Source organism: Micrasema longulum, unplaced genomic scaffold, assembly GCF_059751315.1.
Source record: "Micrasema longulum isolate JH-2025_06_02 unplaced genomic scaffold, ASM5975131v1 h1tg001924l, whole genome shotgun sequence".
Classification (NCBI taxonomy): domain Eukaryota; kingdom Metazoa; phylum Arthropoda; class Insecta; order Trichoptera; family Brachycentridae; genus Micrasema; species Micrasema longulum.
In genome coordinates, this window is record NW_028279098.1 from 29,079 (window position 1) to 173,257 (window position 144,179).

At 31.7% G+C, this 144,179-nt stretch overlaps 2 protein-coding genes across 3 annotated transcripts in view; one reads left to right on the plus strand and one right to left on the minus strand.

Annotated features, from left to right (window-relative positions):
- The window catches only part of NaPi-III (Na[+]-dependent inorganic phosphate cotransporter type III), a 12,959-nt gene extending 12,245 nt beyond the window's left edge, over positions 1-714 (plus strand). Inside the window, exon 9 of one of the 2 annotated variants that reach the window (XR_015824555.1) lies at positions 420-693. The gene's annotated coding sequence lies outside the window, so the exon portion shown is untranslated. Of the gene's footprint in view, positions 1-419 lie in introns of both variants that reach the window. The other variant, XM_088238592.1, reaches the window with a different exon arrangement.
- An 18,942-nt stretch (positions 715-19,656) lies between these two features.
- Positions 19,657-119,136, minus strand: LOC148273525 (uncharacterized; the record flags this gene model as incomplete). The annotated part of the gene is made up of 3 exons (XM_088238593.1): positions 19,657-20,599; positions 53,881-54,475; positions 119,092-119,136. Coding segments are annotated over 3 exons (996 nt in total), but the record flags the coding sequence as incomplete, so codon positions are not given.
- Positions 119,137-144,179: the final 25,043 nt, after the last annotated feature.

Consider the following 144,179-nt stretch of genomic DNA (forward strand, 5'->3'; position numbering starts at 1 on the left):
TACATATATTTTTATCGGTATTCTTAGTTGTGATATTTCCCTATTTAGTAATCACTTTAGGCAGTGTAAAATTCACCATTCTGTCTATGTTTGAACATCCATATTTCATAGTGGAGGGGTGCATATTGCTGAATTATATCACCTATTAGACAACGTTTGAAAATACTTAACTCTTTGTCACACTTCTTTTTTTTGACCAGAATGATAATTCAGACATATGAATCTCACCCACATCAATATAGGTTCCAGTTGTTTTATTCCCAGTCAACACATGGAAGAATTGCAAAAACATGCAAGTTCAAACTTAGATAGAATAGTGAATGTTACACAGTGTGTTAAGTGGCCACTTGAACCAGCCAATGACAGATCAGACTTATTCCCTTCTCAAACAAATTTTTAAGCTTTATTTAATATTGCAGAAGCGCCACCAGAGTAGAAACTAGAAAAATCCCGCAGAATAGATTCCACGGAGCTGTTGAAACTTCAGATCGGTTGTAAACAAAAACTCTTTTTTTTTTCGTACTACGGACCGAAAAATTGAAGATTGAATTTTGAAACAGAGTGCCGGGAGTTTGGTGAAGAACACAGGAACCACTAGGAGGTTGTAAGATAGAAAGGTTCAAACTTATTGCTTAATATTTTCTCCGCACTATAAGATTATAGAGACGTAACAACGGATCTTGTTACAAAAAATCAACTTACAACAAGCAAAAATGTACTTATTTTTTTTATTTATATTTTTATTATTTAAAAAAATTGCTGTGTTCCAACTCCATAGAACTTTTGTCCTATGCTGAGATGAATTTATTATGAATCACTACACTTTTAATTAATTTTAATATTTTTTTATCTTTCATTACCATCATGTTAATATCACATATAGTTGAAATTAATCTCAAATTTTTAAAGCCAACTAAAAAAATGTTTAGAAACTGTTGACTGCTTACAAAAATGCATCGATCAATTAGCAGCCATATCTGTCTTAATGACTCCCTAAATATTAATGGTTTTTATTTATTCAATTGACGTAATATTAAAAATTAGTGTCCATTTTTGTTTTATTGTTGGTATCACGTCTAAATTACAGCTACCAATAAACACCTACTTTTCATTATTACTAGAATTCCCAAATAAACAAATCGACAAAGAATTTGGCAAATAATTGCCCATTTCACATGTATCATCCAAATCCACACTATCCATCATATTATTTTGTGTTTATTTAAAATTTATTCAGTAGCTACTCTCTGGTGAAAATCTTGCAAAAAGAAATCGAGTGGAGATTAGTCGGCTTCATGGTGTACTGGTTATTGCGTTTGCCTGGCATTAAATAAATAAATATATAATAATAAGACCTTTAAGAACTCTATTAAATAAATTATGCAGGAGAGGAATTGGGCTTAAGCATAAACATCAAAAATACAAAGTGGATGGCATGTGGCAGAGCAGACTACTCTAGCATTACTTTACGGCTAGGAAATGAACTGTTGGAGATGGTGGATCAATTTAAATACCTCGGCAGAATTATTACACAGTCTGTAGACCCAGATGTGGAGGTGAAATGCGATCGAAATAGCCCGTAGCACATTCAACAAAATTATAACGATATTCTGCAGTGATAAATTAAATTTCGTTGAAGTCCGAGAATTAACGCAGCAGCCTCCTACAACGAGCGTCTTGAGGATGCGGCGGTGGACCTGGCTTGGACACGTGCTGCACATGCCTCAGGAGACCCTAAACCCAAGTTGCCTCTTCTTTAAACCTGCGGGATCACGCCGTCAATGACGATCTTTAGACTTTATTCGGCAGAATTAAGGGGTGCTGGATTGACATGGGAAGAAGCGAGAGTGCTGGCTGACGATAGGGTCTCCTGGAGGCAAGCTGCTAACACTGCTAACTATGAACCGGTTGAAGGCATTCGAAATGTGGCTTCACTGAAGAATGATTCATAAACCGTGGACAGATTTGGTCAGCGGTCTAGAGGTCCCGAGGAGAGCTTATTACAACAGACACTTGTTGAAATGTATATAGGTCCGTATGAGCTTGTACCTGGGTCACATCCTGCATGGAGACAAGTATAAAATCCTCCAACTTATTCTGATGGGCAAGACTAAGGGACAATGTGGACCTGGCAGAAGGCAAACGTCTTGGCTGCGCAACATAAGAGTCTGGATCGGAATGAGATGTGTGGAAGAGTTGTTCCGGGTAGCGCAAGACAGAGAGGCCTTTTTAGAAGTGATAGCCAACGCCAGGGACACCTGATACGGCACGAGAAGAAGAAGAAGAAGAAGAAAAATAATACAATCAATATCAATCCACCCTTTTTCAGCATGGTGTTAAATGGACCAATCGTGTCATATCATGCAGTGGCCTCCTGGTTGTGTGCAGCAGTCCAATCTCCGTGAATATACTTTAGTAGCCATTTTATTCCTCAAATCAGATTATTTAATTTGTTAAAAAACATATATATAATGTTTATCAACCAAAAGTCTCCGTGTATTTGTTTCATGACTCGTATATTGTTATTTAATTTTTGGATTATACTAGTATTATAATTTTTTTTTTTTTTTTTAAAAAAAGAAATATTTGCGTTCTTATGATTTACCCAAATATTTAATTTTGAGGGCCATTTTCAACGAGTTGTAAATAACTCACTATTAGAAAATGGGAATCAAGTTGGGGTAAAGTGGGATTCGAACCACAGACCTTTGGTCCGTGAGTCCGAGACACTAGCCACAGGACCACAACCCGATTCAAATTGATTGTGATCTCTCCGGGAACCGAACCGGAAGCCCCCGCAAATGAGGCAAGTGCATCCAATACATCGCGGGGCCACAAATGCGTTTGAAAATGTCTTAAAATTAAAGTGTCATACAATAAGAGATTTTTTGTACTATCAGAGTTAAAAAACTTTTAGAAATTAAAAAAAAAACATAATAATTAATTTCTTTAATGTGCTGTGTAATTCTACAATCTTAAAGAAACGTCTATTAAAATTATGCTTTGATAATTCATAGCTTTCGATTATCTGCATCATAATCATAATTCCTTTTCCGCAATGGTGCACTGCATCGGTACACCGTTTGCAGCGTATCTTGATCATTTTTGTTACATGAAGGTAAAATGGTCAGTCTTACGCTTCAGGTACCAGTCCAGGGACTATGAAATATTCTATAGAGTAAAAACACCCTTTAAAATAAATATTTCATATCAATCATGTCGGGAATCGAATCCTAGACCTCCTGCATGGTAGGCAAACGCGCTGACCATTGCGCCACGAGGCCGACCAGATTATCTGTAAGCTACTTGTAAAAATATTTTTATAGCGGGCAAACCTATAATTTGTGTGAAATAAAACTGTCATTCTCAATAATTTTTGTGTAAAGAGGGATTTCCTTTGAACCATAAATTATTATTGTAAATAAATACATAATATTTTATTTTATATTATTATGTATTCGCAAAATTGATAATTTCATCTGGGTCATTTTGATTCAGTGGAAAAAGAGCAGAAGGTGTCAAATTGAAATATTTTTTGATAAAATTTAATTGTTAAGTATTTATTATTATAAGAAACTTAAATTTAATGAATGTAATTTATTAATCTATGTATAATTGTAATTAACTGATCCATGAAATGTGCGATTCAGTACCTAAATATTTGGGCGATTTTAAATCTCATTGACTACCATTTCAAAAGCTCATTGTGTTATTATCTTTTAGATATTATTATTAGTTGTTTTATTGTTTTCAAATGAGTCCCAAGTAATAATATCTGAGTATAGTTAACCCTTGAATGCATATTTTTTTGTAGTGCATTAAAATAAATGTTTTATGGTGAGTTTTAAGGTGAAGTTTTGGGGAAAAATAATTTTTAAAATCCTAATGTCATAAAAAAGTATTATATTAAAAATAAAATAAAATGATGATGTAAATTAATATCACATTATTCGCAATTACTTTCTGGAATTTGATATTTTTAACATAAAGTAAATATACATGTATGAATACTAATGTTCTTGTTTAGAAAAAGATTATAAATAACTGAGAAATTTTAAAATAAAACCTTGCAAAATTCCAAAAATTACAAACATGCGCGGTCAAAATTTCAGCTGACATAAATCATTTTTCTTTTCTCTTGAGTCCATAGATGAACTCTATAAATATAAATCAGCGTTGCCAACTACCAAATTCGATGGTAATCCAACCGATTTTTAAATATCTTGAACAACTGGCCATTTTTATGACATAATAGCATCCACCTCTTCCTGCTGCTCACCACGATTTTAAAACTGTTTGTGATATGCGAAACTGTTAAACTGCTTTGTACAAAAAACAGTATTCAGAGTAGCGCAGTAAATCCGTGGTATTACAGAAATTTACATCAAAATGCATTTAAGGGTTAATCTTAGTATAAATTAGTCTGGTAAATCTGTATTTTTTTCTGTACTAGAGCATAATTCTTTCCAGCTACATTAGTAGCTGATCTGTCACTGCAAATCTAACTCAAGTCATCAAATCATTATATGAATTAAATAATTACAGGGTTAACTTTACTCTGCTATTATTGTACTCTGCTCTTGTAGCATAAAAATATAATATATATGTATTATAATCTCTTTAAAATGGGATAAAGCTTCCATGCCGTGTTCATAAGTGGCAGCTGATCTCTAAAGATTGATTAATTCAAATTTAATGATCTGTTTTTGAAGAAATCAATTCGGTATATTTATGCATGTTTTGTTTGTATGTAGTTGATAAGAGATATCAACGAAATGCTTTTAAAATTTGATTGTTGTATTGTAAGGCTATTTATTTTGAATACATTGAAACTCCAACTATCCCGATCAATGAGTACCAGATATTATCTGGATATGCAGAAATTCGGATTAACTATTAAATTAAGGGAATATTTTGAAAGTTTTACACTAAGATCACATTTTTTTGCTATTGAAATAATACAGGGAATTGGAATCACATTAAAAACTTACTTAAACATGTCCAGCAGAGTTAATTGCTTTGATGAAGAAACCTGTTTATGAGCAGCAAGGTTCCGCACATGCTTTTTATTTCTTGACAATGATCCGGATATTTGGCAATCCGGATGACCGGAGTTTGGATAAACGGAGTTTTACTGTACCTTGTTTATTTTTCATTGTATTTTTACATTAGTCCATTTGTCTATGGTCCAATCCTTGTTTAATAATTGATAGACCTTTTTATTCAATAGTGTATGCATGGTGTATGCATATGACATCACTAACTTATAATAAATAGTCTCGCTATTCCCTTAGTAGCTGCATCACATATTTAGTAATTTCCTTCATAATTCAAAATAAAGATGTAGAAAATCATGATTCACATGAAAATCTGTAGTGTGATGGCAAAAGGGTATGATGTATATCTGTCACTTTTTCCAAAACAGACATTTTAACATGAAACATTCTAGAATCTTATGCTCTTTCACATGACAAAATAATAATATATATCTTCATAGAGCTTCTTTCAAAATGGCCATATAAAAATATCGGGCCTTACTCATAAACTTGGCATAAAGTTACATACAATTATAATTCGGATAAGAATACCATCCTTATTATAGTGGTAGAATAAGGATGGTATTCGCCTCCTTATTTTACCATTATGCCTAGGCGTAACTTTATGCCAGGTTTATAAGTAAGGCCAACCTGTTCTTTTCACACTTTAAGCTATGTGACATAAATAATTATTTGCTTGTTCTGTACAGTTAGAAGATGACAGATATACAGAAAGATTTACGTAAGAAAGAGATAAACATATTTCCTCAAATCCTTTCCTGTCAGTGTTATTAATTGTGAATTCCAATCTGTGTTTGCGACACATGCTTAAATTTGAAAATGTTCCTTTCATCTATATATTTATGTCATTTTTTTTTTACCAAATACGCATTAATACGTCCAGCAAAGTTGGATACCTCTTCAGTAAGATAATTTGCCTTTGTGAAATTTATAAGCACCTTAACATACTGCTTTGATCTGTAAATATGCGTCATTAGGGGCAGATAAAAAGGAAAAATTATTGTAAAAATGTGTGAATAATTAAATTGACGATTGAAAGAATGTTTCATAATATTGTTATAGTTATAGTTTCTATCAGTTGCAAATAGTAAAAAATCTGCAACAGATATACTGCAATATAAGCGAAACTAGTGAAATAGGGAACTATTAAGGTCAGTCATATTTCTATCACAAACAACAAAATTAATTATTTTTTTTGGTGAAATTTATGTTTTTAGTCATTTTAAAATACGGGTTGTATCCTAGTGCATTTTCACACCAAAAATATTTTAATGGCCTCTCCTATCGGCCACCTGTTTTCTGTGGGCGCTTATATGTAGATAAGTGTTACGTTAAACCACAGTATAGATAAGAGATTCTTAATTTTACCAGGGTAAGAATGCTGCATTGAAAATTCCTGTAAGATTTTTTTTAAATCTTAGAAATATTTCAATTTTGGGGGCCATTTTAAACGAGTTGTAAATATCTGACTCTAAAAAAATGGGAGTCAAGTAGTAGTTGAGTGGGGTTTGAATCTCTAGATTATTTATAGTAAATCGCTTTCCTTAAGTTGAACTGATCCATTTTAAATGCACGCAATTGGTTGTAGATTAATTATGAAAAAAAAATGTAGGGTACAATTGAAATACGATTTTTATTAACCCATTTCAATTGTTTTTGATGAGCCAATTATATAAAGCTTCAAATAAATTATCTGTAAGTGCGTACTTAAATCTCTCATTTGTATTATTTTAAAAATGTTTTTATATAAATTTGTCTTATACTTACACAAATCAGTATTAAATATTTAGCATATTTGCATTAAAAGTACCTGAATACTTTTCTATTATCGTTTGTGTCCTTTATTAATTTATCTAGGCTTAGGCATTTAATTTAAACAGATGAAGTTCCTAGCTAGATACATTCACAAAAAAATATATTATGTGATAAATGCTAACCAAAGTAGGTATTAAAAAAAAGTACAAATAGTAGTTTTATTTTTAGTGCATACTCCATTTTTACCTAATCTGCATCCATTGCATAAAGGCACATCATTTAATTGATTCATTGCAGTGTTATATTGAATGTAAATACACAAAGGCAAATCAAATTAAGAAAAAAGAGGATGTATTTATTGACGGACAGAATGCGTGTTTGAAATCTGTAAAAGCTTAAAATATTTCAATTGCTTGTTAGTATATTTTGAAAGAGTTTCACCGTAAAATAAAATTGGGATAAATGTCTACGAAACATTCATTGACCTTAATATAAACTTACAAAAATATAAACATAATGCTATATTATAATTTTAAATTATAACGAACAAATGTTTTCCAAGTTCTTGTAAATTTATAAGATATGATAATATTGTCATTTTTATATTGAAGAAGGTACATTATGTTTCTTTAATATGTAATATCCATTTAAAATTTACAATATCAACTTTGCAATATGTCAAATTAAAAGACTTTCCAGATTATCAAAAGTCTCTATATGAGATTATCATAATTTATATTTGTGTATTACAATTAGCATGTTTGAGTCGCAGAGTTATATGTACATACATACACGCTCTGGAGGCTTTTTCTATTTTTAAGCAAATCACAAAAAAAAAATTGTTTTACAATATACGTGTCACAACACAAAAAAGTGGGGTTTGTGACCTAAAGTCATCTTATTTTGTAGATTTTACGATACATCAATAAAAATGATACCCTTATCTCTTTTTTTGTCAAAATTTAAGTTACCACTTATTTAAGTATCCAGATTTTTGTGGAATATTATTTTTATGTACCTGATTATTTAATTTGTATTTTATTATCATGAAATGTTATACTTCGGAAGAATGCTCCTGCTGTTAAACAGCTACCACGATGTCGATTTTCTCTGTTGCTTTATATGTATACTCACCATTTTTGTCTCATTGAATCTTTATTGTCATTGAGTTAACTATTTCTAAATAAAACTAACTGTTATTAAGTTAAGTGACTTAATGTTAAACAAAATAAAGTTAACAAAGAAATTGACTTATAATCCGTTAGGTCAGCTTGACCAATAGAATACTCGCTGATAATGAAATAAGTTGGAACAAGAGTCAACACAAATACTTCAATTCATACAAACAAATGAATACTTCGTTATATGCATTGGTGTACATGAATACATTTACGAAATTTGACTTGTGTTCGATAATAAAACTATTATTGTCAAGCGTCACTGAGTTACAGCTCTTGTCTTGCTTCCACCTATTTGTTGTTTTAAATAAAAAATACATACCAATTATATTTGTCGATTAGACTACTTTTAAATCTTCACTTATATAATGAATTACCTCTGGCATATGATGAAATATTCTCAGTTTTCATTTTCAATTCACTTCTCTATCCATAACATTTTGTACCTGTGCTAGCGATGTTTTTGTATTATTCGATCTGTGATCACGTCATCTCTTTGATGCACCGACATTAAACTTTACTTTCTGTTTCAGTAAGGTTAGGTTAACACCAACATAATATATAGTTTTTAATGAAACCTTTCCTGCTTTGTTTTATTAAGTCGGCACATTATTTATTTAATGCGATCTAATATACACTGTTTGTATCAGAAAACTGACCAGATAGAAAATATTGTGTTGTGTAATACACAAATAAGCTAAAATTTTGTATGTGGAAACCAAAATTTTATAATACATTCTTATTTTGATCCAATTTTTTCATGTGAAATTCAAAATCGGAAAGAAAGCCTCCACATTTTTAGTGATGGAATCTAGTGTGTACATAATATGTACATTTTTAAATTCATGATTTCATTTAGAATACGTAGTACGTTCTGTATTATGCGCAAAATGCATATTTACTGCATATTACTAATTACATGTGCCATTTCTGACATACTGATTTTGCTAACGCATGCAGTTAAGGTTTGCAAAATTAGCTACAACATTCCTTGCTTTGTTAATGTTTTTGCCCACTTTCTGGTTCACTTTGTATCTTTTCAGTATTGACTTATTGAGACGGCTTAATTCTTGTTGCTGAAGATAAAGTAGGATAAATGTTTGTTTCACTGATGGAAATTTGTCAATTTCTGTTAGCATTTAACCTGCTAAAACATTATCAATTTACTATAAAAAATTGATGACTTCACTTGTTTGATATGAATTTTTTTAAATTTCAGATTTTTTCACATATATGTTTATGTATTTTTGACAATTAAACTTATTGCATTGATAAATATAAAAGAAAAATAAACATTATGTACGTCATAGAATTAATTCTATGATATATGTGTATTAAAAATATTGTCTTCGTTCACTCTTTCGCTGGTGCTGTTTAACTGAAAAATGAAATTTTGTAAACTATAAAATTATAAGAAGTCATTGGTAATAGACAGTAAGGGATAGTAATTAATAAATAAATTGGTTAACTGAGATATTTTATGAAAGGTTTTGATGTTCATGGGGCTATTAAATGTTATTTGTAATGTAAAATAATGTTACATACTTTTCCCTTTTTTGTATTTTCTTTAAATAAAAATTTGCAAAAAATATTTTTTGATTTAGAGGTTTAAAACACCAACCTGTGTATTAAAAGTTGTACTAAATCAGCTTTATAATAAATAGTTGAATGTTGCACAACTTCTTACTTGTCATTTGGTTTTCTCTTTGAAACAAACTTTCATGGTATATCTCAAAACTGACAGAAATGCAAACTTTTGCAACATTGGTATTGTCCTGGTGGTATGTGTTTACTATGATGACTATCTGATATTCCCTGCTTGAAATTTTGTGAATCTGCCATTCTCTTATCTTTGGTGGTTTTTCTGGGGCTTTCCAGGAAGTTCTTCAAATAAAGCAATTTCAAATCTCAGAGATAAAGAGAGCTCTTAACTTTATAAACTTTTCTTGTAATATGTTCTGAGTTTTTCTCTCAGTGGTTTCCTATTTTTATTCAACTTGCCAGTTCTCAGTCGTTGATTCATGTAATGTAGGCAATGTAAATAATTATGTGATATTATGTAAATATATAAAGCTCCGACTTTCCCACAACCATCAAAAGATGTAAATTTAATAAATATTTTATTTATTTATTTACAGACATTGATTTAATTTTACTATGTTTGAGTTATTTGTTTGATTCTTGATTTGTTTTTTGTGTTATTATTACTTAAGTAACTACGTATAATACTCATTTTTTATGTGTGACCTATGTGTGTTATGTTCTTTTCAGTATTATTATTGTAACAACTTATTTCCTGATATACATTTGTAAATGTACTAAAAAATTGTAACATCATAAATAAATTAGTAAAATGAAGCTTTTCTTTCAGAAAATCTTAAATAATTGCCCCCATTTAATCCACAATTCATCGTTGCGTCGCCAATATCTGTTAAGTGAACATTCTTTTTCAAAAGTATTTTAAATTTCTCATTAAGATTACACAATTTAGTTTTAACAAAATATGCTTAAAAATTTATAAAATATTAAAAATATGTAAAAGAAATATCTATCATTAAAAGGTACATTGTTTTATTAATCTCCTAAACAATTTTTAAATATTACATAACTAATATTGCCAGCGCAATGACAAATTACAAAAAATATTACCACACATAATAATATTTTATGTTTGGACAAATATTTAATGACTTTTTTAGTTATGATTTTTTAAAAACAAAACTCACACCTCTACATTTTTTGCAAATTAAAAATAGTGAGGCGAATTGGATAACCGAAACATTATTAATGATAAACTGAAATCAGTTTTACTGCTTGCATATTTTTCTTTAGACTAGTTGTCGACAACTAGTCTTATGTTATTTGTGTCTTAAAGCCACATGATTTATATTATTTAAGCACGGCTAAGTGCATCTCTGTACTGTCAAAAATAGTATAAAAAATTGCAGTACCTTCTTACAATGCTGATTTTTAGTATATTGTTGGAAATGAGAAGTTTTTAAGTAAGTAAGAATGTCAAACCAAATTTCACACCTTTTTATTTCTCTTTAATTGCACCACTGAAATATTTGTTTGTAATTTATTATTTTAAGTAATCATTTTTTCATTGTAAGATTTATACAGGTAAAATAAAATCTTTTACAAACAAAATGTAATATTTTCAAAATCAGTCTTTAAATGTGGAATGAAATGTTTCACACTACAAATTAAATATCAAGTACATAAGACTATTGGTGCGAAGACCTGAAAACTATTTTATGTTCGGATCTACAAATCATACAAGAGTCTGTCGCCGCTGTCACAAATATTTTGTTTGCTTTAAAAAGGTTTCATTTAATCTGTAAAATATCTAATTTGTACCGACAAACAGGAAAGAGTAAATTTTTGAATATCCTAATTGAAATATTTTTTTTTCGGTTATTATTATTATAATTTTCTTTTGTGTATTAAAATAGAAATGATAAAATGTAAAATAGCCATGTAGGTATTTCTTTTTGCATCATGAACAGCTAAATGTATGTATTAAAATAACGATTTCTCGCATTACCTACTTATTTATTTACTGTTAATAAAGTTGTAGTATTTATTTTCCAATAATATACAAATTGAAAACAAACTGATTTTTAAATGAAACTACAAACTTCGGTAGTTGGCTGTAATCCTCCTATATTACGGATGCACTTAAATTTAAATCAAATTACATATTCTAACCGGCAGAACACTTTGTAACCAGTAAAAATATTACATATAAAATAGATAAAAAGTTTAGTTAGGTACCGATTAAAGCAATTTTTTATGGATAATGGAAAATTCAAATTTAAAAGTGTAAGCCTGCAGTCTTTCTTATCTTCTATGCTAGAATCCATATAGCGTGAGTAAAACTATAGTTTCCTAAAAAAGTGGCACTGTTGTCTAGCGGCCATGATGTGTGCGTAACAAGACAGCTCTTCGCTGACTAGAGGTGTTAACTTAAAAAGAGTGGTGCCGTTATTAAGTCAATTTTATTACTAAATTTTATTTTATGAAACTAAGACGTGGCGGAAAATGGACAATCTAGACCATCCTAGCATTATGATTAGCCATATTTGGAAAATGAGGGGTCATCGGAAGTCGAAAACTAAAATTTGGACGAAAATAAAATGCTTAAAAATCATGGCTGTAGCTCGCTCAGAGTAAATCCACTCTTGAGTGTGCATTTCAAGGTTTCATGCAAATAAAAAAAAGAAAAAGATATTCTTGTCATTTTTGGTAGTCCAGATCACGTTTGCACTGATTTTTAGGCACAAAAATGTTCACCGCTACATGAGAAAAAACATTCCAAAACTCTGACAGCCTCCTGAAAATAATGGCACCGCTGTTTGACGTTCTGCTCACAATCAACGCTCTCTGGGGGAGCCACGCATCCATGGTTTGTACAGACATTTGAGTGGCTTCATCCACCGCTACATCACGGCACTGCTTTCTTGGGAATTTGCATAGAATTAAATTTTGTCGGTAATACGATTTTTACTTTACCTGATAATTATATTCTACCTACCGTACAAAATCCAATATTGTAACCTAAAAGCATCGTTGTATGATGGATTAACAGGGTCCCGTCCTTTGCATTGATCCACCCAGCTAAACCAATACATTTATTGATAATAATGTAAGGATGAATAGAAAAAGACAACTTTTATTTAACCATGCCTTTATTAAGTAAAACTAAAAACGAAACAAAAATTCCCAACATAAATAACATTCTGCGAAATAACAAATGTCGTGAAATATTGGTAAAGTTCTATTGTATTAAACATTCAACATTATAATTGTTTCTTTGAAATAAACCAATAGAAACTTCATGTTAAATAAAACGTAACATGGCTAATAAAATATCTTAAACTTCTTGTTATTTCTAGGTATGTGGACTAAGTTAGTACAGTACGCCTTGCCAATGTTACTTTATACGTTCCCCGATTTACAACATTATTGTTAGGTTAAATATAATATATGTTTGTGCAGAGTTGATTAATTATATGAACAACTGTATCAGAAACACTAGGTGTTATTCGCTTTAAACAATTGCCTACAAAACAAAGTATAAATCCTTAGAAAACGGCATCACTATTATTTAATAGAATTTGTATAAACTATGTCTCGTTAACACATATTTCTAACTGTTGCGATGAAAAACTAATAAACTTTATTTAAATAAACTCAACAACAATAATTATTCCATAGAATATACAATATAAAAATAACTTAGAAAAGCATTCTGACCAAAAAAGAGATAAATTGAAGGCGACCCAAAAATCCACACAGCTTTGGAGATTATAAACTTACTAAAAACACTTCAGTATTTCTATTTACACTTCAAAATGTATCTGTTATTGGTGTTGGATTCTTTGTAGCGTTACATATGTAAACAGTTTATCCATTTCTCAAAAATGTTTCTAGAAAAACACGATAACAACGGAAACTAAGATACTAGTTTTAGTACTGGAACCTTGTTATAGCTTACACAATTCCAGTATAAAACCGCAGAACACTAACAGGGCATCAAACTGTATCATATCACATCAGAATATAATCATATTCTGAAAATAAAAACAACTATAAAAATTCAAACATGTCTCATTTACAAATTACACATTTGTTTACACTAGAAATCGCTACATTTAAAAATGGTTTATTAAATGAAACGGATTTCTTTTAAATGCGCATGTTGGATTCGAGCATGATGTCCTGTGTCGTGTTTAGCAATATTAACTTGCAATGGACGCTGTGTACAAATACGGGCGCTTTTGGAGCGGTCGATATCATCAATTGTGAAACCTTAGTATCGTATAGTAGAGTGGTATTTATTAAGATCTATGTATCAAAAATGAAAAGAACAGTATCGAGAAGTTTGAAGATGGTGACAATTTTAACAAGTGCGTAATATATATGACTTGAAAATAGTTGAGAAACAAGAGTTTTCAGGTTTGACGCTCGAATGAGCGTTGATACCAGGAGTAAATATACGGTCACCCACACGATACTTTTGTAGTCTAAGAATATTGCAGTTCTGACGTCGTGTTTTAACGAAACAAGAATCAATAGAAAAGGGTCAATAATGTCTATTTCACATATTTTCTATATTAAGTTACAGTAAATTACACTTATGACTGATGTAACCTGTCCAGTTACAATATCCGGTAAACCGTTCAAAATAAACTTCAGATACAAGTCGTCTACCTGCCGTTCAGTTTCATAAGTATATATTTTAAATACATATAATAATATTTAAAAAACTATTTTAGCTATTATACTCTAATATTGCGTTAATGTAAGGCTAGGCTTATTATTTTCATTAAATAAGCCTGAATCTTATATCTAGTAATTATTTAAATAAATGAAATTGATTACTGGTACGTGAGGGTCAGTGTGATAAAATTATCCATTTGTCTTTGTATATAACTCCGAAATGAATATACGTTGCATCAGGAAAACTCGGTTTTGTATACGAAAAGTGGTCTAAACAATTTGACTCCAAAGACACCGCGTATTTCGTACACGGTACAGTCGCAAGATAACCGTATCTAGTACTGTTTTCATTACACATATAAAACAAATTTCATAATGTTTGTCTGTACTGAATTGACACATCAAAATCGACAACTAAAGTCCATCAAAATTTTAATACAAAACACCGTATTCGGGAAGTTAATAAGCAATTCAACTTGACCGGAAAACATTTGTGCGTATCGGAGATTAGTTCAAATGAGCTAGCGAAGAACCAACACGGCGTGTCGTTCCACGAAAGTAAAATTAAAGGAATGAACGTCCGGAGAGATTGAATTGTTTAAGAAACCCCCGTGAACCAACAGAAGAGGAAAACAGGCTCCACATACAATTATGGGTAACATAGGTTCAAATGATAGAAACATTATGTAATTACAACTATTATCATTAATTTAAAAGTTAAGTACACTGTGCGGCTAAGTAGTCGTGTCCCTTAACATTCTTACAACGAAGTTAAGATCCTCAACTTTTGTTTTATTTCTTGTTTTAATATATTGTTTATTTCACATACATGAATAACTTTAAGGTATATCATCACTAATATGTTATAATCTTGCGTACTGAGATTATGTGTGTAACCTTTGTATTAGAAAAGACAACACCCAGAATATTAGAGAAAAAGATCTACAAATTCGGTACTTTTTACGGATAAATTTAATAACTTTTTTGGTTTCATCAGTAGGTACTCTTTTTGAAAAATACCCTTTTTGACTGTATGAAGCAGGGATGATAAAAATCGCCAACCACTTACTGACTTTCAAACATACATTTTTAAATAAACATTATTTTATTTCTGCATAAACACAATTCAAAATTTTACCATGAAAAGTTTTTGTGCATAAAATCTATTAGTATTGCTATTAATTTTTAATTGATTACATTTTAAAGTAGACATTAAAATAATTCAGAATGATTTGAATCCATTATCATACAGTCAACAGCGGTATTTTTCTTTCTGAAGTTTACATTAAAAAACAAAGTACACCCAGTTCATCTAATTCCTCTGAATCTACAAGAATTAAGAAATATCTGATTAAAATTGCATAAGGCATACAATATTTTTCCTAAATAAAAAAAAATCACACATGTATAGGAAACGTAATGATAAATATGCTGAATAATTTGCTAAAGGTGGAAACATTACTTTCGTATTACCAAAAACACCGCTTTCCTAAAATATATTAATTAGACTTATTCTACTTGAATATTTTGACTGACGAAAATGATCCGGTGAGCAAAATATTGACGAAAATGCCCATATAGAGCATTTCAAATTTTCCTATAGTTTATATTATCACAAAAAAGCTGAGGCACATGTTGAAATCATGAGTTTGTCGTGTTTATTTTTAAAATTTATTGGATTAATTTAACAAGGTCACAGAAATATAAATACTATTTCAATCAACAACACTAAATTCTAATATAACACATTCATTAGATTACTTTGAAATTAAAACTGTTTTCTTTATTGGAATGAATATTTTGGAACAGTTTTGAATTAATTTCACGAAGACATGTAAACGAGACATGAATCCATAGTATAAATATATTCTAGTATACATATCTAAATTTAATCCCTTGAGTGAAGTTGTATCTAACTAATGGCAGTATCATGATTCCTGATTATTGTTTTTTTGTTTGCACAGAGTGCCACTGACACTGGGTCGGTGACAATACCTATTATTAAGATCTTAAGTTCAAAATTTTGTACCAATATGCAGGCTTTGTCTACAAGCTACGAGATGTACCTAAACATACGATAATGTTAACAATTTCACAGAAAAATATACAGTGAAACGGTTTCTAGCGTTGAGTTCAATAAGAGAAATCAGAATAGTGTAAATTCAAATGGTTTAATTTATTTTCAAGGTTATAAGTGAATAATCATGCGTTGCGTTAGCCTGGACGGGGATCGAACCCAGAAACACGCTTATAACTGCATTTTAAAATCACAACAGTTGAAATAACTGTTCAATGTCAATGAATTGATATGAATACATTTTCCTTATCGTTGTGCAATAACATAGACGGATGATAATGGACAACTCTAGTATAATTATATACGCTTTTCATTAACTAGCGAATATATTATCTATTCCATAAGATACAGTCAAAGAAATCACAAAGTTTCGAAATACATTCATAATATTCATAGTAATGTTTGTGGCAACTAGCCAAGACTCATGCAGTTGGACTTAATAGGTAAGTATAAAACTCGGCGGTTATCATTCTCGTAAACTTCACAATATAATATAGACAACTTAATAGTATTTTGTGCAGTTTGTGATGACCTACAGATAATTTATTGCGAATTACCAATCTTAGGTTTAAACTTGAACCGGACATGTCAATCGTAACGCGCGTTTCCACCTTTAGTAAATTCACAACGTAAAAAGGAATACATGTTATTTTAGAAAAATAGTCGGTGTACATTATGCAAAGTAGAAAGTATATCTGGTGGAGGTCCAGGTTGGTATAGATGAGAAGGGCCTAAGCAGGGTCCCCTGGCTACGTAGGTAATAATGTATGTATGTAATAATGGTTCTCTAATCACCCTCCGTTCAGCATTGAACATCATAAGATGGTATTAAGTAACTACGATACCATTTAGTTAAAACAACTACAATAATCTCCCTTTAAAATTCTATAAATATCATATTTCAACCACACTTATTATTTATAACAATTTTCTTTTTTTCTTTACAATTATTCAATAATTACAAAGATATATATATATATGTATTAAAAAATCAATTCATTTGTATGACAAATATTTTTTTAAGTTATATTTATCTTTTCTCATTATTAAATATTTTATAACGTTCACTCAACAATATTTTCATATCAGTTTTTTAAATATGAAAAATCATAATCAAATACGTCGGCTGTATTTTTTAATAAAATTCAACAACTATAAGCAGCTATATATCCATATAAAATGTATTTACGTTTCTCCAGTGCGCTTCTCATGCGGGAAACGTTAAACCGTACAAACTCACGCACGTCTGATGTTCATCGTTACAAACAATGGATTAACTAGTGCACATTTCATACACTCCAGGAATACTGTAGTCACGTTATACAGTAAAATTGCACTTTCACCTCGCGTCTATTGCTTGTCCGCAGATCTGAATCACGAGTTATTTATCCACTCACAAAAACAGTTAGAGCAACAGTTACGGGTAGATGGAGTGAGGTTTTACTGTATAAATTCAACTCTGAAGTCTTTTATTGCTATCCATGCAGTGGAGCTGGGAATCCCAAACAAAGGAGAGACATTGAAAAGGTGGGAGAGATAACAAATGTTTTAGGAATGTAGTAACTTAACAGTAAATTAAATCAATTCTAAGGCAGAAGCAGCGCCAACATTACAGTTATATTTCTATTTATTGTTGGTATATAAAGAATGCCCATGGTATCACACATCTCTTCGACAAATTCAATGTCTAGCAAATCAACTGACAATTAAGTATATTGCGGTATTTCATTATTTTGTCCAAATGTAAAGTTTAACACATACATATTTTTGAATGAACACATCTGCCATTATTGTATTAAGAATGTGTTTAATCTGATTCTAGCATCATCTATAGATTTTTACATAATAGTTTAATCAACAGCGCGGGGCTGTGAATATTTATAAGATAATACATCATAGTTATGTAGCTATTGAGATAAAGGTAAAGACACTGGATTTCTCCTTTATTAACAATACACTGAACAGAAGATAAGTGTGTCGCTCTGAATGAAATCTAACTGTTACAAGAGCGGATGGACGCTTCGACAGTTGACTAATTGTATCACATTGATGGTTATATCCACAGAATGTGTTTTTACTTGGAAAGATGAGCTACTAATGACAAACTGAGGTGAAGAATACTATTTCCAATACTCGAGATGAATGGAAAACAAAATGGAGTCTAAATTTGACAAAGTTTGATCAACAGTATTTACAAGAAGTTCTAAAGTATCAAGCGGAGTTCTTTCTAAGAAATAATAATACTGAAATGGTTATTTTTCTGCCATTGAACTCTGAAGGTGGTCAAGTAACAGTTGTCATAACACAAAAAATATTTGACAAACAAATTGACTGTTTAATTTATAGCACACTCTCACTGTATTTTTTGTGTTTTCCATTTTCTGCTGCATATAAAAAGAGGGTTAGATATTATTACTTATTCAAATACTTTTCAAAAACTTCTGAGCGGACGTGATTGCATAGCTCTAAAGTCTGACTTGAAAAATAATGTTATGTGGGTCGAGTATAGCCTGAGTAACGTGGACAGTCCGAATCGGATCGATCAGAATTAGTTCAACATTCGAGTATGGTGAATCGCTCGCACTTTCCACGGTACCCAGACTAAAAGTGAGAAATAACAGCAGTATTCATTCCTAAATTGGAAACATAGGATATAAAATATCACGTTATATTATGATCCCGATTCAGAGATCTGTTGGGAGTGCATTTACCCTAAATATATATCTATCCTTGTACTGTATGAAAGTACCTACCAAATGTTTAATTTTCTCTGTAGTAGAAGTCACAACAGCTTCCTCTAAGAAGCGAGTTGCGTTATATATTACATCTACCGCTCTATGATTAAGTAACCATAATGTCCGATCTTTGATATTTTATAGTCCACAGTCCCAAAAAGAACAAAGAATAACGCTGGATTGAGTTGACAACCGAACACCGATATTTCGACCAGAATATTTCAATGACATTGTCAAAAATAAGTATATCACTTATCTGTTAAGTAGTGAACTTTGTCCTCAGTCTTTGGCAATTTTTAACTTGATATTTACAATATTTATAAAAATGCATGTTCCTCTCGATGTAATGTCGAGATTCTTAGAACACCTTTAAATGTGGAACAGAATGCTGCTTTATTATTTAGTTTAAAAGTTTATTTTACACAGAAACAATGTTATAAACACGTAGATTATGATATTAAAAACATAATCAGATTGATGAACATAGTTAATCACAAAGATTCATTTTTAAATCATCTAATAAAAATAAGTAATGAGCTCCGATATGGATTCAACATTTCATGTAGCTTGTATAATATTTATTCCTTTCTGCAGGTTGTAAGTTCTGCTTATTCTTGTGATTTCTTTCCTTTTTGTTATAAACAGTCTCTTGTTGTTGGCAACTTAAATATTTGCAATATCCTAGCATATTAGATTATTATAATTTCACTCGGAGTTAGATAGTATGATAGTCAAATAAATGCATCTATTTCGGATGATATTCAAAGGGGGTTGTTTTATCGATCTTCAGTTGTGGTGATAGTTCATTAGGTAACCGTGTCCGAGAAGAGAAAAAGGTATTTGAATGAAGTTGTGAGAGACGCAATGCTCCGCGTATCCTTACAACGGTGAAATTATTAGTAAGGTTGTTGTGCAATAACCAAGCTTGGTCAACTTGAGAAAATTTGCCTTTGACAAGCTGAACTTAATACGCCCGTGGCATTTATACGGTCACAGCGTACCGGTTCGGTCTGGCTTGGAGTTCATAGGTGTTGAAGTTAACCGGAGTGCAAATATTTAGATTGCCGAGATGAAAAGTGCAGTGAAACATTTGGGAGAGAAGTTAACACTAGGAATTATATATAATTCACCCGTTTTTCGAACATTTGTTTACAAGTCAGACTTCTAACCGCCGCCCAGGCCTGTCGTCCCGGGCGGCCCCTGCGTATTGCAAGAGCTATAATCTAATACGAGTAACTATTCTTTCAAACCTCCCCACGAAAAAAGTCAACGAGTATCGAGTGTGAATTGAAAACACTATGTTATTGTACGCACTGTATAAAGAAACGAACCACGACGGGATTAGGAGCACGGGGTGGAGATAGGGGTTAGTCCTGGGTGTCGATGAAGTCTGCTGGGAGGAGGGGGGCCCGCAGGGTGCGGAGTAAGGCTGGTCCTGCGCGGGGAACGGGGCCCCCCGCCGGCAGCGAGGGCAGAGCCTCTCGCCCGCCGGCCCGCAGTGGCTGTAACAGCAGTCCGTGTCCCCGTAGTTGGACTTGCGCAGTTGTTCACCCGTTTCCTCGATGTTGGGATCTGCAAAGTGACGAGTCGTAGCTTTAATTTTGCATTTTTAACTATTTACTTTAAGAAAATAACAAGATATCACACATCCGATAAAAAAAGAGTCATGACTGAAAAAAGCAGAATTTCCAGAAGAGTAACATTGTAGTTCCCCTGGGGAGTGACATTGAGTGACATATAAATAGTTAGTAAATAAACACTGTTTTATTTTTAGATCACCAGTAATTTATTTTTAAATTTTACACAACAAGCTTCGGATATTCACCAAATATTGCTAGCCCAAAGCAACGGTGCGATATCTCTGTAGAACCTATTCTCAGATAATAATCGGACTTTGAGGTGTGCGAAGGGTCTGAAGGAATTCAATTATTTAAAGTAGATTATGAATACTATATTTTCACATAGGTTAACTATCTAACTTCAATATTTTATTATATAATAACATTAATTTATTAACATATCTGCATGTGTATCTCAAAATCTGAAATTTCGGGTTTATCTCACTGTTGCTTTGGGCTAGCGATATGAACTTTTCATATGAAGACAGCTGATATTACTGTATGACTGAAACTTATGTAAAATTAATATTTAAAAAAATCGTGTTTAGTAAAATAAAGTACACAGATAGTGATAATTTATTCAATAAGTCATAAAACCATAGAACATATCGTCAGCGGAAGTTTGAAATGTTATAAGAGAAAAAGCGATGATAATAAAATGTGATATTAAGGCATAAAAAAATACCTACTGTAATTTACAAATGTTGAGAGAATTTACGATTTTGTAGGCATAAAATGGAAGGAAACAGGAAGTTACGGTTATTAGAGTTGATTACTAACTTCCCACTTACAATAATAAAATTAACAAGGGTTTTCAATACTGAAAAAATAAATATTATTAATAAGTGCTTTAAACCATTACCAGATATCACAGGGATGATGCTGCAAGGATAAACATATTAAGACAAAACAAAATATTTCTATTCATAACCATACAATTTTACAAACAGAACACAGAACCTTTGAAAATATTCAGTAAACAACAAAACTTTTGAATCTCACAACTGTCAAAACGCCAGAAGTTGAAACTTTCCGGAACTGTCATCACAAAATGCAAATTTGCAAATCCACAGAAATACTGAACATAAAAATATGAAATTGACCAATCAGAGAAAACTACAAGAAAATGAGAGGCAATGCAAAAATATATTTATATTGAATTACCAACGATGTTTTATTTTTACTGTCAAATTGATTGATCGAAAAAAAAATCATTTGATTAAATAAAAATATTTGAAATCTTTGCAGTGAAAATCTCAGAGTAATAAGGGGCTACCACTATAGAGCCGCCCATACGGACAAAAATAATTCTAGGATTATCAATCACGAAGTTAGCTTGAGTTTACAGCGAAACAATGGGCCGTAGGTACTCAGGTCGAGAATCGCAAGCGCAGCGCGAAACCACCCGTTACATGTATGTTGTTAAGTTTAAAATTTCCAACGCTTTTGTTTTTTGCAACAGAGCAAAATGCCGTCTTTACAGCCGTGGCACATCATTACTCTGAGGCTAAAATATTTTTATTGTACTATTCACTTAATGGAATTCTGCAATAAATATCATTTTGATTAATAGTAAATGTAGACAGGCGCCGTGGAACATTTGGTTTGACGGCTAACAGCGAAACTGACGTTGCGGGTTCTATTCCCGCAAGTTGCATGTAAAAATGAATCAAATATTGTGCTCTGGGTATTGTGGTGTATTTGTCATAACTTCCTTCCATATCCTCTCTTTCCCACCTGCTGACAAGCTCCGGAAATAGGGGCTTAGCGGGTTCTTCCTTTAAAAAACAAACCATTTTGTTTACACTCAATAAAATATTGAGAATGGTCGTAGTGTTGACGAAATGGAATGCGCGACTCACGGATGCGTGCTTGATATTGTGAATATAAGCAATGTGATTAAGAATCATTTTTTTCAAGACGCTCACTGGTGTAAGATTCTAGTTGAAAATGTGTAGATTTATATTTTTATTAGCGGACCCAACAGGCGTTGTCCGGCCCGAACGTTGGCTTACCTGCTATTAGCTAGGAAAAAGACCTTTCATTAGTAAGAAGGTACCTAGGTACTTGTTTATGATTGAATTCCAAAACTGAAAATAACTAATATTTAAATATTGAATTTAAGTCGGTACTTAGGTACTTGTTTATGGTTGAATTCCAAAACATAAAATAATTTATTTTCAAATGGGTAATTTTTTCGCAAATGTCAAATTCGGCTCTTCTCACCAACAGGGTTGCGCTTTATTCATGAATTCGATTTTCAAAAATGTATTGAATGTCAGTTAATATTATTTTAGTATCATCAAAAATCCAATAAAAAGAAATAAATCGTAAGAAATTATAAGGAATGTAGGGAAAGAATCTGATTGGGATTCATAGAAGCGAATGTTGTTTGTAAACATTCAAAAACATTTTTTTATCTTAAACACAAAAAAACATCATCCTTCCATTTTTTTGTATAATATGCATTCTCGTCGAATACAACCCTGGTAGATTGATGAAAAAAAGATTAATGATTCTAACGATTTTTTACCAATTCGATTGAAAATTTTAATATCTACGAACACGCGCAGCGCAAAAATCTACATTTTGCTGAAAACCGCAAGTAAATCGGTTAAGCCGTTTAGGGTGAGTTCAGTGACATCACACGTACAGAAGAATTATATATATAAAGATGTGCCGAACCCACTTATAACAGAAAAAAACTAATAATTATCTTGCTATCCGTTCCCCCTTCTGGTTTTTGTTGTTTCTTTGCCCATTTTAATTTGTAAAAATATGACTTTCCCCGGATAAGACCTCCATAAAGGGGAAAAAAAGTTTTCGAACAAAATGCATTGTGCATCGAACAAAAACAAATGCACCTTGTTCAAAATTGAACTTGGGATCTCATCTATAGCAGCCAAACAGTCTAGTTATTAACTTGTATATTTTAAAAAAAATAGAATGTAACCTATTCATTATATATATAATTCCTATGTACGTGTGATGTCACTGAACTCCTCCTAAACGGCTTTACCGATTTACGTGCGGTTTTCGGAGAAATATAGATCATTGCGCTGTGTGTGTTTGTAGATATGAAAATCTTCATTCTAACATGTAAAAAAGAAGTATAAAGCATTAATGTTTTATTAATCGATCTATCAGGGTTGCATTCGAGGAAAATGCATCTATAAAAAAAAGAAGGATGTCGTTTTTTAGTGTATAAAAAAATATTGTTTTTGAATGAATACAAACAGCATTAATTTTTTGTGGATCTAAATGAGATTCTTTCCTTAAATTCCTTTTAAATTCTGCCCATTTATTTTTTTTTACTGAGTTTTTGGTAATACTAAAATAATATTAAATTCAAGACATTTAAAAAATCGTATTCCTACGTAAGTACACCCCTCTGTTGGTGAGAAGACCGGAGTTTGACGTTTGCAAAAAGAATGCCATATTTGAAAAAAAAATTATTTTATGTTTTGGAATTCAATCATAAACACGTACCTACTCAAATTGAATATTTTAATATGAACAATTTTTAGTTTTGGAATTTAATCACAAACAAGTACCTAGGTACCTACTTATCAATGAAAAGTATTTTGCCAACGTTTGGGCAGGAAAACGTATGTCAGGTCCTCTAGTATAAAATATAATTCAAATTCACCACCTTTATAAATAAGTTAACTATGTATTTGGTAATAACAGCATTTCAGTAAAGGATAAATATCAAAATGAGGTTTAAAGATTTAATGATTTTAAGTTTTCAAACCTATTTGACCTTAAAATAAACGTATAAATTAAATATAAACTACACCACAATTGGAAACATTGGATAACGCTGTCCTCTTCATTGTACTTAATTGGTTAATGTATTTTTGATATGCGAATATTGTTTTTTTTGTACGACTGTATGTGGTCTAAAAATAAAATAATCTAAAAATAAAGGAACCTGCTGAATGTAAATAGCCAATAATGTTTTATATAATTTAAATTAGTTTTCATTAATATTAAAATATAGCTTTATTTCTAGTGTTTAACTGACGTCTACCCTTTTTATATCCTGTATGATTTTATTTCTTGTTCATTTATCTTGGAAAATAGAGCATTTATGTCAAGTTTTATTGAATTGGGTGAACTGCCGTCAGATGCCATTATCAGATTAAAATACATAAAAATTGACATCTGTCATTTATGTCCTGAACCTTGAAATATTATCCCTATTTAAATATTTTGAGAAACTTGTATTAATTTTACAAAGGTAGAAATAATGCGTAAGTGTATACAAGAATACATAAAGGTATATATATATATATAATACCTGGTTTTATCAATATAATGATGACGGACTGAAATATTAATACCATCTAAACTCTTTACTGCTCACTAGTTTGAACCCATCTAGAATATGCTTTTCCAATTTGATATCCATTCTATCGAACTCGTATTGACCATATTGAGTCTATCCTTTATCGTTTTCTAAGAAAAGTGGCATGGTTGCTGGGATTGTAAATGGGTAATTATTTCGATTCTGAAATAGAGCAATCTCTCTATCTGTCTTCATTGGAGAAATGTCGAACTGAGATGGAACTAATATGCATTTTCAAAATACTTAATCTGTAAATCATGTCCCGTCTCTTTTGTAATAAAAAAAAATCATGGTCCCAACCATGTCAACAGAAATAAAAATCTTCTATTTATCAAGAGCAACTTTTTCAAGGTCCAGAATGTGTAGAATCACACAACAAATTCTTTGGGATATATATTCCGGCTTTTCGTAGATCTCTTCGCCCTTAACACACTGTGGGATGAAGGTGGATTGGCATGAGTTAACTCAAAGTTTTATATGTTGATCGAGTTTTTAAATATATATTGTACATGTATACCATTATTTTATTGCCATTCTTTCTCTTTGCCACATAGTTTTATGTTCTTTTTGTTTAGTTTATTGTGCATATGTTTTTTCACAAAATTGTTGTAATTAGTTTAGTATCTAAGTTTAGTATCTAGTTTAGTATAAATCTAACGCACACAATCCGGATATTTGTGGTTATTGCTGGAAATAAGCGACGAAAGCAGGTCCTTGCTCACGCATCACGCGTCCGCGTGCGAATTAATCAATGTATCAAATATTATCAAACTGCAGAGCGATAAATTGTAATGTTCGGTGTTCTCACGTGGAAGCAGTAAGAACAAATAGGAATTATTTTTGAAAAAAATTGGCAGAAACATAATTGAATAATTTTGATAAATTCTTAACATTACGGGGAAGGATTATTTAAAAAATTAATGAAATCGATAGGACGGTTGGCAAAAAAAATATTGAAAATAATATGCTTCTGGGGTCCCTAGATATACCGTTTAGGCCCGGATGGATTCATTCATTATAATATTTTAGAATACTTGAAAAGACGTTTGAAATGTAAGGACTGGTCATTTTGTATACATGTAACAAATGCTTTAGATGGGCTGTAGTTGGTGCTGCAATTGTAGTTGCAGCGCCCTATGCACCATTAGGTGTGAAAAGAGAACATTGATGATAACATTTTCATGGCCCTTCAAGAGTCTAATTATGGAATATTTATGTTTTAATACTAAGGAGGTTGGATATTTTTTACTATAATTTGTTATATTTATTTTTAGAATATCGTCGTCACACTAAAAAAATTAAAAGACTCTGTGCCAAATAAAAAGAGCGAATTGTTTAACAGGGGCCAAAGCTTATGTGACCCTATAAAAAAATATTTGAAATTAAAAATTAAGAAGAAAAAAACATAATATAAAATGGAAGAAAACTAAAGATCTAGGTGTGGTATTCCAAACGCTCTCGTGGTTGTATTATCTCGTGTATTTACATACAAAATTCACAAGAAAAACTGTTTTCTCGTGCCACTGGAGGGGTTCAGAATAGCGCCCCTGGAGATTCATCTTTTTTTTTCTGAAGACACATTATGCCAATGACTGCGCTGGTTCAATACTTTAATTTACGATTTTTTAAAGAAGGTTTTGTTTGATCTTATTTTTAAACAAGTTTCCCGGAACTTGTAAAAGATAAATATTATTTTTGTCATAACACCTTTACGTTATTTTTATTTTTGAACAATTTTGGTAATTTCCATTCATGTTAAAACTACAAGACGATTACTGAATTCAGCAAAAATGACTATTTCTCTATTGGACTAGAAACTAGACCGGGAAAGGAAAATGCAATATTTTGTTTCTTGGTCAATGCGGAGTAATGGCTCAGTATGTCAATACGCTACATGGCCAACACCCGCTTCGAGTATTTATTCAGGACATAATATTATTTGTCGGGCAGTGACCCCCCTAGCGATGGCTAATGGAACTAATTTGCTAGAGAATTGCGCCCCGTTGCGAGGACGCCCGAACACGCATTGCTCCGAGACAAGTCTGCAAAAGACACCCTCATTTTCACTTCAAAATGATTAACTTTTTGAGCACTTGAATTTCATGAAATGTTTTATTTGCATGCAATTACAGCTTATTAGGGGGTTTGCTAGACGAATAAATCATATTACGATTTGATTAGATTCTGGCTGGAGTAAGTCATTACGCGGTTTTAAGGGGGAGTTTCAAAGAATTATTCTTATTATCCCAGCATTGTCTGCGTTTATCTTTCTATTACCCATATAATAAGCACAAGTTTGTTTTATAATGATTTTAATTTTGAATTTCGGGACCAATTTCAAATGTCAAGGTTAATATTACATAATTTATCAAATTTAATGCTTTTTCTCCATAATCATTGGTCCTTGTTTGTTACCTATAAATGAAAAAAAAACAAGCCAAGCCAATTAAAACATTTATAAAAACGTAGAAAATACTTTTTGGAGGAAAACGACAAAGAATTTATCAATAAAAAGAAAATTGTTTAAGAAGAATGAGAAAAAATAAGCAGGAGTGCTTATTTTGTGTTTTTTTATATATGGCCACACTGATGATTAGACGTCAAATGACGTAAAATAAACAGTTTTTTTGCTGACGTTTCATAGGTCAACATTATGAAAGTGTTTGAAAAACGGAAAAAACGAATACGGTTTGGTCAATTCAACCTAATTAAGTGTTTTGGTTCTACATGAAAATCCTCATTTTTGGTTACACGTGTTCGTACTTATTTGACGTATAATCATCAGTGTGGCCACACATGAAGCAAAGTGTAGTCGCATGCGATAAATGAAAACCCCCGAGTTTTTTTCATCTCTACCCCTGGAGAAGATTCAGAATAGCACCCCGGGTAAATTTTTTACCTACGTCATGTGATTTACATTGTATATATGAAGGTATTATATGCTGCGAACTGTAGCTAACTTAATACACCACAGCGGGTGTCACGTGTATCAATTTTCCTAGTCTCCCAAGTTTGAAATATGGTCGAATTGTTGTATTATCCCAGTGTCCTGTCCTGCACGGTCGAGGCTGTTCACGGAACTGGGACAGGACAGTATTGTCATGTCTATTGTATTATCCTCGTGTGACTACTGCTTAAAGGTTTTCGTAAAAACAAAAAAACGTGAAGTCAGGTTCTAATTAACAACATGCGAAGGAAAACCTCAAAATCCGCGTTTAATAGTCGTTCTTATCTACGTTAAAGACATAAAACTGTTGACCAAATATTAGACCTTAAGATAGGTAGATAATGTTTTATTTACGACAATGGCACTTAATAAATAATTCTAATTAAGAATTATATTGTAAATGATCAAATGTTATATTTTACAATGACCAAAGCAATAATAATTTTAGTTACATAACTAAAGGACTTACCTCCACGCGATATTATTATTTAGGATTTTTACCTGAGAGCAGCCATCGAATCAAAAACATTCTTCCAGGATTCTGGTTCCATTTCACACACAGAACTGTATTCTATATTCGTCTGGACACAATTAATAAAGGCAGTAAAGAATTCACTTATGGGGGTGAAATAAAACTAGAATCTTGAACCAGTGTTTTAAACTTAATAACTAGTTTCAAGTAATTCTGAAAAAGAAAATTGAGAGCTTCGCCTTTCAGTATGGCAGGGTTCACGTGAAATATTAGCTTAAAGTATGGTTTTATTTAGTAAATAATAAGGTAAAAGTCCAAACTATGACCTTATTATCTATTGTATAAGACTGATCACCTTCCCTTGATGTATCATATGATAGAAATACGCTCCAAGTAAGATAACATATTTTCTCAAACATAAACTTAGTAAAAAAAGAACATATAACTCGGAAATCAAACGCCGCACGTTATCTTTTATACTATATTTGATTATTTCGTAATAACATTAAAATTACCAAATTTTCACCATAAGGATGATCAGCGCTTTTTTTTAAAAATTTGATATCAGGCCATCAAACCAAGCCAACTTTTTAAATAATCTAATTTCATGTATTGCTTTATCAATGCTATGATTTTTCAAAGTGTTGTAATTTTGCCGGTTGCCGGGAACAGGGTGAACGATGCACCAAAATCTACTTTGGCAAACAAATGTTTATCGCAGGAGGCTAAACTAGCAGTTCACAACGGAGTTCTAGTTCCAACTCTAATGTATGGGAGCGAAGTATGGAATTGGAAAAATAATGATGAAAGTAGGTTGAATGCTGTCGAAATGCGATCCCTCAGGCGAATGTGTGGTAAAACGATGTATGATAGGTGCACAAATGTCGAGATCCGTGAAGTGTGTAAGGCTGAGACATGCATTATTGACAGAATCAAGAAAGGGGTGCTGCGTTGGTTTGGACATGTAGAGCGAATGGACAGCGAAAGAACGGCTAAAAGGATCTACGATGCAAATGTTGATGGATGCAGAAAACGAGGAAGACCGAGAAAGACATGGCACGATCAAGTCCATCAAATACTTGAAGATGGACATGTCAAAAGTAGGAATAATCGGCATGCGTGCATGAGAAGATGTATGAATGTAGAGGAAGCGAGGTCTGTATGCCAAGATAGAGTGTTATGGCGTTCTATTCTCCGCCTCTGCCTACCCCTACGGAGAAACGGCGTGATGGTTTGTTGTTGTTGTTGTAATTTTAAAATTATTCCGCCAGTGACGTCACAAGTTCGATTTCCTTCCTAGGCAGTAAATAAGATCTAAATTTGTTGGAACAGGGAGGGAAAACCTTTTTGAGAAGGGAATATGGATGTCTGGCCATTTAAAGGACTAACGACCTATTATTGGCTGGTTTAAGTGCCGCTTTACACACTGTGCAACATTCACCATTTTGCCTACGTTTAAACATCTACATTTTCTTAACTCATCCGTCTGTTGACTTTTTTGAAGTAAAAGAGCTGAAACCTTTATTGGAGTCAGTAAGGTTCAGTGGACACTTAAACTAGCCAATGACAGGTTATAAGACCTGTAAATTCTTAGAAATTCATAGCGCCTTCTCAAAAATGTTTTCCCTTTCTGTGGCAACAAACTCAATTCAAATTAGTTCATTTTGTCATACATTGTTCAAAAACTTTGCTGTACAAATAAACGCTTTAATTTTTACCGCATGTAAGAGAAATAATGCATCCAATTTCCCGTAGCACTGAACTTCAATATTAGATAAAAACAAGAGCAGCATGAGAGTAATGTTGAACGACCGCTAATGTGCACTTTGACACTTGATTTAAAATAGTAGATTATTTAACTTTTCGAATTACGAATTAATATTAGAGTTATAGTTAGATAAATTGCGATTCAAACGAACTTGAATATTTGGGACGTATGATTTCTTTATCACAGTGTAAAAGATACGGGAAACTATTTTCGTCCGCGTAGAAATCTTTTACCTGTGTCAATTGCATAGCAAATTCTTTTCCTCGCCGTGGTGTCGAATCGCTTATTCAGATAGGCCAAAGAGAAAAATGTCAACGGAATTTATGGTAAGGCACGTGCAGAAAATTTCCCGCGAGATTTTGGGAGATGAAGGTGGCAACACTCGGATTTCGGCAGAATACGAATCAATTTTTCAAAGGCACACAACCAAAAGTTGCAAGGTCAAAGAAACAAAAGATACAAGACGGAATTCTAAATTCATTTAGTAAAATGACAACTATTTTTATTACTATTATTTTATTTTTAATACACAAGGTTTATAAAAGTTATTGTAATTGTGCCCTATGCACCATTAGGTGCGGATAGGGAATTACCATGATTTTCCATTAATGAGGAAGTCCGGTGGTTTTTTTTATTTGTTATTTTATGTATTGATTTCTCATCGCTATAATTTTTTGAAGTTTTGTAATAACTTCGCCCGTGACGTCACTAGGTCTTATCGGTGACGTAGTCTTGATATTTAAAAGTAGAACCCCGTAGCTGTAAAAATATATTAAGCGATGAAAAAAATGGCTTCCTGGAAACCGAAAATTTATCACAACAAATGTCAATACAAATTGATTGGTTGATTGACAAGTTTTTATTAACTGTTAAAAGGTTGTGCTAAAAAAATCATTTAAATGCGGTGATGTAACATTGTGTTTCCTTAAGCAAAAGACAGAGTGTTACGAATTTTGGACATTTTTGAAAAAAAATCATTGAGACATAATGTAAAATAATTCATTTTCATTTGTTTGTGTTCACGTAAAATACTTTATTTTCAAAAGAATATTTCATAGTCCCTGAAGCGTAAGACTAATCATCTTACCTGCATGTAACAAAAATGATCAAGATACTCCTAGTGCCCTATGCACCATTCTTTGCTGAGAGGGGAATAAAGAAGAAGAAGAAAAGTACGTATGAAAAAAAATATATATAATAATCTTTTTATATATAATTCCTCTGTACATGTGATGTCACCGTACTCCTCCTAAACGGCTGAACTGATTTGCGTGCGGTTTTCAGAGAAATATAGATCTTTGCGCTGTGCGTGTTCGTAGACATTAAAATCTTCAATCGAATATGTAAAAAAAAAGTTAGGAGTATAAATGTGTTATTCGTCGATCTACCAGGGTTGCATTCGAGGAGAATGCATTTACAAAAAAATGGAATGATGTTGTTTTTTTGTGTACAAAAACGTTTGTTTTTGAATGTTTACAAACAACATTTGTTTGTTGTGGACCTCAATCAGATTCTTTCCTTAAATTCCTTATAATTTCTACCCATTTATTTATTTTTATTAGATTTTTGGTAACACTAAAATAATATTAAATTCAATACATTTTAAAAACCGTATTCCTACATAAGTACACCACTTTGTTGGTGAGACGACCGGAGTTTTACGTTTGCAAAAAGAATCCCATATTTGAAAAAATATTTATTTTATGTTTTGGAATTCAACCATACTACCTACTTAAATTCAATATTTTTTTAATATCAATAATTTTTAGTTTTGGAATTTAATCACAAACAAGTACCTAGATGAAAAGTATTTTCCAAGATGATAGGAGGCCAGCCAACGTTCGGGCAGGACAACGTCTGTCGGGTCCGCTAGTTAAATATATAATAATTATATTTATGTTGTATATAATATAATAATTATATTACAGAAAATATAAATTAAACTATAAATATATAAGTATAATATCAGCCTCGTGGTGTAATGGACAGCGCGTTTGCCTACCATTTAAGAGGTCTAAGGTTTGATTCCCGACATGATTGATATAAAATATTTACTTGGAAAAAGGGTGTTTTCACACTAGGGTATTTCATAATCCCTGGACTGGTCCCTAAAGCGTAAGACTGGTCATTTTACCTTAATGTAACGAAAATGATTAAGGTATGCTGCAATTGGTGTACTAATGCAGTGCCCTATTCACCATCGATTGATGATTATGACGATATAAGTAAGACATGTTCCTCAGGATCTATTCTAATCCTTTTAGCTGTCCATTTGTGGAGTTGGGTTTTGAAATCATTGTCATTCATTTTGCTTGGGTATCGACATCTACATTTTTAATAAAATATTATAAGCAAAATAAATTAGAAAGTGTATTTGACAAAATACATTTTTATAGATTCTTGATGGTACCGTGTGTCTTTGTTGCATAGATTCTTGATGTTAATATAAAAAAAACTTATGTATTTATTATTTATCATTGTTAAAGTCAAAAACATTCCAACTGTTGTTTAAATTTAATTATTAACTTTTTTCATAGAGGTGCTATTATCTCAGTTTCACTTTTCTATGGCTGGCTGCTTTCTGCATAACTACGTTCAAATATTCATTGATTAGATTATGAAAATATTTTATGCTGTTTGGGAAATAGTTTTTTTTATTAATTTTTTTATTTATTTATCAAAAGCATACAAAAATTAACATATAAATTATCAAGTCCTACTGAACTGCATTGAAGGCAGTTCGTCAGTGGGTGCTTATAGTTAAGTTCAAATATATATGCATAATCTTATCTCTTCAATTCTATAAACATATAAAAACTCTTATTACTATGGAAAAAAAGAGAAATATGTGCATAGAAAATAAAAAATTGTCCAAATGAAAAATAAAAACACAAAAAAGTCTTAATATAAAATAAAAAACCACATTCTAAAAGCCAGATTCTCAGCAGACGTCTTTCTCTTGAGTCAGATAAGTTTTTTTGATTTTTAATATTTAATGGGAGCATATTATAAATTTTTGGTATATTGTACTCTAGTGTTCTTTTCCCGTATTTATTATTGAATTTAGGAAGAGCTAGTCCATCTACACTAGTGAACCGAGTATTATATAAAGGCTCCAATTTATTTCTGTATTGTTGAAACAAAGTCTCGAAACCGGTAGACATAGAAAAGTCGGTAAGTCGTTGTATACAAATATTCAATATCATTAGTAAACGAGTTACTTTTGAAAACTTCAATTAAATTATTATTTCTTAAAACGAGCGATAACGCCTCTTTTGGGCGATTAATGCCATCAGGGGGCGGTGGAAGACCCGGAGAAAGTCGGAGGGGGGGGGGGGTGAATTGTAGGTCTTAACTTTGACACTTAACCTAAGCACGGAAGGTTCCGGTTTCGATTCCCGGTAAGAACACAAAAATTAAATTAGATTTTTTCAAGCCTGGATGTTTTGTGTTAAAATTCACCACTGTAATTGGGTCTTTTGGCCCGTTGTGGTGCAAAAAAAGATAAAAAACATGTTATAAAAATTCTCCCTTGACTGGTAGGACCTGAAGCGTAAGAATTTGGTTCCATGGAGTTGAAATTTGTGTCTCAATAAAAATATTGTGAATAAAATAAATACATAAAATCTTATAATATAATAGTGCATAAAACCAATGACGTTTAATAAAATATTAGACTATGTTTTCACCCCGATTACCTATTTTATCAATAAAAGCACAGAAAGATTATTTTTTTTATTCTTATTTTGGCTGTAAAAATAATTGTTTAGTGATCTTATTTGATTAAAACTTAATTTTTGACAGAATAAAAATAACGCAACAACGAATGTGTAGGTAAACTGACACGACATTTGTAATAACACCGTTATCAAACTAATAATAATAACTTGTAATCTACACGTGTGTTTACGAAGATTAAATATTTTATACTTTATAGTAAACAATTAGATTACTATATAGTAAAAAATTCTAGAAAGGCCTTTTAGATATCAGAGTGATACTTTATTCAAGGAGTTTGCAGTGCTTGATGTTAGACAGCAATATTTACTGAGGGTAGTGGTGGTCACTCGCATTAACAGAGATATACATCCATCAGTTGCCTATCATTATGAGACTCTTAGTTCCAGTAAAGATCTGATTATAATAATAATCATCAAAAATAACAATTACTTTATCTACTACATACACACTTAGGTAATAGATTTCTCTGGATCATGTCTAGTCTGCCTAACTAAGTATAACCCGTTTTAAGGCAGACATTTTTATGCAAAAATAAACAATAACATTACTATCTACTAGTTAATTTACTATACAGTTATACAATATTAATTTATTAGGAATGTATTTGAGTAAATTTTCCGATTTTTTTCGACCTAAACCCAGTGACCAATTTTTTACAAATTTGTTAAATTGAATCCGGGTCATGGTTTTGCAATCTTTGGGTAACATATTGAATATCAATTCTGATAGCCCCCATGACCCCTCCTCTAGTTTGACTTCTCGTAGTGTGGGAGTGTTCTTCTTGGGATTTGATAGAATAATTTACTTTCACAAACATTATTATTCTAAAAATATATAATGATTAGAACTTCTTTAGGACAGACGCAATACTCCTACATAGGACAAAAGCCATATAATAATGCCAGAGCCATGGAAACGTTGCAAGAACCACAAGCTGAAGAGGTTTCTGCATACTTTCCTCAGAGAAATTGGTCGCAGAGAGTTTGAGGAGTTGAGGGTGGCTGTTAGATGGCCAACACATATTTTAATTCGAATTTTTATTTATTTACATACATAAGTTTATTGTACATTATTTGATACAATAAGTCTCAAATCCATGGGACTAAAAGTCCTGTGTTGAGATGGGACGAGCAATTATATGACACAGACACATGAGTACATAACCACAAATTAATATATGATTAGAAACATAAAAAATAATTATAAAAAGTAAAAAAAAAAACATATATATGGCCCATCAATATGGTAAACAGTAAACTCAAGCATTTGGAAAATCATCAAGGAGTTTCCTACGCAAATTTATTCTAGTTTCCCACTCGAATTGTTAATATATATTTTTAGTTTTTTACTGATTGATTACATTTTATACTTTAATTTTGTTTTTTCTCTGTTTCTACTTGGTATTTTACTATGTTTTTTTTAAATATGCTTTTTGCTATACACACACATTCATTTTTTTACTATGACTTTAAATATGTTTCTTACTATGTATTCTGTTTTTATCTCGAGTTTTAAAATATTTTTATATCCGTATTTATATATTTTTAATGTTTTTTACCATGTTTTTGCTTCGTTTTTTTAGTACATTTTTACTAGGTTTTTGCTACATTTTTTACAAAGTTTTTACTTTGTTTTTCACTTTGTTCTCTATCTTTATAACTGTTTCTATATATTGATTACTGTTTTTTATATTTTTTTGAATGTCTTAGAACGGGTGAGTATTTTTTTCATACATTTTCAAGAAACTTCGCCGTAAAATTTGATGCTCTAACTTTTACCGCGCGTAAGAAATATTTTTATATACAATTTCCCGTAACACTTAACTTCCTCATTACAAGTGGCTCATTTGGCGGTTGCTTCTGATAATTTTTCAACGTGTTCTTTTTTCAAATAAATATTTGAGTTCTTATAACCCAAATTGCCCGAAAACGTATATTCCAACGACGTGTATAAGGATCTTATTTATAGTGTACACTAGAAATAATGCATTTTGAAAACCCCATGTGTAACAACTGTGATTTTTTTACATTTACAATCCACAAAAAACCTGACTTGGGGGGTTTCGCAAATGACCGATTCAATTTTTAGGGAGTTCCAGGAAGGACGGCTTCCTGCGATAACAAGTATTTGCCAAGGGTGATTTTAGTGCACCGTTCACCTTGTCTCCGGCACTCACCCTCTTTCAATATATTTCCAAAGTAGAAATCATAACCACCGTCGTCTGGTTCTGAGAATAACGAATAGTTTATAGTCCTTTTAAGCCTGAAAAATATTCACAAACAACATAATTGAATCGGTCATTTGAAAAACCCCACTAGTCAGTCTTAACTTTTCAGGAAAATAGTTTTCTATAAAATTTTGAAAGAAATGTTTATTTATTTGTTTTAACGCCTAGTAGGCTTTTACATGTTTCAGAAGTAGCAAAAAATACAAATGATTTTTAGAAGAAAAAGAAAATTATTAAAAATATCACCTTTACATATAAGTATAAAAGTGGAAAGAACAGAAGTGCATTTTTAAAAATGAAGACAGAAATGTATTTTACACAACAAAGTAGCAAAAAATAAAAATGAATTAAGAAGAGTAAGAAAAAATAAAAAAATGAATAATGATCATCATTACATATTAGTAGAAAATATATATATATATTGTAGTGAAGAACAGGAGTACATTTTTTTGTACAGGTTATATTAAAATAATCTTAAAATTAGAAGAAATTAGAAAAATACTAATTTAGAATACAGATATTAGTCAATAAACGGTAAGCAATTGAAATCAACATAATATTATTTAGGCATTACTATTTGAAGATAGTAAATCGATACACTGCCTTTTAAAATTCAATAGTGTTATATTAAATATATCTACATCCAATTTAAATAAAACAGTAGCTCATATCGTACTAGTTTATTATGTACCTATTGTTTTCGACAAAAAAATTGTTTTATAACGGAAATAAGTGCGTTTCAAGTTAAAGTCACATCCGCCAAAAACCTGACATGTTGGGTTTTTCAAATAACCGGTTTAAATTTTAGGGAGTTCCAGGAAGGACTGTAATAAGTTAAGGGTTGTCAGCCGTATTCGAGAATTTGAGTATGAAATTTCTATTCCCGGTAAAGATATTTTTCAGGTACACCCTACAACCCTACTACTGGTGGATTTTTATAAGCTGGCGCGTGCGCTATACTTCCACATACGCTTTGTGTAGTATCCGTGAATAAGCCCATGATATGACATGGCACGGCATACGCATTATGAAAATAATCTCTGTCCCTCTCGCGCTCAGACGCGCTTGTGAGCGTGACGTAGACAACCATTGCTTTATTAGTTGCTAATGATATGGTAATACAATATAAACAGATGCTTCTGCGTTCGTCGGAATTTCGCTGCGATTCTTAATAGTAAAAATATAATTGTATGTACGAGTATTAAGTTATGGATTAAAAACACTGGTTTATAAATATGTAGGTATTTTCATTTAATCGAATCATGAATATGTCGATTATGTAGTGATGGCGTTTTTCACAAAACTTACACAAAAACATTTTTAATGTACAGAATACTGATTAAAAAAATCTTGATGTTATATTTATTGTTATATTAAACGTTTATAAAAATCTCTTTTAGATTAGAGCGAAAAAAACATATATTTAAAAAATGTCATATATTTACGAGTATTTATTTTTAAACAAGCATATATTTTATTAAATATTTTGTGTTCATCATAATAATAATGAAAATAATGTAATTAAAATGCACTGTTCACATTATATCGAAAAAATATGCATACACACTTATTGATAAATAATAAGTAAATCTTGTTATTTATATACTTAAAACAATCTACACAACTTTGCATTCTAATTCTTGATTAATTTACTATGATAAAAGTATTTTTTTTCAAATTTATTAATTGCCCCTTGTTCTTGGAAGAACTCTAATAAACGCAAAATTTTTAAAAATGATTTGAAAAATATAAAATAACGAAACAAAGTACGTTAGTAAATTAATATTACATTTTATTAACCCATTGTATTTTAATTTCATAAACACAACCCTCTAATCGAACACCGAATTTTAAAAAAAGATAGCACATTTGGTTAAAATTTAATACAAAGTTTTTTAAATCAACATCCTGTAGATTTTAAATGCGTCGGTGTGAGTTATCTGAACGCGCCAGCTTGAGTTTAGCCACCAGTACCTGATATGGTCGCCTTGCTATTTTAGATTCACAAAATCTGGCAGCTGACAACCCTTAACTAATTACAGTCACTGAGCGAGATGGAAGTTTCAAAACATGTCAAGATACTGAAAAGATACTTTTGTATACATGTATACAAAAAAGCGTTGTTTACCTTTTAAATTTTTACTCACTATGTTTGTACTTACCTGTATATTTTTTTGTAAATGCCCCTTGGGCGTATTGTAAAAATTAATAATAAAAAAAAAAAAGACAAAATCTCCTGTTTTACGTAGACAATGCGTCAAAAAATTATTAAAACAATTCACGATAACCAATATATATGAGCAATATAACGATAGATTTATCGAAGTTGATATTTTTAATGTCAATATACGCAAATTTATGTCGGTAGTCATAAAAATATTGAGAGAAGAACATATTTGAGTTTATTTATTTATTTATTTATTAACGGACATTGTCCATGTATACAATTTATAAGGTTTAAATATTACAATAAAAGAGTAGTTTAAAACATTTAAAGAAAAAAGAAAGAAGCATTGACAAACATAAGGGACATCGAGACAAGATCTGGACTATTTATTTAGTGATCGTTTAAATCGTTGTAAACTTAAACCAAAAAAGTTCAGATCCTGTCTTGAGTTAACAATACGACAAAGGCGGGTCATTGGAGAATTTAGGCCATAGTTTGTTCTATGCTGATCGATGAACAGTACTTCATTGTTTCTCAATCTACGAGTCGGAATATTGAATTTTACTTGTCCCAGTAATGATGGAACATCGATTATACCATTTAGTATGCCGAACATATATATGGAGTCAATATTAGTTCTACGTTTTTGTAGACTAGAAATATTTAACATCGACTCTATTTCAGCATAAGAATAATTATCTCTCTCTAGTCCAAGCATCCACGCTATTTTTCGGAGCAAGCGATGTTGGACTGATTCAATGTGATTTATGCGATTGACATAGAATGGAGACCAGACCACTGAGGCATATTCAAGAAGAGGGCGAACAGTTGAGCAATAAAGAGTTTTGATTGTACGGACATTAGTAAAATCAGAGGATATTCTGTTAATGAAGCCAAGTAATTTCAGTGATTTATTTACTGTATTATCTATATGCTCGTTGTATGTCAGTTTATAGTCCAAAACAACTCCTAAATCTCTGATGGACTTGACTACATCAATTTTGGAGTTTTCTAATAGGTTATTATTATTTAAAAAATATATATTTGTTGACTTAAACATTGTTTTTATTAATGACACTATGCAAAGGTTTGCTTTCAACCTAATGAAACGCTGAAGCTAAAAAAGATTATCAGTAGAGCCCTCACAGAGCACTGCGGAATGAATCAACACCTTGCTAGATTGAATTAATCTTGAGTTTTTTTATGAAAGCTTTAACATTTTGATATGAAGTTCGTGGGGTAAATAATAGATACAATGCAACCTAAGAACATCTTGTTTTACAAATATACAAATTTTGGGATATCAAACTTCCGATACCTATTAATAATTTATACCAATTTCAAAAAATAAATAAATTTAAGAACTTTTGTATTTTTTTAATACTATGTGTAAAATTGTATTTTGTGATATTATCTCCACTGTAAAAAAAGTCAGGACCCCGATTACAGTGGGAAGTTATCTTCGATTGTTTGTAAAATAAAATCAAATTTTCTGTGTTAAAACTGAAATATAAATGTTTTTTTTGCAAACATAATCACCGACAAGGGTATTTAAAAATGTATTAAAAATTAATACATTTTCGTACCTTTATTTTGTATAAACTTTAAAGAAAACCGAAGATACCCCTGTTAATTTCCTATTGTAATCAGGACCCAGATCTTTTCCTATTCTTTGGACAATGTTAATGATGGATTTTTTTTTCTAAGGTATAATGTTGGTTTATTATTTAATATTTGATTTTTGTAAGTATATTTATAGAAATACACAATGGATGAAGTACAGTGCTTTTAAAAAAATGTATTTCTGAAATAGCTGCGTGTGACGTCAGAGGTTTTTCTCTGTCAGATCTCCCGATTGGTTCGTTTAAGGACCGGATATCCTTCACAGCGATCATTAGTTTAGTTGGTTCATATAAACCAGTGACGTCGTTCAAAGTAGTGTATTTTTAATAAAATATATTTGAGTTTTTTTTCGTATATCTTCAAGAAACTTTGCGATGCAATTTAATGTTGTAATTTTTACCGCGCGAAAGAAAACATTTTTTATATCCAATTTCCCGTAGGGCTGAAATAAGTTATTGATTAAAACTTTGCTGCATAAATGACAGTAACCCTAGATTACTAAAAAATAGTCTGACAAACTTTAAACCTTTGACATTTTCCATGTTTTAGAGCAGGGCTGTCCAAACCAGATACGATCCCAGGCCAATCCAAATAACTAAATAGATTAGTGAGCCGCAGAAACAAACACTTCAACTTTTTTAAGATAAAATAAAAATAGAGGGATGTGATTGTTATAATATAAATCATTTAAATAGTTCTTTATTATTTTTTTTTACGATTCTGTCAACATTAAGATTAATGCCAGACGCAATGAGTGTGTAAGTGACTTATTTGACAGTAAAGACCTATATTTCTACTTCTTCTTCAGCCTTATTTTCTCCACTGCTGGATAAAGTTATCTTCCAAACGTCTCCATTCCTTCCTATCACCCGCTTTCATCATCCATGTGTTACCGGCTATCGAGGCAATGTCATCAGCCCATCTTTTTAATGGCCTTCCAACACCTCTTTTATTTGTCCATGGTCTCCATTTTATTATTCTGGGTGTCTACCTGCCATCATTTTGCCTCACCAAGTGGTTACGACGCTGGATTTCCTCCCTAGGGAGTTGTTCATTTTTAAATTTATTTCAACAGAGAGGGAAAAAAAAATGTGAAGGGAATATGGAAGTCTAGGCATTTACAGGGCTTATGACATGTCATTGACTGGTTTAAGTGGCCACTTTACACACTGTGTAATATTCACCATTCTGCCCATGTTTGAACATCCACATTTCCTCAACTCTTCCATCTGTTGACTTTTGTGAAGTAAAAGAGCTGAAACCTTTATCACGTGGGTGAGATTCATCCGGCTGAACCAAATCACCTACTAGGCAACGCCTGAAAACAATTTTCTAATTTTTATACTTCTCCTTTTACCAGGTAGTAATTCAATATCTTCCAAACGTCTCCATTCCTTCCGATTACCCGCTTTCATCATCCATGTGTTACCGGCTATCGAGGCAATGTCATCAGCCCATCTTTTTAATGGCCTTCCAACACCTCTTTTATTTGTCCATAGTCTCCATTTTATTATTCTGAGTGTCTACCTGCCATCATTTTGCCTCACCAAGTGGTTACGACGCCTACGACTCCAATTCGGCGCCTAATTTCTTCATTTCGTATCGTCTCTCAGACAAACACCGAGCATCTGTCTTTCCGTGGATCGTTGGGTGCATTTTAGTTTCTGGTTACTTTTCCGTGTCACAATCACAGACAAGTTTCTAGTCCGCATGTCGTCACTGCCAATATACACGATTCAGAGACTTGTCTTTTAAGCATATTGGGACTTACAATATTTGAGTTTGTCCAAATGTTCAAAGACAAAAGACTGGATTTCACCCCCTCGGGGGTCATTAAGATTAACAAATTACAACAGGGATGGAGAATACCTTAAATAAGGGGAAATGAAAGTCAAGGCATTTACAGGGCTTATGACCTGTCATTGGCTGGTTTAAGTGGCCACTTTACACACTGTGTAACATTCACCATTTGCCTATGTTTGAACATCCATATTTCTTCAATTCTTCACCTTAAACCAGCCAATGACAGGTCATAAGCCCTGTAAATACCTTGACTTCCATATTTCCTTATTTAAGGTTTTCTCCATCCCTGTTGTAATTTGTTAATATTGGGACTTATTTATTTGAAAAAAAAATGTACTTTAGCTTGCCGAAAGCAGCCCAAATTAGCTGTATTCTTCTTGGCAACTCCATTGTCTGGTTATCTTTACCAAGTTTGACATTGTGTCCTAGATACATGAATTTCATCAACCACTTCAATTTTATTATTGTCACTGAAAATATTTTTCCTTATTGGACGCATAATCTTAGATTTATTAATATATACATTTCCAAACCAATCTGTTTTTAAGCTTCATGTAGCTCCATAATTTGTCATGTTCATAATACTAGACACTGTTCATAAGAATCTGATTCTACAGAGAGGAGTTAATACTTTTTTGGCTCAAAGGCAGCAACATTATATAGGCCCGGGGATATATAACCTTATCCCAGATTCATGAAAATGTGGTGGGATTGCCAGGCTGAGGAAGGTGTTGACTGCATTTTAAATCCATATTGGTCGGGGGGAGTCAGAGAAATTGTTGTCTGATGTAGAAGGACGTAAGCTGATTTCTTGTTTTACTAGTAATGACTTAGGACTTTGGTATTATTTATGTTTTCACCGTATATTTATTATTTACTTTAAAGACTGAAAAAACACACATAATAATAAAACTGTAATTACTTTTCAATATTATTATAAAATACATAATTTACTGCCCTAGAACGGGGAAGCTATCCCTAGTTAGGCAGTTTAGATGAACCAACAGCAAAAATAAAAAATACATATGCTTACTTTAACTACTTAATTAATTTGTTGTGTAAGTAATCACTTGTAAATTGCTGTAATAAATATGTAAAAAATAAATAAAAAATAAAAATAATTATTTCACGCAGTTCATATATGTCTTAACTTATCATCTAAGGTAGCTTAAGTTCATGCCAACAAATGTATAAATATGATTGAATTGATTTAAAAAACATTAATTAAACCAACAATGTCCAATGTAGACGATCTGCTACTTCCGATAATTGGGGTATAGAAGTGATTTCAAACATGTTTATTTATTGTTCACGTATACATACTAGCCATTATACTTTATTTAAAAATTCGCCACCAGGGTAAAAAATTTCGATAAAATTTGAAACAAAAAGTCAGTTGCACGTATTCTGTCAAAATTGTACGTTAAACAAAGTTCAAAGGGCGATTTTTTTTTTTTAAAGATTTAAAGTTACAATGATTTCCGCAACTTTCATTATCATATAAAAAGATGTTCATAAAAATAGTTATTTCATGTTTTCCTTACATTCTTGTATTTTTTTACCCTTTAATGCCCGATGTAGCATATTGTCCACATAGACTAAAATATGAAATTAAAACTGAAAAATTTACCTTTTTTTTTCATTATTTTTCCAATATTTGCATAAAAAAACATAGATAAAAATATGTTTTTAGTCAAAATTAAAAAAACTGGGCATTGAAGGGTTCAAGGAAACAGTTACTAGATTCCCGTTTTTACAGCACCATTTATTTTATTTATTTATTTATTCACACTTTTTATCAAAATACAATTCCATGTTCACGTTGCCCAGCTAACAAAGGTACATTCCCCGTTCCAAGCTAGGCAATTACATTTTAATATATTATAATAGTTAACAAATTATATATATATATATACATATATACACACATATATACACATGTACATACACACACACGTACATACACCCATGCGCATACACATACATAAAAACATAGACAATTTATTTATGCGAAACTTCGTGGTCTATAAATATGTTTTTTTTTAAATTATTACTTATTTTTTATATTTTATTTTTGACATCCAGTAAGATTCTCCAATTCGTGGCATGCATCAACTTTTCTGACTCCCTACGACCAATGTCTTGAAAGAGCGAGGTAACTTGACAACACTCCCGTCTTTCCACGATTCTGGCAAAAGGTTATGGACCTTTTTGCCTACGTAATAGTGTTGTCTCGATGCCAGAACAGTGTTGACCATTTATTTTCGACTTTCAGGAATAGGTGTGAAAATGTAATTATTTGGTGCAAAATAACAAAGAAAACAATTTGTATTACTAAAATGATTCCATAATTTAATGCCTATATCTCATTTTTATCTTCCATGGTCTTTCAAATATTTTTTGTGGGTTTTTCTTCAATCCTAGGGATTGGTTTGCAGCAAAGTCCTGCATCTCGTCCTCTACTGGTCTCTATTCTCTGCAGCCCTCTTCAGCTCGGTATATGAGGCGCAGTTCAAATCATCGCACTCTTGCTAGTAATTTGTCCCCTCAGCCATTCTCTCTATTATGCCATGCAGGAGACCCTCATGGCGCATTATGTGGCCGATCCGTTCGGCTCGCTTCTCTGAGATGGTTTTGATTACGTGCCTCCCTTCAGTTCTCATTCTACTGAGAACCTCATCATTAGTGATGTAGTCTCTCCAGGAAATTTTGAATATTCTTCTGTAGCACCACATCTCAAAGCATTATTGTCTATTCTTAAATTTGAAGAGATCATTAAAGTCCATTTGAAAACAAAAATAAATACTTACAGCATTTCTATGCCTTTTAAGGTTGTAGTGAAGAATTCATATGATTTTACCATTTTAAAACACCGTTCTTTAAAAATTGCGTTATTAAAAAAAAAAACGGAAAATACGATAAAAATAATTATATTCTAAGGAATCTCTGATAGAAAATATCGTTAAAATTTTTGAATAGCTAAAAAATAATAGCTTTTTGTCCTGCAGATAACGCCTCTTAAAATTTAGACCAAACTTAGGTACATTGGAAGTCATATAAATATAAAGCATTTTAGTAAAATTATTTTTCATTTTCATTTCATTTCATTTTTTTTTGCACCACAACAGGCCAGGATGCCCAATTACAGTGGTGAATTACATTACAGAACAACCAGGCTTGAGAAAAATCACATTTTTAATTTTTGTGTTCTCACCGGGAATCGAACCCGGAACCTTCCGTGCGTGAGTCAAGCGTCTTGACCACTACACCACGGAGGCCGCCGAATTGAATCAAACAAGAAAGTTGTAACAGATAAAATGTGAATTTTTGATTCTAAAAAGAAATATAATCATTTTAATTTTTAAAAATAGTGGTGTTTTTTTTAACTTTTAGGTTGAATTATGCCTTGAATAGTCTTAAAAAATATATATAATGGTTGTTTAATTTCTAAATTTCTGCAATATGTTAGCGAAATTTGAATGCTGGCCATTAGGCCGATACGAATATAAAACAATGCAATATTTTAATTAATTAATCACCGAGATTATTCTGTCTGGAAGGGTGAAGCGCATTTATTAGACATATAAATGTGGGTGTAACTTGAATAAAAACCAGACAGAGGAAGGTGGGTGTAACGGGGCAGAGAAAGGCAGTAAAGGTAGGCAACAGCTACACAGATATAGAAAGGAGGCGTAGGATAAGAAATGGGTGAACAGAGGATAGGGGAGATACATTAATACCCCGTAAATCGGGTTAGACGGCAAGATGATGAAACACTACTCGGAAATAGAAAGTTCAGGGGTTTTTATTTTTTTTATATTAGTTAACAGACTATCAAACTATGTATGCCAAAGATTTTTAAGTATCGTATTATCAGTGCTATGATTTTTTAAGGTTTTGTAATTTTGAAATCACGAGTGACGTCACAAATTCTCTTGGGTGGGTTCTGCTAATTGGTGAATTGGCTTCCTGATAACCGGAAATCTATCACAACACTACATCATTACAATATTTTGAGTTTGTCCAAATGCCTAGTATGTGAAATAATTCGGTCAGATAAATCTCTTCGCAAAAAATTCAATTTTATTAATTCATATATATGTGCATTGCAAAATGGAATATCTTAATTCATACATATAGAAATAATTAAAATAATTAGGTAAAATAAGGTATTTATAAAAATAACACATAAGTATACATAATATCCAGATAATAATATGTTACAAAAGTAGGAGAATCTTGTAACGAAAAACCCCCTCATAGATGAGAAAAATGTCAATGTCCAAAGTAATATTGTTCAACATAGAGATAGCCCTTCGAACAGGCATAAACATTAACATGTTGGTCCTGTATATTTGAATGTGAAACAGTCTATGCTGACGCTGTCTAAGGTAATTATCCGGAACATAAAAGCTAATGCTACGCATAATTTCAGGGTTGTCAATAATACCGCGCAACAATCGAAAGAAATGCGTAGTTAAATACACATTCTTTCTGGTCTTCAAACTGCTGTAACCAAGCATACCCTGGAAGAACGATAAAGGTTTCAGCTCTTTAACTTCAGTAAAATCAACAGATGGAAGAATAAAAGAAAGATGGATGTTCAAACATTAAAGTTACACCGTGTGTAATATGGGCACTTAAACCAGCCGACGACAGGTCATAAGCCCTGTAAATGCCAAGACCATACCTATTCCCTTCTCTAAAATGTTTTCCATCCCTGTTGTAATTTGTTCAACTTTATCATTGATTGATTTGGAAGAACTAACGACGTAGTTCTAATCAATAAATAATAAATAATTTTTATTATTTTTTAAACATATTTATTTCACTTTTTGTACATAATGTTATTTGCACATTGGCGGGCTTATTGCCAAATGGCAATTTTTTCCAACCAACCAATAAAATAAAAGTTTTATTTTTATAATTCAAGTTACAGAACATATTCAATAGAAAAAAAGATTAAATAGCTAAAGATATATAAAAATAGAAATAAACGTAATAAATTACCTTAAATCAAAACTGTTACTCAAAAGGAAAAAAGAGGAAAGAGGAAAGGAGGAGAGATTAAGGAAGAGAAAGGAGATGTTTTTTCAGACGTGATTTAAAGAGAGATAATGTAGTAACGTCTTTGATGGTGGATGGGAGATGATTCCACAGTCGAGCCGCATGGACACTATATGAGTTAGAGAAGAAAGAGGAATTGGGGACGGGTATTAAGAGAGTGCCTTGAGAATTAGAACGAAGAGGTAAACCATGAACTGATAAGCGTTGAAATTTTTCACGCAGGTATATAGGAGCATTAGGACTATGAAGTACATTGAACAGAAGTGAGAGGGAGAAACATACATATTATATATTATCAAAAAACTTCGCCGTACAATTAACTGCTCTAATTATTATTACTGCGCTTACGAAAACATTTTTTATATATTATTTCCCATAGCAATGAACTTCATTATAAGGGTGCGACCTGTTATTTACGGATATGTTGCTCTATTTCTATGCACTGCTTTAAAGCCATGCTAAGCATTTGAGCGATCACAAGGAACAACAATTAACATGCTTAAGTTATCGCAGTCGTAAGTCAACGCGTGTGTAATCTCTGAGTCAACTCTCGTGTCGGTTTATAATACAATATATTGCATTTGCAAAATTGTAAGGAGTATCTAATACAAATTAAATTACAATTCCTATGGCGACTGCTTTTCTTCGCCGGCTAAATGCAATAAATAGCATGATAAATAATAAATAAATAAACAAAATGAGAAGTTTTGGAATATTTTTCATATTTACACCAGTGAAATTTAAATATGTGATTGCGCAGCAGGATTATACGTCGCGACGCGTAAATATTCTGACATTTAATATTAGGTGTTCACAGGTGTTGCATTGTGATCGCGAATACGATAAACAACCATGGTGAGAAATTGTGGAAAGAACGGTCTGGGCGCGGGCGCACTTTAAATATATATTTTTTGTAGGAAGATATAAACGGTGGTGGTAATGTGTAATAAACAACAATTATTTTATTTATTTTCGCATAAACATATTTACTACAAAACATTATTTTCAAAAGTTAAATATAATGGTAAGCTGGGCATAATCGCTTATTTAATTTAAAATAAAAGTGAAAAAAAAATAGTTTTGCATTTACCTAACATAACTGACCTACAATGATAGTGCCTGCGTGCTGTCGCGTATTTCCTAGTTGAATTTATTTATAAATTATTGTGAAAATAAAACTTTGTTAGACAATTTTACACAATTTTATTATTTTACAAGAACACAACCATAGTTTCGGCAGAGCACTCCTCCCATCGATGGGTGATATAAAACTAATATAGTAAACACAGAATATTGTTCACAATGTCATAGAATTTAAACAAAAAATAAACAAATTAATCAGTGAAACTTAGAGCAGGGGGGGTTTATTCCACTTATCTAAGGTGTTAGCATATGAATGGGTAGTTGTCTAAAGTACAGATATGAAAACATATAAATCATAAATCACATTGAATCAGTCCAACATCGCTTGCTTCGAAAAATAGCGTGGATGCTTGGACTAGAGAGAGATAATTATTCTTATGCTGAAATAGAGTCAATGTTAAATATTTCTAGTCTACAAAAACGTAGAACTAATATTGACTCCATATATATGTTCGGCATACTAAACGGTATAATCGATGTTCCATCATTACTGGGACAAGTAAAATTCAATATTCCGACCCGTAGATTGAGAAACAATGAAGTACTGTTCATCGATCAGCATAGAACAAACTATGTCCTAAATTCTCCAATGACCCGTCTTTGTCGTATTGTTAACTCAAGACAAGATCTAGACTTTTTGGTTTGAGTTTACAACGATTTAAACGAGGACTAAATAAATAGTCTAGATCTTGTCTCGATGTCCCTTATGTTTGTCAATGCTTCTTTCTTTTTTTTTTTTAATGTTTTAAACTATTCTTTTATTGTAATATTTAAACCTTATAAATTGTATACATGGTCAGTGGTCAGTGTCCATTAATAAATAAATAAATAAATAAATAAATAAATAAATAAATAAATAAATAAATAAATAAATAAATAAATAAATAAATAAATAAATAAATAAATAAATAAATAAATAAATAAATAAATAAATAAATAAATAAATAAATAAATAAATAAATAAATAAATAAATAAATAAATAAATAAATAAATAAATAAATAAATAAATAAATAAATAAATAAATAAATAAATAAATAAATAAATAAATAAATAAATAAATAAATAAATAAATAAATAAATAAATAAATAAATAAATAAATAAATAAATAAATAAATAAATAAATAAATAAATAAATAAATAAATAAATAAATAAATAAATAAATAAATAAATAAATAAATAAATAAATAAATAAATAAATAAATAAATAAATAAATAAATAAATAAATAAATAAATAAATAAATAAATAAATAAATAAATAAATAAATAAATAAATAAATAAATAAATAAATAAATAAATAAATAAATAAATAAATAAATAAATAAATAAATAAATAAATAAATAAATAAATAAATAAATAAATAAATAAATAAATAAATAAATAAATAAATAAATAAATAAATAAATAAATAAATAAATAAATAAATAAATAAATAAATAAATAAATAAATAAATAAATAAATAAATAAATAAATAAATAAATAAATAAATAAATAAATAAATAAATAAATAAATAAATAAATAAATAAATAAATAAATAAATAAATAAATAAATAAATAAATAAATAAATAAATAAATAAATAAATAAATAAATAAATAAATAAATAAATAAATAAATAAATAAATAAATAAATAAATAAATAAATAAATAAATAAATAAATAAATAAATAAATAAATAAATAAATAAATAAATAAATAAATAAATAAATAAATAAATAAATAAATAAATAAATAAATAAATAAATAAATAAATAAATAAATAAATAAACATGATCAATGAGGGGCAGGACATTCAGTCGAATTTATTTCTTAAAATTTAGCACATAAGTGGAAGTTGCAATAATTAAGTCTAATTCTATTCATATTACTGCCTTTGTTATTTACTTGGTGCAGGAGTTTTAGGGTGTGATTATGAAATGAGTGGTTATTATCTATTTTATGATTCGCGAATTCCGAGAATTTTTTATTGGTTTATATTTAAGTTGAATATATCGCTCGCATTGACTCAGATAGTGTTAGTAGAAAATTAAATGATTTGTTATTTTTATTAAAGATATTAAATTCAATATTTGACTGTTCCGAACTGTTAAAACTAATTAACATGCGCGTGCCCGGCCGGATTACTCGATTTAATAAACTCTTCTATATAAATGTATCTACAACACCCGCCCATAAGGAGAATTCATGTGTTTGCAAACGAATACGCAAATGATATAGATACATATATTTAATACAGCACTTTTGAATTTTAAAAGGTAGTGTATCAATTTATTATCTCCAAATTTAAATTCTCAAATAATACTTTGTTGTTTTATATTGTATACCTTTTATTAACTTATATCTGTATTCTTAATTAATATTTTTCTACATTCTTCTAATTTTAAGATTCTTTTAATATAACCGATGGGAAAAAAATGAACTTCTGTTCTCTCTACCGGAATATATGTATGTATGTACTATATGTAAGATTAGTTTTATATATTTTTATTTACTTTTTCTTATTACTTCATTTTAAATTTTTTGCTACTTGGTAAAATATGTCTGTTCTTTATATATAAATGTATGTAAAACATGTAAAAGCCTACAAGGCGTATAAATAAATATATAATAAATAAAAAAAATATACAATTTGCAAATTCCATGTATGCATGAATCTTTTGCTGCATTAGTGTTTACGTTAGAACAGGTAAATATAATTTGGTGTGACGGGTACGTTTAAAAGTTGCATGAAAATTAATTACACTAAGTAAATTAGGGGAGTCAGAATTTCCATTTAAAAGCTTAAATAAAAGCATCATTAAAAGCTGTATTTTGTGAAAAGGCAATCTAAGAAAATAAACTGGAACGAGGATCTGTGGTTATACAATATGTAAAATTAAACGTAGTTTTATGCAGAAAGCAGCCAGTCCACAATTAAAATAAATAAAAATATTTCTGTTATCGGGTGCAGTAAGGTCGATGGGAAAATATCAGGTTTTTTTTACATTTTTAAAGTAATAAAGGTCTATGAAATACTGTCCTGAAAAAAATTTTTTTTTGCTAATTATTAGTAGCATAAAAAATACTTTAAAATGTGTAATTTTGAATTTCCGCAAAAACGGTCATTCCATTGGCCACGCGCCTAATACGACACGATTCATGTTTATTTGTTCCTGCCATCAAAATTTGTGTAGATCAATATCACAAATCTTGACGTCCCAACAACCAAGGCTTAACACGTTGCGTTTTTCTACGAACGTATTTTTATTGAATTTCTTTTTCGTTTCTCCACAATATTCATATTGATTTTGAAAATACAATTAATTTATTAAAAACCGTTCGGATAAACGTAAAAAAATATATTATTTTTGGTACGTGTACTTGTACACACACAAATCTGGATTTTCTCCCAAGGGGGAGTAAGTATATATTTTGTATATATACCTGTCATGACAGGTCATAAGCCCTGCAAACGCTCGAATATCCATAATCCTGAATTTGAAAAAATTCTACCTCATCTCTGTAGGGATATAAATAAAAATGTAAAAAAAGATGTTGGAACTTTTCATTGGTAAGTATGTACCGACGTACTTGTTTATGATTGAATTCCAAATTAAAAAATAATAGATATTTAAATATTGAATTTAAGTAGGTACGTAAGTACTTGTTTATGTTTGAATTCCAAAACATAAAAAAATCAATTATTTTTAAATAAATCATTCTCTTAGCAAATGTCAAACTCTGTTCAGGGATGCACTTGAGTCAGGAATGCGATTTTCAAAAATTTATAGAATGTCAGTTGATATTATTTAAGTTTAACCAAAAATCCATTAAAATAAATAAATGGGTAGAAATTATTATAATGAAATAATCTGATTGGGATCCATAAAAACTAATGTTGTTTGTAAACATTCAAAAACAAACTTTTTTGTACACAAAAAAATAACATCCATCCTGGTGATGGATAAAAAAGAAAATTTACGCTCCTTACTTTTTTTGTACTTAATAAATTGAAGATTTTATGAGCTATAAACCTTCTCGTGGCAAAGAAGATGTACATTTATATGAAAACCGCACGTAAATCGGTCCGGTAGTTATTCAGTCCGTCGAGGACAACCATAGCGTAGAATTAAGAACAGTCCAGAAACCGCATAAGCACATCAAACAGAAGGCGACTCAACTACTCTTCAAATAGTAGTTTTACGTTTTGACCCATTAGTTTCATGACAGACGTCGCTCAGTACGCATCTCCCAATTTTAATTCAACTATGCTGTGTTGTGTCATTTTAAAGTGTAGAAATACTCCTGGGATATTTAAGAAACAGGATTGGATTACACTTCATGTGTAATTAGCAAATGCATGTGTAAGTAGCAAATGCATTACATCAAAATTGAATTATTTTTCCACCTGTTAGATTGTAAAAGAAAACAAAATGGACATTTCGTTAGTGTTGCCAGGGTAGTAATATTTTTTACGCTACTTTGCTCATCTAATGAGAGAACTAATGAAATTTGGACCTCGGATTAAACAGCGCCGTGGAGGACATTTGACCGACATTATCTTTAAAACATCAAATAATATTTAACATAGTTTTATGTAAAATAATCTTTGTCACATATTTTAAGTTCAAAGTTCATTAATTCAATTTCTCTTATGAAATGACCCTTTACTTATCTAATCTGTTATGTCAATTCAATATTTCCGCGTGCACAATAAAATTTTAGATAAATTAACAAATCGCTTTTTTTATCTTACATTTGTGTAATAACTTTTTTTTTCACATCGTGCAATATTACGCAGCGGCATCACGAATGCGCGCGGCAAAAAAGAGGCATAGTGGGGGAATTATTGGACACAGTCCGATGTATTCAAATATGATTCTACGCTCCTTCTGGACTATTCTTAATTCTATGCGCCTAACTTTTTTGTAATAAAATTGAAAATTTTATAAGCTATAAACCTTCTCGTGGCAAAGATGTACATTTATCTGAAAACCGCACGTAAATAGGTCCATCGAGGACATCCATTCGAACATTGCCTTTTAAATATGACGGTACTATTTGCAAACCCGGCAAAATCCATCTTTCTTTATTTAACTGATACAATACTCAACTTCAACTTTTTTTAATACTTCAATTTTTTGTTATAATCATTAAATATTTTACACGTAAGCAGTGATGACATAAGCATGATTATGTCAAGAAACAGTAGTGAAATAATACATTTAAATTATACATTCCAACTTTACAATACTCAAGTAGAGGTTACCATGTTTGCAGCAAACCCGACAATTTAAAAGTCAAGTTTTTACAAATTAAGCCGTATTATTGATCTGACAATGTTATAATTATTGTAAAAAAATGTATTCTGAATAAGTTTCAATTGATGTCTCACTTTTTTTAGATTTTGGATTTTGCCGCGTTTGCAAAAACGTAGTACTCTCATATACAGGGTGTTCTTTAAACCCTGTCACATTCGAAACCACGATGATCAGTAGTGGCAAGAAGACATAATGGCATATTAAAAAAATATTTAAAACAAGGAATTAGAAAAAAACAAAAAAAAAACAAATGGTTGTTTACTTCTGTAGGGGAGAAGTGAGGGGGGCGCGGCGCAGTATCGGACTCCCCCCTCCTACCTCCTCGTTTCTCTGCTGCAGAAGTAAGCAACCATTTGCTTTTTTTGATATTTATTTAAAAAAAATATTATTTGTTCTAAAAAAATATTTTAATGTGCCAATATGTCTTCTGACTCATACTGATCATCGTGGTTTCGGATGTGACAGGGTTTAATGAACACCCTGTATAGATCGTTCGTTCATTAAAATAACAACTGTTTTGCAATGTTCGGATTTGGTAAGAGGCCCGAGATTTCTAGAACGAATTAAGGGGGAGGCTTATGATTAAAATGGCCCCGGTGAAGAAGTAAAGCTGAACTCACCTAGGCAGAGGAAGGTGGGCTCGCCGGCATACTGCGTGGGGTAGGACGGGGCCCTGTCCCCGGGGAGGAAGTAGGGGCAGGCCTGCTCCACGCGCTGGCACACGGCGAGGCAGGGCTTGACGCGGTAGGACTGCGCGGCACTTGTGGTGGGGGCTCGCCTCGCGCGCGCCCCTAACCGGTTGTCCAGGTCTTTCTTGGTCTCCACGACGCGCTGCTCGGGCCGCCCGTGCACCCTGTCGTTCCACGGCCTCCCCGTCACGAAGCCTTCGCCCCACAGCGCGCCCGAACTCGCGTTAACATACCGCGTAACATTTCTACTAGCACTATAATGAAAAGTCTCGAAGTAGTCCGCTCCGAACGCGTCCTTATCACCTAATTCGTAATTTAAATAGTCATTTTTTAACTTTGTGTTCTTGTTATTTGATGCGTACAGTTTGTAATTGTCTCTGGACGTGGAACGCTTGCGGGGCGGCGGGGGAGAGGCGCGCGGGGGGGGCGGCCCCCGTCCCCCCGCGCGCGCCCCCTCCTCCTCCAGCACGGCCCCTGACACAAATAACGGTAACAGCGAACTGCACACCCACTGACGATACGCCTCCTGCAATCAGACAACACGCTATCAGTAAAGATGGCCGGGGCTGGTATTCTGCATCTCCTCTACCCCCCAAAGAGTGAGCAATTAAAGATTTTTATTTTTTTAATGCGAAGACACTTTAGTCCTTAAAATAAACCTTGATTAGAATAATATATATTCAAAGGTGTAAAAAATTATAATGATCTTCCTAATGAACTAAAAACTATTAAAAATAATAAATCAATAAATAATTTAAAGTTAAACCAAAGAAATTATTTGAACACGTGTAAAAACAACATTAAATTTTAATTAGTATGAATGTATTATTGTTTTATGTTTTTCTTTATATATCATATGTTTTTATTTTTCTTTTTCATGTACTCGTATTTAAAATTATATAAACTCTTATAAATAAACAACTAGAACAGTGTAAGTCACTCTCCAAGTACACGAATCAGTCTTTTTTTTGGAGAGTTACAGAGATAATATTTACTAGATGTGTAAAAGTAAATATGTTTAGAATTTTACAAAAACATGTACTTTTTATGAAATTTATGAATAAAAAAAATATTCGTCAGAAAAAGTGACGACATAACTTTGTAGTAACGTCTACGGAGTTATTTATATTGACACACGAAAAATCATTCGTATCTGGGGTGTTAATTTGTTTTTTACTACAATGCTTGACACATAAATTAACATAAATATCTAAAATCAGCCTTAAAACTAAAATAAGCCTAATTACGTTTGGGACAAGCAGAAAATAAAAAATATGTTATAGGGCAGAAATGGAATTAACCCGGAAACTATGGTCACCCTATAATTCCTTTAATCCAAACTACCTACAGATAGTTGAGATTTGAACCAATGTGTTTGTATTTTAGGTTAAATATTTTCAGTATATCTACGAAAAAAGTCAATAATTCATTGTGTAAAAAATATAAATATCACACTAAAATAAAATTGTAAAATGTCTTTCTCGGCACGAGTTTTCCCAGTGAGAAATAAATTGTTAATTCAATGATGCAATACATTTTTGTGAAGTATTAAATAATAATAAACCAGCCAATGACAGGTCATAAGCCCTGTAGATGCCTAGACTTATATATTATTATATTATAAAAAAAAAAAAAATACCTTTTCTAAAATGTTCTTCATCTCTGTTGTAATATGTTAGTATTAAAAGCTCTCAAGGGAGTTAATTCTAATTTTTGTCTACCTTGTCCTTGTCTAATGTAACATTCACCATTCTGCCCTTATTTGAACATCTATATTCCTTCAATTCTTTCATCTGTTGATGTTAGTGAAGTTAAAAAGCTGAAACCTTTTTATGCGGGTGAGATTCATCTCATTAAATTAGTTCACCTACATAAATCCACCTGGTCCATAAAAAAGTATAGAAATTGATAAAATTAGAAGGAGTTTAGAAGTTCAAATATGGGCAGAATGGTGAATATTACGCAGTGAGTAAAGTGGCCACTTAAACGAGCCAAAGCGCAGTGTACTTTTCAATGATACACTCTCATATGGTATATTTGTCGTGCATCTGGGGATTTGCCACAAAAAAATGTGTATCAGAAATACAAGTAATACAAAATAGAGCCATAAGAAACATATACGGTATACCAATGGAAACGCATGTCAAAGACATTTACAAACCTACTGACATTCTCCCATGTTTGGTCATACCGTATTATGAGATTGCAAAAACGGCGCTTCAAGGTGTGAATAAAGACTCTCTGACTAATATTGGCTATACCTTTAATCGTGACGTCCATCAGTATAATGCGGGACAGCGTCAAAATATTCACGTACCTGGATCACGCACGACAAGGTATGGTCTAAGGTCTCTGCTATACCTCGCTTGTAGTGAGTACAACAGGCTACCGGAGTCCTATAGAACGTCAATAAATAACTGTATTCATTTAAAAAATTACTACTTGAGGAGGTACGTGGAGGGTGAAATTTAGTTTTAAGTTATTTTTTCCCTTAAATATTTCTTTCTTGCAATATGTAAATATAAACATTTTATTTTTTATTTTTATTATAGATTGTTTTAAGGATGGCAAGCGGATGTATGATTTGTATCATATATTTGCTTGCTATCTTATTTCAGTTTTTATGTACATAATATTACTTGTTTCTTTGTAACTATTTGTTGCTATATTATTATTGTTAACATACCAATATGTAAATATTTTTCTGTCCCAAAATGAGTTTGTTGTAACTCCTGGGAGTACAAAAATTTTTTTTGTATGATTTAATAAAAAATAAAAAAAAGACAGGTCATAATCCCCGTAGATGCGTAGATTTCTATATTACCTTCTCTAAAATGTTCGTCTTCTCAATTGTTATACAGTTGTTATAATTAATTTAAAGTCTCTCATTAAAAAATACCAGATATTCAAAGTATAAAAAAACACTAATTCGACCCTCCGGAAAAGAAGACTTTTTCAGGATATTGTAGTTTACCTCTCGTATACAGAATTTATTCTTCCCTTATTTAAGCTTCGTTACTTAATACATTCAACATGACAATTCTCGGTATGCAGCGAAAAAATAAATAAGGTCAACGTTTGTTTTAACGAGATTCGCTTTAGATTCAAAAAGCATTGATTAATAGTGCTTTAAAGGCGATGACGTCACCACACACCTAATAATGACAAAAACAAACAAAGTATCACGCCGATTTCCCGTAGGAGTAGGCAGAGAAGATAGAACGCCATATCACTCTGTCTTTGCATACATTGCGTAAATTCAACGCGTTTGATACAGATCTGCAGTTTATTCGTTCCTTAAAAATATATAAATTTGAAAATTATACACCTTAAAAATTTTCGTTAGACACATTCAACATTTCGAAATGTGTTGTTAATTTTGACTAATTTTTTTTGTATCTTCATCTTCAGCTTTGTTTTATTATCCTGGCAGATAAAGGATACATGCGGTGTATGAAATTGAACCAGAATCTTGGAGGAGTGTCTTTAACCCGATTTACACTTTCGGCCAAAAAGTCTTAAAACGGAAATCGAGTGGAGAGAAGTACAGTACATGATTGAGATCCGGAATTGATTATAGACAAAGCCGAGATGAAATGTTAGTTTCAAAATTGATTTAACATTGCACTTTCGATTACCAATGCAATTCTATATGCACCATTGCAGATAATGATGTGAGATGTCGCATTAATAAAAAAAATTAAAAGAACGAATCGAATTTCAGAATGTGTTTTTATTTTTGGTGCAATCCTACTAATTCCTCGCTTTATCTACATCTTCTCAAGCACGCGCGCGGATTATTTCAACTTTCGACAAGTCCTTCTTCAAGATTTTTGGATTTGGTCATGCCCTGTCTTTCTCGGTCTTCGGTCTTCCTCGATTTCTGCATCCATTAACATTCACACTGTAAATATTTAAGCCATTCTTTCGCCGTCAAACAGACGCAGAACTCTTTCCTTGATTTTTTAGATAGTGTTTATCTCAGCCTTATAAAATGTACGGATCTTAACGATTGTGCACTTATGGTGCATAGTTTTACCACACATGTGCCCGAGAGATTGCATTTCGACAGCATTCAGCCTATTTTTTTTCCAATTCCATTCTCCATAAAACATTCAAATAAAATTTGGTAATCAAGGTCGAATGTCAAAATGTTGAATCAAGACAGGCGCCGTGGCGTAGTTGGTTAGACTGGCGTCGCGGGTTCGATTCCCGCCAGTTGCAAGAAAAAAATTCAAGAAAGATTTTTCTCGATTGGTCTGGGTGTTGAGGTGTAATTGTTCATTACCTTCTTCCATATCCTCTCTATATCACCTGCTACTTAGTGGGTTATTATTTATTTATTTTATTTGTCACTTTATATACATATACAATAAATATACATATAAGGGCGAGCATATTGCCTTAAGGAAATTTCTTCCTACCTACCTAAACCGTTCAGTTTGAGAAAATTATAAATACATGGACATATTGAATCTTACAATTTTATACAAAAATTAAAAACAAAGATTAAAAAAATAAAACTTTTTTTAATTGTTCTTTTGTACCTTGTTTTATGTAAAGACTGTATGATTTCCTTAATAAATAAATATATTTATTACAGTTTGAGGTTAGAATATTCAAATTTAATAATATATATATTTTTTTTTTTAAATTTATTTGATTTAATAGCATAATTATACATTTTTAAAATTAAAAAAAATTTCACTTGTTATATTTTTACTAAAACTAAAATCCCACCAAGCCACTTTTTGTAGCTTGTTGGTGAAGGTTATATTTATACTGACTTAATAATATTATTTACATTTATAAAAACAATGAATAACATATAAAAATTAAACAGCCGGAAAGATCAGAATAAACATGTTTATACAAATAATAATATATAAATTATTTTTTTAAATACAAGAAAATATATGAAAAAATAAAATATTTACACCTAAGCTACTATTCATTTATAAACTCTTGATCGAGTAGCCACTCTTTTATTTTGCTCTTGTTACAATGTGAGTTAAATTTAAGTTCTTTTGGTAATAAATTATATGTTATAAATTTTATAAGGTTGTGTCATGTGTTCATTATTTTACAACAAATTTCTTAATAATAAATTCTCCTTTATTTCCTCGACTAAACAAAAACACCTAAGAATGTATCGAAAGTGCTCACTTTCGTATACTTGACATTCCATTTTGAAGTCGAATAAAATAATACATTTAAAATCTTTTATAGCAGAAAATTTCCTTTTGAATGACGTATAACCCTTACTATTATTTATTTGGTTCTCATTTAAAAAATTTGAAAAAAAAACGGATACAGCTTATGTATTATTACCCAATATTTCACAATAAACATTACTACACTATATTAAACTTATTCGATACAAATATTTTTTTCGCAAATGCAAAATTAATGCGGGGTAATTATTAAAACTGTGTCACTTCAAAATTTGAATATTGAACACTTTATTGTACCCGCCTCAATTAATAAATGATAATACTAAAAACATCGTTATTAACCATAATACATACAATGTGATAAATACAAACATAAAAAAGTTTTTTTTCTTAAATAAAACAAAGGTATACATAGTGAAATAGCGATATTTGCCACTACCAATTTCTTACAGTTTGACAAAAAAAAATAGTAATGAAAAAAAGTTTAAAAAAAACAATTTTAAAAAAAAATACTAAACCAAAAATTAGGAAAATACAACATTAAATTTTTTAAAAATATAATGAACGGTGTCTATTGCTTACGTTATTTACATTTTGATTAATTTAATTACATCTTCCAAATATTCATTTATACTGTAGAAAACTTTATTTATTAAATACCCTTTTACCACTTGAAAATTTTTTAATACATTTTTTTTTTAGGAAGCTTATTATTAATTTTTACTGCCGTGCATATGGGCCCACTTTGTTTAATGAAATGTTTAATTTAATTTTATTTCTGGTGTTATGAAAATGGCCTTTTTCTTGTGTATTAAAATATTTGGGCCTTGATTATCAATAAGACTAGGTTCCATTATATAAACGCCCGTCACTGTTAATAAATTTAATATAATACAAATTAATGGTACAAATAGACAAGCGGTGCATTTAACGATAATATAATGATTTAAATGCAATACGTATTATTATTATTAACTGATGACTTTAATAATAATAATACGTAATTACCCCACAATATGTGTGTAAAAATATTTTTAACGGATATCAAAAATCATGTCAGAAATGTCTCCTAAAGAATATTATTAAAATTTATGGCTATTCTGTGTAAAAGCTTTCCAACAAACAGCCTCTTATGAAAAACGGGGTAAGAAGACCACAGTTCATAATATTACACATTGCACTGGGTCGAGGCACCTAGCTGGTCCCACCATATTAAAGGGCGAACAAAGACTCTTTCAAGAATAAGGAAATTGCAACTTCAAGATAACTGTCTTTGTGTGGAGGATGCAATATTCTTAGTAGGAACTCGGAACTTCCAGATTTAAATATAATTTTGTGCCTTAATAATGAAGTCAAGACTTTAAAAAAAAAACATTTTAATATGTACTTTTTAACTTGTCAATAAATCCTTTTTTTAAAGCAATTCTTTTTATAAAAAAGATTCATATTAATTGAACGAATAAATTTAATGCCAATGCAGTGCCCAGTGCACCAATAGGTGGGGAGAAATAATAATGAAACTGCGTAAATGTAATATTATTTTTGTAATCTTATTTTTATCAGGAACATTAACTATTAAATTGAATTGTAGAATTGCTATACAAACAAATAAAACTAGTTTGTTTTTATATGATCTTAATATACTACATCACTGTTTCATAAAATTACTTACATCTTTTATGTTATTTACTCATTTTTGTTATAACATTAACCATGGACAAAAGAGTCCCGACTTAACACGGAACTTTCTAGTAAGTCGGGAAATTAAAAAATGTTATTGTGTAATAAAAAATAATGAATAAATATTAATGTTATAAGCCATGTTAATGCCTATTTTGCGTCTCCTTTGATAATCAAGTACTTTGATACCAAAAAAATATTATTCGAGAACTTAATATTCACTTTTTTTCAGTGTTTTATATCATACACATTGTTTCAGGGGTAAGACCCCGAAATTTCATAGGAACATTCCTCAATGTAAAATAAAAAAATCATTTTATTTAAGAATTGTTTGCTTCAAATACATAAAGACCAAATAAATAGTAGTGTTTCCAGGTCACAAAACGTAAGAACAAGACCCAAAACAGGTGGTAATATCTTAATTCCCAAATTAAAAACAACAACAGCTCAACATTATTATACTTACAGAGGAATATTTTTCTTTAATGAAATAAACAAATAAAATAAAAAGTGCAGTCAGGAATACAATATATTTAAGAAAGACGTGAAAAGTTACATTTATAATATTTGTTTATGTATTTTTAGAATAATAATGTTTGTGAAAGCAAATTATTCCACCAAATCCCATAAGGAATACTCCCACACTGCCAGAAGTCAAACTAGAGGATGGGTCATGGGGTCTATCACAAACTCTGAATTCGGGCAAAGAATTTTCAGGTTTCTGGGCCCCAAATACCCAATAAGCTACCCAAACATTGAAAAACCATGACCCGGATTCAATTTAATAAGTTCGTAAAAAAATGGTAACTGGGTTTAGGTCGAGAAAAATCGAACAATTTACTCAAAATACATTCTTAAATAATAAATTAATATTGTAAAATTGTAAAGTAAATTAACTAGTAGGTAGTAATGATAATGATTATTTTTGCATAAAAATGTCTGCCTTAAAATAGGTTGTACCTAGTTAGGCAGACTAGACATGATCCAGAGAAATCTATTACCTAAGTGTGTATGCAGTAGATAAAGTAATTGTTATTTTTGTTAATAAACTATGATTATATTTTTTTTTGTGTAGCACTGATTAAAAATACCGCTTATCCGGTATACCGGTTATCCCAAAAATATTCATTATTAAAAATAAAATAAACAAACTATTGTAAGACGTCACTTCCCATTATGTAGACATTTTTGTTTTTCTTTTACGTAATGGAAATCTTTAATGTAAATATATGTATTTAATTAATATAAAATTGTATTTAATAGTAATATTGTACATATACTATATTTATATATTTGTTAAGAAGATTGGTCTACTACTCAGTTAAAGTGTACAATCTACTTTCATTATCCATAAGGACAGTTAGTAAGTACTCACAATATAAAATTGCTATTAAGAAATGGATAGTGGAGGTGGGTTGCGCACGGATCAATGAGGGATCAAGACAAATAGATAAAAATTGTGTACTGTTTATGAAATTTGGTCTACGGATCTATATGAATTGGTTATGTTTTTTATAGTTATTTTAGTTTATATTACTTATTGTGTTAATAATAATTAGGTTAATTAGATTAATTACGTTTTTATTTTATTATTATGTTAACTTTGTTAAATAACTAATCAAAGGCATGTTTCACTTAATGTAAAATGTTTCCCTCAGCACGGGACGCCCCAGTGAGGGAAAATTATTATGTGTAAAAAAAAGAATGCAAACATTTTAAAAGTATAAATAAATAAATTTAAAAAAATAAAAAATCTCTTTTTTTATGATTAAAGAAAATAATATTTTGTAAATGGAGACAATCTCTTATATCTTGGACTAGCGACCCTTCCATAAATTCCCGAAGCGCTGAAACTTCTCATTGTGATAAAATTCAGAAGGAAGTATTTTACATTACATAGTTTAACAGCGAGAAGCTATAAATGATGACTGACGTATCGGACATGAAGTTTAAATGGCATTACTTATACACATACATGCTCACTGCACACATATACGGGTACAAGAATGGACGGTAAGTGATTGTTAGTTTAAGTCCTAAAATAGAAATCATACAATGTAAGTCACCTTTAGAGATCGAATCATTGAAGTGACACTATAAAAATACTTTATACCTATTTTTGACATTTTTGTCTGCGTCAGCGAAAAAAGCGCGATGTCATGTATGATAGCATTTTCTCGCAATAGTATTCTATGAAAAACTTCATGAATTTTGCGTAAAACTCAAAATCAATGTAATGAATCAGTTTTATAACTGTTTTTTTCAATTCAATTAAATTAATTTATTTTAAATATAACATGTACATTACAAACATATATTCAATACGTACATTTTATTATTTACATTTACATACAATATTACATTTTAGTTATTTTAAGACATTTTTAAAATTATTATTTTTTTACAGGACTCACCAAGCCAATGAATATGGCTTGTCGGTAAAGATCCTTTACAATTAATCATATTATAGTCCTACATGGTTTTATAATAATAATTACTACTAACTTAGATATAGGGAGCGAAAAAAAGTACATGTAATTTATGCTTTCAAAAAAAATATTTAGAAGATGAAAAAAAAAAGCAAAAAATAAGTGAATGATACGCAATTTTAAGATAAAAAATAAATAAATACAGAACCGGAGTACCAAAATTTTAAACAGAAGTGTGTACATATTTAATAGGCACAAAGCATTTTATTTAAAACATTCTTTATTAACATATCCATATCTATATCTATCTATATGTAAGTCTATATCTATATATCATCCTCATCCATATCCACACATATTTATACCTGTACATGCACACATACATATCCACACATACATATATACACATATATACACATACATACATACATACATATGAACATACATAATATACACACATAAATATCCATGAGAATATTACTTAGTTATAAATTCTATTTTATATATATATATCTATATCTACAAATATTCTATTTTTTTAATATAAAAACTCCTGATCAAATAGCCAGTCTATTATTTTGCCCTTGTCACTTTTGGTAGTGCCATTTCTCAGATTGTTTGGTAACAAATTGAACATAGCTGGAACCACATATTTTAAAGTTCTTGTCCCATATTTGTTGCTTGTCTTTGGAATCACTAAACCTTCATTTTGTGTGAATCATAAAAATAAAAAAAAAATGCATGAAAAATACTCATATCAAAGTTATAGGAGAATCCTGCTCCGGAAAACCCCTTCGGATACATGGAACAGATCAACATCCAGAGCGATGTTGTTTAGCATAGCGGTAGCCCTTCCAACAATATAATATCAATATTGATTATTTCAATATAAATTATGTGGACGAAATAAAGTATCTCGGGGTCTACTTGGATAGATATTTAAATTTTTAAAAAACATACTCAATTTGTAACAAAAAAAAATCAAAAAAAAATTCATTTATGGGAAGATTACGAAATGTAATAGATTTAAAAAGTAGTATTCTTAATTATAAAATAATAATATTTCCACACATATATTACTGTTCCTTCATTTTTTTTATGTAATGAAGGAGAAATTCAAAATATGCAAATTCTTCAAAATAAGGCAATGAGTATTATTATACTCAAAAGAAATATCTATTCTGATGTAGCAAGAATGCGCAAAGAAATTGGCTTGCTCACAGTAAAGCAACAAATCAAATATAATGTGACAATTTTTATACATAAAATAATTAAGGGGATGAATAAAATAAAAACAATAATAAAATTAAACCAACAATGTCATACATATGAAACAAGGGGTAAAAAAAAAAATTACCAATGAGGAAAAAAACAGAACCTCAAAACTCATTGTACAAGGGATTGAAGCTGTACAATGAGTTACCTGAAGAAATAAAGGAGATAGAAAAAATCAAAGTATTTCAAATTAATTTGAAAAAGTTTGTTTTTAAGAAATTTTGATAAAAAAATGATAATGTTTTAAAAGTTTATATTAATTCTTAAGATGTTATGAACTAACTTAATAAAGGATAAATAAATAAAAATAACCATAGGCCGGTTGGTCCTGAATATAAAAATATGAAACAATCTATGCTGACACTGTCTTAGGTAATTATCAGGAACATACAAATCAATGCTCATCATAATCTTAGAATTATCGAACATACCGCGCAACAATCGATAAAAATGTGTAGTCAAATACACATTCCTTCTAGTCTCTAAACTGTTGTAGCCAAGCATACCCTGGAGAAACACGGTCGGGTAGAGCCAAAGATAATACCCGCACTCTCTCATGTAGAGATATCTCAGAAACTTCTTTTGGATTTTTTCTATCATAAGAGAGTACTTCAGTTCATGTGGCCCCCAAATCATCGAGCCACTTTCGAGTCTACTTCGCACCAAGGAGTTGTAAAGAGTTCTCAGTACGCGGGTATTTTCAAAAACCCTTTGAAGAATGGGAAAGCGCAAGGTTATGATAACATTGCCACAGAGTTTATAAAGGCGGGTGGAGAAATAATTTTTGTATGGCTACACAAGCTCTTTAACCCATGTTTAGAGGAGAAATACACTCCCCCTGATTGGAGGAGAGCTGTGAAAATTTCTCGTAATTAAAAATTAGAATCAATGAACAATGAGCTAAAAACAATCAATTTTATTCATTTTGTGTATGCCTTTTATTTTACTTTGTATTTTAACACTTATGTTAGTAAATGGTTTAACAATAAAAACGCCTATTTTTTTGCGTTTCGAAGCGACTTTTACGTATTTATTTAAGCAACAGTTTCAGTTTCGGCCGAAATTAGAACAGAATTCGGTTTCTGCCGAAAGTCTTGTTTCAGGAGGTCACTATTGCAATATTGACTGGGACGCTGAAGCGGAAAAGATATATTTTATATTTTTTTCAATTCCATGCCCCATCACTCTCCCTCAGTGCGGCCCCAATTTATTGGGTGCAATATGTCGCCGATGCTCTCGACATAATTTAGCGAAATAATGAATTTTCCACTACGTAGTAAAGTGGTTAGCGCGTTTGAGTACCGTACCTATACAATGCCCATTTTTACGTTTTCATTTTAACAAATTTAAATAAAATATTAGTTTTATATTCGACAGAGACAAAAGACCTCAAATGATAAAAAATAAAATATAAATATAGTCAAATAGAGACTAGCGATTTTGGAATACCTCAGGGTACTGTGATAGGCCCGCTTCTATTTATTATATATGTCAATGACATATTATATCAATATTTTAATAAAAAAATAATATCATATGCCGATAATATGGTTGTTATAGTTGAGGAGACTAACTAGAACTCAGTAAATTTAGTAGTTAATGACGTTATGTTTAAATTAAAATTACAGTTTGACAAAAATATTTTATCTTTAAATATGGATAAGACAAAAATTATCCCATTTTTTATGAACAAAACTAATTTAGATTCAGTAATAGAAATAATTATTGACCAAAGCATTTGCAACAAAACTAACTGCAATCTAACATGTTCAGTACTAGATATAACAGGCGCCGTGGCACAGTTGGTTAGACGGCTAACTGTGAAACTGGCGTCGCGGGTTCGATTCCCGCCAGTTGCAAGAGAACAATCCAAGAAAGATTTTTTTCTCAATTGGTCTGAGTGTTGTGGTGTATTTTTCATTACCTCCTTCTATATCCCCTCTATCCCATCTGCTGACAAGCCTCAAAATAGAGACTTAGGGGGTTATTCTTTAAAAAAAAAAACAAATACAATTAAATACCCTGGTGTATAGATAGACCAAAACTTAAAATGGAAACACAATATTAGTGAACTAGTTAAACGTATTAGGAAATCAACAAAATTTTGAGTTTGTCCAATTTTTTGTAGACAAGGACTGGATTCAACTCCCTGGGGAGCTGTTAACATTAACATATTACAACAGAGATGAAGAACATTTTAAAGAAAGTAATACAGAAGTCAAGGCATCTACAGGGCTTATGACCTGTCAATGGCTGGTTTAAGTGGCCACTTTACACACTGTGTAACATTCACCATTCTGCCCATATTTGAACATCTATATTACTTCAATTCTTTCATCTGTTGATGTTTGTGAAGTTAAAGAGCTGAAACCTTTATGTATGCGGGTGAGATTCATCTATTTCAATATTTCACCTACATACTAGGCAACGCCTGAAATTTTTATTTTTTCAATTTCTATACTTTTTCATGGACCAGGTGGATTTATCAACAATATTTTGAGTTTGTCCAAATTTTTGTAGACAAGGACTGGATTCAACTCCCTGGGGAGCTGTTAACATTAACATATTACAACAGAGATGAAGAACATTTTAAAGAAGATAATATAGAAGTCAAGGCATCTACAGGGCTTAAAAATAAAAATACTGTCGAGTAAAAAAAAAAAATTGTTCTTATTAGTAGCAAAAAAAATATTTTTTTAATTTATAATTTTGAATACGTCACGATTCAGTTTAATTTTGAACTTTGTTTGTAACCGTTTCAATTTAAATACAACATCTTCACGAATCTTGACGTCACAATTGTTTGTGTTTATTTGAGTGCACGGTCACAATTAGAATCGGGCTGTGGTCCCGTGGTTAGTGTTGCGGACTCACGGATCAGAGGTCCGAGGTTTGAACCCCACTCTACTCCAACTTGATTGCCATTTTTTAATAGTGAGTTATTTACAATTCGTTGAAAATGGTCACCAAAATTGAAATATTTGGGTAAATTGTAAGAACGCTAATATTTCATTTTGTAAAAAAAGCCCCAATCATGTCGGGTTTTCGTAAAGACGTATTTTTAGAAAATTTTATTGTAAAAGTTATGTATTAAAATATTTCTCCACAACAGCCATATTCATAGTCCCTGTACTGCCACCTGAAACGTAAGACTGATCATCTTACCTTCATGTAACCAAATATTGTATTAAAACCAACTGGTCCATGAAGAAGTTTAACAAATGGGAAATGGTTTTCAAGCGTTGCCTAGTATGTGAAATAATTCAGTCAGATGAATCTCTTCACAGCAATAAAAGTTTCAGCTTTTTAACTTCACTAAAATCAACAAGTGGAAGAATTAAAGAAGTATGGATGTTCCAACATAGGCAAAATGGTGAATGTTACACAGTGTGTAAAGTGGCCACTTAAACCAGCCAATGACAGGTTGTAGGCCCTGTAAATGCTTAGACTTCCATGTTTCCTTCTTTAAGGTATTCTCCATCCCTGTTGTAATTTGTAAATCTTAATGACTCCCGAGGGCGTGAAATCCAGTCCTTTGTCTAAAAACATTTTTTTTATTTAGGTCTATGATTAACATAGTCTAATATATATTTACATCACAATATTTACATCTATACTTATTCTTACATTATTTATCACTATTATACACTTAATATCCTAATTTATTATATTTACTGTTTCATATGTACATTTTTATTAATTATATTCACTATTTACACTAAATATTACCTAATATTTTTCACATATATACTTTTTACATTTAATTTTAAATATATTTACATTTATTTCATGTTTTATGCTTTCTGGCATTTCCTCAAATAATTGTATTCCTGTACGTAAGGCAGTTCTGGGACATTGCTTTTGATTTCTTTTCCAGTCTTATATTTTTAGATCATATTTAGATTTAGACAAACTAAAATACTGTGACATAAACATTTGGACAAACTAAAATATTGTGATAAAGATACGCTGCGATTTGTATACTAATGCAGTGCTCTATGCATTATTAGGTGCGGAAAGGAATGATGATGATTTAAAGATGTAAAAAATGAAATAAAATCCCTGTCTCGACGTCAACAAACAAACTTTCGTCGTTTGAAACAAAACACAACACAAGCGCTTAATGTTTTAGTTCGGACCGCCGCCGCTGTGACGCTGGTGGTCGCCGAAAAGCGAGGGAAACGAAAGAAAACACCGTTTTGAGGGCGAGGTTTCTTAAATTATGCAAAAGGTAGGATGGGCATAAATGGAGTTATGATTTGCGAGGTACTGTGATGTAAGGGAATACCGCTGTGGCAACTGAAATGTTAACGCTTAAGGGCTCGGGGGTTGTCCGTAACAACAGGTGCATTTGGGAAAATAAAAACGGATAACAATTTACATACAAGGGTCGGGAAACGTTTAAAACAATGGCCAACGTAACTCCGAGTCAAAGTTGTCGAATAAATTATTGTTTACTCTTTAAAATATCATCGTTTACAATTTCAATTAATTTATTTACGAAATTTTATCCGCGACTTCGTTCGCGTGCTATAAGGGAGAAATCAGTGAATTATTTAATTAAGATCGGCATGCATTTTGCCAATCTACAATTTCGACAAAAATCATGTTTTCTAATGAGGATTTTATTTGTATTTTATTAGTGTACCTGCACAAATGCCTTTTATAAACGTAAATATCAGTTATTGTTATCAAAAACATTTTTCATTTTGTGGTATGACATTTTCCAATTATATGTTTATACATTTGTAAAAATCACTTTAATTATAAGTTACAATAAGTTAGTTAAATTCCCGACCATGAGGTAGTAACCTCGAAACCTGTCGAAGTGTAACTCATAATTAAAGTGGTTTATACAAGTGTAAATAACAGTGTTCAATTACAAAATAATAATATTTAATTATACAGTTGTTTAAAAACTGTACTATACTACGTTGGCTTGCCTGCTATTTATTACGTTGGAAAAAGACTTTTTACCTAGGTACTTGTTTGTGATTAAATTCCAAAATGAATTTAAGTAGGTACCTAGGTACTTGTTTATGGTTAAATTCCAAAACATAAAATAAATATTTTTTCAAATATGGCATTCTTTTTGCAAACGTTAAACTCCGGTCCAACAAAGGGGTGTACTTATGTATGGAATACGATTTTTTTAATGTATTGAATTTAAAATTATTTTAGTGTTACCAAAAATCCAATATAAAGAAATAAATGGGTGGAAATTATAAGGAATTTAAGGTAAGAATCTGATTGAGATTCACAAAAAACAAATGTTGTTTGTAAACATTCAAAAACAAACTTTTTTATGCACAAAAAACAACATCATTCCATTTTTTTGTAAATGCATTCTCTTCTAATACAACCCTGGTATATCGTTGAATAAAACATTTATGCTTCTTGCTTCTTTTTCACTTATTGGATTGAAGATTTTAATATATACAAACACGCACAGCGCAAAGATCTATATTTTTCTGAAAACCACACGTAAATCGGTTAGGAGAAGTTCGGTGACATCACAGGTACAGAGGAATTATAAATATAAAGATTGTAGTGTTTTTTAGCATGAATTTTTATCTCTTTTTTTTCCTTGGTTCTTTTTTCCCTCTCCCTCCAAACTCATTATCTGTTCCAAAATTCTTCATCCTTTAATATATAAAACGTACTTTTTAAAAGTTAATATGAGCAAGCCTTATCTCCCAATTAAGAAACAGCTGTTATTTTTAATTACTTAGTTTTTTTTTGCATGTACTTATCTGGTATTTTTATTATAAAATTCAATGTATTTATACAAAAAAGTAATAATAGATAATTCAAAATAATAAATTAATCATTTTAATTAAGAATTGATAGTAATTTACATTGAATTTTAAAGTAAAAACACCAGTTTCAAAGATGTCACGAGGGTGATAAAACCGATCACCGGTTTTCCCTAATTTAGGAATTAAAGTATCACTCGTCTTTTTTTCTATAATAAATACCTTTAAGACAAAAAAATATAAATGTCCAAAATAATATTTTTCAACAAGAGGTAGCCGTTCTAACAGATAAAGCTGAATTATTTATAGGTTGGTCCTGTATACCAATATGTGAAACAGTCGATGAAACCCAAAATAAAACTGTCACGCATAATTTCAGGGTTGTCAGTACTGCGCAACAATCGAAAGAAATGGGTAGTTAGATACGCATCATTTCTATAGCTCAATTACAAATAACTATCGATGTGCTTAAAAACAAGCTAAGCATTTGAGCGATCACAATGAACATGCTTAAGTTATCGCAGCCATAAATCAACGCGCGTGTAATCTCTAAGTCGCCGTTTGTGTCGGTTTGTTTTTTGTTTTCCTCAGCCGGAATTATTTCCTTAAAAAAAAGGAGAATATGTTTCTATAAAAAAGGTTTCAACTAAAATATTTCAAAGACTAATTCAAAAAAAATAATTATTACCGAAAGCATAATTTTACGTAGAAAAAAGGAAAATGTCACAAAAAATTATGTCATTTAAAAATCTTGTATTTCTTTTCGAAAACAAAAAATTAAGATTCTGTTTCCGCTATCTTCATTTTTACTTAATTATCATTAAATCGTTAAAAAAAATATTTCAATATTTAGTCTTTATATGAGAATTTAGCATAAATTTGAAATGGCATAATCGAAAAGTAAATATATTTGAGTTATATAAAACTTTAAGTATATTTTTTTATAAAATTACTTTCAAAATTTATTGTTTTTATTCCAATATATGTTTTTTATTTTTCATTATTGCGCATTTTTTAAACAACTTTATTTTTAAAATGGCAAAATCGTATGATTTCCTCATTTTTTGTGCGTTTTACCTGACTACAGCCTTAAGGCAAAAAGATAAAAAGAAAGCTAATGTTATGTTATCTTCTTTAAATATTCTTGGACTGATCTTAGCTTTGTTTAAAACAAATTAAAACATTCAAATGAAATTTACAGTCGACGCAATTTCTGAAAAACCTAAAAATATTAGGTGATGCAATTTCTGTGACCGCCACTGTACGAGTATAAAATAATTGTGATGGTGTTGCCGTGGGGGAAAACAAATAAAATGAAACATTTTTCGAGTCTCGGCGACACCGGAAGTTAGTTGCAGTTAAGCGACACGCGGCCGGAAGTGCATTGGAGTTTTCCTGCAGTATAGAACCGTTGCGATCGCAGTTTACTAGACGATGATACTTAAAAGACGTTTATGATCCTAACACGTTTGCAACTTCACTATGCGCCATCTTGAACATCAAGACAGCATAAAAATGGCGAACGAAATAACACCAGTAATATTTAAATGTATTTATTTATAACGACAAATTATGCTGGTTTTCTCGATATTTTTATTCTCTTCTTCAATTTAATACTCAAACCGAGCATAATGCATATGGCTTAATTGATGTACCATCGTTAATGGCACAAGTGGCATTCGATGTTCCGATCCGCCGGTTGCGAAATATTTTTTTAATATTTTTTTTATTTTGTTTATTAAGAAAAACAACAGCAATACAAAGAAATATACACAACATTATAAAAAAAAAACATAAAATAAAGCCAAATCAGTTTTCCACATAAAAACAATTATAAAAATCCAGTTCAGTTAAATATAATTTATAGAAGTGCATGTGTGCGAGTTTTTTTTTGTGTGTGAGGATGCGTGTGTAAAAAAGTGGAGTGTGGTTTTGGTAGGTATGTGAATATGTGTGTGATTGTATATGGGTGTGAGGGTAGGTTTAAGGTCAGGGTAAGTGTGTATTTGATATGAGTGAATAGAAACAATTTAAAATTATAATGTAAAAATATATATATATTTTTTTTTATAACGAAACATAATTTTTTTCAAATAATAGTTTTTTAATTTTGGTTTTAAAAGTGAGTTTACTGCAATTAAATATGTCTATGTTATTTAAAAATAAATTATAATTACGCGTCAAGCGAATCAGAGGAGAGTTCTGAGCATAGTTGGTGCGAACTGTGGGTACATGGAAAAGAGATAGATTCGTGTGACGGGTGCGGTAGCCAGGTACGTTAAGGGCCAACTCAGAAACCAGAACAGGACTATCAAGACGTCCATTAAGAATGTCATGTAAAATACCCATATCTAATAACAAACGACGATCCTCAAGACTAAGTATATTATGTTTATGACAATAAGTTTTATAGTTAAGCTCCGTAAATCTGGATCTCCAATTGAGATGTCTCGAAAATGTTTTCTGAATATTTTCAAGCCTTATCTTGTGTATGGAATACTGGGGAGACCACACAGAGGAGGCATATTCAAGGAGACTACGAACGTAAGCGAAATAAATTAATGTGATACTACCAATATCATTAAAAACTTGGCAAGTGCGGATAACAAAACCTAAGTTTCTGTGTGCCCGGTTCACTATATTTTCGATGTGGTTTAATGTGCTGTTTCTTAATCAGCACAGCACAAACTGTGGCTTGCATGCACCAATGTCCCGATTGTGTCGTATTGTAAACTCGAGACAAGATCTGGACTTTTTTGGTGTAAGTCTTAATGGATTTAAAAAATATATATTCTGCATTCATCAACATTTGCATCGTACATTCTTTTAGCCGATCTTTTGATGTCCATTCAGTCTACATCTTAAGCACTTCTTCCACTTTCCCGGAAACCATTTTGAAGACCAAAGGCCTTTCTATCGGTTTGGGTCATACCAAAACAATGTTTTTTTTAAAAATATCGATTAGCTTTATTTCTTTTTGATTCAATTGAACTCTGCTGCTTTCACTGTGGGCTTGACAAATTATACGAAGGGCTCGTGTCGGATAATTTCATTTTTCCTCACGATAAAACTGTTACTTACACAAACAGGAGTAAAAACTGTTTATTCGCTTGTAGAATCTAGTTACATAAATCCATTACAATTATTAAAATATTATCATCATTATTTTGAACGTTTACCTAAATCTACCGATGCTATTCATAAAAGTCACCAAAATATTAATTCCATAATCACGCAATTAAAAAACGCTTATTGGAAAGTTATTTACTAATAAAATTCAATGAGAAACTTCAGCCCTACGGGAAATTGGATACAAAAAATGTTTTCTTGCGCACGGTAAAAATTAGAGCATTAAATTGTTCTGAAAAATTTCTTGAAAACGTACGAAAAATTTTTTTAAAAATAAAAACGCACTACTTTGATCGAAGTCACTGGTTCACATGAACCAACCAATAATATGAGAGCTGTGAAGGATATTCGGTTGAACAATGTTTGATTATGTCCAAATGCTTGCAGACTGGCTGGATTTCCTCCCTAGGGAGTTGTTCATATTTAAATTTATTTCAACAGAGAGGGAAAAAGTTTTCGAGAAGGGAATATGGAAGTCTAGGCATTTACAGGGCTTATGACCTGTCATTGGCTGGTTTAAGTGGCCACTTTACACACTGTGTAACATTCACCATTCTGCCCATGTTTGAACATCCACATTTCCTCAACTCTTCCATCTGTTGACTTTTGTGAAGTGAAAGAGCTGAAACCTTTATCACGTGGGTGAGATTCATCCGGCTGAACCAAATCACCTACTAGGCAACGCCTGGAAACAATTTTCCAATTTTTATACTTCTTCTTTTACCAGGTAGTAATTCAACAATGTTTGATTATGTCCAAATGCTTGCAGACTGGCTGGATTTCCTCCCTAGGGAGTTGTTCATATTTAAATTTATTTCAACAGAGAGGGAAAAAGTTTTCGAGAAGGGAATATGGAAGTCTAGGCATTTACAGGGCTTATGACCTGTCACTTCACAAAAGTCAACAGATGGAAGAGTTGAGGAAATGTGGATGTTCAAACATGGGCAGAATGGTGAATGTTACACAGTGTGTAAAGTGGCCACTTAAACCAGCCAATGACAGGTCATAAGCCCTGTAAATGCCTAGACTTCCATATTCCCTTCTCGAAAACTTTTTCCCTCTCTGTTGAAATAAATTTAGATATTCGGTTGGCTTACCGTAAACGAATCAATCGGAATAACTAAAGAGAACAACCTCTGACGTCACACGCGGAGTTATTTCAGAAATACAAAACTTTTAAAATCATAGCGCTGATAATTCTATATAAAAAAAAGATTGGCTTAGTTTAATTGTCTATTAACAAACAAATAAAGAAAAAAAGACCCTGAACTTCCTCATTTAGTCACAGTAAAAGGAGTATTAGTACTTCGTACACATTTGACAATTTATTAAATTATAACATACGAGATGGTACCCAAAAGAAACCGGAGTAATATTGTGGTGGGTGGAGTTTTTATAGTATGGGGTTCTGCTGATAGAATCATATAGATCTACTTTTTATCAGTCAGAATCTCAAAATTCGTTGCTAGAGAAGGTTCCGTATGACTGGTGTATTTTTTTTTGTTACAGTTATTTCGTGTGTTTTTCATTTTTTGCTATGGATGAACGAGCGCGTGGCCGAAAAATTTCGCTTCCTGCTCGGGAAAACTGGTCAAAAACGCCCATAAACACGATGTTTTGAGGAAAACTCGAGTGCTTGAAAGATTTTCCAGTTTTGAAAGAGGTGAAATGTCAATTGACGACCAACCTAACTTTGGACGTCTTTCGACAGCCTGATCCATCGAAAATGTTTTTCAAATTGGCAAAATCATCATGCTTAACCAACGACAGATCACCAAAGCGATTGTGGAGCTATAAGGAGTGACTTGAAGTTCAGTGAAGAGAATTTTTAATAGAGGATTTAGGGATGACAAGGATGTCTGCCAAATTAGGTCTCACCCAGCCCTCTCCGTGCTTGAATTTTGTCCAAAAGAAGTATGACCGCTGTGTCCCTTTTGCTCAATTTTGCCCCCTGCAACTTATTTTAATTCCTTTGAAAGAAAAAATACATGAAAGTCCGGCGTTTTACTGATTTACTGACGTTGCTAACATTATGAAAAAAACGACGGAGACGCTGTCAAGCATCACGGAAAACACATTTCATAAATGTTTTTAACTATGAAATAAAAATTTGACAAGAATAATTCCAATGGAGAATACTTATAAAGACTATGAAAGGTTTTTATTATTTTTTTATTAGTCCGGTTTCTTTTGGTACGTCCTCGTACATAATTAAACTCGATTTTAAGGGCCATGCCGCAAAACTTCAGAATTTTTCGTGATGCTGCGGAAATCCAAATCAGTCTTCTGAACGCATCCTGTAGCCTTGCCCCTTTCCCCCTATGTATGATTACAGAATGGAACTTCTCGCTACTATCCGTGGTCCTGTCGGATATACAGATCTGGTGGCTTCCAAAAATAATTTCAAGGCTTTTAAAAAGTTTTTTAATCATTTCGGTGATCATATCCAATCAATTTAATCCCAGTGATTGAAGAATTCACTTCCCTCTTTTCTCAATCCAATGAAGTGTATATAATGTACTTCTACATTACCTTCTTTCAGATGCTAAGGCTACCGGATTAGAGAGAGCTCCTTCGGGCAGCTTTTCTCGTTTGGCAACGAGCAACTTTTCCGTGTATGTGGGCACCGCCATGGAGACTTAAGTCCTCAGATGAGGTGTGCGGTATGTGACGGACAAGCTGTATACTAGTCAGCATATTTGCCTCCATTCACTCTACATGTCCAAACCAACGCAGCCCACTACATTCTTGATTTTGTCGATGGTGCTTGTCTCAGCCATAGAATTAAGAATAGTCCAGAAGGAGCGTAGAATAATATTTGAATACATCGGACTGTGTCCATTAATTCCCCAACTATGCCTTACTTTCGCCGCGCGCATTTGTGATGCCGCCGCGTAATGTTGCACGATGGGAAAAAATATAATTATAACACAAATGTAAGGTAAAAAAAAGCAATCTGTTAATTTCTCTAAAATTTTATTGTGCACGCGGAAATATTGATTGACACAACAGAGTAGGTAAGTAAAGTGTCATTTAATAAGAGTAATTGAATTAATGAACTTTAAACTTAAAATATTAAACAAATTTTATTTTACATAAATGCATATTTTTATACCATATTAAATAATACTTGATGTTTTAAAGATAATGTTGGTCAAATGTCCAATGTAATCCTACATCCAATTTTCAATAGAACTCTCATTAGATGAGCAAAGTAGGGTAAAAAAATTTACTACCCTGGCAACACTTAAAAAATGTTCATTTTGTTTCTTCAACAATCTGACAGATGGAAAAATAATTAAATTTTTAAGTAATGCATTTGTTACATACACATTCATTTGCTAATTACACATGAAATGTGATACCATCCTGTTTCTTTAAGATCCTAGCAGTATTTCTACACTTTAAAAGGACACAACACGGCATAGTTGAATTCAAATCAGGAGTTGCGTACTGAGCGACGTCTACGAAGAAAAAAATGGGTCAAAACGTAAACCTACTCATTTATGAGTATTTTAGTCGCCTTCTGTTTGATGTGCGTATGCGGTTTCTGGACTATTCTTAATTCCATGGCCTCAGCCTTATATTATAATACACGCTAAAAATAAACATGCCGCTTTTTAATTTTGGTAAATTCAGAGTAAACAAATCATGAATTTCGAGGATAAAGATTAAAAAGGGTTAAAAGCGTGGGAGTTAGATGGTGTATTTTTAAAAAGAAAATTTCATACTTAAACAGCGATATAGCAGAAGTATAGATAGTCTGTTGTCTTTGCTTTGTTCTCTATGCCCTGGGATATTTAGTTGGGTCATAAGAACATAGGGCCAAATTGAAGATCATATAGCAAGCTTTTGTAAGCGGCGGACCTTTGTGCTTTGATAAAAGAAAAAAAGCACTGGCATAATTGTAAATGAAAAAATAGGCTTAAATGTGCAGTGGGAAAATGGGAAAATCCACTAGTAAATCAAGGAGAACAGGAACGAAGATTAGGTGTTAATGGATTTGATCAAGTGGATAATTGAACATTTTATCCTTTTAGACTTGAATTTATTACTGTTGAAATAAAATAAAAATTGTATTTTGTAAGTGCTATAATACGATTTTTTTTTGAGACATAAAATACTTTTCTTGTATTTAATATACTTATATTTTGTACCTATTGAAAAAAAAAAAAGATTTTTCTTTTAAAATTTTATCTGCGCACATTGTTTATTTTTTTTTATAACTTAATATGTTCTTTATACGAAGCTGCTGTGTTAAAGTATTTATATAACATAATACTTTATTTAAGTTTGTAAGTGAAAATTCTTGATGGAAGTTCACTGTAATTTGTTATATAAATAAAAGACGAGTGATACTTAAACCCACAAATTTGGAATATCCAGTGACCGGTTTCATTGATTTCGCAACATCTTCGAGACTGGTATCTTTATTAAGGAGTTCAATGTATTTGTACAAAACAGAGATTGGGATAGAGAATTCAAATTCTATGAAAGTAAAGTAAATAAAATAAAATAAATAAATGATATAATAATATAAATTGAATAAAAATAACTTTATTTAATTTACTTTCATATAATTTGAATTCTCTATCCTTACATTTGTTTTGTATAAATACATTGAACTCCTTAATAAATATACCAGTCTCAAAGATGTCGCGAAAGCGATGAAACCGGTCATTGAATATTCCAAATTTGTGGGTTAAAGTACCACTCGTTTTTTATTTATATTATAAAATAATACTTTATATTTTAAATTTTACGTTTTTCACATTATATTAAAGTGTTTAAATTATTTTTAATATGTATCTTTGTAAGGTAAAAGGCACTGCGTGCCGTGTATTATTATATATAAATAAATATTGATTTAAAAAAAAGTATTTTTTTAATTTTTTATATCTTTTACCCTTCAAAAATTAATTCACATTCTAATTTAATGAAACTGAGAATACATTCATAATTTACAAATTTAACTATCTTTATATAAAACTTTTAAATATTAAAAGGTAGTGTATGAATTCATCGTCTTTAAATTTAAATACCCAAATACTACTAGGGTCAAAGCACCAGTAAATGAATACCTCCCAGTAAATAACCATTGGCAATAAAACACAATATAATAAGAATTGCTACATGTGTCCAGACAAAAAACTTTTAACACTAGAAACTAGGACAAAAGCAGTAGGCAGACACATCTTTTGGTAATAAATTGTTAAGTTATTGTTCTGTGAGTGTTTTATTTGAAGCTATTTCTAATGCAATTCTTTGAATATAATCCATGTTCTAATGTGTTAGGGTGTTTTATAATGTTATGATGTAACTAAATCTGAGTATTATTTTTACTGGGGTAGGTAGTGGTCATTCACTAGTGATTCTGCGATTTTTTAAAGAGTAATATTTATTATAATTGTAATACTCGTATTTTAATAAAAAGGTAAAAGTACTTAGAAAAATTAATGTGTTTTTTTTTTTTTTTTGTAAGGATTTCACTACAATCTGAACCTTAAACGGTCATTCGATGGTGCTTTGACTCCGAATTGATTCAATTTGTGTATCTTTTATTGACTAATATTTGTATTACTTTTCTAACTACTAATTTTATGATTCTTTTAAATGATTGATGGAAAAATGCACTTTCATTCTCTCCACTGCAATAAACGCATGTATTCTGTGTACATTTATATTTTTTACTAATATAAAAACTAGGGTTTATTTAAATGATGTAATAACTTATATTTCCTTTTAAGTTACTAATTAAAAATACTAGGTACACTTCCACTTATGTGTTTGACCAATAAGCGTCTTCGTAATTACAATGTACCAAGTATTTTTTATTAGTAACTTATATTTAAATATAAGTTATTACATCATTACAATGAAATTCTATCAAGAATTGTCAATAACTAATTTAAATCAAATAGGGTTTTATTTATTTTTCTTTTTTGTAAAATACATGTCTGACTTTACATTTATTTATTTTCGTAAAACATGTAATAGCCTACAAGGCGCTTATATAATAAATAAAATAAATATATTTCCATAGGACGATGAGAGGATCTGAGAAGTGAAGACAACGTTTTAGCCTTTCTTTTTCTTGGGAATAATTTAGGTGACTTTCAGACATTGTCCCCCAGGGCCTCAATTATGATGGGAAGATAAAGACGTCATACCTTCACCTTGACGGTATGGTTGAAGATAAATTCCCTCTAGCGATTATAGAGATATACTACCAACCCCCCCCCCCCCCCCTTTAAGTTTTGGGTAGGTACATCGATATGAATCGAGGGGAAGCGTACGTCACGGTACATATATCTACGCTCTAAAATGACATACATAGCTTCAGTATGACGTTATAGTTGAAGATAAAAGTCGCCCGACCGACTACAAAGGTATAGTATCGATACCCCCACCATCAAGTTTTGATGTAAGTACATAATTTTATACCGACGAGTCTAGAACCCCTCGATACGTTTATCTACGCATTAAAAGTGTCGAAAATTTTGTTCTACCGAGCAATTTTTCCTTTAATTATGATTTATTTAAAATTTTAATCGTTTTGAGGTTGGTATTTTTTTTCTTAAAAGCCTTTTAAAAATATGAAAGAGAATTAAGTAAGTTTTGAAGTCGAATTAAATTCCGACATAACTGTCACATTAATATAACAAACGCCTAGATGTAGAAATAATGTCGCTAGGTTCTCTCCTATTAACAAATAAGAGTACCTAGGAGTCAGACACAGATTATATGCGACAGAAAGTTACCACTCTAAAAAAATAATTAAAGTATTATATTTTTTCCATCTGTTTTACTATCTTTCCGAGTGTATGTATCGAGACGTTATAAGAGCCGGTATTGTAGTCGATCGGTAGATACATACAGACGATCGTTAAGTGTACCGTCTAGCTGATTTCCAAAAGTCATGCAAAATTCATGTTTAAGAGAGCATTTTTTGCTTGAATTGGGATTTATTGGATATTATTATTGCTTTGAAGTGAGCACTTTTTATTACAGAAGCCTATTTAAAATACAAATAAGAACTATTTTAAATGTTAATGACGTAAGGAACGCGGACTGCGGTCATTCCATTGGCTTGTTTCGATCATATGATGTCGATATGACATACCGAAGTAATATACAGATATTATGTATCTTTTTTGGGTGATACCGTGTATGTTGGATTTGATCCGACGTTTCGGCTACCATTGCAGGAGCCATCTTCAGGGAAAACTGTGTGTTTTATAGAGAAATGTATGTGTTTAAGTACTAGTAATTTGTTTATTATTCGTGCACTATAATTACTAGGTTTATGTAGAATTTTTGGTTCAAAGGCGAAAAAATGTCCTGTGTCTATAAAGTGTTCCGCTATTGCGGATTTGTCTGGATGTCCAAGTTTACACGCTCTTTTGTGTTCGTCAATTCTCTTCTTTGCTGTGCGCCCTGTTTGTCAAATTACTAGTACATAAACATAATTATTCTTTCCTACAAAACTAGAAATGTGCCTACTGCTGACTGTGACACGGTACAAATTACTAGTACTTAAACACATACATTTCTCTATAAAACACACAGTTTTCCCTGAAGATGGCTCCTGCAATGGTAGCCGAAACGTCGGATCAAATCCAACATACACGGTATCACCCAAAAAAGATACATAATATTGATAACAGTGACCGTGAAAACCTTCGCACCTATTTAATATACAGATAGTACAGAAGTTAAGTATACCGTCTCGATATATACAGATGAAGATAGCGTTCATAATCGAGGCACAGGACAGAGGTCGGCAAACTGCGGCTCGCGAGCCACGTGCGGCTTTTTAGCCGCTTGACCGCAGCCCAGACATCGCAAGTTTCACCTTCATTCGATTTATTTCATCTACCGGTTCTAAATAAGAAATTTAAGGCTTATAGCCACTGAAAGGGCCAACACGTGGCGAGGATATTTCAAATGCTATCATTAAATGCACCGAAAAACATCATATTAAACATGACAAAGCTGTATTAATGATGCAGATGGGGAAAAAAGGTTTTTTTTTTAAATATTTTGAAGTCAAAAATTAATCACCAGATACTTCTTTACCATTGCATCATTCATCAAGAGCCGCTTTATGCGCAGGCATTTCCAGGAAAAATGATCAGTATTGTCAACAATATTTTGAGTTTGTCCAAATTTTTGTAGACAAGGACTGGATTCAACTCCCTAGGGAGCTGTTAACATCAACATATTACAACAGAGATAAAAAACATTGAAGAGAAGGTAATATAGAAGTCTAGGCATCTACAGGGCTTATGATCTGTCATGTGTCTGACGTGTGTAAAATCCACCTGGTCCATGAAGAAGTATAGAAATTGAAAAAATAAAATTTTTAGGCGTCGCCTAGTATGTAGGTGAAATAATTCAATTAGATGAATCTCACCCGCAAAAATAAAAGTTTCAGCTCTTTAACTTCACAAACATTACACTTTTCATTAAACTTTGGGAGCCTTATTCCCTCAACACGGGGCTTTCGACCTTATAGAGTTAGGAAACGTTATTTTTTTATAATGTGTACATGAATAAGTAAATAAAAGAAAATAAATTGAACGCGAGCAGGTGTCGAAAATGCTCTCTTTTGTCTATTTGACATTCCGTTTTGAATGCTTGTAATGAAATAAAATAATATCTGTAACGTTAAACCAAATACAATATCTTGTAGAGCACCGATTTTATTTTGAATGACGTACATATAACATTTACTATTTGAACATATTGCAACAAAGATAAAGCACATTTTAGAGTGGGTAATATAGAAGTCAGCTTTTTAGCTTCACAAACATCAACAGATGAAAGAATGAAAGGAATGTAGACGTTCAAATATGGGCAGAATGGTGAATGTTACACAGTGTGTAAAATAGCCACTTAAACCAGCCAATGACAAGTGACCCCGTAGATGCCTAGACTTCTATATTACCTTCTCTTAAATGTTATTCATCTCTGTTGTTTATGATCAGTACTGCCATCATAATTTCAGCTAAAGATTTTTTTATTGCCAATTTAAAGAATTTCTAGTTGAAATCGAGAGCGTATACGCATATTTTCTGCCGCCTTTGCACGCACTTTATTATTAAGGTACGTTGGCATTACAGAAGAAACAGTTTAAAACATTAAGGAATTTGGTTCTCAAAGGAAATCTTAACTGCTGATCTTTGGCTCTTTTTCACGTTACAGTTACCAGTGGACGATGGAATTTAATTTATTACAAAATTTTGCTGGTCCTGGAATAAAGAGTCCTAGGTGTCAAAGTAACATATTATAAGACGCGTTACAAGCGCGAATTAAATGGTATTTTAATTCGCGAATAAGGCTTTAACTTGATTGCAAAATACACGAAAACAATTGTTTTATCGTGCCGCGAGAGTGGTTTAGAATAGAGCCCTTGATGGATACCCTGAAAAGGCGTAGTTACCAATAAAAGCGTTTTTTTTCTTTCTTTTTTTAAATTAGTGATTTTATAACTTTCATAGCGCACCTTGAGTGCGAAAAGGCTCTGTGACAGCCACATACGATGAGATCCGTCGTTTACTGTCGCATTCCACTATCAGGTTCTTTCCGCCCGACCGGACCGCGCGTACTCATGGACCGTGAAATCTGCGCGATAGATGGTAATTAATTAGGCTGTCATGGCCTAGAAGAAGATGGTATCTCTGATTTAGCTAAAGAGCATGTAAAGACCCTTAAAGCGTCTCAGCAATTTGTCACTTCATTTGTATTCACACGTTATACTAAGATAAATGAGTAGTATAATATCAAAGACGGATCTATGTATGTCATGTAGATGATTTTGAGCTGGTTCATTTTTTTGTACTGAGGTAGTCTGTTGGTATCTTTTTATAAATAATGATCTAAATTGTTTGGTCATTGCCTCACGTGTTTTTAAAACAAATAAATCACAGCATTGCTATGTTATCACAACAACCGTCAACATATAAATAAAGTAATCAAACCCTTTAAAAAACCGGAAACTGTCATATTTTATTTATTTATTTTTTATTTATTTATTTAATTTTACAATACGCCCAAGGGGCATTTACAAAAAATATACAGGTAAATACAAACATAGTGCGTAAAAATTTAAAAGATAAACAATGCTTTTTTGTAAACATTTAGAAACAATAAGAAGCATACTGCCATGCAAAATAAAAAGTGAAACTTTACATAGTAAAAAAGAAAAAAAAAAAATGGATATAATAAAAGTATTTGAATTAAAAAGCAAATTGTAAATAATTTGTTAAGAATTCAAACAAAAAAATAGATACATTTTCATATACTTATAAGTATAAAAAAAACGGTATCAACAAATTATTGTTAAAAACAAATAATGAAAATTAGTTAACAGTAAGTATATATGTAAAAATAATATAATATACGGTACACAAAAATATTTGATAAATTAATATCAGAAAGAGATAATATAATAATAATACACATCAAAAACAGAGAAAGAACTGTCTATGTCATATGTCTATATATGAGTTTGATTCGCAGTAATCTTGAGTATACCTCATGTGTGTGGGTCCGCAATATCAAAATCATATATATTCAATAGAATCTGTTCAAAAAATGTTCTTAAAGTACCTTTTGTATAAGTTCCAAATTTCTAACCCACGTTCAAATTCAAATTACGAGCAACTTCTAACTATTTTTCATTTTAATTCTCTGATAAAACACCGCGTTGTTTTCGATATAAAATTTCTGTATAAAATATTAAACTACAAAGTAGACACTAACCTCCCGAATAAAATACAAATAAATGCGGGATTGAGAACACTCAGACATCGGGAAATATTTAGACTGCCTTTGTTTTCAAAAAATGCTACATACCACACACCTATGGCCCGCATGTGTCGGGAATATAATATATACTGCCGAAACAATAAAATTGATATTTTTCATGATACTCTCTCAGCTTTTGCGAATAATCTCTTAGAAATAAATGTTATTCAATAAGTACACACGTACAACTTTTTTTTATTGCATTGTATCCTGTATAAAAAAAATATTAAAAAATATGTATTACAACTTAATGTATAAATCTATTTTGTGTAATTCTATGATTGAAGATATATATATATATACACATGTAAAATTGTATCGACGAATGCTTTCAAATTGTATGTTTTCTAGTATGTATCTTTGTTGAATTACCTAATAAAATAAAATAAAATAAATAAATATTTCTGGTTTCCGGAGTAGCCATGTTTTTCGGCGTATAGCGGGAAGTCGCGGGTGGAGTAATTTCGAAGTATCAGTGGATATTTTAAAATTACAAATCTTTGAAAAATTATGGCAATGATAATACGATACATGGCATTTTATCTTTTTAAAAACACAGAAATTCCTTATTACAAAAAAAACGGTCTACGATAAATACATACTACTTACAATGATAGTTTAAGGGACTATAACTCCGTTGTGCTCTGCCAGTTTAATAACCATTTAATGTGCGTCATTTATTTTTTGTCTGCATTTATTCTGCTTACTACTTTTTCATTTTTTGAAAACATGCTTCACAGATACACGAATTCTTATACTTGTTCAAGACTTTCGTTGTTTATATTTGTTATACAGTCAGTAACCTCACTTTTCCTTTCAAATACCACCACTTTTGACTTACTTTTGCTCTCCAGGCGTACATCATACGTTATAGAGACTATTTGTTGCAAATCCTCTTTGCTGCTTGCTAAAAAAACTGCATCGTCAGCGTACAACAAGTAGTTTACCGCAAAAAAATTCGCTTCAATACCCAAACAAATTTATTTCATACATTATAATAATAAAAATACTTTATAGTTTGATTCCACTTTTATTGATAATTATTTTATAAATTTTTATTTTATATAATTATTTTATAATTTTTTTCCAGTCTGACGATGTCGGTCACGACGAAACCCGGTCACTGGTAAAAAATTACAAAATAATTATAAATAAAAGTGGAATAAAACTATAAAGTATTTTTATTATTATAATTAAAATGCAGTTCCAACAAGAAATGTCAGTAGAAAAACTCAATATGTATTATTTCATACAGTTGTCCATGTAGGCGGCCTCCGTGGTGTAGTGGTCAAGACGCTTGACTCACGCACGGAAGATTCCGGGTTCGATTCCCGGTGAGAACACAAAAATTTAAATGTGATTTTTCTCAAGCCTGGTTGTTCTGTAATATAATTCACCACTGTAATTGGGCCTCCTGGCCTGTTGTGGTGCAAAAAACCAAATGAAATGAAAATGTACACATTAAACAACCATGGTGACATTACACATCTCTGTTTTATGCCTTTTAAGATCTCCAACGTTGTTTAATCATATCTATTAAATATATTCTATTTCGCTTTTTATCTAATGAATTGATTTAAAATTTAAGTTATAACATAGGGAGAGGAGAGAGGTGTAGAGAGTTCCAATATTATCTTTCTATCAACTTATCTGTTGTACTAATAATGCTCTATCGACTTGTCATCTCTGACGTCATATGATCGAATTCACAAATAAATTACGCCGAAATTTTGCTCCGCGTTCCTTACTTAATAAAAATGTGAAATATTTCTCATTCATGCTTTAAAAAGGCTTTAGTGATAAAAAAAATGGTTACTTTAAAGCAATTATAAACTCAAATCAATCCCAATGAAAGCAAAAAATGCTAACTCGAGCATGATTTTTGTATTACTTTTGACAATGACCAAGACGATATGCTCAACTTCGGTCTGTATTTATCTACCGAGGTATTACAAAGCCAGTCATGCAGATAGTAAAAAAGGTGGAAAAAATATATCAACAAATTTTTTTTTTTATATGATGGCACTATTTTTACGAATAGATCCTCTTATTTGTTAATAGGGCATCTAGCAGGTCTAGACACTGCATTTAGCCGTTCGGATTCAAAACTGACAGTTATTTCAAAATTTAATTTGACTACCAAATTTACTTATTTCTCTTTCGTATTTTAAATCGGCTTTTATAAAAAAAGGAACAAAATTTTTGTCACTTTTGATGAGCAGATATGTGAACCGTAGGGTGCTAGACCTCTCGGTACATACCGATGTACCTTCCTTAAAACTTGAAGATATAGCATCAGTAGTGTATCTTCGAAATCACTCTGGGGAGTGTATCTTCAACTATGACGTCATAATGAAAGTATATTATTTTAGTGCGTAGATATGTGCACCGTGGGATATGTGCACCGTGGGACATGTGCACCGTGGAATATGTGTCATCTTGGTACACATCGATGTACCTATCCAAATCTTAAAGATATCTAAATACACTATCGTGTATTTATGTAATCGCTCTGGAAAATTTATCTTTAACTATGACGCCATGGTGAATGTATAATGTCTTAAACCCTTCCCTTACTTTACCAAAAACATCCACGTGTTACGTACGCTACTGTGTAGTCATTACACATGCAAAAAATGAGTGATTTTAAATCGAAAAAAATGAATATTCATGGGCATTTGCTTCAATTATTTATAGTTGAAAATATTAAAAAAACATCAGCTCATGCTCGGAAAACAAACGAAAAAACCACTCCTGACGAAATTTGAAGAAGTACTAAGTAGCATCAGGCAGAAGTACTGACAATTTGTTTTTAGCGTGTGACGCGTAAAATTCTCCCGCTCCAGAATATATTTGCGATATCGAGAGTGAGACGTAAAAAGTGTGTGAGATATTTGTATGTTCAGTTCTTTTTTACATCATTCGCCGTGACATGCGACACACACGTATTTTTTTATTGTATAGTGATTTACCAGGATTTTCTCATAAAATGATTTTCCTGTCGCCGATAAGTATCAAGTATTTAATAAAAATACATTTTAGCCGATACGTAGATGAATAACGGAGGAGTACTAAAATCTTAGTCCAGAATTCATTATAAATGTACATATATATTGAAATATCCAAGTTATTAAATGCAATGTGTTCTAGCTACATATCACCGGGAAGGGAGAGTTAACTTCCGATTGTAATCGCCGTCCAGTGCCTCGATTATGAACGGTATCTTCATCTGTATATATCGAGACGGTATATTTAACTTCTGTACTATCTCTTTCTTACCTCGGTATGTTCTACCTTCTTGTCATATCGACATCATATGATCGAAACAAGCCAATGGAATGACCGCAAATAATTATTCCGCGTTTCTTACGTCATTAACATTTAAAATAGTTCTCATTTGTGTTTTAAATAGGCTTCTGTAATAAAAAGTGCTCACTTCAAAGCGATAATAAATTCCATTAAATCCCAATTCAAGCAAAAAATGCTCGTTTAAACATGAATTTTGCATGACTTTTGGAAATCACCTAGACGGTACGCTTAACGATCGTCTGTATGTATTTACCGATCGACTACAAATCCGGCTCCTATAACGAAAAAAAATAATAATTAAATTATTTATTTAGTGTGGTAACTTTCTGACGCATATAATCTGTGTCTGACGCCTAGATGCTCTTTTTTGTTAATAGGAGAGAATCTAGCAACATTATTTTCACATCTAGGCGTTCGTTTTATTAAAGTGACAGTTATGTTGGAATTTAATTCGACTTCAAAACTTACTTATTTCTCTCTCATATTTTTAATAGGCTTTTAAGAAAAAAGTGCCAACCTCAAAACGATTAAAACATTTTATAAATCATATTTAAAGGAAAAATTGCCCGGTGGAACAAAATTTTCGACACTTTTAATGCGTAGATAAACGTATCGAGGGGTTCTAGACCCGTCGGTATAAAATTATGTACTTACATCATAACTTGATGGTGGGAGTATCGGTACTATACCTTTTTAGACTTATATCTTCAACTATGACGTCAAATTGAAGCTTTGTAATTTGAGAGCGTAGATATGTGTACCGTGACGTACGCTTCCTCTTGATTCATATCGAATTACCTATCCAAAACTTGAAGGTGAGGGGTCGGTAGTATATCTTTATGACCGCTAGAGGGAATTTATCTTCAACTATACGTCAAGGTGAAGGTATGACGTCTTTATCTTCCCATCATAATCGAGGCCCAGGAATATCGTATCTATTTATTATGTCAGTGAATTCACCCTGTCTGACGAGCGTCTAGTCGTCGACCATGCAACAGTTCTGCAAAATCCCGTTTTGTAATATTATATTTATGAATGTAACAGCAGTTAATGGCCTCGGCAGTCAGCTGTCGGAATCTCCTTGACCATGCCAGGATACATTATTAATGCAAACCCCAGATGTTTAGCCTCCAACCAACTATTTGCGGTTTCGTGCCGACGGTATACTTAAAGCCGTCTTGGTTAATGAAGGTATACCCGCTTTCTTAATTAATTATCACTTGGGTACATTTGATAACAAGCGAAGGAATGATGTTTGAAACAGATCGTGTCGTTCGGTTTTTATGTTTTTACAGGCATATTTTTATCAAAGGTAAAATGTTCTGATACCTCATTCTAAATTGATTTGAAATGGTCTACAGAAACATTAGTGTAAGTTGACATATTATCAAGGGTTATTAAACATTGGTACGCATTGTACTATTTGAACGAATATGTTGACAATTTCTGTTGCAAACTAAGTTTTAATAACTCCTGGAAATGTAATGAATTATTCATTTATTATATATATACGGCCTCAGCCAATTAAAATAGTTATATAAAGAAACATGTCTAGGAAACTGAACAAAAAAAACATCAAACTATGTAGCAAAGACAAACAATAGCAATAAAATAATGGTAAACAATATTTTCAAGAACATCATCAACATATAAGATTTTGGGACAAGCCATGTCAATCAAATTTCATCCCACGCAAAAAGATCTACAAAAACCCGGAAGACCTATCCCAAAGAATTCCAAGTTATGTGACGAATTGGCTAATCTACACATTCTGGACATTAGGGCATTAAAACAAAAGTTGCTCTTAAATATTTGATAAATACCATATTTTGAGTTATACGGTTGGGAACATAAAAAGAAATTGATCGCAACAGAGATGGGACATCACTTATAGCATTAAGTATTTTGAAAATGCATGAAACGTCCAAAATAGGAATAATTTCCCCTTTGCAATCCGAGCAACCATGCCACTTTTCTTAGAAAACGGTAGAGGATAGACTTGTGATGGTCAATTCGAGTCCTATAAAATGGAGAAGCATATTGGTTGATGCTATTATTATTTTTTGAAGTTCATCGTCATTTTACTGATAAAACAAAAAAGATTGAGAGATTTGTTTATAATATTATCAATGTGTTCACGATAGGAGAGTTTATTATGCCGATTTATTACGAAGATTGTAATGCCAAAAGATCTTGGTGAACAAACCATTTAAAAGGAAATATTTGATTTTGTATTATGTTTAATACTAGTACGTATTATGTTATTTATTTATTATACAGGATGTTCTTTAAACCCTATCACATACGAAACCACGATGATCAGTATGGGTAAGAAGACATATTAGCATATTTAAAAAAAATAGAATGAAGTAAAAAATTCAAAAATAAAATATTTAAAAAACAGATGGTTGCCGACTTCTGCAGGAGAGAAGCAAGGGGGGCGTGGGAGCGCGGTTTACAGTGTATCAGACTTCCTTCTCCTCCCTCCTCGTTTCTCCCCTGCAGAAGTAAGCAACCAGTTGTTTTATTTGATATTTTATTTTTGTAAATTTTATTTGTTTTAAAAAAATATTTTTAATGTGCCAATTGTCTTCTTGCTCATACTGATCACCGTGGTTTCGGATGTGACAGGGTTTGAAGAACATCCTGCAGATACGCACAGAAGGCTTTTACATGTCAGATTCTAAATAAAAATTCATGGGTTTCATTGTATAACAAGTCTACAATATGTCGATAATTATCTAAAAACAGCAATAATTACTTTATTTAATCGAATTACATTATACTTGATAGATAAATAAAGTTATATAATACAAAAGAAAAGCTGGTAAAATTACATTGTTAAATGTACTTAATTAAAAAAAAAATTGAGCAAAAAAAATAAGTTTACAGTCGGTATTATTTAAATGTAGGCAAGTAAAATACAAACAAAAATTCAAAGTGATTTTTACAGCATTCGAATAATGAAATTAATTTGAGTTTACCGTCGTCAGAATTTTAAATCTAAAAATTCACAATGGAAAATGAAACATATCAATTCCTCCATACTCGTTTCCGGGCCGGTGTAGTCTAACGATCGGAAAATTTACAAAATAATTCTGTCTAACAGACGCCAAAACCAAACCAGACTATCTTGTATCTTGTACATCTGTTTGGTACTTTGATACTTGTAAGTCTAGTTACGTCGTCTTCCAGTGTGCCATTCGCCATTTTATAAAAAAATGGTCTTAAGGAATTCTTCGCTTTGTAAGTGATGACAAGTTAAATAATTTAATTAAAAAGTTATGATTATATTAAATTTACAAATAAAATGTCACCATGGTTGTTCAACATATACATCGATAACTGTATGAAAGAACTGAAAGATTTAAAAATGGGAGCAAAAATGATTGGCATAACTGTTAACTGTCTTCTGTATGCGGATGATGCCGTGCTTCTTGCTAGCAGCAAAGAAGACCTTCAATTCTTGGTAACAAAAGTCTACGATGTATGCAAGAAAAGCGATTTGCCTATGAATGTTGATAAATCGAGAGTGATGGTTTTTGAAAGGGATGAAAATATAACTAAATGTGAGATCAGCGTGAACGGAGATATTCTGAATCAGGTAGAAGAATTTGTGTACCTGGGAAGTATGTTTACTAGGGACGGAAAGGCCGCGAAAGATATTGAAAGGAGGGTGAGTGCCGGGAACAGGGTGAACGGTGCACTAAAATCTACTTTGGCAAACAAATGTTTATCGCAGGAGGCTAAACTAGCAGTTCACAACGGAGTTCTAGTTCCAACTCTAATGTATGGGAGCGAAGTATGAAATTGGAAAAATAATTATGAAAGTAGGTTGAATACTGTCGAAATGCGATCCTTCAGGCGAATGTGTGGTAAAACGATGTATGATAGGTGCTCAAATGTCGAGATCCGTGAAGTGTGTAAGGCTGAGACACGCATTATTGACAGAATCAAGAAAGGGGTGCTGCGTTGGTTTGGACATGTAGAGCGAATGGACAGCGAAAGAACGGCTAAAAGGATCTACGATGCAAATGTTGATGGATGCAGAAAACGAGGAAGACCGAGAAAGACATGGCACGATCAAGTCCATCAAATACTTGAAGATGGACATGTCAAAAGTAGGAATAATCGGCGTGCGTGCATGAGAAGATGTATGAATGCAAAGAAAGTAAGGTCTGTATGCCAAGATAGAGTGTTATGGCGTTCTATCCTCTCTGCCTACCCCTACGGGGAAACGGCGTGATGGTTTGTTGCTGTTGTTGTTATATAATTTTTAAAAATTAAGCACCATATTATGATATGTTCATACAAACCCTTTCATTCAGTACTCGTATACGAACTAGCACAGAGAGCCCCCTAATTTCAGGCTTTTACTAAATCGTTCCCCACTCGAAGGCTTGCATACTTCATGAGATGAAGGCTGTATTATTCAGGCGGTAGAACCTAAACTGTTTCGGCCATGTACACCCCGTTTCAAAAGTTGACGTACGGTAAAAATATTTCTTTAAATCCGAACGGAATAGATTTATTTATAAGGCTAACATGCATTCAACGACAGGCCCCGTGACGCGGTTGGGTATACGGCTAACTGTGAAACTGGCGTCGCGGGTTCGATTCCTGCCAATTGTAAAATAGAAATTCAAGAGTTTTTTATCTCAATAATTGCTCTGGGTATTGTGGTGTATTTTTCATTTATTTTTTCCACGTCATCTCTCTTCCACATGCTGACAAGCTTTTTGCATTGAGGCTTTGCGGATTATTCCTTCCAAAAAAAATATTTATACCAAACACAGTATCCTTTTTCTACTATATGAACACCTCACTGGGCACAACCCTCGTCGAGGCATTAATTTACACTAAATAATTTATTTATATATAATAATATATAATATATTTCTAAATACCAAAGCATATGAAATGATAGGTAAATATATGTAAATAAATAAACGTATTACTTTATATAATTGGAACATAAATTTACTATATTTTGATGAATTACATTATTATTTATTATATATTTGTTTTTTATCATATATTTTACTATATTACTTATGTTTACGTAACGTTATACATCTATACTTTATCTCGCATTAAATACGTTTTTGTTATTTTCTTTAGGTTAACCTTTTCTCTTATTTTTTTCATATTTTATTTACATTTTTTAGATGTTAATTTTATTAAGTACTTTTAATTTTCTTATTATTTTTATTTTTTCTGTAGATATAAAGTGAAATTTTCTATTTACTTTGTTTTATATTTTATCTTGTTTTGATTACATTTATGAGCACACACTATTTGTATATGTGTTTGGCTTCTTGTGACACAGTTAGGAACATTAAAAAGAATTAATTGATTCCCAATTAAATCTGTGCTGCAGCTAAAATAAAGATTAGATAGAAAAAAAAATGAGTGAAGATAATTTGGGTACAGAGTTTACTTAAACGGTGAAAAGCTACCTTTATCATGACATTTATGGGCGCTTCCGTTTTTCTTAAAGGCACCTACATTTATATAATACCAGAGAAAAAATAAAGATCAGACATATATTTAGAAAGGTGAGTCACAAAATTCTATTTTAAAAAAGACGTTAAAAGAAGTATCAAGAAATGGAAAAAAAACAAACATATATATAAACAAATATGTAAATTTAGATACACAACTTCGCATCATTCCAACAAAAACAATATCACAGGGATTTAAATCTAAGGTATAAAGTGATATTTAAGATAACACGAAAAATAAATGTAGGACGTTCGCAAAAATAAGCCAAACTGCCTTTCTTGTCATGCTTCGTGCGTTTGTTACAGATATTTCATTAAAAAATCCTTTCGTAATCTCATATAAAATATTATTAATATTTAAAGCATTAACTTTATGGTCAAGCATTATACTTGATGTTATTAAATATTTGTATTTAACCACTTACCGACTTTTCTACGTCTACCGGTTTCGAGACGTACCCGTCTCTTCGTCAGGACACCAATTAAACCAATGTGCAAAACCTTCATTCAAAAATATTAAACTAACACGACATGCATTTTAATAAGCACATGCACTGAGTAGGACAAACATGCATACATAAATTTAAAAAAATAAATTATTCGTTAGAGCTCCCCTAGGGGGTGAAATCCAATCTTATGTTTGGTTCATTCAATTGGATCAGCCGGATGAACCTCACCCACATAATAAAGGTTTCAAAGTCAACAAATGGAAGAGTTGAGGAAATGTGAAAATTCAAACATAGGCAGAATGTTTCACAGTGTGTAAAGTGGCCATTTAAACCAGCCAATGACGGGTCATGAGCTTTGTAAAGACTTCCATATTCACTAGTAAGTAAAAGAGCTGAAAACTGTATAACGTGGGTGAGATTAAGTCGGCTAAACCAATTTACCTACTAACAAATATAGGCAGAATGGTGAATGTTACACATTGTGTAAAATGGTTACATAAACCAGCCAACGACAGGTCATAAGCCCTGTAAATGCCTAGACTTCCATATTCCCTTTTCATAAATGTTTTTCCTCTCTGTTGCAACAAATTGAAATATGATTAACTCCCTAAGGACGAAATCCAGCCAGTCTGCAAGCATTTGGACATACTCAAAGCATTGGTGAGAAAAGAATACCTTCATTTATCACAATATTTTGAGTATGCCCAAATGTTTGCAGACTGGCTGGATTTCCTCCCTAGGGAGTTATTTGTATTTAAATTTGTTGCAACAGAGAAGGAAAACATATTTAAGGCAATAATATGGAAGTCTAGGCATTTACAGGGCATATGACCTGTCACTGGCGTTGCCTAGTGGGTGAATTGGTTTAGCCAAATGAATCTCACCCACATGATAAAAGTTAAAAGTCAACAGATGGAAGAGTTGAAGAAATGTAGGAATTTAGGCAGAATGGTGAATGTTACACAGTGTGTAAAGTTGCCATTTAAACCAGCCAATGGTAGGTTATAAGCCCTATAAATGCCTAGACTTCAATATTCCCTTCTCAAAAATGTTTTCTGCAATATGTTGGTGGATTTATTGCCAAATGGCAACTTTTTCCAACCAACTGATGATGATAATTTTACTAAATAGAGGTATTATTTAGTAACTTTTAAAATTTTAATTTTTGTTTTATTGTTAATTTTTTTTCGAAAAAACTTATATTTTTTTAAGTACTTATGTTGTTTTATTTTTTTAAATTATTATTATCTAGTTATTCTCAACTTTACTGTGTTATATTTATATTAAGTACATAAGATTTTCTCATGGTTATTGCTATCTTTATTTAGAAATGTTATGTTTCTTTTTAACTTTTTGTATTATATGTTTACTAAATTGTTAAGTTTTAATTATTCTTTTATTTCACACATTATTGTGCACTGCTGTGATTATTTCTGTAAATTATTTTTTTTTTGTAAAAGGTTCTTTGAACCGTTGATGTATAAAAAAATAAAATATTAAAATTATTATTTTCTCTTCACAAATATTTATCCGAAAATTCCCCCGTAATATTTTTCTACTTACGTAATTACCAGATACAGTATCGTTAATTCTAAATCAGGACCTGACCGGAAACCCAACCTTGGGTTTGAGGTAAAATACTGCCGTTTCACTGTGTCTAGTTTCAGGACTGTCTTGTTCTGATTGATGTGCATGGACGATATTACAGGGGCGCTATATAAGGCTCCATTCTGCCGCGTCATCATCCAGGGATCAAATGATACGGAGAGTGGCTTCACTGTGCTTTCGTGACAGATTAACATTTTTTATTTTTTTTAAAACGGCAGCTTATTTTTGGCCTTGTACCAGGCTTATCAAAAACATTTTGAGTTTGTCCATTTTTGAAGGCAAGAAATGGGGCATTGCCGGCTACACTATTTTACTTCACGGCACACCGGTTAATGGGATTTGTGCAAAATAAAAATGACATAAAAAATATACCGTGAGTATGTGAAATCAAAGTTTAGGTAACATTTAAAACAATATTTTATCATGGGGGATAATCATTTTATTTTTCGGTCTTGTGACGTATTGGTCAGCACGTTTATCTACCAAGCAAGAGGTCTCGGGTTCTATTACCAACATGGTTGATATAAAATATTTATTAAAAATGGTTTATTTACACAAGAAATTTCGTAGTCCCGGGACTGGCACCTGAAGCGTAAGACTGATTATCTTACCTTTATGTATCTATCAAACTACGCTGCTATGGTGTATCTATGCAGTGCCCTATGCACCATTCGGTGCAGAAATGGAATAACGATAAATTAATGATGAATAAAATAATGACGTCATTTCGTTTCCTATTCTCGATTGCAGTCTGACTTTGTTGTGGCCTTTTGTAGACAAAATTTCCTTGTGAATACTCCAATCGTCAGACTTCACCGGCTCGGAAACGAATACGGAGAAATCGATATGTTTCGTTTTCCATTCCCAATGTTTCGATTCAAAGTTTTTACGACAGTAAAATCAAAGTAAATTAATTATTCGCGAAAGCGTGTTTGCTTTTTTGTTTGTGTTTCCTTCACGTCTCGACGGAGCATTATTTTTTGCATGGGAATAGCTGGAGAGGTAAGAAGTAAAACATAAGACTTATTTTTCACCCCGAATTGAAAAATAAGTACATTTTTTTTTCAATTTCTGTAAAAGGGAAATACCTTTTTTTTCACGTTTTTAAATTAGTAAGGGTCTATGAAATACTGTCAAGTTAAAAAATATTTTTTTGCTAATTATTAGTAGCATGAACAATATTTTTAAATTTCTTATTTTGAATTCCCGCGAAAACGGTCATTTCATTGGCTACGCCCCTAATACGTGACAATTCATGTTTATTTGTTCCTGGCCATTGAAATTTGTTCAGAACATTATCACAAATCTTGACGTCACAACAGCCAAACGCGTTTTTCTAGCAACATCTTTTTATAAAATTTATTTTTTACTGTTATGTATGAAAACATTTCTCCGCAATATCCATATTGATTTTGAAAATACAATTATATATTCTAAACCTATTGCATATATTTTTATCGGTATTCGTAGTATGTGATATTCTTCTATTGACTTGATTTATCTATGGTTAGTTTTGTTTGGGTTTCGTTTTGGTTTTGTAGTAGGATTTTGGATTTTGGACAGAATAACGATGCTTAGTCACCATAGACTAAAGGATCATCGTATTTCACTAAAAGTAATAGTTGGAAGACCAAACTACATTCAATCCCAAAAAAATATATCATTCCATAGAGAAAAATCTTATTGGTAAACGATACAGCTAATTAATTACCTAAATGATTTCTCTCGTTTATCATTTGAGCGTAGCCGCGGGGTATAAGCTAGTTTATCCATAAAACACAATATAATTCGTACTAAAAATAAAACTATTTATTATATTTATATTAATTATACTTAAATATTGTCTTATTATAACAAGAAACGCTTGAATTATAATTTTATACCTGTCAACTTATGACACCAAAGCAATTACATAACGCCTACTAGAATACATCACATACAAATAATATAATCACTAGATCCTCACAAAGACGAATTAAACAAATAGAAACTAATACCACTTTCGGACAAAGGGATTTTGCGTATTATTCAAATGAAATCTATAACCTACTTCCACTATTTGTAAAAACAATTAGTAACGAGAAAATGTTCAAAAAGGCTATAAAAAAATGGAGAGCGGAGCTAGGTAGAAGTAAAATGGATTGTCTCATTCGCCCAAACCAATATTGAATCAACTGCTTTACAAGTGTATAGCTTATGTTAGGTTTGTTCTTTCATTGTGCATTTTGTAATGTAAATAATGAAGATGCACATAAATTAATTATAAACATAAATATATAGTGTTTAAAACTGTCTGAACATTTTGTTAATTGTGTCTGTTTATTAAATTAGTATTCTTTGATTATTCTCACCAAATTATATTAAAAAAAGTGTATTATTATGTTAAATATATATTTTAATGGGGTTGTGGTCCCGTGGTAGTATTGTGGACTCACGTAACAAAGGTCCCAGGTTCAAATCCCACTCTACCACAACTCGATTTCCATTTTTCTAGCACAAGTTATTTACGACTTTCAGGAAATGGACTGAAAATTTAAATATTTGAGTAAATAATGAGAACTCTAGTATTTCTCTTTTTATAAAAAAAGTGTCATAAGTACAGATAATTCCAGTGAGGTCACATTATTTTTATTATTAATTACAGTTTGTAAGAGAAAAATATGAATAAATAAATAAATAATAATAAATATATTAAACTCGACTATAAAATATATTATGTAAACGCATCTACCATCTGTAACTGCTCGCGTAAATTCACAAAGACACGACTGTCCAAAAGACAACAGAATTTTATTTGTTTTTGTAGCCAATTAAGGATAATGACACTAAAGAGATATCGCAAATGCTGACAGAGCGAGTCAGCCACACTCACTGCAATGCATGTGTACCGGCGTCACTCTATCCCTGTGTCAAGTTAGCCACTATTAACAAACGTGATGAATATTTGTTTGCGTATTTATTATTTGGAAGGAGTGGTGAATTTGTTAATATTTTGAACTTAAAATAGTACAAATATTAATTATCAAAGTCATTTTGAAGAAACCCCCAATATTCAATAAGATAAATCTTTATAAATTATTTATAATTCATAAAGTAGACACTATTTACAAAATATGGCGGCCTCCGTGGTGTAGCGATCAAGACGCTCGACTCACGCAGGGAAGGTTCCGGGTTCGATTCCCGGTGAGAACACAAAAATTAAAAATGTGATTTTTCTCAAGCCTGGGTGCTCTGTGATGTAATTCACCACTGTAATTAGGCCTCCTGGCCTGTTGTGGTGCAAAAAAATGTAATAAATTCTATTGTAAAAATTTTAAAAGAAGAAAAAATAAACGAATTTGAGATAAATAAGTCACTCAGATAGCTTACCCACCACATACCGCACACCGCATCTGAGGACATAAGTCTCCTTGGCGGTGCCCACATACACGGAAAATTTGCTCGTTGTCAAACGAGAAAAGCTGCCCGAAGGAGCTCTCTGAAATCTGGTAGCCTTAGCATCTTTGTGCTGAAAGAAAGTAATCCACAAGTACATAATATGTACTTCATTGGATTGAGAAGAGAGGGAAGTGAATTCTTCACTGACTGGGATTAAATTGATTGGACATGATCAATTCGCCGAAATGATTACAAAACTTTTTAAAAGCCTTGAAATTCTTTTTAGAAGCCACCAGATCTGTATATCCGACAGGACCTATAACAGGGCCACGGATAGTAGCGAGAAGCTCCACTCAGCTCCACAAGTCACTCAGATACCAAAATAATATCGAAATTCCTAAATTCCACACAAGTCATGGTCTCAATAGTTTTGTTTTCATGGGAAAAAAATAACATAATCTCCCCAACGTACTAAAAATATTAAAACTAATATATCACTAAATAAAAGACTAAATTTGAAGAATTTTTTTGAACCCGAGTAAAAACAGCACGCTATTTTTATTTGTATAACTGTTTTATTATATTCTGTTTTTCTCTTAATTTCACTTTTTTTTTTTCTCATGAATATTCGGAATTATAGCTTCAAATGACACAATAACTATAACAGTATAAGTCACTCTCAAAGCACAAGAGTTTGTATCTTTTTTGGAAAGTTAAATTTATAAGATTAACAAAATAGAGTAGATCTTCAATTATCCGAACTGCGACTATCCGAACCGCTTTCAGAATTTCAGAAAAAAAATGAATACGGAAACGTACTGCGATTCGCAAATTAACGACTTGGCTGCCCGAAAATGGATGATGACAGTCAAACTGCTTATTTAGAACGAGATGTTCAGCAACCAATGAGTTTCATTTACAGGTACGTTCATACTGTACTAATGTACAGCCCTTGTAACTACGCTTTACACGTATAAGTGTTGCCTTTTAATTCAATTAATTATAAGCTCATTTTTTATTTTCAGTCATTCATTTTCATTTTCAACATACTCGTATATACAGTAAGCAATTGAAAAAGACCTTTTTTTGTAAAAAAAACAAAATATCCGAATGGGGTCCAGTCACAATTGATTCAAATAGTTGCAGATCTGCTGTATATAAAAGTAGATTGTGTTAGAAAAAAAATATGTATCATTTTATTTAATAAAAAATATATGTTTATGGATGTTGAAATTATTTAAAATTAAAAAAAAAAAAATAACAGGCATTATTCAAAATAAACAGTCTGTGAAGCTTCTTCCTTGGTGGAACATCTTGATACTTTTTGCAGGACACAGTTTTTTTGTCAGACTCTTCCCTAGGGAGTAAATTATTTATTTATACTTTATTTAGTTAGCTCATAACATCTTAAGAACTTATATAAACTTTTAATAACAATTTAAAAAAAAAAAATCTCAAAAACATTTAATAAAAATTAATTTGAAATATTTCGATATTTTCTATCTCCTTTATTTCTTCAGGTAACTCATTGTACAGCTTCAATCCCTTGTACAATGAGTTTTGAGATTCGGTTTTTCTCCTCATTGGTAATCTTATCTTTTTTTACCCCTTGTTTCATATGTATGATATTGTTGGTTACATTTTATTATTGTTTTTATTTTATTCATCCCCTTAATTATTTTATGTATAAAAACTGCTACATTAAATTTAATTTGCTGCTTTACTGTGAGCAAGCCAATTTCTTTATGCATTCTTTCTACATAAGAATAGATATTTCTTTTGAGTATAATCCTCATTGCCTGATTTTGAAGAATTAGATTTTTTAAATTTCTTCTTCATTACATAAAAAAAGAATAAAAGAACAGTAATTTATGTGTGGACATATGACTGTTTTAAATATAATAACATTACTCTTTACATCTATTACATTTCGCAATCTTCCAATTAAAGTTAACACAATATTACAACAAAGACGGAGAACATTAATATATGCGAAGTTAGTGCTTTTACTGTGATATTACATTGATCCTGGAGGGGCACATGAGGTGCCAGATTGATAATCATAATTATTTTTCTATCACTGGGCAATGCATTTGTATTTTTTTTTAAACTTTAAGAATTCTGACAGATCACTAACACATTAACGTTTTTATATTATTGTGTATAACTTACAAATCGCCATTTTTATAATATAATACTCAAAGACGCTTTACAAAGTGATTATGGAAAACGTAGCCAGTGCAATTCCCGAAGTAGTGGAGTGATATGACTGAACTTTGAGATTCCAAAAATAAGTCTCGCTGCGGCACTCAATACAGATTGTAAGCAAGTCATTTTATTAATTGGTAGACCTGCGTAGATACCATTACAATAATCGACTCTAGACCAACATATGGTTATTAAACATGCAAATGCACTAAACCTACGTATATGTTTAAAACAGTTTTGAAAGAGGTTTGGTCCACATTGCATTCTCATTTGTCGATTTGCCGGAGAGCTGAGAAAGCGGAACATTGGCGTTATAATATTTCATTGGTAATGATCATTTTGTATGAGAACGTGTTTTGAGTGGTTTTCAAGGGGTTTTTCAGAATTCCCGAAGAAATGTGGTAAAAGTTTGCGCCTGTGTATAGGCAAGCGGTTCAACAGTGGTGCTGAGCATTTTGAAAATAAGGAGCTTCAGTTTAAATTTATTTCAACAGAGAGGGAAAACATTTTTGAGAAGGGAATATGGAAGTCTAGGCATTTTTAGGGCTTATGACCTGTCATTGGCTGGTTTTAGTTACCACTTTACACACTGTGTAACATTCACCATTCTGCCAAAATGTTTTCGTTATCTGTTGAAATAAATTTATATATGAACAATTCCCTAGGGAGAAAATCCAGCCAGTCTGCAAGCATTTAGACATACTCAAACATTGTTGAAAGAGCTTCAGCTCTACGGGAAAGTTAATTAAAACATATTGAAATAAAAACGAACTACTTTGAATGACGTCACTAGTTTATATGAATCAACCAATGATAAGAGAGTTGTGGAAGATTTCCGGTGTTCTTACTGTCAATGGACCAATCGGCAGAACGAACTGAGAAGAAGGGGAAGAGAACCGAGACGTCACATGCGGCCTCCGTAGTGTAGTGGTCAAGACGCTTGATTCACGCACGGAAGGTTCCGGGTTCGATTCCCGGTGAGAACACAAAAATTTAAATGTGATTTTTCTCAAGCCTGGGTGCTTTGTGATGTAATTCACCACTGTAATTAGGTCTCCTGGCCTGTTGTGGTGCAAAAAAAAAAAAAAAGGGAGGGGCGTGAGTTTAATAATTGTGACCAATGTGGATTAATTTCAGAAATGTAAAACTTTAAAAAATCATAGCACTGAATTTGTAAAGTGGCCACTTAAACCAGCCAATGACAGGTCATTAGCCCTGTAAACGCCTAGACTCCCATATTCCCTTCTCAAACGTGTTTTTCCTCTCTGTTGCAACAAATTTAAATGTGAACAACTTCCTAGGGAGAAAGTCCAGCCAGTCTGCAAGCATTTGAACATACTCAAAACATTGTTGAAATCTAATCTAATCTAAGATTTGGACATACACAAAATATTGCAGTAAAAGCGGTTTATAAAAGTGACACTAATCAAATAAAGCATAAACGTAAACAGAATCATCTTTCACTACCTTTCTTTCTTCGCGCATTCTTTGGTCTTCCTTCCTTAAATATATTACGGAGCCCTTGAAATCAGTTCTCAGGATCGTCCGACAATGAGGACCCTTGCGCGCGAGATTTATGGGACTCCCCGGCTGTAGAAAGCGCGGGAAATGACCAAGAAAAGTGTTCGGGAATTGGGGCATAATCTTTTAAATCCGAGGCCAAAGATTTACAGTTTCCTACGTTTTTATTTGATTTTTTCCCGCATTTTGTACTTAATGCGATAATGAGGACCTTAAGTATTAAAAAAAATAATATTCGTTAATAGACTATTAAACTAAGCCATTTTTAAAAAAATCTTTATATATCGTATTATCAGCGATAGATTTTTTGAAGTTTTGTATTTTTTTATATTTTTTATATGTAGTTGCATTATTCAATACCTTGCTTGTAATGTACAAGGTTAATATATACTTCAAAGCGATAGTTATTAATTTGTTTACTTAAAAATATTTACTTCAATGAAAAACTTTATTTCGTTATTTTATGTAAGGATCAGTAAGATGTTTCGGCTGTGACCTGTTTCAAGAGGAAAGCACAGAAAACTCGTCAGAAGAAGGCGGACCGTTGTTATTCGCCAACAGATCTTCCGATCCACCTGAACAGTGTTCGGCATTTGGTGTCCTGCTATCATTGATACCTTTTATTGCCTTCACTATATCTGTCATGTATAATGATACCTCTCTTGACAAGTCCCTGTGACTAATCACTACACGCACATCGTGTAAATCCTCATTTAGACTTCTGCATCGCGCCTCCAGTTGCATTCTCTGCAGACTAAAAAGGGGCAATGCATCAATAGATGGGAGACATCTTGGAGAGTAACATCATCGCATGGGCAAGTGTCGATCTCAGATATTTTGAATCTGTGTGAAGTTTTGTATTTCTGAAATAACTCGCGTGTGATGTCAGAGGTTTTTCTCTGTCAGTTCTCCCGACGTGTTCGTTTACGGTAAGTAAATCGGATTTCTAAATTTGTTGCAACAGAGAGTGAAAACATTTTTGAGAGGAGAATATGGAAGTCTAGGCATTTACAGGGCTTATGATCTGTCATTGGCTGGTTTAAGTGGCCACTTTACACACTGTAACATTTACTATTCTGCCTATGTTTAAAGATTCACATTTCTTCAACTCTTCCATCTATTGACTTTTGTGAAGTAAAAAAGCTGAAACCTTTATCACGCGGGTGAACTTCATCCGGTTGAACCAATGCGTCTACTAGGCAAAGCCTTAAACCACTTTTCCAATTTGTATACTTCTTTTTTTACCAGGTAGTTAATTCAACAATGTTTGTTGAAGAGTTGTAGAAATGTGGATGTTTAAACATGTGCAAAATAGTGAATGTTACACAGTTTGTAAAATTGCCACTTAAACCAGCTAATGACAGGTCATGAGCCATATTCAAATCTAAATAAAATTTTCTCTCTCTATTGCAATAAATTTAGATAAAGATTACTCCCTGGGGAGGAAATCCAGCCAGTCTGCAAGCATTTGGACATACTCAAACATTGTTAAAATTTAATACATACATATTATAAAATGACAAAAATAACATAAAAAGACTCTTGTTAAAATAGTAGGAGAATCCTGGTCCGGAAAACCCCTTAGGATACATGGAACAGATCAACATCCAGAGCGACGTTGTTCAGCATAACGGTAACCCTTCCAACAGGCATAACCGTCGGCAAGTTGGTCCCGTATTTCGGAATATGAAACAAGCTATGCTGACGCTGTCTGAAGTAATTATCAGGAATATATAAACCAATGCTCATTATAATCTAAGAATTATCGATCATAACGCGTAACAATAAAAAACATGTTGTCCAATACATATTCCTTCTAGTCTCTAAACCGTTGTAGCCAAGCATACCCTGGAGAAACTCGGTCAAGTAGAGCCGAGGATAATACCCGCACTCTGTGTGTAGATATATCTGAGAAACACTTTACTTTATTACTATTTGTTGCTATATTATTGTTGTTAACATACCTATGTGTAAATATTTTTCTGTCCCAAAATGAGTTGGTTGTAACTCCTGGGAGTACAAAAAAAAAATTTGTATGATTTAATAAATAAAAAAAAACATCTTTTGGATTTTCTCTATTATAAGAGAGTACTTTAGTTCATGTGGCCCCCAAATCATTGAGCCACTCATATCATTGGTTGGTTCATATGAACTAGTGACGTCGTTTAGCGCGTTTTTGTTAAATATTTTTTCCTAGATTTTTAAGAAACTTTGCCGTACAATTGAATGCGCTAATTTTTACCGCGCGCAAGAAAACATTTTTGTATCAAATTTCCCGTAGGGCTAAAGTTCCTTGTTATGATTGAAATTTATTGCGACAGAGAGAGAAAACGTTTTTAACACTAAGAAATATAGGCTAGACATGCCATTGACTGGTTTTGATGATCACTTTACTTACACACTGTGTAATATTTACCATTCTGCCTATGTTTCAGTTTCAGGGCTGCGGAACAGCGTTTATTGGTAATTTCAGTAACACATTATAATTCATTACCCACCAAGTCGGGCTCGTAGAGTAATGGTCAGTGCAAATTTCTACCCTGCAAGAGGTCTCGGGTTCGATTACCGATATGGTTGATAAGAAATATTTATTACCAAGGGTGTTTTCACACTAGCATATTTCATAGTCCCTGGACTGGTACCTGATGCGTAAAACTGATCATCTTACCTTCATGTAACAAAAAAATATTAAGATACTCTGCGATTGGTGTACCAATGCAGTGCCTTAGCACCATTTGGTGCGGAAAGGGAATGATAATGATGATTGTGACCCACCAAGTCTAAATTTTTTTGGTGGAACACAATTTTTAGGTCAAGTTTTTTTTACGCATTTACATATTATGACATAGAATTAAGAATAGTCTAGAAGGGGCGTAAATTCATATTTGAATACATCGGACTGTGTCCAATAATTCCCCACTATGCCTCACTTTAGCCGCGCGCATTCGTGATGCCGCCGCGTAATGTTGCACAATGGGAAAAAATATAATTATAACACAAATGTAAGGTAAAAATAGCAATCTGTTAATTTCTTAAAAAATTATTGTGCATGCGGAAATATTAATTGTCACAACAGAGTAGATAAGTAAAGGGTCATTTCATAAGAGTAATTGAATAAATAAACTTTAAACTTAAAATATAAAACAAATTTTATTTTACATAAAACGGATATTTTTATATCATGTTAAATAAAATTTGATGTTTTAAAGATAATGTTGGTCTAATGTTTACCAAAGAGTTGTTGATTTCGAGGCCCAATTTTCATTAGTTCTCCAATTAGATGAGCAAAGTAGGGTGAAAAAATTTACTACCCTGGCAACACTAACAAAATGTTTATTTAGTTTCTTTGACAATCTGACAGATCAAAAATAATTCAATTTTTAAGTAATGCATTTGTTACATACACATTCATTTACGTGAAATGTGATTGCATCCTGTTCCTTTAAGATCGTAGCAATGTTTCTACACTTTAAAAGGACGCAACACGGCATGGTTAAATTCGAATTAGGAGTTGCGTACTGAGCGACGTCTACAAAGAAACTAATGGGTCAAAACGTAAACCTACTCATTTATAAGTAGTTTAGTCGCCTTCTGTTCGCTATCCGTTTTATGTCAAATAAAATTTGTTTTATACTTTAAGTTCAAAGTTCATTAATTCAATTACTCTTATTAAATGACTCTTTACTTATCTACTTTATTGTGTCAATCAATATTTCCGCGTGCACAATAAAATTTTAGAAAAATTAACAAATTGTTTTTTTTTTACCTTTCATTTGTATTATGGTTATATTCTTCGCGATCTGGCAATACTGCTCGGTGACTTCAAGTATGCGCGCGGCGAAAGTGTGTCTAAGTGGGGGAATTATTGGACACAGTCCGATGTATTCAAATATGATTCTACGCTTCTTCTGGACTATTTTGAATTTCATGGGCTCACCTTTAGAAACCAATTACACAGGCCAATCAATTACTTTTCAAATAACGAAAGCGGTTCTCGTACCATTAAAGTTTTAATCAGATAGTGAGACGGGCGTTAAATCAGACAAAATTATGCAATAATATGCAGTCTGTGCCATGGAATGGTGCCAACATTCGAGAGTTTAGGCTGCTGAGGTGCTATTGCTGCCAATGTGAATATTCAACCCATTAAAATACTCTTATGCCCGGCAATAATATGGTCTCCTGGTACTTTGTAGCGCAAACGAATAAACCCTCGTGACAAGGTGTATTTTATTCCGACTGCGACGCGGTACAATTTACATTCACATAAAACACATCATAAACCCTTTAATAAATGTAAAAAAATAATACTTACAGTGATGCTTCTGTTTCCCTCAAATTGCTATCTGATACACTGTTTCGATCTTACATAGAGAAATAACATAACACGCCACTAGCCAACAGCGTACGCCCATACGAACAAAAACTATTCTACGATTATCAACAATAAAGTTAGCTACAGTTTTCAGCAATACGACGGGCCGTATGTACTTAAGTCGAGAATTTCAAGCGCTTTAAGAAGTCTAGGCACCTACAAGGCTTATGACCTGTAATAAACTTAAATTGGTCTTAGGAAATATGACCACATTTCTGATTATCGAAGGCAACTGAAATAACTCAAAATTAGATAGCGGAGAGACTATCACTCCCTCCCACTTCTGTTAAATGTACTTCATAGTCCGAACGCTCTTATATACCAGAGTGAAAATTTTCAACGTTTATCAGTTCATGGTTTATCTTTTCGTTCTAATTCTCCAAGCACTCTCTTAATACCCATTTACAATTCCTCTTTGCTCTCTAACTCATATAATGTCCATGCCGCTCGACTGTGGAATCATCTCCCATCTACCATCAAAGGTGTTACTACAGTATCAACATCTCCTTTCGCTTCCTTAATCTCTCCTTCTTTCCTCTCTCCTCTTTTTTTCCTTTTTCCCATTGAGTAATGGTATTGATTTAAGGTAATTTATAATTATATATGTTTATTTCTATTTTTTTATATGTGTTTTGTAACTTGAATTATAAAAATAAAACTAATATTTTATTGGTTGGTTGGAAGCAACTGCCATTTGGCAATAAGCCCGCTAATGTACGAATAATATTATGTTCAAAAAGTTAAATAAATAAATTAAATAAACCAGCCAATGACAGGTCATAAGCCTTGTAGATTCCTAGACTTCTATAATCCAGTTGTCTACAAAAATTTTGACAAACTCAAAACATTGTTGATAAATTCACCTGTCCAATAAGAAGCATAAAAATTGAAACATATTTTTAGATTGCCTAGTATGTAGGTGAAATAATTCAATTAGATGAATCTCACCCACATCAATAAAGGTTTCCGCTCTTTAACTTCACATAAATCAACAGATTAAAGAATTGAAGGAATACCAATGTTCGAATAAACGCAGAATGGTGAATGTTACACAGTGAGTAAAGTAGTCACTTAAATCAGCCAATGACAGGTCGTAAGTCCTGTAGATGCCAAGACTTCTATATTCTTCTCTCTTAAATGTTATCTATCTCTTTTGTAATATGTTAATGCAACAAAAATACAATTTTCAAGTTCTATTCAGAATTGATGGAATTGGGTTTTCAGTCATAGGCAAAATGGTTAATATTACACAGTGTATAAAGTGGCTACCTATACCAGTAAACGACAGGTCACAAGCCCTGTAATTGCTTAGACTTACGTATTTACTTTTCTTAGATATTCTCCATCTCAGTTGTAATATGTTTATTTACAGTGAAGAAGTAAATCTATGATTTAATTTATGAGATTTAAAAACCGTGGTATTAAGTTTAAACACTCTGACATCTGAGGTTTTTAAAACGTGGTCTCCAATTTATTGAGCTGGCGTTATCTTTTTTCTAGAAATTCGTACTATAATTTAAATATTTCAACCAATTACTAATTTGAAACTACTTATTTTATTTTATGTTTTGACTAACACTTAACTATCGGTTTACATTAACTATCGGTTTACCTTAACTATCGGTTTACCTTAACTATCGGTTTACCTAGACTAGTTTTGGAATATGCCTTTAGAGATCTGAACTGGTAGGGAAAAGGTATTATAATGGATGGCATCAATTTAAAAGGCTTACGATTCGCAGACAAAATCGAATTGATACCAGAAGATGTGAATGGAGCGCGTGTCATGTTAAAAGAGCTTATAGCAGATACAAAAAAGTAGGATTTCTTATCAAAACAAGCAAGATCAAATTAATGACGAATTTGATCATCGGTGGTGCTGTAGACGTTGAAAATCACCAATTAGAAGAAATCAATGAAATGTCGTCAACAATATCTTATTTTCTACCTGACCGCTGAGTTTCTGAGGAGGATCGGTCTTAGATGGGCAACATATTTCAATCTGAAGAAGTTCTTCGACAGCAACATTTGCCATAGTCTGAAACGCAGAATATATGACTTATATGTGCTTCCAGTATTTACATATGGAGCAGAAACATTTACCCTCACCAAACGTGGAAGCTCCAGGTAGCACCAAATAATCATGAAAGATCCATGCTACGTATAAACCTCTCTGATTGGATAAGATATAACGATGTACGTAAAATAAGCATGGGTAACTAAAGATTATTTTTTGGGCTGCAGGTCAGCTCGCAGCTCAAGCATTTGAGCTGGAGTTTGCAATCCGACCGCAGATTAGCTTAAATTATTTCACGCGATTGCTGCGAGTCTCGAGCTCAGGTGCGTAATGGCTATGGCAGTGAACTGAAGGATACAGGTCGCACCGTCCAGCTCAAAAAAATGTTTGGTTCACCGAATCACCGCTAACGCGCTGAGTCAGCTGACCTGATATTAAATTTTCTGTGGAGCGTCGCGTACACGTACGATTCGAACGAAATTCACAATGTATCTCCGTGAGCCACCTGTTAGAAATTTGAGCTGCAGCTCATTTTTGAACCTGTTCAAAATTGATTGTTCAGAGAGTCCCCCAGGACTCTATAACAGCTGCGGGTGGATGGTGGGATTAAGGGTCTCCCCTCAATGTTCAAAATTGAGTTACTCATGCCAAACGTAAAAGGTCAGGAGTGACGGGCATAATTGAAATATTGGCTATGCTTAAATGGTCATTTGCGGGACATGTTGCCATTTATATACCAAAAATGGACTACCATAATAGGGTAGTCGAGTGGAGAGCTTGTGAAGATAAAAGAAGTCGAGGGGAACTCCCCATATGATGGTCAGATGATTTAAAGATAATTGCTGGTTACTGGATACAGAAAACGCAAGACGTATGGAAGAGTATGGGAGAGTTTCATGTTCAGCAGTGGACACAAATGGCTATTTGACGATGATGATGATGATGGTGACCTGGACTTGTATACGTAAGGAACTTAAGTCTACTAAATCTTTACATTCGTTTAAAAATGCCCTAACAAGGCGAAACAATTGTTCGATTTTTGTTTAAACAAATATTTGGAAAACAAATTTTTTTTATTAAAAAATTCTAAACATATCTACTTTGACACATCTAGTACGTTAACATAACATTTTTTCACTGTAACTCTCCAAAAAAGATACTAACTCTTGTGTTTGGAGAGTGACTTACACTGTTTTAGCTGTTTAATTTTAGGAGTTTAAATAATTTTAAATACGAGTACATGAGGAAGAAAAATAAAAACAAAGGATATATAAAGAAAAAACATAAAACAAACAATACGTTTATTGTTGTTTTTACGTTAAAATTTAATGTTGTTTTTACGCGTGTTCAAAATTTTTCAAAAACTTAAAATTATTTATTGATATATTATTTTTAATAGTTTTTGGTTCATTGGGAAGATTATTATACTTTTTTTACATCTTTGAAGACAAAGCTATTTTGACCATTTTTGTATGGAACTTAGGAATTTAAATATTATGTTGGTATCTAAGTGACTTATTCATCTCAAATTCTTTTATTTTTTCTTCTTTATAAATTTGTACAATAGAATTTATTTTATAAAGTGTCTACTTGCAGTTTAAGTATCTACCTGGACACGGAAAGCGTGATTAAAAAACTTGGAACGTTGCGGTTGGTGTACCAAAGCAGTTTCCTATGCACCATTAGGTGCAGAAAGAGAATCATGAATAGAATTAATCAGTAGAGTTCTCACGTAAATCTCCAAAGACCAAAATAGATTGATAAGACTCGATCGTGTCGTATTACGTCTGAAACATTTGTACCGTGTCGTGGTCCTCAAGTACCCTGCAGAGTCGTAAATCATCTCTGAATTCTTCCCTGTATCGTCTTTGAATTTTTGGGTCAAGAGGGCTCTTATTCTGTATTCAAAGATTGTAAGGATGCTATTAGGATTAAGATTTTTATACCCGTGAAGAACTAATGTACAGGTATTTATTTATTTATTTTACTAACATAATCGGAAAATCTGCCTTTTACAAATATTTATAAAACTACATATTTGGCTAAATATTTTTTTTTTTAAAACATACATTTCTTTATTGCCAAGATTTTTATATAAAAAAATACACAAGATTTATATTTATAAAATTAACCCAAACATTATACAGCATGAAAATGCTGTATAATGTTTCGGTTTATTACTGAATAGTGGAAAGTTAAAATAATAAAATATTCTACAGTAATACAACAAGAAAATCTATTACTATTTTTTTTTCTTTGTTTACTTTTTTTTTCTCATGTATCTCTATAATAATGTATAAACTTATATGTATGAATATGTATGCGTGTATGTTCTCATATGTAAATATTTAAAATATTTTTCTATGTACCATATACCTATGTTGGTACATTTCCTGATTTTTACTTATTATTGTATATTTTAGCTTTTCTTATGTTATCTTTAATTTTAACTCAATTTACATAATCATGTTTCACTGCTGCACTAAATTGTAATTTCTAAAATATGTAAAAGCCCATAGGGCGTGTAAATTAATAAATAAATACAGCTAGGCAAAGTGAACAATAAACTGTGTATATTATGAAATGCATGAATATATAAATATAATTACCATTCACCATCTTTGAAAAAGTTCTAAAGGTTTGTTCTATAGAAACAAACCCATTGGTATTTCTATACTATCTGTACATTTATACTAATATATATATCTACGAGTATACTTATTGTAATGCGAAAGTGTGTTTGTTTGTTTTTGTTTGCACGTCTCAACGGAGCGACTAATTTACCCGATTTTTTCCACACAGCCGGAGAAAATAGGCTACCAATTTAAGTACATTGAAAAATGAAATATATAAACAATTAGCAACATTATTTGAAAATGAGTGGGAGGTAAGGTGGAATGTCAAAAAGAATCCACTTTAAATTCATCATCATTATTATCAATTCCTTTCCGCATCTAATGGTGCATAAGACACTCCATTTGTGCACCAATCGCAGCGTATCTTGACCATTTTTGTTACATTTAGGTAAGATAATCAGTCTTACGCTTCTGGTACCAGTCCAGGTACTATGAAATATTTTGGTGTGAAAACACCCTTTAAAATAAATATTTTATCCACCATGTCGGGAATCGAACCCAAGACTTCTCGCATGAAAGGCAAACGTGCTGTCTCAAAATGTAAAACAAATTTTAAAATAAAAATAACTTCACATATAAATAGTGTAGCGAGAGATTTTTTTGAAAAATATATCTAAATCAAAACACGTTGTACTTTATATAATTGGTACACAAATTATTTATATTTTTATGTATTTCATTGCTTTATATTGTTTTTTATTATATATTATACTATGTTATTTATATTAAAGTTACATATATTCTTGGCACTTTATATTTGTATAATAACGATTTTTAATTTCTTACATTTGATTAGCTAGGCGTTTATAATTAAGTAGTTTGAGTTTTTTTTTTGATGTTATTGTTTTATTAGTATAGGACTAATTATGCTCTAAAGATAAAAAATCTATATCTTAGAACAGGCTGAGCCATGTAAGATGTAGACTATAATAAACACAGAACACTCCGTTTTCATTTAACATTAATTAGTTTTATATAGATTCCCTGTTATTAAGAATGTAAACCATTTTTTTGCAATAAATTTATAAAATAAAAATAAAAATAAAAAAATAAATTACACCATGAGGCCGACGATCAAATGAATTATTTAAACTTCTATGATTTACTTGCTTTATATCTGGTTAGTTAGGTTTGGTTTTGTTGTAGGATTTTGGTTTTTAAACAGAATAACGATACTCAATTAACATAAGAAAAATACAAACAAATATTGACAACAACATAACGCAAAATTAAGAAACAAAAAGTAATAATACAAAAATCTTTTTTTTTATACTTTTAATAAAATTGTCGGCCTCGTGGTGTAATGGTCAGCGCATTTGCCTACCATGCAAGAGGCCCCAGGTTCGATTCCCGACATGGTTGATATGAAATATTGATTTAAAAGGGTGTTTTCACACAAGAATATTTCATAGTCACTGGACTGGTTTTTAAAGCGTAGACTGATCATCTTACCTTCATGTAACAAAAGAATCAAGATATGCTGCGATTGGTGTACCAATGCAGTGCCCCAAGCACCATTAGGTGCGGAAAGGGAATTATAATTGTTATTATGATTATGATTAATAAACTATAAAAGAAACTTTAAATGTTATAATAATTAATGAAAACATTATTCAATATTTATTTTCTAATACCAAGAGTAATTTTATACAAGATAAGACTATATAGTTTAAAAACCAGTAAAATTACTCGAATATCAAAAGTAATACACATGTTTATCTGACATCTTAATCAAAGTAAAATAATAATAATCAGAAATTTTAAGCGGGAAATATGCGTTTAGTAATAATAATTAAAAAGAAGCGGATATATTCCTTGGTACCTACACTCTACACTACGCACCCAGATGCGTTTCTACTATCATCTCCCAGGGAACAGCCAAATGTGAACCAAGTGTTTTTAGAGTGATTTACTAGGAAAAAGACAATAGATCCTGTTTACTGCACAACAAAATAAAACAGGGACGAGTTTGAGTTTGATTATCATCTTTTGTCTTGTTAACCTTAATAATAAGTTAAGGAATGCTATCTTTGTTTACTTTTTTATATTTTACTTTTTGTGCTGTTACATGTTCACTTAATTGCCATACTTACTAGTTCTTTACTCAATGTATTATTATTGCGTTTCTTAAAATTATTTTTTATTATTCACTTTTTAAAATCATTCTTATGTTGTTGAAATTCCATTTGTCGATGCGTTTTGAAGCTGCAAGACTTTTTGTGATGTTAGCTATCATATTATTTTTATCACATTATGTAAATGTTATCAACTATCAAACATCAAAATTTAGTAAATGGGGTCTAGAATTTCAACCGTCCATGCGCTCAGTAGCTGCAAGACTTGTTGTTATCTAAATTCTAATTTTATAAATTTGCTTTTGATTTCGTTTTTAAAATACCACTTAAACTCTAAACTTCATTGTCAAATAAAAAAATAAAAAATAAAAATGTAAATAGGGGCTAGATTTCTTATTGTCCATGCGCTCTGTAGCTGCAAGACGTTCTGTTATCTAGCTCATATATATCATAATTGTAATATTTCATAATTGGAGACGAGGAACTAGAATCCCAACCGGCCATGAGCTCTGTAGCTGCAAGACGTGTTGGGATATTTATTTATTGGGATTTTTGTGTTGGGATTTTCACAAAAATGGCGCACAAATAATAATAATGTTTGGATAATAAATTATCTAAACATTATTATTATTAATATTATTATTATAATGATAAAAAGAGAAATAAAATAATTAAAATAACCAATAATATTTGTAAGCAAAAATGTGAATCAATTAATCATAAATCGCAAAAATTTTATTTTTAGGTAAATATTCATAATCAAGAAAAAACTCACATACGCTTAAAAATTAACATAATTCTAGCTCCACGATTTTCCAACTTGATGGTTAAAAAAAAGTTAAATAAATTAAAGATTATCGCTGTTATAAAGGCACTACGAGTAGACAGCAATTGTTGTGCGAGAATCGGCAACTCTTTAACTGATTAGTTCGGAGTAAGGCAAGGTTGTGAGTTCTAACCGTTCTTTTTTTTTTTCACTTAATAAATTAAATATTTTATAAGCTATAAACCTTCTCGTGGCAAAGATGTACATTTATCTGAAAACCGCACGTAAATCGGTCCGGTAGTTATTCAGTCCATCGAGGGCAACCATTCGAACATTGCCTTTCATATATAAAAATAGATTTAAGATAGATTAACAACTTCAATTTAATCAAGTCAACAGTGAAAGCATTGTTATCAGGTAGGTAATACTTTGACAATTTTGATAAATTTTACGAAGACGGCAGATAGAACTAGACACATAAAAGTTTTCTGGAAGGTAAAAAATCAATTAATACATTAAAACATAATATGGCGACGCCAATATTGAATTTCTATAGTGTCTGAAAAAACTATCGCCTTGTTGTCATAATCCAGGGAAAAAATAGAAAAATCTGTTTGTATAAAGAAAAGTCAGACCGCGTGTCGTCTTAATGAATTAAAAATTATTTTATTTAATAAAAAGTTTAGTGCTAACCATTATTTTTCTAACATACTAAAATTACGAACGTTTAATTGTCTGATGGGACGTTGAATATTCGATAACGCCTTCAAAAATGGGTGTTATAATTATGTTCCAACAAAAAGGTTTCACGATGTAATGAGTTCGTCTTATTGCCATAATTAAATTAGAATTTCGGTGCCATAGGATAAGGAAAATCTTAAACAAAAACGCCAGTCGAATATTGTCAGGGACTTGTGTGAGAGGGACGCGCGAATAGGAGCGAGCGAGACGGCGCCGCGCCGAATGCGACATGTGGCCTAGGACCCGAGCCTCTGCAGTGCCGAGACGAAAATTACTGCCGGGAAAATGCACCGCCGGACAAAAAGGAATAAACCATCTCCCTCCGAGTAAAAATAATTGCGGAGTCATTGTCTCCCTTTTATCGCATTGTTGTTTTACTCGCCCTCGCGCGGGGCGTCGGAGGGAGAAAGCTAGCGAGACGGGGGTAGGGATCGCGTGGTGCACAAGCGAGACGACAGGAGAGAACGGATGTTTGCCGCTTGACCCATAAACCCAGATTCACCTGAAAATGCGGCGTTGCCGGATCTAGGCGGCTTTTCCGACCGCCAGCGTTGCCGGTTTAAGATTAAGGCAGTACCTACCCACTTTTCGCAGTTCCTACCTAAATCAGTCATTTTATTTATAGGAACATAAAAATCACAAATGCTGAACCTACCTCAATTAAATCTAAATAGCTCAAAATTTATTATTGATATAACAAATCTGATTTAAATTGATTGCAAGGTTACACGAAATACCCACACAGATACAATAAAAAAGCGATTAAATTTCATACGAATTGGATATTCAAAGTTATATTTAAATTAGTAATAAGAAGCTTGTATAAATGTCATGGCTTGGTTGTAGTGAATAGGGTGTTTCTGATAAATTAATGTCTCTATACTTTAAATTAATATTTGGATGGTGCAATCGAATAAATTAAATTGTATTTTTAAAAATGTGTAAGCAATAGACACCAGAATCTTGTGTAATGTTTTAACTTAAAGAATTTGAAATTAATAAGTCACTCAAATACCAACATAATATTAAAATTCCTAAATTCCATACAAATCATGGTCAAAATAGCTTTGTCTTCAAAGGTGTAAAAAATTATAATAATCTTCCTAATGAACTAAAAACTATTAAAAATAATATTTCAACTGTGTGTCTCAAATGTTACACATCTGTGACAAGAAAATTGATAAATCAATATCTGAAGAGCTCCCCCACAGTCTATACTTACCTCAAGCTAAACTATTTGAAATCGTTATTATCATAAGGCTAATGAAAAACTCGAAAGCACCAGGAGCTGATCTAATCAGAATGGTTGATATTAAAAAACATATTGATATTCTAGGACCGATTGTAACGCATTTAATAAATAAAATTATATCTCAGGGCGAAATTCCATTGAAATTAAAATGCAGTATAATTAGACCAATATACAAAGGAGGTGATCATTCATTATTAGGAAATTATAGACCTATTAGTATTCTACCTGCTCTTGAAAAGATCTTTGAAAAATATGTATTATTAAAATTAACAAAATATCTCGAACTTTTTGGAATAATTGATATTAACCAACACGGTTTTCAAAAAAAGAAGAGTACTGAAACTCTTCTCCAAAGTTTTGCTAATTATGTTAATAATGAACTAAATAATAGAAAACATGTATTAATATTGTTTATTGATTTTTCTAAGGCTTTTGATACTATAGATCATTGTAAACTATTAAAATGTTTAAATATAATCGGAATAAGAGGACCATTACTTAACCTCTTCAAAAACTACCTAACTAATAGAACAATGTCCGTAAGTATCGATAGTGCACAAAGCAGTAATAGAAATATCAAAGCAGGTGTCCCCCAGGGTTCCATATTAGGACCCATATTGTATATAATATATGTATCATTCATTAAAAATATTTTTTCACATGTTAAACACTTTGTTTATGCAGACGATACTGCTCTAGTTGTTTCGCATAGTGATATTAATAAATGTACTGAAATGTTGCAGGATGACTTTAATATTTTACAAATTTGGTGTCATGATGCGGGTCTTTTAATAAATGCCAAAAAAAGTCAATTAATGCATGTTAGATCGCCACACGCCAAAACAAATATGTTACCTATTGTAAAAACTCATAATTTTGAATGCCTTCATAACTCTACCTTTGATAGAGCTTGCTTATGCGATAGATTAAAAATTGTGAATGAATATGTTTATTTAGGTTTAACTATTGATAACTTTTTTAAGTGGAATATTCATGTTATGAAAACATGCAAACGGTTAAGATCTGTAGTTAGTCAACTACACAAATTAAAGTTTTTAGTTCCTCTCTCCACACTAAGATTAGTATATTTGTCTCTGGGAGAATCTATAATAAGATACGGGATCACTGCTTGGGGACATTCTTGTTCAACAAACATTAAATATGTACAAAATGTTCAAAATGCACTTGTCAAATTGATTGCACCCAATTATGTATACAATCAGAGGAATAATACCCCATTTATGTATGATAAATTAAATGTTTTACCAGTTAAGGGTATTTTATGGAGCAAAATTATTATCCAACAGATGTTCAGCTCGATATATAAAAATAAATTAGAACACAGCTATCTAACAAGATTTACATCTGTTGATGGCCTAGTAGTACCAAAATTTAAAAATAAATATGGACAACGTACGTTGGATTATATTGTTCCAAAAGTATTTAATTTGTTGCCACTTGACATGAAAACATGTCATAGTAAAAATAAAATTAAGTTTCTATTACGTAAGTGGTTAGTAGATAAAACGTTCCTATATTGATTTATTATTTATGTAGTATTTATGTAATACATTTTTTAAATTTTTTAATATTCTTTACTTATTATTATTTTTTTACATATATACATTTTTTGAAAAAAAAAAAAAAAAAAAATTATCCCTCATTAATTACATTTTTGTTATTTTCTTGGGTTAACCTTTTCTTTTCTTTTATTACTTTCTTACTTTCTTATTTCATTTACAAATGTAAAATGTTAGATCTTAATTTTAATATGTACTTTTAATTTTCTTACTATTTTTTTTATATTTTTTTTCTGTAGATATGAATTGAATTTCTAGATTTACTTTACCTTGTTTAATTTATTTTCTTATCTTGTTTTGATTACATTTATGAGCACACACTATTTATATATGTGTCTATTATTTTTTTTTCTTTCTTATATTTAAAATATATTTAAGTAAATTACTATTCTTTAATTTTAATTGTATTATTTTACTCTATTTTCTTACTTAAAAAAAAAAAAAAAAATCTTTAAACTATTTTTATGTTTATTATTTTATACGTATACAGTATTATGTCTGTACTCTTCTTATTTGATTATTAATTAAAACTAATGTCTGAGCACCCGATGACAAACTATTATTGAATAGTTTATCGGGACAAAATATATCTTAATACTTTGTTTTCTTTATAATGTATTATAATGTAATAATATGTATATTTTATTGAATAAAGACTCTAAAAAAAAAAAAAAAAAAAAAAAAAACAAATAAATTTAAAGTTAATCTAAGAAATTTTTTGAACTCGTGTAAAAACAACATTAAATTTTAATTAGTATGAATATATTATTGTTTTATGTTTTTTTCTTTATATATCTTATGCTTTTATTTTTCTTTTTTCTGTACTCGTATTTAAAATTATATAAACTCTTATTAATAAACAACTAAAACAGTGTAAGTCACTCTCCGAGCACAAGAGTTAATCTCTTTTTTTGGATAGTTACAGTGATAACATTTACTAGATGTGTGAAAGTAGATATGTTTAGAATTTTACAAAAACATGTCCTTTTTATGAAAATTGTAAAAAAAAAGAAAATTGTAAAACAAAGAATGATAAAACAGGTATATTCAGCGAGAATGAACGATAACGTGAGACGGGGACGACCAAGAAAGACTTGGCACGATCAGATAAACCAAAATCTTAAGTCTGGTTATGTCAAAAACTGACAGAACCGAAGGACATGTATGACAAGATGTATGAATGTGGAAGAAGCTAGGAATATATGCAAGGATAGACGTGTGAGGTGGTCTATTCTCTCTGCCAACGGCGATGGTAGTAGTACCTGTTATTTTAATTAATAATGTTTTTCTTTTTATGTATATATTTTCGTTTTTAAGTACAAATTTATGACCAAGTATTCTTTTGACCAGTCTGTTTTTATGTTAGCTGGAAGATATTGCTTTAAGCAATAAGTCCGCAAAAAGACTTAATCTTTGTGCATAAAGTTTTAAAACAAAATAATGGATTTAATTTTTTTTATTTACTTACCGGTGCATTTTTTTGCAATTGAGTAACGTATTCACATACCTGCAAAAAAGAAAAAAATAAATTAGCATAGTGAACGTTTACATATTACAACAGAGATGTAGATCATTTTAGAGAAGGGAATGTAGAAGTTCAGGCGTTCACATTGTTTTTTTTTTTATAAAAAATAAAAAATCAGTTATGTTTTAGGGCACGGAAAATGAGATAGCAACACCTCGATTTGGTCGATTTTGGTAAGACATAATCAGACTGATGGGCAGTTGTCTTTTTCGCACAATATCGGGGACGCGTCTGCGAGAGAGTGACAGAAAAACTATGCTCAAATATCTATGAATCAAATTTCTCTGCCATATTATTTCCTCTCAAGAAGAAAAAATATCTAATAAATTATGCAGCTCTACAAAATGGTTCTTCAGACAAACGTCCTTGGAAAAGTTTAAAAGCTAAGCTTTAAATAGGATTCCCACTTTGAATCCTGATAAACCTGCATTTTTTTATGGAGATTTAATACAATAACATTATATACACACATCAAGTATAACGGATGTTTTTTTTTGTCGCGAACTTTCAATTGGTAATACTGTTTTTGCCAAACTAATGATGACATAAGAATACTTAAATCAATGTTTGCGAATATCACGATTATTTTTTTATTTTAATATATAAATAAACGCTCTTCTTCTTCTTCGGCCTTATTCTCGTCACTGCTGGATGGTGGCCTCTTCCAAACGTCTCCATTCCTTCCTATCACCTGCTTTCATCATCCATGTTTTACCGGCAATAGAGGCAATGTCGTTGACCCATCTTTTCTGTGCCCTTCTAACACTTCTTTTTTTTGCCCATGGTCTCCACTTTTTTATTCTGGGTGTCCACTTGCCATCATTTTGTCTCGCCAAGTGTCCCGCCCACTGCCATTTAAATTTCGCTGCACGATCCATGATATCCACGACTCCGGTTCAGCGCCTTATTTCTTCAGTGCATACTCTGTCTCTTAGACATATACCGAGCATATATATTTAATCTTTCCATGGATCGTTGCGTGCATTTTATTTTCTGGCTATTTTTTTGTATTATAGACATGGTTTTTAGTCCGTATGTTGTCACCGGCAATATGCACGATTTATATACTTGTCTTTTCAAGCATATAAGGACTTCTTTATTTTGAAAAATATATTTAAGTTTGCCGAAAGCAGCCCAACTTAGCTCTTTTTTTCTTGGTAACTACGCTGTCTGGTTATCTTTACCAAGTTTGGCTTTGTGTCCTAGATATATATATTCATCAACCGCTTCGATTTTATTATTGTTAATGAAGATGTCTCGTCCTGTTGGACTCATAATCTTTGTTTTATGAATATTCATTTCCAAACCAATTATTTTTGAAGCCTCGTGTAGTTCCATAATCATTTTACCTAGTTCATCCATGTCTTTACTTATGACTTATGACCACTTTATCATCTGCAAATCTGAGGTGACTCAAGTACATGCCATCGATCTTTACACCCCTATTTTCTCAATTGAGGGTTTTAAATACATCGTCTAAGGCTAGCGTAAAGAGCTTTGGTGATATTGTATCCCCTTGTCTGACACCTTTTTCTATTTTGATTTAATCAATTTTTGTGTCCTCATTAATCTTCTCATCCATAGTAGCGTTGTCATAAATGATTTTTATTAATCTAATGAATCTAGAATCAACTCGGGCATTTTGGAGTGCATCAATAACAGCCCTCAATTAAACTCTCTTAAAATAGTATAAAGATTAATTATTTAAATAATATTAAAGAAACCCTCAACTTTCGATGCGGAAATTTTATATAAATTATTGAAAGTTTGTACATTAGAAGCTATTTATAAAATAAATTCCACTATAAAAATTTATAAAGAAGAAAAAATAAAATAATTTGAGATGAATAAGTCACTCAGATACCAAAATAATATTAAAATCCCTAAATTCCACACAAGTCATGGTTAAAATAGCTTTATCAAAATAAATAAAAAAAATAAAAAAAGATAGGTGAATGTTACACAGAGTGTAAAGTGGCGACATAGCCAGCCAATGACGAGTCACAAGCCCTAGACTTCCAAATTCCCTTCTCAAAAATGTTTACGATTTCTTGCAATAAATTGAGATCCTTAGAACTCCCTGAGCCGCGATCGTCAACGCTATTTTCGTTTGTACATATCGAGACGGTACACTTAACTTATGTACTATTTATTTCTACTATCTACTTTGGTATGTCTACCGACTTGTCATCTCGACGTCATATGACCGAATCCAACCAATGAATGACCCCGAAGATTTAGTCCGCGTTCCTGACAATCAATATTTTAAATAGTTCTCATTTATATTTTAAGTAGGCTCCCGTGATAAAAAGTGCCAACTTCAGAGCGATTATTGACTCCAATAAATCCCAATTCAAGCAAAAATTGCTCGCTTGAACATGATTTTTGACAATGACCAAGACGGTATGCTTAGCGATCGTCTGTCTATCTACCGAGTGATTACAAAGCCGGCTCCATTAACGTCTCAATACGTACACCCAGGAAGATAGTAAAACAGATTGAAAACATGTAATAACTTTTTTTTGTAGTTGCATTATTTTAAGCCTAGATGCTCTTATATGCTAATATTGCAGAATCTAGACACACATATAGGCGTTCGTTTTCAAAACTGACAGTTAAATCAGGATTCAATTCCACTTCAAAGTTTATTTATTACTCTGTCATATTTTTTATTGGCTTTTAAGAAAAAAGTGCCAAACTCAGAACGATGAAAAATTTAAATAAATCGCAATTAAAGGAAAAACTGCTCGGTGGACCAAATTTATTGTCACTTTTAATGCATAGATATGCGTATCGAAGGGTGGTAGTAGACCCGACTAGACTACGCTTTCCCTTGTTACATATCGATGCACCTACCCACAACTTGAAGATGGGGAGTCGGTAGTGTATCTTCGTAATCGCTCGAGAAAACTCATACTATACCGTCATGGTGAAGGTATGACGTTCTTAGTTTCCCATCAATCGCGGCCCTGGGGTGTGAGTCCAGCCCGTCTATAAACATTTGGACGTACTGAATTATGTTTAAAATAAGTTTCAGAATGCATTTAATATAGCAACGAAGTATCACATAATATTAAGTTTTTATCGCAGTTTAATAGTTATACGGTGCTCTAAGCTGCATCACCGAATTGGGTCATCCATTTTCGAGAGAAGAAAATGTCGCATTAAAAAGTTTTTGTTCAAAAGTACGAAGCACTAATGGGTGTGAGTGATTTTAACCATAAAAAAATACTTTGCTGGTAAAATGTAGATTTTACCTACAATCCTCATTTTTCTGACGTCGGAACATTGTACAAGGCACTGCATTGTATGGCTGTAGAATTTATTTTGATTTATTTAATTTAAAAACTAATTTTACTAGTGACAGGCGCCGCACAGTGTTTCGTTTCGAACATGCTAGACGCTCGAAAAGGTCCCAAAATCCACTAGTGCGATGTATTCCACACTGCCATACTGAGAAATAGTGTAAAATGCGATTATTTAAAAAATATATATACATATGACAGTTCACTGGAACGAACATATCGTGGGTATACTGGCAAAAAAGGTTAACTCGAAAATATGCAGATTTGACTTAATGGTGCAGTTTTGTAAAAAAATTTACGCTTTACAAACTGGTAAAATCCACTAAGCCATATTAAATTTAATATATCTGTAGATTAAAAAATAAATTTAAGGTTAAGTCGTATACCCGGTATTTTATTCGAGCTAAAAGAAAAGAATGAAATAGCTTTTTAAAAATGCTTTTTTTCGTAGGACTTTTTCAATGTACAATACAAAATTTAAAAATATAGATTATACAAACATCACTCTGTCAGATTTAAAATTTACACTAAAAATGTATTATGTAACTTAGTAGACATTATAATAAAAAATATGTACATCTCCCCCCCCCCTCCTTATCCTCTCTTCAAGCATTTTTGTCCTTATCCCGCCCAATTTACAGTAACTTAATGTTCTTAAAATTAATATTTAAAAAATCTTTGATTATTGAGTACTTGAAAATAACATTTTTATATGTATAAATTGTATGTATTTATTTGATATGTAATATATATATTCTTTACTTACTTTGTATACTATGTGGAAATCTGTTATTAGTTCTGAGTTTATACACTATATCTGTTTGTTTACTAAAAATATGTATGTAGAACTGTTGATTTCCCTAATAAAATAAAAATAAAATAAAATATTTAATTAATATAAAATTAAAAAACGGATATATTAAAAACATGTTCTTAAATGAGCCCTTAACATCTTACTATATTTAAATAAGATATAAAAGAGTTAAACTGAAACAAAACTTAAATGCTTGATTTCTCAAAATAGGGATTTGAGAGTTAAAGCTTTTTGCCAGTATTCCCACAATATAAAATTCTCAAGAAATTGAAATCTACGTAAAAGTATGACATGTGTTTAAAGCGTTACGCATTTGGTTTTTTAACTGAATTTTTTTCATTTCATTAATAAAAAAGTAAAATAAATCAATTGAATTGCAAAAAAAATAATATTTTTCACGTTTTATTATTATACACTACCACAAACTTATCTCGCTTCGATTCTTTCTTGTTAAAAAAATATATTTTCTGAAAATCGTGTTTCAAAAATAAACATGATGTACCTAAGGTTTTGTGAAAGAAAAAAAAGTAATATACGAAATTGAAAGTTAGTTTTACTATATAAAACAAAATAAAATTTAAAAAAAGTTTTTCGAGAAACACTGTCGAATAGTTAAAAACAAAATAATCTGGACTATAAAAAAACTAACAATTTTTTTTTTGTAATTTTTTTCACAGGAGCACCATCTTTCAAAAAAAATATGAGAAAAACCTGTAGAACAAACATTTCAAAGTAATGTCATTTTTTTCTGAACAAAAGTAAACACTTCAAACTCAAAATACAACCTTGAACGAAGCGTGACAATGAGCGAACGAATGCAACAAAGTGATCCCAAATTAATGCCTGTACTAAGGATGCAATCATTGGTAAGTGCATGAATTAAACTGACTAAATTAAGCATGTATTATTCAAGGGTAATCAGCTGACTATCCTGGAAAAATTCATGACGTCATCGTTAAAATTTTTAAAAATAAACTTATAGCATCTGGCTTGTATGAAGCGAAACAGTGTGAGCCGTAGCGCGCTTAGTACGACAGCAAACTGTGAAATTGGCACCACGGGTTAAATTGCTGCCAGTTGTAAGAAAAAAAAACAAAAAATGTTTTTTCTTAATTGATCTGGGTATTGTGGGGTATTATTCCTAACTTTGTTTTATATCTGTTCTTTCCTATCTGCTGAAAAGCCTCTGAAATAGAGGCTAAGCGGGTTATTCCTTTTAGAATTTTATTAGTATTTTTAAAGTCATAAGTCAGTGCTTCTTGCTAGCAGCAAAAAAGACCTTCAATTCTTGGTAACAAAAGTCTACGATGTATGCAAGAAAAGCGATTTGCAAAGTGATGGTTTTTGAAAGGGACGAAAATATAACTAAATGTGAGATCAGCGTGAACGGAGATATTCTGAATCAGTTAGAAGAATTTGTGTACCTGGGAAGTATGTTTACTAGGGACGGAAAGGCCGAGAAAGATATTGAAAGGAGGGTGAGTGCCGGGAACAGGGTGAACGGTGCACTAAAATCTACTTTGGCAAACAAATGTTTATCGCAGGAGGCTAAACTAGCAGTTCACAACGGAGTTCTAGTTCCAACTCTAATGTATGGGAGCGAAGTGTGGAATTGGAAAAATAATGATGAAAGTAGGTTGAATGCTGTCGAAATGCGATCCCTCAGGTGACTGTGCGGTAAAACGATGTATGATAGGTGCACAAATGTCGAGATCCGTGAAGTGTGTAAGGCTGAGACATGTATTATTGACAGAATCAAGAAAGGGGTGCTGCGTTGGTTTGGACATGTAGAGCGAATGGACAGCGAAAGAACGACTAAAAGGATCTACGATGCAAATATACCGAGATAGACATGGCACGATCAAGTCCAAGTCCAAATACTTGAAGATGGACATGTCAAAAGTAGGAATAATCGGCGTGCGTGCATGAGAAGATGCATGAATGTAGAGGAAGCGAGGTCTGTATGCCAAGATAGAGTGTTATGGCGTTCTATCCTCTCTGCCTACCCCTACGGGGAAACGGCGTGATGGTTTGTTGTTATTGTTGTTCAAAGTCATTAGTAACTAAAAAAAACAAAAATATTATTGAATCGCTTAACAAAACGAATGGTAATATTTTTAACCATCAATCACACTCAACATTTGAAACAACAAATAATCTAAGAATCATAGAAAAATTATAGAATCAATTCCATAGAGTAAATAATTATTCCGTATATAATTAAGCACCGCAAGATTTATTTGCACAATATGCGATCGGAAAAAATAAATGAATTATCCGGCAACTCTCGCTGTGTTTCAGTCAATAAGCATCTTTCCTCCCCCTCCGGTGCATATTTTGCCAGCGGGAAATCGAATAATCATCTGAGAAACCCATACGTTCACAAGGGAGGCGGGCGTTCTCTAATTTGAATTTAAATAAGCCGTATTGTTTGCGTTTTCCATAGACTTTTTTCACAAATAAATGCTTCATAAAAATTGCTGTTTAAGTTAGCGTTGAATCAAAATAACAACTAATTAGGTATTCGAGAAAATATTATTAAATTTACATTTTTAAAATGACTGCAAGTCATTTTATATAGGAAAAACATCACGTACTTTTAAAACTAGAGTTAAAGAACATATGAGATGTCTTAAAAACAATAATTTTTCTGAGTTTGCTGACCATGTCCTAACAAATAGTCACTCATTCAACTTTGAAGTAGCATCGAAATACTGCATACAAAAAAAAAGGATATGCACTTGATTATTTTGAAATATTGGAAATCTCCAATCAGAAAGGCTGTAAATAAAATTTTTAATATTATTAACAATCAAATGAGTCATAGTAATAGTCCTATTTTAAATATGTTCCCTCTCCCTAAATTCACACACAAACCACCTCTCTTCTCTACCCCCGTAGCTACGCCCACTCTACCTTCACTGTGAAAAAATTATACATTTATTTATTTATTTATTCATATTTTTCGCTTACAAACTATAATTAATAATAAAAATAATGTGACCTCACTGGGGTTTCCCGTGCCGAGGACACTTAACAATATACTTTTTTGAAATTACATTTAAGAATACACAAAGATAATTAAGAAATATTCAGACAGTTTTAAAATTAAGGTATTTATGTACATCTATATTATTTAAATTACAAAACACAATGAAAATAACAAAAACCTAACATAAGTTATACACTTGTGGAGCAGTTGATTCAATATTGGTATGGGCGAATGAGACAATCCATTTTACGTCTACCTAGCTCCACTATCCATATTTTATAGCTTTTTCAAACATTTTCTTGTTACTAATGGTTTCAATAGATAGTGGAAGTAGGTTATAGATTTTAATTGAATAAAACTTAAAATTCCTTTGTTATTAGTTTGTAATTGTTTAAGTTATCTATATGTTATGTTAGTTTGTAATTAACACTGAAGAAGGCATAGTATTGCCGAAACTAGTTGGTTCCCAAATTATAAAAAATATAAGTGGTACATAAAAAAAAGTGATTTTATTTTATTTTGATGTATTAAATTTTACAATTAAATTTTGTTATTTATTTACATTCACTGTCTGTTTTCTTTTGATGAAGAATAAAGTTCCGTGTGTGCGAAACAGGAAAACGGCCCGGCCCTTACTCTTTTTAATATTGCTCGAACATGTCATAAGAAAGAAAGAAAGAATTTGAAAGTATCGCACCAATCAAGTCACTTTATTGCTCCCTGGTTAGAAGTCGTTTAAAATATATTTCTCCAGTCTGGTCGCTGGTCGCCCTATTATCGTGTACATTCTGATTCACTCGAGCGCGTCCAGAAGAAATTTCTAAAATATATTAATTTTAAACTTCATATTTCAGCTGCTTTATTTAATTATAATCAATTGTTGTCTTCAGCAAATCTTTTAAGAATTTCTGATAGAAGAATCCTAACTGACCTAATATTACTTTTTAAGGTGATCAATTCATTAATTGACTGTCCAGATTTGCTGGAGTTGGTGTGTTTCCGTGTACCTGGTCGACATACCCGCCACAGATCTCCTTTTTGTTCTGCAAGTTCTAGAACCAACTATCGCATGCACTCGCCTATCCCTAGGCTCCATAGATATGGCAATCAGTATGAAGACAAGGCTGATATATTTGGTTCTGGACTTGATAGTTATAAAACGAGTCTGATTTCTTTTTTTCTCTCGCAATATTATTCTTAAACTTTTCTTTATATTTAAAAATGTTTTTGCTTTTTTTGTTTTTTCATATTTATGTATTTATTTCGTTAATATTTTTGGTTGCTTATGTGTATTTACCTACTTGTTACTATTGTTATAGTTATGCAATTTTATAATTTTTTGTTACGTTTTTAAATATGTATTTTTTTTTTCATATTTATGTTAAAGGCAATTTATGCCGTTTATGTAAAAATAAATAAATAAATAAATAAGAAGAACTATGATAGACACTGGCTCAAATATTTGTTATAAAAGTAGCCAAATTGTCAGATATGAAGATGATATCAACTTTAATGAGGTTTTCGATCCCTTAGAAACAGCTGCACGAGATGTGGGACAAGAGATCAATATTGAGATGACACAGAGCAGGAACCCATCGCACAGAATAAAAGGTACTGTTCAATATAACAATGTAAAAATAATAACTTCTTCAAAGTGGTTGAGTAATTCAACTATCTAAACTCCAGCATAACAGAGATCAATAAGGATCCAGCAGAAATCAGAAAAATACTCACAGCACCCAACATGATATGGGTCTTATAATAAATGCAAAAAATACTAAAATTATGCATGTCAGATCCCCTCATTTACCAGCACTGAATCAAATTAATATAGTCTCTCATAGTTTTAACTGTCTTCATAGTGGTATTGTCATATTATGTAACTGTGAAAAAATTGGTGTAGTTGATGAATATGTGTATTTGGGCATTACTATTGATATTGTTTTAAAATGGGATAAACATTTTACTAAATTGTGTAAAAGATTAAGGACAGTTATAGGCAGCATGTTTGTTTATGAGATTCATCCGACTGAACCAAATCACCTACTGGGCAAAGCTTGAAAACAATTTTCTCAAAAACGTTTTCCCTCTCTGTTGCAACAAATTTTAATATGAACAACTCCCTAAGGAGAAAATCCAGCCAGTTTGCAAGCATTTTGACATACTCAAAACATTGTTGAATGGTAAAAGAAGAAGTATACAAAATCGGAAAATTGTTTTTAGGCGTTGCATAGCGGGTGAATTTGTTCAGCCGGATGAATCTCACCCACATGATAAGAAAAAAAGAGACGATATGGAAGGAGGTTATGAAAAATATATCACAACACCCAGACCAATAGAGATCAAAATCTTTCCTAGATTATTTATTATTATTATTTTTCTTTTTTAAATTCTACACAATTTTTTTTTTTTTTTTTAATTCCCGCCAAACTGCAAAAGCAGTTTTTTTTGCAGGGATTTCTCTCTTTAAACATTTTTGTAACACAATATAATAAATGTTTACATAAAATATTTTTTAAAAAATCTTAAAAATATCAATAAAATAAAAGTTTAAAAAAAAAAATAAATACAAGTAAATCAAGTCTTTTTTGAAAACGAAATATATATAAAATAAAATAAAAAATATTTTTTTCTTGCAACTGGCAAGAATTGAATCTGCGACGCCTGGTTCACCAAACGGCCGTCTAACCAGCTGCGCCATGGCGAATCCCGTGCAAAATATAATGCAAAAATGAATAAATAAAAATTATTAAAAAAACAAAGCCACCGGCCGCTGGTGGCTCTTATTAAGCGCGCGTCGCGATTGGTTATCGATAAATACGGAAAAATCGAGCCAGTACTATCTCTGATCGTGGGGGAGAGGTGTAGGTGGTGGGGGGCGCTTGAGGGAGCAGTGCTCCTTAGCGAGAAACATTTTAAAAAGACAAGTGCGGATCATCTCTTTGTTGTTGGGGTCTTGTGCTGAATGAAAAAAAGCAAAATCAATATGGAAACCGATATATTTTACATTATGATGTATTTTAAAGCATAGTAAGACCGAATATTGTGTTTATTAATTATGGAAATCGCTACCTTTAAAAAAAAAAAATACAACCCTTTGAACCCTGAACATAGATTAAGTAGAGTTTTTGAACTTTTCTTCTTCTTCTTACGGTTCGTCTCCCCGATGGAGGTTGGAAATCATCATTGCGATTCTTACTTTATTGGCAGCTGCCCTGAACAAGGACTGAGTGCTGCAATGGAACCAGTCGCGCAAGTTCTTAAGCCAAAAGATGCGCTTTCTACCTGCACTGCGTCTCCCTTCAATCCTTCCCTGTAGAATGACTTGTAAAATGTTATATTTTTCGCCTCTCATCACATGCCCAAAGTACTCAAGTTTTTAAACTTTTAGTTTTGTTTTTATTTTTGGTTTGCATGTTGGTTTAATTGGTGTCCCGACGAAGAGACGGGTACGTCTCGAAATCGGTAGACATACAAAAGTCGGTAAGTGGTTATACACAAATATTTAATAACATTTATTTAAATTTTTGACCACAAAGTTAATGCTTTAAATATAAATAATATTTTAGTTTTTCAATTATTTTATTTTATTTTATAGAAATAAACGGCACGTTGTGCTTTTTACATATTAGTTGCAAATAAAATAATACACATACATGTATTAAGATAGCATTTAAAACAAATTAATACTAACAGTTATTTACAAATTAAGAAGCCTTATAATATAAATCGTATAAAAATTATATTTTCATCATCATTCTCTTTCCGCATCTATTTATAGGGCACTGCATTGGTACGACAATCGCAGCGTATCTCAATTTTTTTTTTGTAACATGAAGGTAAGAAGATCGGTCTCACGCTTAACACCAATTTAAATAAATATTTCACATCAACCACGTCGGGAATCGAACTCGAGATTTCTCGCATGGTAGGCAAACGCGCTGATCATTACGCCACGGGGCCGACAAATTTTTAGACAGTTATAAAAACATTTTTTTAAAAAAATGTAAAAGAAATATTTTGAATCCCCCCAAAAAAAATGTTATTTATCGCTTAAAACTATTATATAATGTTATTCTAGCATATTACAACAGAGATGAAGAACATTTAAGAGAAGGTAATATAGAAGTCTAGGCATCTACAGGGCTCATGACCTGTCAATGGCTGGTTTAAGTGGCCACTTTACACACTGTGTAACATTCACCATTCTGCCTATATTTGAACATCTATATTCCTTCAATTCTTTCATCTCTTGATGTTTGTGAAGTTAAAGAGCTGAAACCTTTATTTATGCCGGTGAGATTCATCCAATTGAATTATTTCACCTACATACTAGACAACGCCTGAAAATATTATTTTTTCAATTTCTATACTTCTTCATGGACCAGGTAATTTATCCATTAATTTAGCCATTGACAGGTCATGAGCCCTGTAGATGCCTAGACTTCTATATTACCTTCTCTTAAATGTTCTTCAACTCTGTTGTAATATGTTAATATAAACAGCTCCCCAGGGAGTTGAATCCAGTTCTTGTCTACAAAAATTTGGACAAACTCAAAATCATGTTAATGTTTTTCTATTAAAAAATATACATATCTTAAAAAAAAGTTTAAGAAATCATTTACAAAAGTTGAATCACTGATATCTTTTTAATTGCAAAAAAAATGCTTTATTATTAATGAAACATTTCGGTTGTTTTGAACTTTGAATTGTAAAGCAAGTCGTCTGGTTTTTAGTAGGCATGTCAAAAATCCAGTCTCGAATGAAATTCAGGCAGAGTCCGGTCTAAACTTTTTAAATCCAGTTAAGATCAGATATATCAAGTGAGATGGCATTGTTTTACACTTTATTCAAAATATGTGAAAAGTAGTTAATAACGAAAACATTCAAACAACAGTGCGTCTGTTACTTTAAAATCATAAAAAAAGGTATTTGAATTGTTTAAAACCGTTTAACCGTATTCGTATGTGAAGAGAATGTAATAGGATTTAACTATCTGGAACACTACCTCCCACCATAAATTAAAACAGTGCTACTTAAATTGATAAATTTATAATATATTAAAGACCTTCTTTCTAATAACATAAAAAATGATACGTCAATCCATAAACCAATCTCATACACACGTTTATCTAATATTAATGTAAAAAAATAAAATTGAGCGGGAATTTTGCGTACCCATTATAAAACGAAAGAATACAGACCAAAATGGACGAAAAATCATTGGAACAATTGGCATTATCCCTCTCCTTGGTAACTACACGTAGGTATTTATCATCTTCCAGGAATTAGCGGGCTGTTAGCCACATGTGCGAGAGTAACTAACCAAAATGGACGAGAGCTGCCCTTCGGACATTTTTATTAGTTTTTTATCCAAAATGAAACGGTGCTTTATTTGTTTTTTTTTTTTATTGTTAACTTTTTAGCAAGAATACTTGACAAATTTACTAAAATGCTCAATGCTTTTTTTTGTAAATTTATTAACACTTTGTATCCCGGAGCCGTGTAAACACGTAATTATATAACCATGCGTTGTGTCCCGGTCCCGTGTTTTAACGTGGTTTACCAGCTGTGTAAAAAGTGCATTTTATTGACATCTAGTAACTTTTATTAGTTCTTTTTCGCTGCTAGTAAACCGCGTGAAAACACGGGACCGGGCCACAACGGGCGGTTATTATAATCATGTGTTTACACGGCTCCGGGATACAAAGCGCAAAAAAAGGAGTGAGGCCCTGCATATGTGCGAACATTGCAATGCGCAATGTGGCTCTCCATAAAGGCCTTTATTAAAAAATTACTTATTTAATTATTTCAAATAAATCAAAGAAGTTTCAATTGTTTTAACCTAGTATTTTCATAATTATAACACTTTTAAAAAACCATTCACAAACCATGAAATTTCACAAAAATAGGCCGGGCACAGGGTAATTTCTATGTATATTCGGCCGGTGCTTAGTGTTAATACTTTAAGTTGCTAGAATTTCACTCGTCCATGCTCTTTGTAGCTGCAAGACGATTGGTAATCTAGCTTCAATAGGTAAATGTTATTAACTTTAAAACATCTTAATTTTGTAAATAGAGTTTAGAATTCAAACCATCCATGCTCTCAGAAGCTGCAAGACTTGTAATCTTAATCCTACTACACCTTTTAATTTTTTTAAAATATCACTAAAATTTCAAACTTCATTCGTTAGGACGATGTCGGTCACGACGAAACCCGGTTACTTGTAAAAAAATATTAATAAATGTGGAATAAAACTGTATACGTATTTTTATTAATACAATTAAAATGCAGTTCTACCAAGAAATGTAAGTAAACAAGCTCAATCTAAAATTAATTGTCAAATTTAAAAAATGTAAATAGGCGCTAGATTTTTTACTGTCCATGCGCTCTGTAGCTGCAAGGCGTGCTGTGGAATTCATTTATTGTACAGCGCCCTTGAGGTGGTTTTCACAAAAAAGGCTCTATATAAATTATCCAAATATAATAATAATAATAACGGCATATTTCTGCCTAGCATCACGTCTGATCATGACAGGAGTCTGTTAAAGTCTGTAAGGGCCAATTTCTTTGCGCTTTGAATAAATTTTGTACAATGGTTTAAAATACGCACATTTTGAATTTCCTGAAAAAGAGACGTTTTGAACTCTATGGGACAAACAGTACATTATTTTCTCATTTTTACTGACAAAAAAAATCTGTTCTGATTGAAACACTTTTTTTTATTTTTATTAACTAATAATATAATATCTATCGTATTCTTCCAGAAAGAAGCGATTTATTGAATTTTAACTGAAGTATTTTCTAATTTGCAACTTATTTATCTTCTTCGCAGGTCACAATCTGTGCCATTGGTGTGCTGGTCAGTCTCCATCCGTGTCCATCCTCCGCTTGTCTCTTCAACTCGGCGTACCGACTACAACGCATGTCGGAGATAATCTGGTCCATGTAGCTTAAACGGGGTCGTCCCCTGTATTTGTTCCTTCGAGCATGCCCTCCGCAATCGTAAGAAGCAGGGCTGGGTGTCTTATGTTATGGCCAATCCATTTGGCTCGCTGTTGTGCAACTTTATTGAGCGAGCATCTAGACTCCCCAGCCCGGTTTAATGCCTCGGTGATCCCAACATGTTCCGACCGATGAATCTCCAACATGCGCCTGTGGCACTACATCTCAAACGCCTCCAGCCACCACCATTTTGCCTATCTGATAATCCACGTTTCGCTCCCATACTCACAATCACAACTTATGACTGTAAAGCAATTATACAAAACACAGCAGACACTCTTTATAAAGAAAAAAAAATGAAACAATTTGAGATGAATAAGTCACTCAGATACCAACATAATATTAAAATTCCTAAATTCCACACAAGTCATGGTCAAAATAGCTTTGTTTTTAAAGGTGTAAAAAATTATAATAATCTTCCCAGTAAACTAAAAACTATTGAAAATAATAAATCAATAAGTAAATTTAAATAATTTTGTTGAATACGTGTAAAAACTACATTTCATTTTAATTCGTTTATGATTTTTCTTAATATATCCTATGTTTTTATTTTTTTTCTCATTTATCGTATTTAAAATTATATAAACTCTTATAAATAAACAACTACAACAGTGTAAGTCACTCTCCAAGCACAAGAGTTAGTCTGTTTTTTTGGAGAGTTACAGTGATAACATTTACTAGATGTGTAAAAGTAGATATGTAAAGAATTTTTTTAAAAACATGTGCCTTTTATGAAGTTAATTGATAAAAAAAAATAAAAAAACAATACTCGCTTCCAGATTCAAAAACTATTCTTACTCAAATGAAAGACAACCCCAACCATACAACACATACAAATAATACAATCACTAGATCCTCAACACAAAGACAACTTAAACAAATACAAACTAATAACACGTTCGGACAAAGGGATTTTGAGTATTATTCAATTAGAATATATCACTTACTTCCACTGTCGATAAAAACAATAAGAAATGAGAAAATGTTATGAAAAAAAAATAATTGTTTCATTCGCCCAAACCAATGGCCGTTTTCACACATGCCATGCCAATCCACCCGGCGCGATAATTTTACCGGGTTTACCCTACAATAGATACACAACGTGTCGCCTTTCGTAGAGTGAACCCGGAAAAATAATCGCGCCGGGTGGATTTTCGTGGCATGTGTGAAAAGGGCCCTTGTTGAATAAACAGCTCCACAAATGTATGTTATGTGTATGTATTTTATGTTAGATTTTTGTTATTTTATTGTAAATTTAATAATATAAATAATAAAGGTGTATATAAATTATGTAAAATACAATATACGTTGTGTTTAAAACTGTTGAATATTTTGTTAATTATCTCTGTATATTTTATTTATTTATTTTATTTTATTTGGGAAATCAACAATTCTACATACATATTTTTAGTAAACAAACAGATATAGTATATAAACTCGGAACTAATGACAGATTTCCACATAGTATACAAAGTTAGTAAAGAAAATATATTACATATCAAATAAATACATACAATTTATACATTTAAAAATGTTATTTTCATGTACTCAATAATCAAAGATTATTTAAATATTTATTTTAAGAACATTAAGTTACTGTAAATTGGGCGGGATAAGGACAAAATGCTTGAAGAGAGGATAAGGAGGGGAGGGGAGATGTACATATTTATTAATATATTGTCTACTAAGTTACATAATACATTTTTAGTGTAAATTTTAAATCTGACAGAGTGATGTTTGTGTAATCTATATTTTTAAATTTTGTATTGTACATTGAAAAAGTCCTACGAAAAAAAGCATTTTTAACATACGTTGTTTTACTTGGTCTTCTTTATATACAGAGATAATCAATAATATTTTTAAAAGTATATTGTTAAATTTTATCAGCACGGGTAACCCCAGTGAGGTCATGTTATTTTTTATTGATCTTTGTTTACAATGGAAAAAATGAAAAAAATAATAATTTTAAAAAAACAATAGTATTCTCCTGACGAGAGTTTTAATGAAGTTTTTTCTTGTTTTTAAGGTGTTCTAAACAAAAATATGAAACTTCTTATTCATAGATGGCGCTTTTATGATTTTTTATTGAAAAATGCCATTTTCACGTTTATTTTCAATGAACATTTTACAAAACTTGGTTTGCGGAAACTTTTCATATTTGCGTTTAGAATCACCTTAAGCTTACTTTATTAGATTGAACACCTAACTTTGTCTCTTGTAAAATGCAAAGAAAAAAATACAATAAATAAATAAAAAAGATTCTTGTCTTGTAGTGTTATTTTAGACAATCACTATTTTAAATTTGTTGCAACAGAGAGGAAAAACATTTTTGAGAAGGAATATGGGAGTCTAGGCATTTACAGGGCTTATGACCTGTCATTGGCTGGTTTAAGTGGGCACTTTACACACTGTGTAACATTCACATTTACATTCTGTGTAACATATTGTTAAGAATTGTTTTAAACTTCTTTATTAGTGTTTATTTTTCTTTTTTCGTTTCTTTTCTTGAATTAATTTATAAGTACAAAATATTTCTCGTCATCATTTTTTTTACATTATCATGTATTTATATACATAAATAAATACTATTTACCTAAGTATTAGTTTTGAATAATAATACATGATGATTCTATAACTGGTAATATTTTATTCTTTTATATAGTTTATCTTTTTTAGACATTCTTAATTTGTTAATTAATAATATTGTTTTAAATGCTCTGTATTACTTATGCTTACATGTATGTATATTTAATTGTATTTGTGAATAATATGTAAAAGGCACCAAGTGCCGTTTATTTCAATAAAATAAAATTCACCATTATGTTTGAGCATCCACATTTCCTCAACTCTTCCATCTGTTGAATTTTGTGAAGTAAAAGTTACACAGTGTGTAAAGTGGCCAGTTAAACCAGCCAATGATAGGTCGTAAGCCCTGTAAATGCCTAGACTCCCATATTCCCTTCTCAAAAATGTTTTCCCTCTCTGTTGCAACAAATTAAAATATGAACAACTTAGGGAGAAAATCCAGCCTGTCTGCAAGCATTTGGACATAATCAAAACATTGTTTTTTTATTTATTTTTTATTTATTGGGGATATCAACAGTAATACATGTAACAAAAATATAATAAATAATCAATAGTTGATTCACTATTTGTTGCATTGAAACTGATTTGTAATCTTCTAAATACCTCGATAATTTTCTTATCTCGTCTGCATTGAGCACAACAGTAGAGGTAAAGGAAATATCAAAGTTGTCAGAATAATTAAAAATTATAGAGCAATTATCGCGTTGGGTAAAGTTAAGCGCGATCCTGGCGGGACGGTTATAAAGGGGTGGTTTGTCAATGAATATTTCACCTCGGCAATTTCCTTAAACCGCCCCTTTGGTTAACAACCCTACTCGGTGTTTGAAACTTAATTTTTAAAACGTCGCTGAAGCCATCAACGGATTAAAAAAAGTATTAAAAACGACATTTTTAATACTATTACTAGCGGTGTTTTTGGTGTGATAGCAACACACTCGCATCTTGCATGTGATCTAACGTATAATGAGGAAGTTCATTACTACGGGAAATTTAAATTTTTTATTTTTTTATTTCATGCGGTGAAAATGATGACAAGAACTGGATTCAACTCGCTGGGGAGCTGCTACCATTAACATATTACAACAGAGATGAAGAACATTTTAGAGAAAGTAATAAAATCCTTCTTTACAAATATTTGGACAAACTCAAAATATTGTTGATAAATTCACCTTGTCCATAAAGAAGCACAGAAATTCAAAGAATAATTTTTTTAGGCGTTGCCAAATATTATACTACGGAAAATTTAGAATAAAAGATATTATGTTACACGCGGTAAAAATGATGACAAGAACTGGATTCAACTCACTGGGGAGCTACTTACATAAACATATTACAACAGAGATGAAAAACATTTAAGAGAAATTAATAAAGTCCTTCTCTACAAATATTTGGACAATCTCAATATATTATTGATAAATCCACCTGGTCCATGACGAAGTACAAAATTTAATAAATTACATTTTAAGGCGTTGCCTAGTATGTAGGTGAAATAATTTAATTAGATGAATCTCAATAAAGGATTCAGCTCTTTAACTTTACAAACATCAAAATATGTAAGAATCAAAGGAATATAGATGTTCAAATATGGGCAGAATGGTGAATGTTACACAGTGTGTAAAGTGGCCACTTAAACCAGCGTATTTATTTATTTATATACGGCATTTCTGCCATTAACATACGATGTTGTGGATGTTCTGCTTAACCTAGGCGGTACATAGAATAAAATCAACTTCATCAAGGTCATAAGCCCTGTAGATGCCTAGACTTCTATATTACCTTCTCTAAAATGTTCTTCATCTCTGTTGTTATGTATCAAATAAATAAATAAAATCTTAGGCATGAGACACCCCAGTGAGGGAATATTATTTTTATAAAAAAAGAATACAAACAATGTAAAAGGATAAATAGATTTTTAAAATTAAAAAAATTGGCTTAAAAAATGTTGCCGTGTTCATAAACGTCGCTATCGATTGGAATAATGTAATAAAAAACGTGTGCTGAAAGGAAAATTCTGGGAAAAGGTAATTTGAAGGCAAACGTAATGGTTGATGCACACTTTGTTTATTCCAAATGTTTGCATTATCCTAGGGTTAAATCTACCATCAACCCTTTAGTATGGGTAACGCGCAGGGCTGAATTATTCCAATGGGCGCTTCGGGCCGATTTTACACCAGTCGACAGCGGTCGTTCAAATCCACACGACACGACAAATAAGTATAAATTGATTTTAATTGAGGTTGAAATTGATTAATTATTTGTTGAAATGAAAGTCTTATGGATCATTACTGGAAAAACGCTCTGAGACCAAATCCGCAATACTCTATTTAGAGATACGTGTAAAATAGAAAATATCGTTCGATGAAGCAGATTCAGATGAGAATACCTGAGGGATCATGTGGACAGAATGAGCAGCGGCAGGTTTATTTATTTATTTATATATACGCCCAATGGGCATTTTTAAGGACATATTTCAACATTGAAAATTATTATAAAGGAATGTAGGACGACACAATGGTACATAAGAGAGTTGGTGGGAGTGGAAGTGGGAGAGGGGTGTTTATTATTGAATTTGACTCAGTGATCGTTTGAAAGAAGACAACTTGTTATCAAAGAAACCAAGACTGGTATGTTTGTTGGCAGACCTAAGAATCTTGGGCATAAGGAAATGAAAACCATAGTTAGTTCTATGGTTATTGGTATGAAATAGAAAGTTTTGTCTGAGGTTTCTAGTTGGGATATTCAATTCTATTGAGCTCAGTAGTTCAGGCACATCAAAGAGTGAGTTGAGAATTTGAAACAGGACTAGAAGGTCGGATTTATTTCGACGGTCTTGAAGAGAAGAGATATACTTAAGTTTGTTTCTGTACACTGCAGCTAATGAAATCTCATCTGGGCAACGTCTGCCTGGAAGATCACCCAAAAGATGAAAGAGCAGTTGGACCTTATTATCTTAGGAGGACAACCAGTTTTCTGTAATGCAGATCTTAGGATCTCTCAAAAGATGAATTAGAAGATAAAACATTTATTGCAACAGATACAGATTTTTTTTGCCAACTTCTGCTTTAGACTATATTAAAAAAAACAATGAAACGGATAATATATTACAACAGCAGTTAAGAGCATTTTAGTAAAAGGAATAATGGCGTTAACAGGGCTTATAGCCTGTCATTGGCTGGTTTAAGTGCTCACTTTACACAGTTTGAGGAGTGGACGAGGTGTGTAGAAATACCTCGTCCTGTAGGAGGAAAATTTAGAGTGGACTGTATTGTTTGAATGGAAGGTTGCGCAACTCCACTAACAAAGGCGTATCGTTTGATGGAACCTTGCGGGCGAAGCTGGCGGTCACAAAACGCTGGTAGAGCTTGCTTGTTTAGTGTTGCTTGTTGGGAGTACTTGACTAGTTAGTTGTTCGTTTGGTACTGATGATTGAATGATTTATCCAGCACTCACACGTAGAATTATTGTCTCGTGGATTGCGCTGGTAAATGGGAAGTGGGACGGGTATGGATAAGTATAAATAAGGTTGAAATTTGATCCGAACACACTGAGTAACATCCACCATTCTGACTATGTTTAAACATCCATATTCCTTTGATTCTTTCGTCTGTTGATTTTTGTGATGTTTAAGAGCTGAAACCATAATGATGCGGGTGAGATTCATCTGCCCCATTCACTTCAAATAAAATTGTTTATACCACTCCGAAAGGTACACGAAGCAGAGGAAGACGAAAATTAAGATAGTTGAATAGTGTGGAAAGTGGTATGAGAGCAATTGGCATAATTATGAAAGAGATAAATTCTGGAGGAGGTTAGGGCCCACAACGGGCTGTGGCGCCACTGATGATGATGATAAAATTCATCTGACTGAATTATTACACCTACACCCATATATTTCGGGTTTGCAGCGTAGTGGTCAGTACCAGTTTTTTTGTCTACCATGCAAGAGGTCTCCGGTTCGATTCTTGACATGGTCGAGATGAAATATTGATTTAATAAGGTGTTTTTCAAAAAAAATATAATGGTTCCTTGACAAGGACTCGAAGCGTAAGGCTGATCATATAACCTTCATGTATTTTTTTTTTAAGATTCGCTGCAATAAGTGTAACAATGCGGTGCCCTATGCACCCTTAGATGCGGACAGGAAATGATGATGGAGACATACTGGGCAACGCTTGAAAACATTTTTTTTTCTTCTTGGACTAATTGAAGGAATATATATGTTAACACATAAGCAGAATGGTAAATGTTGCACACTGGTTAAAATGGCCACTTTAACCAGCCAATTGATGTTTATGTAAAAAAAAAATTTTTTTTTTTTTAATAATTTCATTTTCGTTTATTTATTTATTTTTTAGTTACACTGAGAACATTACAGATTATTCAATTCATTTTCAACACATTCCAAAAAATACACATCAGAAAAGAGAAAAAAAATCATGTAAAATGGACATTTATATTAAAATTTGGAAATGGCATTTCTAAGAGAAATCATGAAATATGTCATGAAATATATCGATATCCGAGGCGATACGATTGAATAACACGATTGCTCCGTCTACCGGCATAACCATCGGCAGGTTGGTTCTGCATCGCGGTAGGTAGAACAACCTGTGTTGCGTTTGTCGAAGATAATTATCAGGGACAAATATACCGAATCCATTTAGAGTATCGGAATTATGTATGCGACCACCAATGAGTTGAAAAAAGTGAACACCCAAATGAATATCCCTTTTCCCCAACAATGATTGGTAGCCCAGCATTCCTGGTAAGAAGTCAGTCAGGAATAGCCAAATAATAAGAATTTTTCCATTTTCCATTATGGTTTTATTTTATTTAAATTTTTGTTCATAATTTAATTTGTACGTTGGCGGGCTTATTGCTAAATGGCAATTTCTTTCAACCAACCAATAAAATCAAAGTTTTATTTCTATAATTCAAGTTACAGAACATATTCAATAGAAAAAAAAAGATTAAAAAGCTAGAGATATAAAAAAATAGAAATAAACGTTTTTTTAATAAATTACCTTAAATCAAAACTATTAGTCAATGGAAAAAAGGAAAGAAGAGGTAAAAGGAAGAGAGGAGAGATTGAGGAAGAGAAAGGAGATGTTTCTTCAGACGTGATTTAAACAGAGATAATGTAGTAACATCTTTGATGGTGGATGGGAGATAGATGATTCCACAGTCGAGCCGCATGGACACTATATGAGTTAGAAAAGAGTTATATCCCCACACAAGGCTTTTTGCCTTTTTTGCTTTTTTTGAGTAAGTAGTACGTTATTATTTTTGTAATATTTATACTTGTATGAATAAATAAATAAATGGCAGGTCATAAACCCTGTAAATGTTTCAACTTCTATATTAACTTCTCTCAATTGTTCGTCATCTTTATTGTAATATATCGATCTTTATAACTCCTCAAGGAGTTGACTGCAGTCCTTTTCTACAAAAAATTGGACAAACTTAAAATATTGTCAAAAAACTGATGGATAAAAATCGTTAAAATGATGGGCATTGTTAAATCAAAGTTCATCCCTGTTTTCGGGTAATGTAATATAAGACTTTATATACCGCGTAGGCACTATATGTTAAAACACTTAAACTCAATTTTATTACTCCTTAATTTGTCCTTTAGTACATAGAACGTTTTTGTTTGCATATATTTACAGTTTGGTATATACGGTTCCTTGGGGTCATACCGCTAAACTTCTGAGGAACATTTTTGATATGTAATTTTAAAATATCCTAATGAATTTGTTGAAATCATGGTTGTTTACTCTATACATGGACAACTGTATGAAAGAGATATAATGTATGGGTATTGAAGCAAAAATTGATAATTTTTCAGTAAGCTGCTTGTTGTATGCTGATGATGCAGTTCTGTTAACAAGCAGCAACGAGGATTTGCAAAAAATAGTCTCTAGAATGTATGATGTACTCGTGTGTCTGGAGAGCGAATTGGCAATGAACGAAAGTAAGTCAAAAGTGAGGTTATTTGAAAGGGGATGTGAGGTTACCGACTGCATTATAAATCTAAACAACGAATGTCTCGAACAAGAAGAAGAATTTGTATATCTGGGAAAGCATTGTCCTATTATAGATGTTGTAAATAATCATAAATATTTAGGATTAATTATTAATTCTAAATTTAGCTGGGGTGTTCATATTGATGGAATCTGCGATAGATTAAAGTACTGGCTTAAGGTGATTTATGAAATTAAAAGTATACTACCTTTCAAAACGTTAAGATACATATATACTTCGCTCATTGAATCCATTATATCTTACGGAGTGCGTGTCTGGGGTCTCACCTTCCGGTCTCATCTGGGTAAAATTTATGATATTCAGGTGAGACTGTTGAGGAGGATTGTACCGGATAGCATAATCCGTGAGGCGAAACATATGGGCGAAGGCGTATATTTTAAATTCTGTAATGTCCTGCCGGTAAAACAACTTTGTGACTCCAAATTGATTGTAGATCACTTTGTTGATCCAGAATATAAAAAAGAGTTTCCCACACTCACAACACTAGATTAAAAACTAAGGGCTCCCTGTCTGTTCCCCGAGTTACAAATTACTTCGGAGAGCGAACATTAAATTGCGTTGTTCCAAGATTGTTCAATGATTTCCCACAAACCATCATTAACGTGAAAAATCTTCAAATGAAAAAAAAAAGAACTGAAGAAAATATCTTCTAGATACTTTATAGTGCCTTTTTATAAATAAATCTGTAAAATATAAATAAAATAAATGTAATATAAACCTGTCATAAAAAGAAAATGTGTCCCACCGAAAAGTCTTTAGACTTAGTGGGTAACAAATTATTATATGTATTTTTTAATTATAAAATAAACGCTGCTCTGCAGCACTGAAACTGAAAGAGGTGGAAGAGTAAAAAATGGTATTAAAAGGAGTGTGAATGCGGGTAGCAAAATGAACGGCGTACTAAGCACAGTTATTGCTAATAAAAATATGTCAATCGAAGATAAACTGGCTGTGCACAACGGAATTTTAATCGTAGCACTTATGTATGGAAGTGAAACATGGAACTGGCAGAAAAAGAATGAAAGCCAAGTCCACGCGGTCGAAATGCGACCTCTTCGAAGAATGTGTGGGAAATCAATGTATATAAATCAGGTGAGAGTATAAACGAACGTACTTATGCAGAAAGCTACCAGTCCATAATTTTGTAAAAATTAGATATTGGTGTTATCGGGTGCAGTAAGGTCAATTCCATGTTCTGTTTAAAACAGTCCGACCTCTTAATTACAAAAATCTGTAATAATATCTTCTGAAAATAGTGTCACTCACAAAAGCGGCATCTCTCAATTTTCAGAAAACACCCATTGCCCTAGAAAAATCTTGCGGTACTTTAAAAATCATTAAAACTGGTCAAATACCTTCATTTTATTTTTTTATTTAATCCAATATAAAATACAAATACATGGTTGGCAAAAATGTTTGTACAACAATCGGTACGGTACATTTAATATATTTTTATTTTTATTTATGGATGTAGCCACTCCACTGGCCCACAGGCACGTTGCGAAGTGTATTATTTATTTTATACATAATTGTACACACTTTCACATCAATTGTGTGAAAATTCAAAAGAAATGAAAAAATTAAAAAAATTAGAAAAACACCTACACCAATAAAACGAAAAAAGATTTTCAAGAAACTAAAATTATATTTTTATATATGAAACATATTCCTCAGCTTCCTGTCTAGTCTTTTCAGCAGTCTATTTATGGACTCTAGCTTTGAAAATATTGTTTTTCATACATAATTCAATTCTTGTTTGTAATATAAAAACAAACTCATGTTTTCATTGTTATCATTTGTCAAAGTCAAAAACATTTCCACTGTTGTGTGGATTTGATTATTCACTCTTTTCACAGAGGTTCTATTATCTCAGTTTCACTTTTCCAGCCAAGTATAATTGATAAGAATAAGAAAGGGTCTCTGAGATGGTTTGGTCGTGTAGAACGAAGGACGATGAAATAATGGTAAAACGAGTATATATGGCGAAAATGAACGGTAACTTGAGACGAGGACGACCAAGGAAGACGTGGCATGATCAGATAAACCAAAATCTTAAGTCTGGTCATGTCAAAAGCAGGGCATGTATGACAAGATGTATGAATGTGGAAGAAGCTAGGAATGTATGCGCGGCTAGGCGTGTGTGGCGGTATTCTCTCTGCTCACCCCTACGGGGAAATGATGGTAGTAGTAATATTTAAAAAAAAAACTGCGTTTCACACGAAATAAATATTTCGTTCTATTATCTTACGAAAATTCGTTCATTTTATTAACTGTCGTGTGGCT